We start from the raw sequence: 144,179 nt of genomic DNA on the forward strand, positions 1-144,179 counted from the left end.
TATACTTCCTTTTTTTCTACAGCAAACATGTTTTTGGGCAGCGGGATGCTAACTTTACTGCAGCTCATTGGCTGTTCGCGCTCACAGATGTCATGGACATACATGAGCCGACGCTTTAAAAGTTTAAAAGCTCTTAAAAATATAACAGCAGGGTTAAAATGTTTCGTGGTATGCATTGTTCTGGTGATGACTGTATTCGTTTACATATAAAATGTTTAAGCATTTATAAACCATCATTTTGCTCAAATGCTCCACCTTAAACCATTCGTTTTGGACCTCCGGTGGACATTAGAGTTCTACAAGCTCTCTGGTAGTGTGGGCAGAGCCGGTTTATGAAGAGCCTGGCCACTTCCTATTTCCCCCGTTATATCAAAAACAGGACTGCTAAACAGGAGAGGGCGCTCACGAGTGAGGCCTCAATGAATGGGAGTAAATGCCTTTCAATGGTTAAAAACCTAAAGTTAAAATAGTTTCTAATCACTCGCCCAGAACTTTAGTTTAATTTTAGAAAGTAAAAGGATGTATTTCACTAAAAAAGCAAAGAAATTTTACCTACATGTTTTCATTTTTCTACAGTTAAACGGGTTCTGTGCAGCAGGGGGCGGGCTTTACTGCTAGAGAGTGATGATTGATTGGTGAGCGGAGCAGTTCATTGGCTGTTTAGGCTCACTGACGTCATAGACATACATGAGGCGCCCTTTTAAACTCTTATAACTCGAGTTTAAAAGGTCTTAAAAATATAACAGCGGTGTTAAAATGTTTTCTGCTGCTCTGTGTTCAGGAAATGACTGCATGCTTTTATATTCAAAATGTTTAAGCATTTATAAACTATAATTTTGCTCAAAAGCTCCGTTTCAACCCATTCATTTTGGAACCGAGAGCGCCCTCTAGCGTTTGAGAAACCCTGAAGACATTGCAGAGCCGTAACTCTTTCTACAGCTCTCTGGTAGTATGGGGGGTTTTGGACGCAGCGTATGTCTCCCCCTGCCGACCAGTTACTGGAAGTACATCTGCATCGGTTTCCATGGCAGCAAGTACACTTCAAACGAATTGTTGTGCACAGTAAAACCAAAAGAGCTTCTTCGTTTTGGTAGAGTTCATGTGTGTCTCTTAAAAGTAACAGTTAGATCTTTGGGTTGCTGATGTTTTACCCAAAATTCAGCTAATTAGGCAGTTTGCTCGGAACACATCGCCGAAAATGAGCAAGAAGAGAAGAAATGAAGACAGAACTACTCCAGCAGAGGCGTTTATCCAGTTTCAGTAAGTTAGTTAACTCACTAAATAGATTCTGTGTTCATGTAAATCGTTCAAAACCTCGTTTGGTCATTCTGCCCCTCTCTGTTGTGTCTCAAACAGAATTCAAGTTAAAAGAAAAGAAACTGAAGAATTCAGGAATGAAATAAGTGAGCTGGAAGCCAAGAACCAAAAGCTCACTGAGCTGGTGAGACTGCAGACAAACAGTGAAATCTACACGCAGCTGTGCTACACATCCTTACACACTACAGGTCCAACAGTTTGTAGACAGCTGTTTCTGAAACGTTTCTTCTGAACTTAACAGTATTAAAGGGGAATTCAACCAAATTTTCAACATTACTACGTAATTAAGTGTTTAAGATTTGAACAGTGCCATCCGTACAATGTCTGATCTGAAATCCTCCGTTCTAGAGAAACTGACCAACAGGAGTGTTCACAGTGGTGGTGATAGGAACCAGACGTCCACCTCCAAAAGGTCCTTTATATAAAGTATTACACGAAATGGTTCTAAATACACTGCCGATTCCTAAGACATTCATCAGATTTACCACTTTACCGTTAATAACATTACATATATGAACTCAAAGGATGTGTAGGTTCACTGGGAGGTTTCAATAACACACACACACACACACACACACACTTTCTAAGCCACTTCTCCTTCTGGGTCACAGGGGGTGCTGGAGCCTATCCCAGCTGCCATCACAGGGTAGACAGACAGACACAATCACATTTAGGGGCAATTTAACATGTCCAACTGGCCTGACCGCATGTCTTTGTACTGTGGGAGGAAACTCATGCAGACACGGGGAGAACATACAGACTCCACACAGAAAGGACCCTGGCCACCCGGCTGGGGAATGGAACCTGGGCCCTTCTTGCTGTGAGGCGACAGCGCTACCCACCACACCACCGTGCCACCCCCGAAAATAAAATAAAATATTTAGAAATGTGAGTTGGCAAGTTTGTCTACAGTGAAACATTTCACATCAAACTCTGCATGACCATATTTACATCTCAGTCACTGAATAATGTAGAGATTTTGAAAGATCAGTGAAGTTCCCCTTTAATATACTGAGGAGTGCAATGTCCATTGTTTCGTTCAGATTGCTTCGTCCTAGAGAGAGTTATTACAGAATAATGGGGGCCTCTTTCGAGTGAATCTCTCTGTATAAGATGTAAGAGCAGTGAATGTGTAGAACAGAAAAGACAGAATACAGAGCTTCAGAATTTTTGGACATATAGTGTATATCTCTGACCCATTTAGCTAACATTGTTGAAAGACCATTAATCTGTCAAAGCTCATGAAAAGGCAATGATGTCCTTCAGCGGGACCGGCTGAGAGAGGAGCAGCTGGCTCTTATTCGTGAGCTTAATAAGCAAGCAAAGGAGCAGGAGAAGGAGCTGGAGCAGGGGGAGGTGGTGAACAAGGAGCAGTTGGAGAAGGCCCAGCAGTGCAACTTGGAGGTTACACACAGACAGGAGGAAGAGCTAGCAGGTAAACATTGCCATATATGCATCAGTGCAATTGTGCATGAATTCAGAAGAGAATGAACTGTGTGTACAAACTGGGGCAAATTCCAGAATTTCCGAAGGTGGGCTGCAATTCCTGTTCAGGAGCCAAATAAATCATTTCACCACTCTTCAAAATAAGGGTTCTATTGATGCTTATTGGGCTCCAGGAAGCATCTTGTTCATTGTTATAGAACCTTTGCATTATGTGGAGGTTCTTTAAGCTTTAAAAGGCTCTTCATTCTTCATTTTTCACAAATGTTCCACTCTAACCTTCCTTTCACTCTAACACTCCGCCAGCACCGCATCTCCTCCCTGTTCCTTGGTTCTATCGGTCAGTCCCACCTCTGTTCATCCAAAAGTGGGGTTCTGGCTTTCTTGCTCAAAGCAGAAGCTGCCCAGAACTTCAGCCCAAGTTCTCAGAGATACTGCAGTCATACGGTCTCTTCTCATACTGCAACTATATGTCGAAGACATGGTCCAAACTTGCAAAGAATCATCCTTTGAAATGTCATCAAGGATTCAAAGAACCAAAAGGGTTCAATAACTTTTTTGGTCCATTTATTTTATAGTGACATTCAGAAAACTCTATGAAAAATAACTGCTGAAGTGTTCAAAGAAATAAAACGTGACTGAGCCAATTCTGGGCAAGTTCAGTTGACAGGATTGTACAAAAAGGTTCTTTGGAGTGATGTCACAGGACACACATCAGACTTCAGTCCTTGTGGGACACAGCACTGCAGACTTCAGTGTTCTGCCTCACTAAACACACTCAGTCAACACAACTTATTAGCTAAAAGGCAAGGCCTTCGTGAACTGAATTTAGAGGAAGAAACTAATCTCCACAGATGTGTGACCTGGAAGGAACCCAGTTTGCAGAGGAAATTTGATGACTTTAGACTCGACTCGAGAAATCGAGAAGGACTTGGGACTTAACTTTGACTTCAACACCAGTGACTTGGAATCTGACTTGGGCTTACGCATCATAACTTGGAATGAATCATTGTTTATGGAATTGGTCATTCCACCTTAAATGGTGCAGCAGTTAGACGGCACAACCAGTTAAGGTGGAACTTAAGAAAAAATTAAGAATAAGAAGCTGTTGTATTTTAGTTGGAAGGGTAAAAAAATAATAAGAATGAAAAAATCAATATACAGCCACACACTGCTAAAGTGCTTTCAGCAAAAGGCTGTAGTACTGTTACCATTATGCTATGTTAGTGTTATGGTCTTAAATTAGCTGAAGAATGCAGACTGACCTGTTTAGGACTCAAAGATTAGAACTATTGACTTGGGACTCGACTTGAGACTCGCATGTACTGACTTGAGACTTGAACTGAGACTCGACTAGCTTGACTTGGGACTTGAGTGTTGAGGGAAGACATGAGACTTATTTGTTACTTGCAACTTAGTGACTTGTTCGCACCTCTGCCAGTTTGCCATACCTGCCCTAAAAGACCTACTGTTGGTTCTCTAAAGAAGCTTTCAAGTGATGGTTCTTTAAAGACCAACTGTAAGACAAGATGTGTGAGTGTGAATGTTTTGAAAGAACCTTTATACACAGTTGTAGGCAAAAATTTGAACACCAAAAAGGCCAAATGGCATATATTGTTGACTATCTGGAAAAACCTGGTACAGACCTGTGCACGTTTCATTCCTTCATCATGGTATTTCACTAGACTTGTTGACTGAAAGAACAGTAATATTGAATACAGTTGGACTAAAACCTAAGGACTAAAGGGCTTTTTTGATGAGTGTGTCTTATTTCTCTTCATAAAACATTTGGTGGTTCTTGGGACAAACACCCCTCTACATGTATGTCCTGGCGTAAAAAGTCTGGGAAGCCCTGTGCCAGGGAAATAACTACTGGACATCAGCCTTTCTTGACCAGAATGGATGACTTCTGGTGAACAGTGATGGCCTACCAGCAGTACGTCTGTGCTTTTCTTTGCAGTTTTGAATGTGAGATGGAAATGAAGAAATAATGTAGATTGTTGAGGTTTTGTGTGTGTGTGTGTGTGTGTGTGTGTGTGTGTGTGTGTGTGTTTGAGAACTGTGCAGGAAGCTGGAAGTCCTGAAGCTGCAGGTTGCAGAACGCCAGAAGGAACGGCAGGTGTTGCTGCAATATAAAAGTGTGGGGAGCATCAAGCATCTACAGCAGATCCAGAACCTGCAGTCAGAAATAATCAATCTGCAGAACCGCTTTGAGAAGATGTCAGGTGTGCACCATCATAGAGTCTATATGTTTATGGCTACGTTACTTCTTATATAGAAGATAAAACTACATTTTCATTTACATGCATCATGAAAAACTGTTTAAACCTGTAAAGAACATATCATTTACTCCTTAGTTCATGTGGAACATATGTAGAAATTAAGTTGCAAAACAGCCTGTTTTTAATTTGTTGTGTTTGTGATAAGCAACACATTTACATTTATGATGTAAATCTACTTAACCTGTAGCAGTTTCGCTCCCCCCATTCAGGCTGAAGTTATAAGAAGTGTTTCAGCCTGGACAGCTTTTTTGAAGGAGGCACAATACAAGGCTGCGAATCAGAACTGAGCTCGTTTGCATATATCAGTTTTAAAGGCACTACAGAAGCTTAATTCTACACTTTACACAATATAGATGTTCCCTCAAAGGTACAACAGTGGTTTTAAGGTCCAATTGTCAATCTTAAATGAGTTTTTCCAGGTGAAAAGTACGTATTTCTACCTTTTTATAGCCTAATGTTTTAAAACAGAATAATAAAACAAATAAATAAAGTCCTGGAGACGAGATGTGGTGTGTGGAGTCAGTACAGCTTAAAAATATTATTTCAATGATTCATGATGCAATTATGTTACCTGACTAAAGGTACCGAGATGTACCCCTGAGGGTACCACCTCAGTGACAGGAGGGGTCCCGCGCCAGTGGGTCGTACCTTTATTTCTGAGAGCGTACGGGATAAAGACAGGTGGGAAGAGTAATGTAAAAATGGATTGTGATGTATCTGGTACATGAAACACACTAATGTTACATCATAAATTAAAAACATGCAAGGAGGAAATAATGTAAAATGTAAGATAAGGGTCCCTCAAAATACATACACAAAATACTATATACATTATACATTGTATAAAACATTCGCTTTGACTCCACAGTGAAAATACCTGTGAAGCCTTTTACAATAACAAACATAGCGCCGTTGTCGGAAAGAAAACTCCAAAATGATAACTTTACAGGAGAAGGAAAAAACCAACTGTACTTCTAATGTAAGTCAATGGAACCAGAGTTTTTTCCAAGTAATTCTAGGCTCTTTCTTTTAGTCCATTTGTCATGAATTTTTCATACAATGGAAAGAATAACAGGCATTTTCAAATTACGTCAAAAACTGAAAAATGGCAAAAATGGAAATACGAGGTTTTGTTCCTATAGCAACGAAAGTTTCCACACAGAAGCTAAATTGTGATCTTAGTCCAAACCCTGGTGTAGTTTGATAGAATCAAATGACCCGGGCTTTCTAGCGCTGTCCAATTTAAAAAATAAATCTTTTTACTGCAGAAAATATGAAGCGTTCTCTAGATGACACTTTGAATGAAATTGACAAGAAGACGTCTCAGCTGATTGATGAGAAGAAGCAGCAGGCTGTGGAGGTAAAGTAAAACATATGTGCAGACAACTTTATGCATGTAAAGTAGCAGGCTTTGAATATGCATTGCCTCAGCATTAATGACACTCTTGTTCTGTTTCAGAGAGCAATTAAACAGCTGGACAAATCAAGTTGGCAGGAGATCAAAGAGAATGACAGGCTTAAGAGAGAGGTATAGGCATCCATAATATCTCATTTAAATACCCATACATCTGTAATGTATGCATATATTAATCATTCTAAACACACTAAATGTACACTATAATGCATTTTGCACTCTCAGCCTACATTTGGGTAAATCCCTAATTTATAAAGGCAAATTGATACAGATGTAACAGATATAAACAGTTTTGTTTGCTCTGTTCCATGTCAGCTTGTTATCTGCCATAAGGAAGTCTCTATACTGGAAACAGCGGTGAGGAGACTAGAGGAGGAGAACTTGGAGCATGTGAAGCAAATTTTCGAGCATCGTCTTAATGATCTGCAGATATCAAGGTAATGCTGACTGTAGTGATGAGGGTTTGGCCATCTGTCATATTCTCTGGGTCAGCAGTTCTCAGCCTGGAGGTCCAGTTCAAGGAGGTTCCAGCAGGGTTGAGATCTGGGCTAGTCACAGCATGGTAGTACAAAGAACATAAAAATAGAAAAATGTTTATGTCTTGACCTGTCCAGGGTGTATCCTGCGTTTCGCCCAATGACAGCTGGGATAAGCTCCAGCACCCCCCGCGACCCAGAAGGAGTAGCGGCTTAGAAGATGTTTGTGTGCGTTTGTCTTTTTTGCATAAAACCTCCCACACTAAGCTAAGTGATAAGCTAAAATAGACACTTTGTGAGTGAAGATGCTGACTCAAAGTCTCTCTAACTGGTGTGGTCAACAAGAAGTCTTACTCCATACACCCCATCTGCTCCTTGTTCCTCAGTCCTATTTCTCAGGCCTGCTTCTGTTTATATTGGGTTGGGTGGGGGGCTGGCAACAACCCACCCTGAACGTAAGCCCAGGTTCTGAGTTCTTTCCCCTCCTTCCTCACCTGTTGAGGAGTGGTACGAATTCACATTGGTGTTAGCAAACTATGCTACAAAGCATTCACATATGAGATTGCATATGATACGTATTACAGTTATTCAGGTGATAATCTAGACATTCATTTATACACACGACCTGCATAACATTCTGACCACCTCCTTGTTTCTACACTGATTGTCCATTTTATTAGGTCCACTTACTGTATAGCTGCACTTTGTAGTTCTACAATTACAGACTGTAGTCCATCTGTTTCTCTGATACCTTTGTTAGTCCCCTTTTACCCTGTTCTTCAGTGGTCAGGACTCCCCATGGACCCTCGAGCAGGTAGTATTTGGGTGGTGGATCATTCTCAGCACTGCACTGATGTGGTGGTGTGTTAGTGTGTGTTGTGCAGATGCGAGTGAATCAGACACAGCAGTGCTGCTGGAGCGTCCGTTCACTGTCCACTCTAATAGACACTCCTACCTTGTCAGTCCACCTTATAGATGTAAGACGACAGCTCATCTGCTGCTGCACAGTTTGTGTTGGTCATCCTCTAGTCCTTCATCAGTGGTCACAGGACGCTGCCCACAAGACGCTGTTGGCTGGATATTTTTTGCTGGTGGACTATTCTCAGTCCAGCAGGGACACTGAGGTGTTTCATTCTAATCTAGCCTGTCATGCTCTTCATTCTCTCTACTGCAGGAACGTGTTCCTCACGCAGGCTGCAGGCTTGGAGCAGATGGACTCTTCCGGTCTGGAACTCACTCTCACAGAGACAGCAGGTGATCCTTCCATGTGATTTCACTCAGCAGTTGCAATGATGCATGTTCCAGACCACAAGAGGTCGCTCAGAGAGCTGTAGTTGGCTAAAGCCTGCAATTTCAAAATAAAAGTTCTGCCTGTTGCTTTTCGTCAAGTCGAGAACTGATTTGTTTTAGAAAGAGAGCAGCAGCAGCAGCTTTCAGCATTATTCTCATATAATGTGAAAGGACCCCAAAACTGACTTAACAGATGTTGATAAAACCATCTTAACTTTAAATGCAAGTTAATGTGTAATGATTTCATTTTTAGAGCATTTTTATTGGTCCCTTCATCATGAAATTTTGTAAAGGACAGCTCCTGAGATTAAATGATGTAGAAAACTTGACATATATTTTTTACAGTGACCATATTTAACTGACTAAATCAGTGGTCACCAACTTTGCTCTTTGAGATCTACCTTCCTACTCCAACCCTAATCACTTAATCTCTCCCCCAACTTGATCTAATTATTACTTATAGAAGTTCTTGATTAGCTGAGTGAGATGCATTACACTGGGGTTAGAGGTAAAACTTGCAGGAAGGTCTTCAGGAGTAAGGTTGGTGAGCACTGGATTTCATGACTGCTTTGCCTCAAAGAGATTGCAATATAGGATGAAGTTTGACAGCGAATTGAACACCACAACAGTGCTCAGTTACCTCAACTGGTAAATTCTAATTATGTTAAAAATTCTGAAGTATTTTGACTGTTGAAGCAACTGCAGTGATTAATTTTGGTTAACATATACAATTACCAGGTGTACATAGCAATACTATCACAGTGTACAGTCTATTTGGATAAATTTACACTGTTTTCTATTTACCCCAAGCTAATCCTATGCACAACGCTCAGGTTATACACTTTCATTAGCCCCAGTGCAGAAATGAAGTAAAGCAAGCCTTGGCAGATTTTAGTGTAGATTCTACATCACTGAAATCTGAAATGGATCTCATCTGTTGCTACGTCAGAGTAACGAGCTCCACCCACTTGCTGCTCTGCCAGCAGTTTGTTCTCCAGCTTCTTATGCTTAAATCCTAAACTATCATCACCACTGAGCAGCTTTATTACTTTTTTTTTACTGCAGCAGTTTTTGGCTCAGTTTGATTTGGTCAGACTCATATTCGGTTCATTTCTGGCTGATTCCAGGTTGTTTAGCTGTTCTTCTGTCACAGCTGCCGACTTAAAAGCTGCTCAGTGGTGATGACAGTTTCTGAATTTAGTGTAGTCTCATCTTCAGAGTCGGACCAAATCGGCTGTCGGTCAAATTTGATCTTAAAAATATCCGTTTTCTGTTTGTGGCCAAGTAAGTAGAAACGTTTAAATACCTTGAGCATCTCCTACAGCTGTCAAACTCGTTGCTTAGCAACAGCATCTTAGTGGAGTGACACAGTGTTTGTGAAAAACGTGATGTTATGGCGAAATATAAGAACGCTTCTGAACCAATCAGCTTGCATGGCTGGAACAAACTGATTGTATAATGCACAATTAATCACGCATCCCTCACACCAACTAATTTGAATAGAGGAAATCTGAGTCACATCCACACTTCTCTGTTCAGCAACTCAAGCTCACTCATTTTCCTTCCATGGCTTCATCAGTTAAACTTCAGGCCTTATTAAGCATGTAGTGGACATACACAATTCCCAGTGGTGATTAGCATCTCTCCTCACCCCTCCATCAGTAGCAATCTATGTTTCTCAGCAGAGCCGGGAAGTGGGCCCCTGCCTCCCCTCAACTCCAGATCGGAAGCTAGGGGGGCACAGCAAAAGCAGGCTGTGGAGTTGGAGAAAGATAAAACGGATCCCAGCTGCAAGCCCCCCTCCCCTCCCCATGACCTCACCATGCTCCTCTATGGCAACCAGAACAACCTCAGGGTAAGTTATTGGCCTCTCTAAACACAAACTGCTTGAACTAGATATGGATTTTGGGTTAGTTTTCTGTTTTTATCAAATAAACCCGACATGTTTCATCGCATCATTAGAGTATATTCCAAGAAGTAGAACTGCACAATACACTATTTGCGAAAATGTTATCATAATGTTTGGGCCCCGTAATACTGATGTCGCAGAAGGCTGTAAGAACCTTTACATTAGAGGTGTATGCAAAGGTTTGGGGGCCCCTGGTCTAATTAACGTATTTCGAGGAAGGAAAAACACAAAACACAAACTGTGCACTGAAATTAGCAGTACTCGTTTTGTTTTGTTGATTGTAGGGGATAAGTACGTTTCGTCACTTCGAAAGTCAACAAAATGTAATTTGAAGGAGATATTTAAACTTTCGCATGCTGCAGATGAAACAAACATTAATAAAGTCTCTTTACAACACATCCAACCCACTAAAACATGACCTTACCTTGAAATATAATGATTAAAATATTGTGGAAAAGATAAGATGCATCATATGACTCAAAGATCAGAGGAAGAAGAAAAGTATATATTCTCGCTTATTTTCAGTGGTATTGTGATGCTGATTAGGTCACTGTGAAGATTCTACCCTGTTACCTTACTTATAGATTGAAAGTAAAGTATTAATCAATAAGAATGCTAATAAACTGCTAACTTTGTGCTAAAAATCTCAACTCCTCGCTCTACTAATTTATGCCATTGGCAGCAAAGAAAAAAAATATATAAACAAATTTATTGTTTTTGAATCATTAAAAGCAGATTTTGAAAAGTATGTTGAACAATGTTAAATGCCACCCAAATGCACCCATGCAATCACCCAGTTATGTACGAGGAGCATCCTACTAAACATCACAGGTGACTGTGATTAAGAATTCAATGCGATGCAGGCGACTTTTAATTACAGCCATGTTATGGTTGTGCCAATATGGTTTTAATGCAAGGCATGTCGATCATAATGCAGCAAAATTTGCAGCCCGTTTTGAGGTCCTTGTCATACTACTTTTGAGGTTTCACTCTGCAGAGGGGCAAATCATACAAGCTTTAACAATATTGTCAAATACCGGGCACAAGATTAAAAGGCTTCTTCTACCAAGGTTTATACACCATCTGCTCAGTAAATCAGGCTTATAGCGAGGCCTACTGAGTCTGACAATGAATTTGTGATAATTAAAAACATTATGGGCCAGTTTCCCCCCAAAGTTTAGAAGTTTAGGTATAAGTCTAGATTCCAATCATAATTCACCTTTGGTGATGCAATTTAATCAAAGATTGGGCCTAATCCATGGGCAAATCAGCCTTATATCTAGATATTTCTAAGCATAAAAGGGTTTCGGAGGAACTACCAAACGGAAAGGAATCACTGGCTGTACTTGGTGAAATAGTGATACTAATGCACTTAATGGTTTTAATAAGCCCCTGGAGCGTAACAGTATCAGAGATAAGTGCAGAAGCTCAGAGATAAGTGAGTCTCTGTATTTTTCCTCCCACTGTCAGTTCCTCCTGCCTGGCAGTGGCAGGAATACAGATGGGCTTGGCATCGGCCAGGAATAGTCACTCTCCTTGTTTATGTAGCCAGAAAAGAACCATGCAAAAAGTTTGATCCTGTGTGTTTGTGTGTGTGTAGGAGCTGCTGCATCTGGGTCCGCTGGAGAAGAAGCTGTTGAGTGTAGTGGGTCAGGCTGTGACCCTGCACCCTTTACCCTCTGACAGTGAGGATTTAGCCATGTCGACACACACTGGACCTTTACATGCACAAGACTGGGCACTTAGCACTCGTATCATCCGCAACAAGTTCCAGTAAACGCACAGCATAAAAACATCACTGTTTTCCTGCTACAGGAGCCAATTCCATCTACTCGCTGCTGTTGTCTGAATTGACAGGAATATCTAAAGTCTAATGTCACTGTCTATGATATACAATTCCAAGTATGACCATTTCTGTTGGCATAATAAAATGTTCTCCCAATAGAATAGTGCATAAAAGTTTGATCAGTGATATTTCTATGTGATAAACTGTAGCACAACAGCTGTCTATAAATCTGTATTACACAGGGTGATTAAAAAAAAAAAGAAAATCAGATTTCAAAGCACCATGTTTTCACAAGAGTGAGGCGCTGAGGAACCAAATCACATACCAATTTGAAAGAGGGGGGTCACAGAGTTTATGACTTACTGGAAGATGGCTCCCTTCAGTCTGCGAGGAGATGGAGACCCCTGAGCAGAAAGCGTTTAGTGTTCTCTACATCAATAAGAGCGAAAACTGTCTTTTGTGGAAGCTGCTCTTTTATTTGAAAATCAACCAAATTCTGCTCACATACAATTTTTATATATAAACAAAAATAGAATCTGCAGGGACAATGCAGCAAATATGCTAAATCAATGGATAGAATCACCTTCATATTGGGACCATCCTTCACACACTTCTCTACTGGACAGGGTTTGGGTTTATTTACACAAAGCACCGATCAACAGTGCTTCTCTCGCTCCTGTTCTAACTGCACCTACTGCTAATTTACAAAGACACTACCCACCCCATCCTGATGATGGCAACCTGTGACGCATGTATGTTTTTCCCTGTGCTCTTACTTTAACAAAGGGCGCCCCCTGGTGCCCGTGCAGCGAAAGATGGCCCAAGCATGAAGACAACTCCGCACATTCAGGTTGGAAAAGGCAGCCGTATAATCGTCAATGTAAAATAATGACATGCCAAGCATAAAGCAACACAGCTCCTCCCCAATGCAATGCTGCAGAATCACAAATGTAGTGATGCTAGTCTGATAAATGTTCCCTCGCGAGAAAAAAAACCCTAGGCACAGAATCGACTATGTGGATTAATAAATTGTATGCTCCCCTGCCATTTCCCTTACAAATGCCGGGGGGCGAGTTTCCGAGCTACAAAGAATTGCACTAGACAATAAATGGGGGTCAAAGAAAACTTAGTGCTCCATCATTCAGTTTACAGGTGGTTTCATTTTTTCCCATTTTTATATTATCATCATCTCAGTCACTCTCAAAATCCAATTCAACAATCATACCCATGAAAGCGTATTTCAACAAACTTCCCACAAGGAAAAAGCTCCATATTGTCATCATTTTTTTTTCTGTTGTCATGTCCTCAGTGGGTAAATCATAAATAAATACAAACAATACACAAGGAATGTCTACTGCAATAATAATAAAAAAAAAAAACTGAATAAAAATCATAGTAGAAACTGAAGTCAGCATATTTAAATGGTGGTGGTTAAATTATGTAATGCATGATTGCTGATCAGATAAAGAAAGAACTCAACCCCCAAGGCCTGGTCATTTTTTTCCCCCTCTCAGTTAGAACTTGAAGCCCTCCCACTGTCTTTGCAGACCTCTCCATAACCCCAACCCCAATCCCAACCCAAAAAAAAAAAAAAAAAAAAAAAAAAAAAAAAATTTACCCATGTGTGTACAGATGCTAATCTGTCAGCATTCTGTCCCGTACAGGGGAAACAACTGCAGCTCTGTGACTGTTAGACAAATTACAAAACACTTGCCAGACTGCATGATGGCCCTCACCGTACACACCATCCACTCCCACCCTTTTACCCCAAAATAGGCCCCTCCCCTGTCCCCACCCCCACCCCCCACCCTGGTTCCTGTCCGAGTATTGGGGCCACGCACTTTGCGTGGAGTCAAACAGTGAACTGGGGGACAGATTAAAGGTTTGAGATTGGCTGCTGCATGAGTCGTCCTCAGGGAGCGCACACCCGCTGCGGCTTCACATGAACTGCATCTGCAAGAGGACAAACCCACGTTACTCAGTAGTGTCTCAATTCAGGACTGCCCAAATGTGAGTGGTGTGCATGATACAGAAAATCAAGTTACACCTGGTCATTTCATGTTACTGGTATCTGGACTGAATCATGATATTCTAAATATGCATTTAACATCTGGTGGTCAAACCCGTCTCGTGTCAGTAGTCTCAAAATCCGTCTGCTATATGGTGCATAACACGCAAATCAGCTCATAACAAACCAAGCGCTTGTTCCTTGTTTCCTATTTTTGGAATAATTAATGAGCAGCCATAGCTAATGTCACTATGGTCAACAAATCTGTGTTGACACAAATAAAGGCCAGTTTGCCACTGTAAAGCCAAATGCATTAGCTTAGCTAGCAGATCCAAACACCAGTTATCCAAGCATCAGTCGCTCACCTTTGCTGCCACAGATTTGAGTAACCTTCTAAACGTGTGTCTGTGTAGCTTCAGTTAGTCAGAACTGAACCCATTCTGTGGGGGCACATCTATTTACAGGGTAGCTAAATGTAGCACCATTTAACATTCAGCAATTGTTGGTGATGGTTTGACATTTATTGAACGATGGCCTGAAAATTGTGAAATGCATTCATTTATTTGGCAACTGCACAAGTGAACTGAACCGTTTGATTGTATTCAGTCTTGAAATAACGCAGAATGTGGGAGCACAAAAGCATAAGTATATAACCAATTAGCACACAGATGCATTATTAAGACATCCCACTCATACAGTTCTGTGGCTCTGAGCGTGGCTTGTATGTGTTCCATGTCCATACGGAAATGCCACTAGAATGATTACTCTCCATGCTCAATACCTTTTGCCTCCACAGTGGCAAAGAGGCCAAAGTGTAAACAACCTTGCATGTTCTCTACAATAAGCCTGCTGTATTAGCCCCAATTTTAAAGTTTCCATTAAAATACGGATACAATCCGTATCTGGACACAGAAACTACATTTAAAAATGGCAAGTGTAAGCGTGACTAACTGTCTGGTGTATTTATTTCTATACTTGTTTCACACTGTTTGCAATAAAATTAAATGAAAATGCATTAAAACTGCTAACTAAAAAGTTCTAGTTTAGCAATAAACTTGTATGTGACGTCCATCTCTGATTTCAATTAGAAAATAACTTGTACATTTGACTTTCCTAACTTCCGTATAACCTACTGATAAAGAAATTTTGTTTATTTTTGTGGTTTATTATTGTTTTTCCCCCCCCCCCAACATTTCAAGCATCAATAAACAATTTTTCTGCTGAAGTTGAACAGAAAAAAAAGGTTTAGAACACATTTATGAAATGTAATTCACAATTTCTATTGCCATAGCCTACACTGGCAAAGTTTCTGAAGCGTTAAAAAAAAAAAAAAAAAAAAAAAGCTTTTCAGAAAACCTTTGGATGGAAACTTGGCTGATGTCATTTGTGGAGATTTGAGCATTGGCTTCAGTTTCAGTGTGTGAAATCATGTGTCAGTCTACCAATACAGAGTTAACATATCTTACAGGAAGCACACATTAATTCAAACAGATGCTCTGGTGCGTTTCCAGTAGAACAGCATTCAGAGGCTCGTGAGCCAAAGGCTGTGTTCATAGGCGGAGTTTAAGGTTGAGCAGTGAGCACTGCTCCCCCTACTGACCAAACGTTAGTGTTAAACCAATAAACAGAAAGTAAAATGTGAAATAAAACGTCTCAGTTCTTTAAAACATTAGAATGATGCATTTGGGATTATTTTACTGAAATAACACTTAAATGCTGATTTATTACAGTGAGAGGCTTCTGCACAGCTGTTTTTTGTAACAAGAAATTGCATACCAGCGTACAGAAAATAATCATTCACATTGCACATTAAGGATGATGATGCTTTTGGCCAATAAACAGCAAATTAAGCATTTCATCTCAGTTTGTTAAACTATTACGCTGAAATTTATACACTCTCCTACCAGTCATGAGTTTGCTGTGCTTGCAGTTCTGATATAAGTGGCTTTTCATTCATTTTATTTTTTATATTCCATATCATGCCTCCTAATGTCCACAACAACAATACTATGTGTTGCATTCTGCGATATACCTTATTTTGAATTCTCTCACAGATCTAATTAGGTGGTGTTCCGGTTGCCAAACGGTTTGAAGAGACTGATGTATTTACACTTGCAGATCTTTGAGACCATTTCCTGAAGCGGCTTGAGCGATCACATTTTAATCTGTTGTAGATGCATCCTGGGTGCATTTACAGCTGTATTTTACGTAGATTTTCCCAGTCCAGATATAATGCTGATACTCAGGGCACACAAAACAACCAGGTGTAAGAAGAAGGGTCAACGATTTTCTACAGCATCTCAAACGTACAGAAGACCATCCTTCAGGCTAACATTTGGGCAGCACTATTTTACGGCATGAGCCAACACCTCTAGTCCTACAGCAACTGAGGAATGATTTATTTTGTTGCCCGTAACCAAAACACTGTTATTGCATAATTATCTTATTTTTAACACAGGAGTGTAATATGACTTTTGTACCATAATGAAAATTGACTGATGGGCTATGACCAGTATGATTTACCAATGGTCATGAAAACATTGAAGGGTATTACCTGGTCAGGGTATTAAGAGATCACTGATGCATTCATTCAATCTTAACACCAAAACAGAAGTTTTTTTTTTCTTTTCCATGAACCGAACAAGCAAAGGCAATGAATGATTAGATGACTGCACAGGTGTTACCACACACAGTAAAACTAAATCACATCATGGTGCAACAAGGAGTTACTGAACATCACAGTTTTGAGGGTAAAAAATATTTACCCCAGCAAAGCCTGAGATTCAAGCAGGATTCATTTTCAAACCCAGAGTTAATAAGCGCAACATAACAATACATAAATAACCACAAAACAAAACTGGCTGAGTAAAGATTAAGGAAAAACAGGATGTACACAGCAAGAGCGCTGTTAATGCAAGCAGACTCAGTTAGTGCCATCTAGTGATGCACCAATCCGATACACTGGATCGATATCGATACCCTAATAAATTGACCTCTGCCAGACATTATTAATCCACTATCGATATTGTTGGTCCAAAATCGATAAGAGTTATTTGCAAACATAACGTCAAATTCTGACTTTGTGCTTTTATTAATGGAACTGTGCTTTACATACGGATAATAAGTCAAATGTATTTGTTTAAGAAATGTTTCCTTGCAAACGTGAACAAAGTTTAAAAAAAAAAAAAAAAAAAAAAAAGTGTTGCAGTGTGTCAAAATAAAAGCCCCTCTTAAAAAATGTGTGACATGGCACGGCAGAATAAAAGCTGTGTGCAGGAGAACTCTGCTTCTCACTTCATCAGCAAAAATAATTCTCCAATTTCATGTAGGCTTACAAATTTAAACTAAGATTTTCAGGTGACTTTGATAGGTAAAATGTCTACACTTGTCACAAACATTTTAGCCCTAAAATTAATTAGAACAATATGGTTAAATATGAAATACTTCTCCAGTTTGTCTCACTTTTGAAAACCTTAATTACCAGAATTTACTTTCAATGTACATTAATGGAAAGTTTTGATTCTAAGCAATTTTGGAGCATTTCTATTGGTCCAATCACCATGAAATTTTCACACAGCATAAAGCATGGCTGCTGAGCTCAAATGATGCAGAAAAGTAAAAACCGCAAAAAACGGAGATGCATGTTTTTTCATTGGACAGCGCAGATATATGGGATTTGGCCATTATCCTACGTTCAGGTATCAGAATCTGTATCCAGAGAGAAAAATCAGACTGGTGCATCCCTGGCACTATCAACATGCAGCACATATATAAACACACACAGCCCAGGCATGCTGTACCTAAAAGAGTCTCTAAAGGAAATCCTTGAGAGAGAGCTGTGCAAAAGGGTCCTGTCCCGGGGGCCTGAGAGGACTCTGACTCGAGGGACTAGAGGCAGCTGAGGGCTAGTTCAGAGAGAACGAGAGAGTGTGAAGGACTCCACACACACGCACACGTGCGCGCACACACACACACACACACACACACACACACGCGCAAAGGAGAGTGAATATCATAGAGCCAGAGTGGCTAGAGGGTAAAGTAGAAGGTCAGAAGGTCTGTCTAAGGCTTCTCAAAGAAAAAGAAACTACGGGCCAATGGCACGTTTGACAATACCCCCTCTCTCAACAGAATTACAGAGTCATTCCACACTGCCCACTAGCATACTGTAGAAATGAGGTGTGGTTGGACCAGGATATGCATTCCAAATAGAGCTTTATTTGCTTTTATGCGCCAAAATGGAATGCATGTCCTTTCAGAAGAAGAAGAAAACAAAAAACAAAAAAAGATGTTTTAATGTTTCCATGCTAGCCATGTTCAGAAGAGCACTGCAATGGGACATGGAGGTGTATGTGATTCATTCAAGTGCTTTCTGAACAAAGCTTCTAATGCTATAGAATTGCTATTGCTCCTGGAATAGAATTCCATCAATCAGAGGATGCTATTTCTCCGCGGAGACTCAGGAGAAGCATCCAGTGTTCAATGCATATCCAAGTACACTCTGATGTGATTTTCCAGAACAGACAGAAGATTCAGATTATTCAGAATAGACAGTCTGAATAAGTGGACTTGACATTAAAATTTAAGGCACACAAACAACATCAGGGCAGCAGTGAGTACGGGAGGATATAGGTCATACCTGTGCTCCTGAGACTGGGCCAAAGGGGTTTGCTGGCCTCATCACAGGCTGTGTGTACATCATGGTGGGCTGCGTCATCATGGCCATCGGAGCCATTTGAGGTGGCTGGAGCGACAAACAAGCAAGCAGATAGTCAAAACAATCATTAGCCTCTTTCTGAAAAAAAAAAGAACTAAACCATCATCTGATATTCTCAGATTTTACTGATAAAGCTTTCTAACTGGCTTTAAACCAGTCATCCAGATCATTCACAGCACTGGTATCTTTGGGGGTTTTGGTTAAATTCTCCCCAATTTAGCCCCAAAGTTTAGAGTTTTCGTCTAAGAGTGGAATTCTTTTGTGTTATGACTCCCACAGTATGGAATTCATTCCAATAAATTAATTATTTTTCCTGTGATTTGTTTGTTATCACCACTCATGCTTCTTTTTGTAAAGTTTTGTTCTGCTGGAATGACATTACTGTAAAACGATGATGAGTTTGGGAAAGGTGCTGTAAACCTACAATAACTTATCATCAGCATCATCATTAGTAGTCAGTGCTCAAACAAAATGAGGTAATTATGATAACTTTACACTTCACTGGTTTACTAGAAACTACTTCTCAAAATATATATCTTATCCTCGCTAACAAACACAAGGGCATACAGGTCAGCAGGTTCCTGGCTGACAATGGTCTGGATATGGAAACTGTGGGCCCATGCAGAAACATCAACGTTATAAAACGCAGAAACTAATAACAATCAGCAATTAATCGTTTAAGCTTTAAATCAAGGACACATCACAAATTACAATTATAAAATAGGTTCTAAAATCTGATTGGTTAAGTTGAAACCACTGTAAAATATTTTATATATACGTGTGCTTATTCTTATTCTTATTCTTATTCTAAAATTCTGTATTTACACAATGAGATATTAAAGTGCTCCTTGTATGGAATACAGTACTGTGGCCTATACTAAACATGTTCTATATAATAATTTTTTTGGCTGACAACTAACTACAGAAGGTTGCTAATTATATGGCAAAAACTAAAAAAAAAAAAAAAAGAATATATAATGAATATGATGATATAAATATGTAATATATACTCTCCAAGGCATACAGTTGTGCATGTTCCTGCCTTACATATGTAAATATTCTGGTCTTGCTTCATTTGTCTCTAGTTACCGCTTAACTCCTACCCAAAGCATATCTCCCATGTCACATTCAGAGTCACATTCAGTCTCTTTAAAATAATCCTTAATATCAAAAACACAAAGCCTCCAATTCACAGCCATATACTGATATTTTTTAACAATTAGGAGAATTTTTTTTTTACAAAAATGAACTAATTAATCTCTCTTTTCTGGTTGGCCATTGTGTTGTAGAATAACTGCAGTGCACAGACAGGCCTCTGGCACATAGGACACTAAACATAAATTAGCACCACAATTCCAGAAAGACAATGATAAGATCAGCAATGACTATTTGATCAATGTGTCTGTACACTGACCCTAAAGCAGAGAACGTGTGTGTGTGTTCTGGTAACGGTGGGATGAGTCAGAACAGAGGTTACATAAGCGATGATGCAGAGCCACATAGCAGCACCTTGCCAACATGTTGCTCTCTCTGTTAACCATTAGCTCGAGCCTGTGCTCCATGAAGAAAAGCTTGTGCTTGAGAAGTCCAGAACATCAGTCCCAGATAATCTGTGACTCAAACTATGCCTTGAATTATTCACACAAGCATTTCAAAGTAATTCTAGAAAGACAAGTCAAATGTGGTGTAACAGGAGTTATGACAGTAGAAAACACAGACTGCAATCTATAAACAGTAAAAGTAAGTGGATTGTCAATAAGAAGTGCTTCAATCTCAGAGCTTTCTGCAGAGCTTTAGACCTCCGCTTTTTTAAAGCTGAAACTATACAGTCAATCCAAAGCCACAAGAGTAATTCAATAATCCAGCAGATTGTTAATGAAGTGATTAATTAATTAAGCATTTCTCCTCCCATTATTGACATTACAGTCGCTTCTAACTACCATTCTGCAGACCCGCTTCCCTGTACAGTTCCAAGAATTCCCGGTCCCATTACACATTATACTAGTTTATCTCATCAGCTAGTTAGTATGGCCTACAAGAGGTAAATGTGTTGGGACAGGGAGTATTTGACACTGGAGGGCAAATGAGAATCATGGGTCTATTCCCTATTGCACACAGACACCTGCAGTCTAGAAGGCAGACATATTTACCTTCCCATGAAAACAACAATACTTCTGCCAAAACTAACACTCCATGAGCCAGTTGTATGACCGGTATAACCCATGGATGCTCCCTTTATACCCAATCATGACACTCACCCGTTTCCAATTAACCTGTTCACCTGTGGAATGTTCCAAACAGGCGTTTTTTTTTTTGAGCATTCCTCAACTTTCCCATTGTTATGTTGCCCCTGTCCCAACTTTTTTGGAACGTGTTGCAGGCATCAAATTCAAAATGAGTGAATATTTGCAAAAAGCAATAAAGTTTATCCATTTGAACATTAAATATCTTGTCTTTGTAGTGTATTCAGTTGAATACAGGTTGAGAAGGATTTGCAAATCATCGTATTATGTTATTATTTGTTTTACATAATGTTCCAACTTCATTGGAATTTGTTGTTGTATTTTTAGGACTTGTGTGAAAATCTGATGATGTTTTAGGTTATATTTATGCAGAAATATAGAAAATTCTAAAGGGTTCAAACTTTCAAGCACCAGTGTAGCTGAAACTGCTTCCATAGTCAAATGACCTTGTCAGTGTTACAGGCCTGGCCTGAACAGCATTTTACAGGAATAAAATACTCTGGCATTTCCAAACAAGCATCCAAATGCTTATTCTCAACAATAATATCTGTATTTCAAAGTTAACTACAATTTTAAGTCTGTTTCTTACTGCAATTAAATCTAGTAGGTGGCAACAATGTATCAGATAGCACAAATTAACCAACATCAGCTGTGGAGTAAGGCATGCAGTCTACAAAGTGGTCCTCTGATAAATACTATAACCATACTTTCATATTTAAGATGATTCATCTTGAGTTACTTGTCTCTCCACCGTATACCTCATCATAAACTCTGCACTTAGCATTTGTTTTCATCATTTAAAGTGTTCGCACATGTGATTTCTTTGCTCTTTTAGCTTTAATAGCACATAAAGCAATGCAGTTTGTCAGACAAGGTGACATGAATGTCTGGCATAAATTTATGAGTCTTTAACTAAACTAAACTAGCTATAATTTATTGTGCATATATTAATTGTTCTGTGTAAAGGCCTTTTGATGAAGAAAAAAAAAACGTTTGTAGCATAAAAAACACGAATACTAAACACAGAATTGAATACCAACTTAAACACCTGCATATTCAAAATTTTTTATTCAAAGTCTTTTACCTGGCAAATTTTACTTGCATACAGTCTGATTGTGGCTTAAGTTGTGCATATATTAACATGTGTGTGGTGACTGCTACTACTTACCATGGAGTATCCCATCATGCCTGTGGGAGTTGTGGCAGGGAAAGCCATGACGGACGGCGCCTGGGAGGACACAGAGTTAGAAAAGCAAGCAGTACAGAACACGGCAGTCAGAAAGGCTGACAGAGCAGCATTCAGCTGAACACCTCCAGCGTCAGAAATTCCACTCAAAGGAGCGCGCTGAGACCACAACAACCCTTTCACTTCCCACCTTCCAGACACACACGCATACACACTTCAGTGCATAAAGAAAACTTTGTGCAGGTGGACAAACAGGACGCAGTTCTTTCTTTGACTCAAATGGTTAAGTCTCATTGGCTCGCACCCTCTGGCAGGGCTGAGCTCACATCTGGGAGACATTAAACACATTCTGAGCGCACTCGACTGCTTCAGTCACTGCAAATGCTGTCCAGTGAATCTGAATGGCAGTATAACCCCAAAGAGTGAGCGCGACAGACAGAGAGAGCGAGCGAGAGCCAGAGAGAGCAAGCGAGATAGACAGAGAGATAGAGAGAGCGAGAGCGAGCGAGAGAAAGAGAGACAGAGATAGTCAGAGCGAGAGACAGCGCGAGAGAATGTACACAGATATCCAAATATCCAAGGGAGACTAGGCCAGAGAGAGTAAGCGAGTCTGTGTGTGTGCGCACATGTGAGCAAATGTGTCCTCAATGGCAGTGTGGCTAGTAGCAGGTGCAGAGCTTGATTGAAAGAGGAGTTCTTTGTAAGGGAGCCGTGAGATTCTCAAAGAGGCTGAGCTCACGACAGACACACTTTTGTTTCCACTTACGGACTATTCAGACGTGTGAAAGGGCCTTCTCAGCTTAATCTTTGATAAGGCTATTCATTTCACTGCGAGGATGGGGTCCGAACAGAAAATGTATAGAAAAAGAACACATTTTGTCTGGAAGCTCATTTCCATCTAGAGTGCGCATGGTTTAAAATTCCGACATCTATGCTTCCGAGCTGACGAAGCGCTATAGGTAGACTTATCCAAATTTAATTACTTCGTACATTTGTGTGCAGCTATTCTCACTACAAGTGCTCAGAAATGGATGTATAAAATAGCACAGTTAGCTCTAAAGAATACAGATAAAACAACTACAAATAACCTAAATTAACATTAAAAACTTTTTTTAAATTTCCCATCACCAGAGAGAGGAAGTACAGCCCAATGTTTCAGCACAATGTCCTTGTTTAAGAAATACTCCAGTGTTTTCAACATGATCTCCATCTGTTGCATCTACAGCATGTCAATAATCACAAAAATAATATGGATAAAATTTTCCACTGCTTAGAAAAGAGCAGAAAAGCTGTTGACAGAAAACATTAATAGAACCCAACAGTCACAGCATCTTCCCACTGGTTTCTACTGTACTGTATGTTTTGAGTTAACTGGTTTTCTGTTCTTTTCTTAGTCTGGTAAAAAAACATGCCTGTTGTAATCTACTATGTGTCATACATGAGGAATTAGTGAGGCACCAATCCAATACACTGGACCCATATGTACTATACAGCACAGATTAGGCAGACTAGATTGAAAGAGGCAGATCAGAGTGAAAAACGTTGAAGTATTCCTTAATATCTGGCAGTATATTTCAAAACGAAAGGATTAAAAAAAAAAAAGTTTGTGTAGTGGCACTGCCTGCCTAACCACCTCGTTGTTTGCTCTGAGAACTCCCTGACTGATCTGTCCATGTCAGCTGGGTTACGGTGTCCGTTCCTCTCTTTCTTGCTTCTGCCATCACCATTGTTGCTGTTTATTTGCTCTGTTTGGTGTCATGACGTGAGCTCCACACACAAATCCCTCAAAAGTATTCTGCATTTCTGGTGTGGTGAGTGTCCTAGAACACAATTTAGTCATATCCAATTCCCCTTGCTAGCTACTTCTCCCCATCACATTATGCTATCAAGAATGAAAGCAATCAAAAGTGAGGAACTGCTTCCTCTGAGCCACATGAACTGCCACCTTTTCAGACTCCCACAAACTCAAACTGATTGAACAGCTCAAAACGCCTGCAGGAGAACACCAACAGCCAATTCTGATACGTCAGCCAAGACACCTATGTTGGCTTGCCGAGTGACGGGAGGGCCAACTTTATGCTCTCTTGAGGGAGAGGGAGGCCAGTTATGCTCTCGTGAGTGTACATTGCACGTGGCCACAAACTCACCCACTAAAAAAGTTTGAAGCGACACAGTTGTACCACTAAGGAACCCACTGAGTGCTTTGTAAAATATACATACAAAAGGCATGCGTAGTTAATTAAATTGTGCCTCGTTCTTTGGACATCTGAAATATACTGCAGGCTAAAGATTTTAGGCTAGCCTTTAATGCTAGTGCCCAAATCAACCGAAAGCATCATGCATTCAACGGTCCCCTCCCACATAAGGAAAACGTTAAACCAGGAGGGGTGCGAGGGTTGAGGGCAGGGGACAAAACACCTCAACTCCATCTCTCAGTCAAATCAGCTGGAGTGTACAAGGAGAAAATTTCAGAGAAGATAAAACAGGAGGCAGTCAGTCATGCTGTGGAAGCACTTGGTTAGATCAGCTGGTCACAGTGAGCACAAGGGCTTCAGTGTGACTCTGGTCACTGTGTGAACATCCGTAAGCAAACACTCAAACATACAGAGTTCACTCTCACACGCACAGACACACAGACACTGTGTTGTGACCAGGAAGCTGTGTGGTTAATAATAAACTCATGCTTTCAAAAAAACAGTTCAACCACTTGACTTACGTATTGTGGGAAATGCATGCCATTCTGTTTATTCCACCCGATGAAAATTACACAATGCAACAAGACAGTTAGAGGAGACAAAGATACAAATGACACACAAAAGACACGCACTGCAGGTCAATTTCCAACACATACGACGCAACTCTTTACTGAGCATATCTGGTGCTGCACTGAGCCTTTTTGTTTAGAGACAATTGTTTAACATAAAGACAGGTGCCATTTTAAAAAGTAATTTCTTGTAAATAACTGAAAAACATGACTGATCTCACCATTGTGGCAGGGTTCCACGTTGTGGTGGGAGCAGTCTTTGGTTGCCAGTTGGTTCCACCAGTCAACTTCTTTTCACCAGGCTGACTCCAGTGGATGTCACTTAGTACAAAAAAAGCATGGCCCACATTAACATCTGCCATGGGCTGCAGTTGATTTAAGATGAATGGACTTAAATAATGGACTTGATGTTCACCCTGAAGCTGCTTTTATTGTGGTTGGGGACTTTGGGCAGAACCTTCTTCGAGTTTGCCCTGTTAAATACTACCAGCATATTAAATTTCCCACCCGAGGTAAACAGACTCTTGACCGCTTCTACACCGCAATCAAGGACAGTTATAAACCCCTGCCGCATGCTGCCTTTAGCAAAGCTCTATTCTTCTCCTGCCCGCATACAAACAAAGACCGTTTTGAATCCACAGACCGGATGATGTTCCGTGATGCGGCTGGCCCAGACATCAACGAATACACTGACTCCATTACAATCTACATCAGTAAATGCACTGAAGACATTGTACCAAAAATCAATGTCAGATCATTTCACAACCAGAAACCCTGGATCAATGTTGAGGTTCGAGCCAAACTAAGAGTTCGGGCAGCTGCCTACAACTCTGGTGACCCTGCTAGCTACGAAGGACAATTAAGCTGGCCAAAAGGAGCTACAGGGACAGAGTGGAATCTAACTATCATGGCTCTGAGCTCAGACGTATGTAGAGTGGCCTGCGCACCATCACTGACTACAAATTAGGTGTGATCTGTGATAGGGGCTCTTCCTCCTCACTTGCAGATGAACTCAATGCTCATTTTGAGGCAACTAACACCTCACCTGCTGAGAAATTCCCAGTAGATGAGGAGAGCTGCGCTCTAGCCATTCCCCTGTCTGAGGTGGTGAGATCCTTCAGGGCAGTTAACCCACGCAAGGCACCCGGTCCCAATGGCATCCACAGCCAGGTACTTAAAGCATGTGCCAACCAGCTGGCCGAGGTTTTCACTGACATCTTTAACCTCTCCTTAACACTGTCAGTGAGTCCCAAGGGCTTTAAAGGAAACCACAATTGTTCCAGTCCCCAAGAAATCGTCTGTCACCTGCCTGAATGACTACCGCCCTGTTGCACCGACATCTACACTTATGAAGTGCTTCGAGTGGCTGGTCAAAGCTCACATCTGCTCAACACTTCCAGCCACTATGGACCCTCAAACAATTTGCATACCGCTCCAACAGATCCACAGACAACGCCATTGCACTATCGAGACACTCTTCCTGATGAGCAGACCTCAAGTGGTGAAGGTTGGGAATAGCTTCTCTTCCACACTGACTCTGAGCACAGGGGTTCTCCAGGGATGTATGCTCAGCCCCCTCCTGTACTCACTGTATACACATGACTGTGTAACCAAACACACGTCTAACATCATCTTCAAGTTTGCTGATGACACCACCATCCTAGGCCTCACTGATGGAGATGAAACAGCCTACAGAGATGAGGTCAGCACTCTCTCAGAGTGGTGCTATGACAACAATCTGTCTCAACATCAGCAAAACAAAGGAGATGATTGTGGACTACAGGAAACAGCAGAGGGGTGGTCACTCTCCCCATTCATCAACTGAGCCAAAGTGGAGAGAGTCAGCAGTGTGAAGTTTCTCGGAGTACACCTTACTGATGACCTGACCCGGACCCACCACACCAACACTATTGCGAGATGTGCCCGTCAGCGTCTCTTCTTCCTGTGTAGGCTAAGGAAGTTCGGTCTGCCTCCTCAGATCCTCACTAACTTCTACAGGTGCACCATAGAGAGCATCCTCATGGGCTGCATCACTGTCTGGTACAGCAGCTGCACCGCCTGCGACCGCAAAGCTCTTAGAGCAGTGGTGAGGACGGCAGAAGCCATCACAGGCTAAAAACTGCCAGCCTTACAGGACATGTGCCAGTCCCGCTGTCTCAGGAAGATCAAAAAGATCCGGTCAGAAAGCCTCACCCAGCACACGGCCTGTTCACCGTCCTGCCATCAGGCAGGAGATTCCGCAGCATCCAAACTAGAACAACCCTGCTAATGAAGAGTTTGTACCCACAGGCGGTCAGGCTTCTGAACAAACTGTGAAGCTGTGGGTCCGTCCCCAACTACCATTTCACTCAGTCACTCTGTCCAGCATTATCATCTCTGCTATGGACAATAAGCCACTTTAAAGAATAACACAGTCACTCTAGTCACTTTAAAGTGTATACTGTCTCTATATTTTGTGCATATTTAATATATTTCCATTTTTAATATATATATATATATATATATATATATATATATAAATAAATATATATATAAAAAAAAAAAAAAAAAAAAATATATATATATATATATATATATATATATATATATATATATATATATATATATATATATATATATATATATATATATATATATATATACACACACACACACACACACACACATACACATACATACATACTTTTTCTTTTACTCATTTTTTTGTAGTGCTTACCTAAGCCTCACCACAAGCAATTCAATGCATAAATGTCCTGATGTTGTGCAAAAGACAAATAAACTTCATACTTGAATTGTGCGGTGTTACTTACTTTTTTGCTGTGCCATTCCCAATGCCCAGATCTATTAAACCAAAAAAAAAGTGTAAATCATTGTGAACTTTACAGTTGAGATTTGACAATCCTTTGACCAGTATGCCACAAATAAATGCAAATAACACTCCATAAGAACAGTAAAAACTGTGCCAAAGTTATTTGGTTTTGCAGTGGTGTCAAGAATGTCAGTTTCAAAAGAAGAAGCTTGATCACCCCCTGCTATGCAGTCTGAAGCATTTTAAGAACTTCACTTTCCTTGATGCGGTGGACATGCAGAAATTTTGGGATTAGCCTTAGCCTAACAGACATTCTGTTTTTCCTCTCGTACAAGTCTTCATCTCATGAACAAGCTGGTACTTATAGACCATGAAGGCCTGTAATATTTAGAAATTTCTAGTAGTGTCTGACCGTTGAAAAAACGAGTGTATGGACTGCCCGCATGAGACAAAAGATTGGAAAAAGTCAACAAAGCTTAAATTAGCTTTTATTTGAATATTCCTATTCCACTTTAAATGGTGCAGCAGTTACAATCAGGTGCCTGTCCTGGTGCCAGAATGTTTCTGGAGCTCCATTTAAGGTGGAAAGCAAAATCCAAACAAAAAGCTGGCAAAGAAGAAGTCAGCCTTGTAGAAATTAGACACGAAATATTTAACACAGTTTTTGCTGGTCCTCTGGGGCTAGTGTTAGAAAGCAATACTGACAGAAGTTTATCTACTTAATGTTCAGTTTTTTTTTTTTTTTTTTTTATCATTACAGAATGATACGTCTCAAACTACAAAAACAGATTTAAGCATCCTAAATGATTTTACTCTAAAATATATAAATGTCTCATCACACCACCCACTACTAGCTGAAATACAAACATGCTGTAAGATTATAACTTATTACCGAATCAAAAGTCTACAGATAACAGAACTGAAGACAGAATCAAGTGAAAAATAAGCTTCATATCTATACGATGAGTAGAAAAATGCAAAACGAGAGAGTTGCTGGTACATACTGCCCACGAGGTTGGCCAGAGAGGAGTCCAGGTCATCAGACACCAGCTTGCCAGGCTGCTGAGTGCTGGGTGGCAAGCCCTGGTTTGGAGAGGCTACTGTGGGTTTCAGGATGCCACCTAAAACATCATCTTAAAAAGATGAAAAAAGGGATGAGAGAAAAAGAAGAGTGAGAACAAAATGGACAGACGGACATACACCCCCATATTTAAATGTGGATGGAGTGAAAGGTAACCTCACGAAATGCAAAACTTAAAATACTCAGAAAAACAGTGTTTGGAGCATTCTTTTAAAAGCAGCACCAACTCACCCAAGCAGTGCATGCCATGCAAAGCCAAGGCCCAAAGACGTTACCACATCAAAGAGAGAGAGAGAGAGAGAGAGACAGACAGACAGAGAAGAGGGGACATATCAATGCAGAATCCCAACATACAGCACATAATGAGTCTTACTCTGTCAACAAACACAATGTATTCATTTTATCAGAGTACCATAAGAACTTTCTAATATCTCCTCATTGCTTTAATGACAATGCAAAAGGTGTTTTATTGTCTTAAGTTACCACATGGCAGTGAAATCACAAATCTAGTCAACATATGTGGCATTTCCCATTGTCCTAAGAAAAGATGACAACCTATTTGAGGTCATTTTTAACTTGTTTCAAGACTGTATCTAGTTAGATTTCCTTATTCCCCCCATCAAATTATTTTGCTTGTTTTAGGATTTCTTTTATTGAAAGAAGTATAATTAGGAGTCAGAATTTGACTGCTCAAGCATCTTGATTTGATAAATTTTTCAATACAATAAAAATAAGAACAGGCTAAAAATGTGGCTTATGTTCATATTTTCTTTTTTAGTTCATTTTTTAGTTTTAGTAACGGTATTTAGCATTACTACAAAAGCACAGTATATGAAACAAAAGCTGAGCTTCATACAACATGATGTAATCCTTTAGCCTCAAGCTAATACGTCAGTGTCAAGCCCACTAATATGCTAGTCAGGGTACAACTTCCCCAAGCAAAATTATCACCTACTGTCTTCTTTCGGCTGTTCCCTTTAGGGGTCGCCACAGCGGATCATCTGCCTCCATCTTGCCCTATCCATTGCCTCCTCTACTTTCACACCAACCATCTCCATGTCCACCTTCACTACATCCATAAACCTTCTCTGAGGTCTACCTCTTCTCCTTCTACCCGGCAGCTCCATCTCCAACATTCTTTGCCCAATATATCCACTATTCCAAACCATCTCCAAACTGCTCCACCTTCACTGTCCCTCTGATCTGCTCATTTCTAAGGGAAAATTATAGGTAGAATAAACTGGTTATATACTACTACACACTAGGGCTGCAACAAATGACTAATTTGATAGTCGAATATTCGATCGATTACTGAAACGAATAATCGATTATTCGGATTATGAATCACTTCATTCCCAAATAACTTATTCAGCTATTAGCTTATAAATTTAGCTTGAGGTTGTTTTATGCACTTGCTAACAATGAAGACAATAAAGATGAATAACATTCAAGAATTCACTGTATTAAATGTACTTTCCTGCTAATACAAATGATAAAATATGTTTTTCAAACCAAGGATGTGCAAAGTAGCAGGAAGAAAATATAACACCACAATCGGTTTTCTTTTAAATCACGTAAATAAATAAAAAAAAGAATTCTAAATTTAAATGTTAATTTTAAACAGTGCAGTCTGTGCATTCTGCTGTCTGGTGCACACTCTGCTGCAAAAAAACTAAATTTTACAAATCACAGATCTTTATTGAAATGGAGGCAAGTCAGCCCATCTCTGAGCTCTTCTGAGAGTCTCGCTCTCCTCTGAGAGCATATACTCACTGCTGCAGGGAAGATGCGCTCTGACGGAGCAGATGTGAAAGTGCCGAATGTGTGTGTCAAACTTCTTTATAAACAGTTAAGTGAACGATTTTGAGTAAACACCTCATTTTAACGGTAACCATTTGTCCAACTACCCTGTATGTTCAAGAAGAACGACCTCCTAAAACTGTTAGCACATGGAGCCAAACGTTTGCAGAGAACAGAAACTGTTTGGATCTCCTGTGTTTGCCCAATTTGAACGCACCGGCGGCCTCCTCGTGAACACGAGATGATCTGAGCAAGGCTTGAAGATTGTGCTGCTTTGCTAAATTGCCTGGATGAAAAAACTGCACTTTGTAGAACATCATGCAGGTATTACATAAACCATTCATGAGGATGATGATGGTTGCAGGATCATAGTTCCAGAGTGGCGTCACGTACAGTAAAGCAGCAACTGTTGTGTGAGGCAGAGGAGCAGCACAGAACAGGGAAATAAAGTCAGTATCGCTTACCAGCGGCGTCTGTGCTGTTAGCGGTGGATTTATTGCCAAACACAGAGTCGAAGTCGACGTTAAGGCTGGAGGAGCTGGTGGGCTGAGGGACGGGAGACGCTGAAAACCCTGCAGAGGACAAAACGAGAAAGGGCACAAGTGACCCAGTTAGACTTTAGACCCGCAGGGCAAGTGTGCCATTGAATGGAGCCTGGCCATTGTGTGCCATGTCATTTTCTCAACATGAATGGATCAATTCATTTCCACTGCTTTCACTTCCCAAGAAAGCCAGGTGTTGGAGCCGGCATGGCCGGGGGCAATTCAGATAACACTTACTTCCAGGAACCACTCTGTGTGTGTGTGTGCCTGCGTGCACACACACACACACACACACACACACACACACACACACACACACACACTGCTGTGCACCATAAAGCAACAGAGAACTCATCCCACTGCACTCCATAAAAGCCACACTTGCCATAACTGAGCAGTCACTACCGATAGCAGTAATCATGCAGTCTTCCAATTTTTTAATGATCAATTGAATATTCAGACTTTTTAAATAATGTAAACTGATTTAACTGAACAATAAACCATGCACAGCCTTTCAGAGTAAACTAGTGGCATTTACAGCAAACTTGATAAACTAATATGCCTTTTAAAAGACCATTAATAACTATATGGGTGTTTCTTCAGCTAAACGCACTTTTGGCTGTCCACATTTAAGAAAACTGACCACAACAAAAATAAAATTAGTTTTATTACAATTAATGACCTAATTTTGTTTTTGTTGTGGTCAGTTTTCTTAAATGTGGACAGCCAAAAGTGCCTTTAGCTGCAGAAACTAACATGTTATACAACATTATATTAAAACTTGAAAAATTACATGATCTGAATTTGTCCATACACTGAATTTGATATGAGTTGTCTTTACAACACTAAGATGTAAAAATGAGGACACTTCACAGTACATTTTCACTGAGCACAAATCACAAACCAGAAATGTTAGCTTAGCTTTCACAGACAAATTCTAATACATCAGGCCAATTATACATGCTAAATTGCCCCTAGGTGTGAGAAAATGTGCATATCTGTCTGCTCTGCGATGGACGGGCGACCTGTCTGGGGTGTATCCTGCCTTCCACCCGATGACAGCTGGGATAGGCTCCAGCATGCCCGCGACCCAGAAAGAGAAGCATCTTAGAAGATGTGTATGTGTGTCTAAAAACCGAATTTAAAAAACATTAAAAGTGCTACAGTAAGTACATATAAAACACTACTTATGAAAAGTATTTACTAGGTTTCCCACACTTTTGTCCATGTGCTTTATGTGTAGCTTATGTTTCCATTGAAAAGGTTTGTCTGGCTTTGAAAAATAAAATTTGGTCAGTGTAACAGCAACAGCACACCAATGTGGAACAGATGCATTTATTGTGAAATTGTGCTCACATATATAACACATCTGTCCAACCTGCTCATCTACAATTAGTTCATCCTTGTTCCTCTCAAAGCTGCTCAAAGGACCCCAGAGGGGGGACAAGAAAATAAAAAGGACAGAGAAAAAAAAGAAAGATACAAGCAAGACAAAGACTAGAGACAATAGGAGAAGTTGGGGAAACGCAGACAGGAAGCAGCACCTACCTCCGAATAGTCCAGCTACAGCGGAGGGCTCGGAGTGGAAGAGTGGGGTGTTAGAGTAGGGGGCCGGAGAACAGAACGAGTCTGCCGAAGCCACAGGACAGCAGAGGAGGAAAGCCAGAGACGCAACATTAGAACATTAACATACGCACACAGAGCCAAAGAGGACTGGCTTCGTCAGGCACAGCTGCCTAGTCTCAAACAATAAGGGATATAAAAAAGGGATGAAGACTATCAGCAGCCCAATTTCACAATGGCCTGTGTCTCAATATGGGCACTATGTTCTTACACTAGACACTATTTCCCTCATTATGCAGTGAATGACTTTTTGTAGTGTGGTCTCAAATCGGACACTCAACGTAAATGAGAAATTGCTGCATGATCATCAAACCACACTTGAAAAGCCTCCATAAAAACAGCTGCCAATTGCACACTGAGAAAGGAAACAATGTTAATCCAAAACATTTTGCTCTTTATTTGCTTTGGCAGACATGCATGATGCATTGGCCATTTTGAAAATTTCATGCTGCAGTCTCTGATAGGGAGCACAATCAGATTCCAACCAGGATGGGAATCCGCACTATATACCCCTCTAAAGACCAGGGGTCCACTGACAGGACTAACACAAACACAATCATTCAGAAGGTGTGCCATACCTACTTTTGGTGAAAGACTAGAATATCGTTTTCTCAGTAACTCTAGTACATTTTACTTCCAAGTCCTTTTTCTGAACATTCATAGAACATTCTAGGGGAAACTGCTAACATTCAAACATTTGTGTGTGTCACATTGGTACCCTTTAGTCTTAACTTGTGATTAGCAACTGGACGAATGATTTTGATTGTGGACAATCTCTTACGATTTTTATTAACCCTTGTGTGGTGTTGATGTGTTTGTTACTCAGTGGCCTGGTGGACCCACTGCATTATTGATTTAATAAATCAATACAGTCATAACATTTTATGCAAAAATACCAAATGTTTAAATATCACAAGTGACCAGTTAGAGTTCTTCTTTAGCAGCTGTAGCCAGTCAGCAGCCTGCCCATGTTGTCCACTAACACTCACACTCACACACACACACACACACACACCCACACACACCAGACCATATAGGAGGAGAACAGAGTAAAGGACACAGCACCTCCACACTTTTATTCCCCGCAGGTTCACCAAACCCCACGTGTGTAATACAAATGTGTGGGGGCTGTACAGTGTGGAGTCACAGTAAATGAGCAAAGACCAAGGAGGTTGAAATAATAATAAATCGTGTCTTTTTTCCTTTTGGTAAATACTGAAAATGGGTCCCACAGACCTGAACACCACACAAGCGTTTATTTGGTTGTAAAGCAAGCTGAATTCACTACACATGGTCTGCAACTGCTAAGAGAAAACACCCTTCTGAAGCTTACATCTTGAAGGTGGGAGGAACCACAACTGCTTAAGGGGTTGTTACAGGGTGTCTGACAGTTTGAAACTTTTATGGCCAATGCAAACAGTTAATGTTACTAATACAAACATCATGACTGCATTTATTGGCCTAATGGGTAAATCAGTTAATTTCTTTATCTCTGTGCTGGAGATTCCCAATGGTTATAGGATTTGTGCAAATCAGTGAAATAAAATATACGTACTGAACTGTAATTTTTTTTGTCAAACACATGAGGGTGAGAAATGCATCCTGTTGCATTTACCAGTGTAAAGACACTACTTGCACTGAAAGTGACCAGCACAAGTACACTTACGAAAGTACTCGATTTGAGACACAGGACAACACTAGGCTGTTTTAAAGATGCCTAAACTAATATTTAAGGTTGTAAAACTAATTTCATAACAAAGAGGGCACTAGGGGACCAAATCCAGCAGAAGAGGAAGCAGGGTTAGCACATGAGGCCGAAAGCCTGCAGAAAACAGCAGACACACACACACACACACACACACACACACACACACACACACACACACACACACACACACAGGACCCTGCAACATGGAGCTGTGTTTTCTGAAACCAGAGAAGAGTCACACTCGGGCATCTGTACCTGAGAGAAAACCCTCTATCCGAGCAGAGGGCTCGAGAGTGCAGGCAACAGAGGAGCTTGAATCGAGAAAGGGATTGTAATGATCTGGAGAACCAAAAATAAAAATTCACATTTGGAAAACAAAGGTAAAACTTAGAGGCTTTAATGATGGGAAATGAAGCTTTTAATTAACTTTTAACTCTTTAATTTAAACTCAAACTTAAGCATACTTTGGACAAAAATAAAACATTGTAAAAGAAATATTGCAGCAACTTCTTTAACTGAGGAGGAAAGGAGGACACACTTCAAGTCTAGGGCCTGATATTAAAATTGTTACAAACACAGTTGAAAATTCAAATTCAGCCAAGATAATATGGTAAAAAGTTAAACAGTACTTTACTGTCTGATGTGACTCAATTGTCAACTGTAACCCAAAGAGGATTATCAGTTCAAATTTCTTATCTAGTCTTTATTATCATCACTTATTATCAATTCAATTCTGGTGTTACAGACATGTCTATAGAACCTGAATACTGGTTTGTTTTAAATCATTAAACCAATATATTGGTCAGGCCCTACTTAAGTAATCATGCAGCCAAGATGATGGTCATGAGAAGCAAACAAACAGTGCTCATAGTTCATGTAGCTGCTTCAATCGCCTCTAAATCAAACCAGGTCAATTCCCTGGGTAGGATTAAGCTTTGCCTTGGATTTTCAGTGTAAACAAAGCAATTTACAGAGCAATTAGTTCAAATCTACACTTCATCTGTGTCCAGAAATCAGGCACACAGATTTCAGCACTCAGCAGATAATAAGTAAATCATAAGAGCTTCAACATAACAGCTGCAAACAATATCACACACAGTGCTTTGTTGCTCCTCAAATGCTCGTTGTTGTTCCCTCTGATAACAATAAGCAATACCACTAGTATAATATTAGCACACACACACACACACACACACACACACACACACACACACACACACACACACACACACACACACCCCCACCCACCAGAGGCTTGCACAGGCATTAAAACTGAATTCTGAACCAGATCTGTACCTGCAGCTTTGAGACCTGACCCTAAGGTTCTGCTAGAGTTGAAACCCAAACCTGCTCACACACTTACAGAGATGGATTATCATACAGTTTTACAGGACATTGCTTTGTTGCTAAGCGCTTAGTTGACCCAACAAAGTGAACTAGACAACACAGATACTGACATTTGTTTCTGGCTAGTAGCTGCTGCAGAACGGCTGCACCCATTATAAACGCATCACTAAAGACAACGCAGGCTTGAGCTGATTTACAACAGTATCGTCAACTGCCAGCAGTTTCCAGTTATGGCGACTGTCAGTCAGGCTGGACATTTTAAATGATTTAAACAAGCCACCCATGCGCACAAAAGTAGTGATATTTCTCTAGCAGTTTCTTTTTAAGCCCATGTCCTGAATCAGCACTAGTATGTTATTTTGCTTTAGAACATTCTGTGGGGGTAGACAAGCGCAGAATTCATAATCATGCTAGGGTTTGTTAAACTGCCATGAAGCATGAACAGGGCTTAAAAGATTTTTACATTGTTTAGTAACAGATTTAATCATAAAGACAAATGCACAGCTGTAGCTGTAGTAGTGGCCTTTTCACATGGTGCCTTTAAAATGACTTCAACCGGACCATCAATCCACAATGACTACGGGGTTCGATCAGATGATATGCTGCACATGATATTACAAGCCTTTAGGCCAGTCCTCCTGCTGTCAAAGTTCAAAATAATCTCTGATGCATTGTAACATCCAAATCATAATTTTTCCAAGAATTAAGATGCTTTTGACCAGACCACCAAAAAAAAAAGAAAAAAAAAAAAAAAAAAAAGTGAGTGCTCTTTTTAGTTTGTCCATGGAAAACATTTTACGGATGTTTTACACACACACACACACACACACACACACACACACACACACACACACACACACTTTAGATTTAGGATGTGCTCATCACTAGTTCTAAACAGTAAATGCCTGAAAACAAGGTGCAGTGGAGCATGCGTTAAATGGGAATGAAAAATGAAACCAAACCATGCAGGAGACAAATAAATACAACAAATGCAATGATCAGTGAGAGAAAAGAAAAGCCATTTACCACCAAACATTTCATGACTGGGTGTCCTAGAAGGAAAACTAACAGCATCAGAAGACACAAGAGGTGGATGAACAGCATCGACAGTTTTGGTAAGGAAAGGGTTTAAGTTTGGAATGGAGTCGTCGACAGTCTCTGAAGAAGTGAAAGGATCTACACAGCCATAAAGAAACAGAAAACAAGACAACAAAAGGAAATGTTAGAGATGATAAGACACAGCATGCAGATTCACATGTACGGACATCGAGTGACCACAAAAAGGCAGCAGATACAGATTAAGCCTGGTTGAGGATTAAGATAGGGCCAGGTTTAATCAGTCCCCAGAACACTGAATCCATACTTCAAGCATACATCCAATCTCAATATGATGAAACAAGTGGTATGTAAGCATTTGCATTCATATTTACAGTAAGTTGTAATAAGCATGAAGTACAGCATACTTTGAGTCAGTTTCCCAAACAGAGATTAAGGCTAAGCATAGATTAAAAAGGAATCTCTTAGTGATGCACCATTTGCATTGCTAGTCCAAGACTAGGCTAAATCCATGCCTGGGAAACTGGCGCATACAGCTTTTCTTACACAGAGCGAAGTGAACCTATTTTGAGACTACTGAAGTAATAATGGTGCCATTAAAGTCAATGAAGTCCTAAAAGTCTGCACTACTACAGGAGGCCAATGCTTACCTTCATTGAGCAGCTCTTAAAGAAATGAAATAAGAACAAAAAAGTAAGTAAACAAATTAAGACTAAAATTCAACTTTCTATACATGTTTATGGCATGCTTGTGTGCCATAGCCCCATGTTCTTAAAATTCTTAGAAAGGAAAAAAAAAAAAAAAAAAAAAAAAAAAAAAAAAAATCATGGAAATTACAAAAACTGCTAAATTTAATGAGGCTGTGTCCACCTTGCATCAACAACATGTGCTTAAGGCGACTGGGTAAGGTTCAGCTTTCACGTTATCATGTGGAAAGCTAGGATGCACTTTAATCTGGAAAAGTAAATGGTCTTATATAAAAAAAAAAAGAGAAAAAAAACACAAAAAAAGATTGTTTATTTGCAAATAAGGCAGTCAATACCTTAAACTTTTGATAAACACAAGGCCCTTAGACTGTTTAAGTTATAGCTAATACCTGACCTGCAGTGTACCAGCTCCAGAGAGGTCAAAATCTGAGCGTTAAAGCTGTGGAAATATGAAGGCGTATTCCATACAAACGAAAACTGAAAATGTGTTGAAACCTGAACATGCAAGCATTTAAGCAGGATAAGACTAGCACATTTAACAGAAAGCCACTTAAGATTTCATTTCAAACTCTATGACAGTCAAACAAACACATCCTGAGGCTCATCAAGTTGATCATTTATGATAAAGTGGTCATTCAAGATGCAACAGAAACCACATTCATTCATTCAATATATATATATATATATATATATATATATATATATATATATATATATATATATATATATAAAAACACACACACACACACACACACACACACACACACACTGCTGTGACATTTACTGTATATGCATAGTTGTTTATGGATCTTGCAGAAAATTACAATCTCAAATCTGTAGAATCAACAAACCCAGAGAAAGTCTGTATGAGACATACAGGCAAGGTGAGGAGGTCCTAGAGCAGCACTCAGGCCTACATAACGGTTGACTCATACTCCTCTATTAGAAATTTGGAGCACCATCCTTTCGCTTAAAGAAAGGCAGACGAGTGTAGCACCCAAGTCACAACAAAAACATCAATCTCTGTTCTACAGTTTGGGCTCCCCGAGATCATACCACCTCTACACCTGGCTTTTACAAGTGTCAACATAGACGGAATGCCTACAACTGGTCAAATATTAGATTATATATCAGCACTTAAACTTTATCGCATAACTTCGCTGGAAAGTAAATACAGCAATGTTAGCTCAAGGCTTGACAGCGCAATCATATCTAGGCTACTATCAATGTTATCCATTACACTTAAACAGCCTAAATTTCTTTTCTCCCCTAGTTAAATAAAACACAGACAAATGTAAAAGAGTTTTTGTATGTAGAAATGACTACTCTAGATTTAGAATGAATGCACTTGCAGGTAAGAACAGTGGGTTGTATGGATTGCACTTACCTCCCCACGTGTTAGCTACAGGCAGAGCAGTAGGGAGAGGCAGAGAAGGCTGGAACGCTGGCTGCAAGTCAAGAAGATCACTCGGCACCTTTGAAGTACTGAAGTAAAGAACAAAAACACAGACACACACAAACTCCATTAACGGCTCTTGTAAAAATTTACTCAGAAGGTCAAGAATTTCTCTCAGACACGTGCAAAGACAAACTTGCCAAGTTGACTTGAGATGCTTAGTCTACACACCAGAGGACTGCAACTTTCTACTGGCCAGCTATTCTCAAGGCAGGAATCTAGACATCACAGTACAAAGCAGTGATATTGCTGTCTTTTATACCTTTAGTCATGCACTAAAAATCACAGCCAGGATGGTTTAAAAAAAATCGTTTTAATTTTTTTATGCTTGCGACTCAAAGGATGGCAAGTGCTCATATCTCTCCCACGCCGAAGCCTCTAGCCCACTATTTACCCTCTCAACACAACTTATCTTAATGGTATAATTGCTGCCCAAATGACTTCCCTTCATTAGCACATGCAGTGAAAGCTGCTCAGTGGGTTGTAGGCAGCCGTAAATGGAAGGCAGACTACTGGGAGGAACAGACCATACCAATAGAGTAATAATACATCAATGCATTTATTTTATGTTAGAATTGATTACAATAACATGGTGCATGATGCAATTACCATGCATATGGGGGGGGGGGTTAAAAAAAAAAAAAAAAAAAAAAAAAAAAAAAAAAAAAAAAAAAAAAAAAAAAAAATCGCTGCTGAGTTCAAAACCTCCATTTTTGTCCTTTTTGAATTTGACACACTTTGAAAATGCCCATTGCCCTTTACACTATGTGTAAATTTCATGATTAACACAGAAAACCATCTGGTTCGACTGACTTGAAAGAAGTTTTTTTTCCTGTCCTGTAAAGATATCATTTTGGAGAGAAGAGCAGCCAAAATGTTCAATATCGCCTTCCAGGCAGGAATGCAACTGACATCAATAAGAGTCCTTGGGCAAGACTTAACACTACTATCAATTACCACTGTAGGTCACTCAGTTTTAGAACATGCTTAAATTATAGTTAAATTAATATAAAATAAAAAGTGCAAACAATAATGCCCATTTACTGTAAAGCTAAACCATATCTTAGCATGAGTTCAGTGTATACAGGCCCATAAAAAACAAATCTTTAAAAGGTGAGTCTTGCCCCACTACCAGGACAAAATAACCCCTATCCAGGGTAATGTCTAGTCATCTAGGCACATTTTGGAGAAAGCATAATTTATATGGCAAGTTAAAAATTACATTTTGAAATGAAACTGAGACCTCAACAAATGTATAGCTTAATGATTCCACTACATTTTAATAAGCTTTAACAAATGACAGTAAGAATGTCAACACTTAAAATAATGAGTCCAACTTAGTCAGTGATTCTATTAAATACACATTATGTAAAAGCAATTGTATCACTACTACTACTACCACTACTAATACAAATGCATCAAAAAGTGCAAATTAGTGCATATGGCAAGGCAAAAAAAAAAAAAAGTTTGGATTTATCAACAAAAACGCTGTTAAAATCTAAACTATTTCTGGGTTGTGGGAACACTGTGGTGGGGGGCTTCTTTCCCCAACTTACCCTCAGTCAATACATTATTTATTAAATTTCTAGCCAAAATTAAAAAAATAAAAAATAAAAAAAATAAATTCTTCAAAACAAAAAGTACCACCATACTACACAATCAAACTGAATCTGGTTAAAATTCTACTAAAATACTTCATAACACGCTGTTTCCCAAAGGAATGGAATTAAACTGCATCACTGTGAAATACAGCTACACACAACAGGGTAAAGTGGGTGTACTTGCTTATGAGAACTGAAATTAGTTGTACAATCTGTGAATTCCTGTTCCTACACTTCTTTACAGTTTGCCTCCAAAAACTGCAGCAGTTCATATGCACATGAAAATTGTTTACTGGAACAGAATGGGAACTGAAAGAGGACTGGGTGGAGCAGAGCTGAGCAAGAATGGCTCACATTTCTTGGCCATCTTTCCCCTCCCTCTCCTTACATCTCCCTCACCTGCTGGTGGAGCTGGGTGTGGAGAACAGGTCAATGGCTGGGGCAGTGCTGATACTGCCGGTTGCCGTGGAGACCGGAGAGGCAGCCGTGGTGGAGGATGTGGAAGGCTTTTTGGAGAGTTCCTTCAGGCGCTGTTCCTGAAGAGAACACACACGCACACGGACGGACACACACACACACACACACACACACACACACACACTTAACAGGCGGAAGCAGTCCTTTTTCAAAGGATTCATTTATTTAATTTTAAGTAAACATTACTAACCACAAGTCATTCATTCAATTTTCAGGAGATATTTTTGAGATCGTTATTAAAATCCACTTGAATGAAGGGAAAGTCAAGAGTAAAATAAGTGAACAACCTTACAGCAAAACATATACATTAAAAAAATATGGAGAAATAGGACCCTTACCATCAGATAAATATTACTTAAAGCTTATTGAGAAAAGAAAACCGACAAAAAAAAAAAAAAAACCAAACAAAGAAGCTGCTGGTTTTCTTAGAACAATGGGCTGACCACCCTGAAGTCCAGACCTCTACATGAATGTGTGAAGAATTTTCTCAAGAAGCAGAAAATGCAATCAACTTCAGAGTTTTCCCTGCAGATTTCTTGAAGAAATTGAACGTCTCCCAAAAACGTGTAAATACGCAGGGTGGCCTAACTTTTAAACAGTATTGTCAGTAATTGTAGAGTTAGTCAAGGTGCCAGGCCGTAACACACCTTAAGTGCTTTTAAACGAGCCTGTTCCTCCTCAAGAGCTGCCTGCTTTTCCCTTTCATCCACTTTGGTGAAAGATATGCCTGTGTTCGCCAGAGAGGACACTGCGTTGGATAGCGTACTGGCCCTGGGAGGGAGGAGAGAGGGAGAGAAACAGGACAGGGTGAGTAAACAGGTCAGCATCATTTGCTGTGTTGGTAAAAGTGGACTTCCCCTGGCCTGCAGCAGACACACAGATCGGGGTTTTACGGATTCCTTCACAGAAGTGCACTTTGACCCCTGGCTTCCGTCCAAATGCTGAAGCTAGTGAAGTAATTTTTGCTGTTGCTCAAAATGCGAGTCATCAAATTTTACTTAAAAAGGTGTCATTAAGAGGCAAATGACCTCTATCCGTGTTCTTTCGTATGAGACCAAACAACTCCAGTGCAGACAGCACTGACAATTCCCTTAAATGGTTCTGATAATTTACTTTAAAATTAATTACAAATGCAAGCATTACAGAAAACAGCAAGAGCAACATTAACAAAATCATATAAAAATCTTGTTTAGTTTGCTGAACATATGATTAATATGATTAATCACACTACTGCTACTGCAGTGCTAAATAAAATCAAAACCCATTAGGCTGCTACAAAGGATTAATATACCACAAATAGCACAAATGAACTAAAAGCACTTTGATACATTTTCTCAAATATTAATCTTCTTGTGTCTCCATGGTTTTCCCAACCTTGTCACTAATTACACCTTCAGGCATCTTTACTTGTTTTAGCTTCAATAACTGAAAAGTGGTGCAGTTTGCTGCACTCTGAGGTGAGTTGATATGGATGCTCGGACTGAATTTATAAACATTTATAACATGATTCTAAATTTAACCAGCTATACTTTATTTACTTTGAACATTTCTCACATATATAACAATGACTATTGTAGTTCAGGCTACACTGTGTGCTGAGATTGTGGTCGTTCTATTATTTATGCCACATAATGTAAGTGCATTGTTTATTGTTCAAACAGCAACAATAAACATTTCACTGCAGTACCACTCCTGCCTCCCAGCTCTAGAGTCATTAGTAATTTGTGCAGCAATCATTACAGCCATAATTTTTCCTCATTCAGATTTTGTTCACAATATTATAAATATATCAAATTGCAAATCCAGTTTCGAGAATCAAAATTGTACTGCGGACAATTGTGTTACACCCTTACTAAACACAGAATAAAGACCAAGGCATCGCAATTGATAGTAATGCACAAAGATATTCCTGTCTGAAATCTAAATTCAAGGCATACCCAGCCAAAAACCCTTGGCACTACAAGGTAATAAAGCAAATACTTAACAGATAAAACAACCTCACAAATAAAAAGTTTATATAAAATTAAGTTATTAAAATCACTATAGTACGTATCCTACAGTATTTGTCACAGAATTCAATGTCCTCAACAACAGAGGAGAACTGCTCATCCAAGACAGTGAATTCTATCATTTCTTAATTATACTTTGACTTTTCCCCACTGTCGTTTGTCAATTTGTCATTTCCAAAACCGAGTCAATAGATGGCGGCGATGTGCTAGCAGGGATTTTCCTTTCTGCTTCTGTTGTTTTGCTACACTTTGCGCATTATCAAAATATCATGTGTCAAGTGGCATCAAGCCTGTAGTGGAGAAGCACCTTTACCATCGCGCCCTGTCCTGCTATCTCGGATAAACAGAAAATGATAAATTCCTTGTCTAAAGTCACTCACAGAAAGTGCAAAATAGTTTTATGTTTAACTTTTTTCACCAGCAGCAGATCCTGATCATTTATAGCTCACTTGTGAAAACATTCTGAGAGTGATCAAGTAGGATTCATTTTCACCTTTATTTATTTCACATATGATTTCTGTGTTCAATAGTTTTCGAATGGCAATGCAAAAATGTCCATCCATCCATTTTCTAAGCCGCTTCTCCGTCAGGGTCGCGGGGGGATGCTGGAGCCGTAAATATGTAAAACATATGCTATTGTGAGTGGTAATCACTGGGGCCCAAAAACACCCCACCTTTCTCTGGGAGTATATGCTCTCTATTAATACGTGTTGAGGAAAAGTCTAAAGCAGATGTCTACTTGTTTAAATATCTGCAAGGTAGAATAATGTTTTACATGTCATATTGGCATAGTTGTTGAACTCAGTGTACGGAAACATTCGACAGCAACTGTAGACTTTTATTTGTATTTTTATTCTCAGAGGGCAGCTGAATGGTTAATTTCACATTAAATTCACTAAAATCTTCTCTCGGGGGACCAGGTCTCCAAACCCTCAAACTCCAAACCTGTCACCTTCTCAGTGTTCACAAGTTTGCAGGTGTGAACACAGTAGGCTTTTAGATGTTTTAAATCATGTCTGCTAAAGAAAAAAAAAAAACCCTAAATAATATCTAGAATGAGCTGTATCGCTAGTGTGGTTTATGTGATAATTATGGAGCTCTTTGCACTTAAAGGCAATTATTTGGCCCCTGACCAAAATCTACAGACCCACTAAAAAAATCCCAGAATTGCTACTGGCAAAGTACTCAACTGCCGTAAAAATAAGGTCACAAAAACAATTTATGGCAGCAGCATGCAGAGAATGAAAATGAAGTTCAATCAAATCACTTCCTTTTGGTTCCTAAAAAAGGCTTGAGAGAGCTCATGATGCATCAAGGGCTGTTGGTAGTTACATCTGCGTTCTACATTTGAATTGTCATTCTTAACAGTTCAACAACATTCACCTCAGTTGCAGGGCTGAAAGCTCTTCCAGCCACCCCCACACTGTACATTACACACAAACACAGAGATTCAGAAAGTCTCATGGACTTGATAAATTTGTAAATTCTGAACAACAACAACAACAACAACCTGGCTGGAAACTGGAATGCAAAGTTAACGAAGCGACTCACTGTACCTGCTGGCCGCCGTCGAGTCCTTCACCTTTTTCCCCTCTAGTGAAGCCAAGTGCTGCTCTAAGGCATCCAGGAGACTACTGGGGGCCTGGAGAGGGGGAGGTTCACCATTTTAGTGCTGCACACATGCATATACACACACACACACACACACACACACACACACACACACACACACACACACACACACACACACACACACACACACACACACACCACAGCGAGCATGCAAAGTACTTTAACATCACCACAATGGGAACAAGCCACCATCGAACACCGAGAGAGAGAGAGAGAGTGGGAGAAGCAGATACTTACACAGACTGTAAACTGAAAACAGATAGGGAAAGATACAGAATATAAAGGTGGTAGTTTGAAAGCATTTTCAGAGCATTTAAGAAAAGAAGAACGAACCTGCAGACTAAAACCAAATAAAATGATATTTGGACTTCTATACTTTTTCCTCAGAGTAATGTTTGTCTGCCATAAGTATAGTATACAGTCGATTACAACAAACAATTTCACTTTTTCTGGGGTGTTTGACCGATTGTCACCAATGTATGCACAATTCAGTTGTTGAAATGTAAACGGTCATTCCGAGTGTGAAAGGTCTGATGTGAAATGGTTAGTTGTAGAGAAACATTACATTTTCTTAGCAGTGGTGATGATACAAACTAGAGGTTACAATGTCCACAACACAAAACAGCGATTTTATTTATTATCCAAAACCACCAGAGAACCTACACAGGTTTTATATGTAAATGATGGTAAAAAGGGGGTAAAACATAAAACATAGGTTTTCTTTTGGTGATATTTTGCCCTACAACACCCTGCATGTACCTCTCTACCATTAAGGCATACAAAAGAAAATTATAAGGGAAAAAAAACATAACCTTAATTTATAGAAACTTTAACCTTAATTTATACACAATTAACACAAAATGTCACTCTCACCGGCTTTAAACACTGCAGACATCTGGTTCCCATCACCACCTTTCTCCAGAATGGTGCAATTAAATTTCTCTATGAATGACTGTTTACATATTAAGACTGGATTATGCACAAATTTGAAATATGTTGAATTTCATATGTAAAAACATTCATAATAGAAGCAAGCCAATGAGCAGATGCTGAAGCACCATCTCATTAGCTTCTATTATGTTGGAGTTTCTTCTGTTCCAAGTACAGGAAAAAGCCTATCCGTGCTAATCAACCATATTCTATAAATGCAGCAGACTGATCTTTGAAAAATGTATTCTTTTAAAAAAGTATTCTTTTAAAAACTGACAGCTTTCCTGGACAGTCATGCCCACCGGTCACCCAGGTTTCTCTAAATAGTGTCAGGTTTCAATGTGAATGCTGGCAGCCAAACCAAATAGAGAGATGGGCCCTACTCATGTTCCCAGAGATTATTTCTCTGTCAGTGTGGAGTCTGCGCCCTGCCAGCTCTGTTCCAGCACCTGAGTGTGCTCTGTATGCTGGTTGTAAAGATTACAGAGAACAAGCGCTCAAATTTTAATTATAAAGCACTGAGTGAGTCCGCTCTTACAGTAACAAAGCAGAAATAAATGGCTAACACCTTTATGGCTGTATGTGCAGAGCACAGAGGAGGACAGAGAGAAACAGCAAGCAGCCCAGGCATTTTCCCATCAGCAGCATGCAGGGGGTGCTGCGGGTGCTGGGCTGAGAGAAGGCCGAGCAGAGTCGTGCTGGGATGGGAGTATGGCTCTGTTTTTAACGTGACAGTGCTGCAAAAAAAGTCATTTACACCATTTGTCACTTAACCCAAATACAATTAAAATCAGCCAAGGCATGTTAAGTGTCCGAGTTCGTTGAACTGAAGCTACAAGGCTAATGTAGCTGAGAAGTACATGAAGCTTACATCCCAATAAATTAGCATGAATCTCACATTCTTCTTTATGCATTTTCTGTATGAAATGCTTTTCTATAAAAACAGACAAAGATCAGGTTTCAATATTAGCTACTGCTACTATTTTTAAGCTTTGGGTCCATTTTTAAAGAAAATAGCCAAACGGGGTCAGAAACCACATTAGCAAGGCTATTTATTTAGCGAAAGGGAAAAACCTTTTCTTTTTTGTTTGCTTGTGAGCACAGAACAGGGGCAAATATCTAACATTCCTGATAGGAAGCTGAATATCTTAGTCATATAACTGTAGTGTCTTTTTAGATGTATAACTTAATCGCAGCAGTATAACTGCAGTAACTGTCCTCAAATGAGCATTGTAGAGAATGGGTTTCTCAAATGATAGAAATGACACCAGATGAGGCAGGGAACAAGTAAAAAGCTAAAGTTAGTGAGGCATCTAGGCTCTAGACACTAAACAGGCCTCTGGCAAAAATAGATTTGTGCTGGACAAAGATAAACACTTATTTTTGTTTTGTTCTATGACAGTTACACTAATGCTAACTTGGTTGTATTCATCAGCCTTTATATCAGCAGCTAGGTTAGTAGTAAGGATTGGTCGTCACCCCTGTCAAACTCATGAGGCTGAGGGATGTAATGAGGCAACACTGAATAGTGCAGAACATAACATATTAAACTATGGTTTAGGGTATAAAATACCCCCTTACCAATCAGGGCAGTTTTATTAATTACCTGATGGCTTCATATGCTTTGGCTAACCGACGACACTTAAGGGGGAAACTGAATTTGATTTTGTTTTTTTTGCTAAACCATCACTTTAAACTCGCACGTTAAAACCATACTGTCTAGTACTGGAACTTTCAAATCTGTGTCTCTAAAGTTCTACGCAGTTCCTTAATTCTAAGACTAGTGGAGAAGACTAGGCGGCAAGCTACAGCTGCGCATAGACTGGATGAGTCCGGCCATGAACCAGCAGAGCAGGACTGTGTGCGCTTGGTTACAGAAGCAAGGGTGAGGGGAGGTTAGAGAGAGATCAGACTGCAGTCAAAGCCCACAGGCAGCAGAACCAGGTCAGTATCACTAAGCTTAGAACAGAGTGCCTAAGACTCATGGATCTTACCTGAGACAAGTCTGGAATGTCTCCTCTATCAATTCCCACTTGCTGTGTTGAGACGAAAGGAAGAAAGAGACAATTTTCACAGTCAGCGGCTGGTACAGTATGAACCACTACACATCACTGTAAACTAAAAAACAAGCTTCTGTCAGCTGTCAGGGACCAAAAAATGTTGAAAGGCTTGTGGGGGTCCAATTCACTGATCTCGGCTAAGGGCGTATGTTAGTGCACATCACCGTGTACCAGACAGACAATATGACCAACTGCACTCGGTATCAGAGCTAAGAGGGGCAGCATTTGTTTTAGGGACAGAGAGAAAAAAAAAAAGAGACATAATGAAAAATTGACAAGCTCACATGATTCTTCATATCTGGAGCTCAGACTACACAGTAGGGGTGTAGACAGACTCACCTCAGCAACTTTGAGGAACTCTGAGATTCTAGTCATTCGAGTGAGGAATTTCTTGTAGATGTCCAGCCCCTCTTTACATTGAGCCTTCTTCATGTCAAAGTACTTCTCTGTGTAAAGAAAAGCATGAAGAGTTATTTACACCTCATGGGTCCAAATCGGTAAATATCTTTGTCCTCACAAACCTCATCACAAATCCACAATTCAGAATCGTGTTTAAAAAAAAAAACCCACTACACACTGAACACACAAATGTGACAAAAGGGATTATTTACAGTTGTGGAAATATACTAATACATAGCAAAAACACCAAGCTTTTGACATTGCATGCAGGGGTGTAACTACACGTTTACACGCTCTGAAAGATTTCGGTTTCTGGGATCAAGATCAGATGAGCTTTTTGATTTTTAAAATGAAATCTATTCTATTTGATCTCCATCTTAGACCTAGATTTTTATCTACAGCGCAAAACCAAGTTCTCACACAGTATTCTTGCAGTGTCTGTTGTGCAAACCCTCCAACAAAATAAGCCCCAAAAATTACATTCTTTAAAAGATACACATCAAAAACAGCTGTCACCTGACTGGATGAGTGCAAAGCATAAGCCCTTCCCCACACACATGAAAGCATGTTTATACCGTACAGTTTTGCTGATAATGAACTCGCAGGCAAATGCAATTCATGTAAAAATATTTGAGAGGGAAATTCGTAGTGCCACTCCGACCAAAGACCATCTTTAACAAAATTCTGTCATAGCCCTCTTATTACTTAGCTAAGAACAGTTTGACACCACTACCACCACTACCACCACTACTACTACCACTACCACCACTACTACTACCACTACCACCACTACCACTCCATCATTTTCTCTTTATTTCAGGTAAAATGTCACCACTAATTAGACTCGGTCAATCTGGCATTTGGCAATGACATTACACTGGTCGAAATGGAATTCAGTCTGATGCGTTAAATGTGAACAAAACTGCACGTGTCTTTGACCACAGCTACTGCTTTGGCTGCACTGCCCTCTGAAGGGACAGCCCTTCATGTAGCAGCACCAAACTAGTAATGCACTATTTCTGGAATTGAACATAATTTTAAACAAGACAGCTCATGATGGAGACATAAGACATGATGGAGACTAAACCATGACAAATGTGAGGGTGACAGGAAACTTGAGTGACATACTATATTATTGTAGTTTCTTTCAATATAAACTGTGGTTTCTTTCAGAATACAATAATGTAGTCATAATTCTTTGGAGAGAAACCATTTCAAATAATTTTTCAACTTTTTGAAAAGCAACTACAATTTGCAACCGATGGATATTACCTTGTTCCTCTTTTCACAAGGCTGAGGTTGGCTTTGTATTTGCCAGGTTCTTATTTAACTTCTATTCCACCTTAAATGATGCAGCAGTTGGCTTTAATGGGGCAAAGCCACAAGAATGTAACCGCAGCATCATGTAAGGTGGAACGGAAAACTTGAACAAGATGGCAAACGAGTAATTTCAGTTTATTCCTCTTTCCCTTTAAGTTCTTTGCAAAAAAACTGGTTTCTAAACAATGCTTACGGCAAATGTACGATAGGTGTAGCAGTGCAGGACACGTCTAAAAATGTGTTTTTGGCCCAGGTTTGTGCTGCTGAGCAGCGTTGCCATTGTTTAAATCATGGTAATTAAATAAATGTATGCACTCAAACTCAGATTCTTTCCTGCATTAAAAACGCCTCTGTCAAAATGTTCCTCGAGCCAACTGCAATAAAAAAAAAAAAAAACAGAGCATCAACTCCAAGCATTCACTGAGTCATTGCTCAAGTGTCCACTCTGACTCCCAGACATGATGGAGTTGAAGAACTTGGAGAAAATAGGGGAAACTTTTAGCCACTTTAGCCAAGATAACAGCCAAGATAATACAGACACTGGCTGTGTTTACATGCAAAGATTTTTGCCAACCCAATTGAATCCATTCCAATTGCAGATTAAGACTGAGGTGTTTATGCTCACTGTACTCAAAAATCTGTTGGAAAATCTGTTAACATGCTCACTACAAGTAATCCAATCCAAAATGACGCGCCTGCGTAAAGAATCACTTGGTGTAGATGCTATGATGTTGATCATCACATGAGGTCCAGTCAGAGTGAGAAGAGTTTTCAGTTGGCGCTTTATTTCAGAAAATGTACTTCAAATGTCCTTATTAAAGAAGGTCGAGATCATCATGTTCTGAGACACGTAAGCTGGACGTCTGTCCCACCCCTGTCTTTTAAAGTTCAAAGCATAAACTTTGTCTCCTCCACAGACCAGTTTCTGCTCCTGCCATGCTGAACGTTTTAAAAACTTTTGCTATGATGCGAGAGGCAGAACGTATTTGCACGTTCCGATTGGGAACAATGAGATACACAGTTATTACCCTCCTATTTAATGGACTATTATCCACCTCGTTCAATCTGATAGGGATTGTATTCCGAATGACCACAATCGGACTAGTCTATTCCGACTGAGGTGTATACATGGGCGTATTCTACTCCGACTGAGCTATTAGTCGGCTTATTACCAGATTATTAGGTTGCATGTAAACGTGGCTAGTGTATCATGCAGTTTTCCTCTCATGATACACGGTCAGTGAGGAGACTGTATTATCTTCACTTTTATGGGGTTTTATGAGGAGATGCAAACTTCAAATTTCTACCAAACAGAATATTGCCATTTTCTTGGGTCCATTGCCAGAAAATATACTGTATGGTCTGATCCGCAGCATAAGTTGCACAGTCCATCACAGAACTTGGGCAAAATTTTATTTGAAACATCTCATGAAGTGCCTAAATAAATGCTATGAATATATCACTGTTATTGTACAGTACGCAACAGGCTTGATGTGACAGGATACATTGATGTCTTGTTTTGATCACTGACAATGGTTTCCATAGAAGACAAAGGGGAAAAAAAAAAAGGGACCGAGAGGCGTCCTTGCTAAGCAGGCTATATTATATGATTATACAAAATAATACTGTATTGAAAGTGTTGAAAACTTGTACTTCCACCTTGGGTAAACTGCATTTCCTAGGTCAACTTCAGAGTGTTTACAGAGCAGTTTCAAGGATTTCACAAGACCCAGTTATTTCTGGTATTTGTCATTAGGACATGATCCAAAGCATGTCTCACCAGTCTGCCATTCTGCGCAAACTTTCACATTAGTTTACAGCCATGCCACTCGGCAACTCACGTCAGCTGCTCGCTCAGCCAACATAAACATGCTCTAATATGCCTATCAAACACAAAGCTGTTCACAACAAATTCTCAAGATACTTTCTCCTCATGAAATTTTACAGCTTTGTTCCTAAAGCTTCCTTTTAAGTGCCCCTACCTGCGTCTCACCAAATTACCAGCTCAGTCCAAACTCCATAAAAGGGATACGTAACTGCATTCAGTTTACTTAAATAACCCACAGTTATGACTGTTATTATGTGAATGACCACCAAGAGAAGTATAATTATGGGTGGTTGTTGTAAAGCAGAGCAGTAGGCCTCATAAAGCAGGGAGATGGCCCAAAGTACACTCCACTGACTGGGCTATGTCAGGACAAATTCAAAACTTTCACCAGGAAACAATGGGGACAGGCAAACAGCAAAAAGTCAACAGGCAGCAGGAGCCAGCACAGCACAAAAATGTTTCTTTAGGGGAAAGGCAGCTCACCGAGAAGGTTGATGATCCCTTCATTGTAGGCAGCAAACAGCCGGATGGCATCTTTAAACAAGAGCATGAAGGCGGCATTGATGACCCCGTTCGTGAGTTCATTGGCATTTACCTGTTGAGAGAGAGAGAAAAAAAAATTCAGTTTAACACACAGTTAACCCTGTAATGTTGAAGCAAAAGTTATTTCTGCCTTTAAAGATACTTTTCTCTATTAATAATGGTTTTTCAAAGTTGTTGCTGCATTATTTTGAGACGAAAAGAATATCTACCCAAGGTGAAAAATCATAAAGGTTCTTATGTTTTACTCTTTTTTTGAAACACGGCATTGTGCATCACATACAATGAGAGAAAACACAAAGAAAGCTCCAAATCCACATGCTGATACCTTTTACTATGGCCAATGTGGTCATTAATACAGCTCAACTCTAGCTCATTAAAATCTGCCTTTAAAGTAAAGAGGATAAAGGCAAAGTCTCTTAATGTATCATCAACAGTCTGTTTCTTAATGAAACGCTTGCCTTCTGAAGGTCAAACTCACATTAAAGTCGAGAAGAGAGTCCATCTGATTCTGGACAATGGGGAGGGTTTTCAGCAGCTTCTCCGTGTTCATGGTTCTCATCACACCATCTGCCCTGGAGTGAATAAACGCACAATATTCTACAATCACAAGACCATCAGACTAGCATTGACATATCTTAGGATTTTAGAGGACTGCTATAAATAAATGTTGGCTCTTGTGAAGAAGGCGATGCAAACACATGGCAGTCCTTAGCTGTCCAGCTCTCCAAAATAAGTCCAAATGTTAACATCAACAAAAATCAAACCAGCTTGGGAGCCACATTTTTTAAAAACTATTTTACCACCTTGGTTGTAAATGGGGCAGTTGTGGGCTGGAGGTTAGGGAACCGGCCTTGTGACCGGAAGGTTGCCGGTTCGATCCCCAGAGCCGACAGCACATGACTGAGGTGGCCTCGAGCAAGACACCTAACCCCCAACTGCTCCCCGGGCGCTGCACATTGGGCTGCCCACCACTCCGGGCAAGTGTGCTCACTGCCCCCTAGTGTGTGTGTGTTTGTATGTGTGTTCACTAGTGACTATGTGGTGTTTCACTTCACGGATGGTTTAAATGCGGAGGTGAAATTTCGACATTGTGGAACTAATAAGGTTCACTTAATTAATAATAACAACAACAACAACAACAACAACAACAACAACAACAACAACATGTCTCAGTGTGTGCTAATTTACTTGGATAGGATAAAGATGTATATAAAAACGCAGATTTGCTCTGCTTTAAGCTTCAGCTCAACGTCTCTCAACGTTTGATTTTTTCCACCTTAAATGGTGCTTGAGGCAGAACTTGCTAAAATCAGTTTCTCATTTGACAGCTTTGTCTTTACAATTTTTTTAGTTTACAGTGTCCGTTGCAGATTAAACGTATCAGGAAACCTGTTGGAATGAAGTTTCAAAGAGGCCCATTAGTCTCCAAATTATCAATGTTAGTCTTCAATCTCTCTCTCTGCCTTTTCGATAGCTACTAGCTATGCCAGAATCTTATCTGTGTTGCTATGGTGAGACTAGCAGTCTGTGGGCCAACCTTCAGGGTTAAAGAGTGAATTAGGGTTTGTTCATTAACGCCAGTGCTTGTTAAAACCATGTTAGAACTGATGATCCGCAAAGCTTAATTTTACTACAAAGGAGGATTATTTTATTTTTACCTAAAAACCTAATTCTGCTGTGGAGCCGCAACAGGGCAGTAAAACAGCCGCATGTTGCCGAACCCTGGTGTACAGGTAAATACACTTACCCTCTTTTCACTTTAGTGAAATCAAAAGCCACCTGTCTGTAAGACACAGCTTTCTCATTCAGATAGCGGCTATATCTTCGGATAAAAGTGGACATATCGTAGCCTGGAAAAGAAGATGAACTGCAATGTTTACAAATGTCTTTTGTAAATCTTTGGAAACAAAATTACACAAAACCTATCAGAAACTAATACAAGCAGAGTGGAAAAATGCAAATGATATTTAGATCCATTTACAGTATTTATAAATATTACATCCTTCTAACAAGCTGTATGGTTTTATATTACAAGAGGATAGCCATTAGTCTATTGCTAGCACTCTTTGTAAAGGAATAGTGCGACCATACACGCTAATATTGTCACAGTTGGCCCAACTTCTCAGATTATGAGCACTGATCTGGAATCAGTTTTTTTTTTTTTTTTTTTTTTTTTTTTTTATATAGCACCAATGAGACTTCATGAACTGATGAGACCCAAGCTTGCATCAAGTGCTTTTATGCAGACATTTGAAAAACATGGGCCACCAAGACAGATATAGCACTCATACACATCACTTGTTTCCAAAATCACTGTTATCAACATATTGACCAAATCATTAAATTAATGCATATCCAAACATTCCATTATACTGCTGCTGTCAGAACAAAACCTATTATTATTATTATTATTATTATTATCATTATTATTATCATTATTAATAATAATAATACGTCTTTATACAAGACACTTGCACCATGGGGAGGCAAACTGCTCTACATATTCCACCCTGGCTGCTGGCTGCCAGGCAGCTTGTTAACTTGAGAAAGTATTGGGTAAATAAATCCAGGAGTGCTTTATTTAAGCTGAAATTCAGCCATGCTGCTGAACATGCCCCTTAGGGAAGTGAGGAAAAGGCAAAAAGAGCCAGAAAGAAAGGGAGGTAAGGAGAGAGGGAGAGAGAGCGCATGAAAGCTTTGACAGCTGCCACTGGTCCCTCTGGTCCTGTCCTATCACACATTGACCCCTGGCCAAGCTGTCACAGCACGACATGCAGTAAAAGCTACGGACCCTGCAGGCCTGCAAGGCTGATTTGTAGGGGAAGCCAAACAGAGCTTCTATTTCTACTACACTGCAATTTGACATACTGACTGTCAATACACTAGTAACGAGCTTGAAAGCACCTACCTTGCAAGCCACTTTTGTCCAAAAAATTACTGAGGTTGAATAATGTGTTCCTGGAAGCCAAGTACTGAATAAATCGCTGTTAACATAAAGGGGAAGAAAATTAGTTTTTCATTTTCCTCCTTTAAGGCCACTCAGATGTTGTACAACAGTAACTATTAGGACTGAAGAGATATAAGAAGTGGACTATGGCCTTTCCTTATGACAGTGACACCCCGTTTACATGTCATTTTACAATCATTTTAAATCATGGTTATTGTTTTGCATCCTTAAGTTCCTTCAATCATCTTAACCTTAAACACTAAATCGCAGGTCTTGTCGACCATTGCCGATTATATATATATATATATATATATATATATATATATATATATATATATATATATATATATATATATATGCGCGCACATTAGAGAAAGATGTCACATTTATTTCTACAAAGTAAATTTAATGTAGACATTCCAGCCCAGCATCACCTGAACATTCTGCTCTTCTAGGGTACAAAAATGCATCATCAGATGATCCTATCAGTTTGTAATATTGGACAAATTAGTACTGGCCGGTATGGTCAACTCTGTTGTCCATGTCAGGCTAAGGCTAACCCCAAAAACCTGGCCATTTCTTTATCTTTGAAAACAAAGTGAACTACTTCAGATGCAACAAATTAGACAGTGGGAGGGGCATGAGGGACTGCTGCATTTTCATTTGAACCAAGTCCAAAACAACCCTGACTGAGTCACTCAGCTAAAGGGGATCGTGTTATTGTGGTGTGTACTGTTTATATGTTGCGTTATCCGTGCTTATTTGTGGCATGCAACAGTACAACAGTAATGACGAAACACAATTCAACCAGTACATGAAATGAATTGATATGCTAATGCACTGATTAACTGGAGCCAATTCTGTTGCTACCTTTGTGGAAAAAAAAAAAAAAAAAAAACCCACATGCAAAAGTAAACGTAAATTAAATTTCCACTGAATTAAAGATCTGTTCATGCGTTTAACTGACCTCATTGCCGTAGACCATGAGGTGGTGCGTGGTGATGAGGGATTTGAACACTACCACCCAGCTAGTGTTGGTGGTGCGCTCAAATAGTGTGTCTGCCAGCTGAGGGATGTTCACATTCATCTCATTTGTGCACTGGATCAGATCTGAGAAGAGAGAGATGGACAGACAGACAAACAGATTAGAGGTTAGCATCTCGAAGACAGCATGTATATGTGTGCAAGTGATCACAGCAAAAGCGACTAACATTCCCAATCTCGAGAGGCCAGTAACGTTTATTGGTGCTAAAGTATGAGCTCACTGAAGCTGACTCATAGCCGAGCCCCCCCCCCAAATCTATATTTATGGGAGGAATTGACTAAAAGTATCTCAGGAGGGACATTCAAAATGCCCCAGCAGTTATTACTTCTGCAATGACGTCTACGGTTAGTACAATTTTACCAAAAACAGAGTGAACACTGACAAGTTGCTGACAGGAAGGGAAAAGGAAAAAGGAGGCAAAACTTCATCACATTTTTGTGATTGTTTGATTCACTAAAGGAAATAAACCTCTCATAATTTAAGACCACAGAGTCTAAACAGACCTGTAAAAACAGCCAGTTAGAAACAACCATGAGCACATTTAGGCTACGTGTGTAACATTTAGGCCTAATGTGACTCAGGTCTGACGTTTTCAGGGCTGTGTGGACAAGCCAATCTTTTCAAATCCAACCTAAGCCACTTTCATATGTGGTCCTAGAATGAATACGCATCCGATTTGTGGCCATGTGACCTTAATGTGATGCTCAGATCATGTGCTTTTTTCTCCCCTGCATGTGCGTCATCTTTCAGCATTACTATAGCAGTAGCGCCGAACAGAAGTTAAAGCCTGTAAAACGGTGGAAAAGCAACACCACCTTTTTCTCCATCGCCTCGCCCTAATAATGAAGTGAGAGCTGATCAGAGTTAATTATCTTCACAATGAAGCTCGTTCTGCTCATTAGTAACGAGTGTGAACCATCCTGTCAGAGAGATCGGATTTGTGCCAATGAGGCTTGTAATGTAAACGTAGCCTTATATGAAACCTCTCACTACACAAATGTGCAGCCTGCCTAATCACAGTGAAGTGATAAGGAGAGTTGCTTCAGCAAATTTCAGCCTGCTTTTTGAACACTATGCAAAGCAGTCAGAAAAGAGGTTATTTAAGCATCAGTCTAAAAGAATGCCTAATTCTAATGCTACTTTTCCCCATCATGATCATAGATGGACTGGATTTTCCGTTTCCCATAGAGCAGCAATGGAAAATTCTGCCACCTTCTGCAGCAACGACAGCATATTTTGCTGAACACAAACATGTTGCACAAGGGATAACGAGAAGTTTGAAAAATGGTAAAACCACAATGTCATTACTGGACTAGGCCAGTCTATTACATAAAATCACCAAATCGTAATCATTCAAATTAATCATCATTGTATTCCACAGTTGTTAGCCTTCACGTCATCATAGGTTTACATTGCAATAAGCAGAATTTGCTGTGTTGAGGCAAATGCATGTCAAGAAAAGTGAATGACTTAAGCTTGAGCCAGTTCTGTCTTAATTTAGAAACGACTACACATAAATAGCTCGGAAGCAAGATTTGGCTACTTTATGCATGTGATTTACAGCTGTAAACAATGAAAAGAAAAAAAATTCACAATTAAAAAAAAAAAAAAAATAAATAAATAATAATAATAATAATAATAATAATAATATCACAATTATGTATAGGGCAACTAATCTAAAATGTCATTATAGTAACAGAAACAAAAAAATTTTGAAAATGGGCCCTTATGAATGATTTTAGAGTGATCTTTATAGTATGTCTTCCACAGGTGCTCAGGACCCAAATCTTCTTCAATCAGAGTATAAAGCATTCAGGCAGAGATGCTCTGTGTGAGTCTATGAGAGAGAAAGAGAACGACAGAGAGCCTATTTGGCTCAGCTCCATAGCCATCTGGAGCAGGAGGGAGGGAGGGAGGGGAGGGAGGGAGGGGAGGGAGGGGAGAGAGAGAGAGAGAGAGAGAGAGAGAGAGAGAGAGAGAGAGAGAGAGAGAGAGAGAGAGAGAGAGAGAGAGAGCGCGAGAGCGAGAGAGCGAGAGAGAGAGAGAGAGAGAGAGAGAGAGAGAGAGAGAGAGAGAGCGCGCGCGCATGTGCAACTGCATCATCATGACATACTTCAAATCAGTTAATGATCTCATTCATAAGTTCTGCATAAAGCATTTCAAAATAAGAGGGCTGAAGTAAGAACAGTTTACTTCTGCTATCAAGGCAACATTTTACAGGTGTAACTACTGCTCTGATCAGAAAGTTAGATGTTTAATAGGCCACATGTGGTAGGAGTGAGCAGAACAATAGGATATCATTATCACTAGGGTTGTAGTACTTAATCCGAAGAGCCTAAATTAACAGTCTCAGTCATGTCTCGCAGTCCTGATATCACTGACTTGGGTCTTGTCTCTGTCTCAGGGTAGCCAAGTGCGATGCCTCCACCTGCAGTAACTGGACACAAAACATTTTCTTTTATCTTTACTGAACAACCTCAGCAGAATGAAAAGGTTCTTTTTAAACAGAACAGTTCTTTCTTTACATAAAAAGTTCTCTTTTGCTGCTGGTGGTCCTCTCCATGACTGGTTTATATTCAGTTAACTTTAAGTGGTGACTGATCTGTAAACAAATCAAACAAGGCTGGAGGTTAGGGAACCAGCCCTGTGACCAGAAGGTCACCAGTTCGGTCCCCTGAGCCAACAGTATGTGACTGAAGCGCCCTTGAGCAAAGCACCTAACCCCCAACTGCTCCCCCGATGCTGTGGACAGGGCTGCCCACAGCTCCGGTGTGCATTCACTAGTGTGTATGTGGTGTTTCACTGCACGGATGTGTTAAATGCCAAGGTGAAATTTCCGTGTTGTGGGACTAAAAAGGGTCACTTAACTCACTCCTGGTCTTTTTCTTGACTCAGACTTAACTAATACAAAGTTTTGAGCCCCATTCAACTATGTATTTGTTTATTTTATTTAATGCGTCACACCCATATTAAACACTCAAGTCCACTCAAGGCAGAAGGTGAGGAGGCAACAGTTATGAGCGGATTACTCAAATGCAATCCACTCGTCCTCAGCAAGTTGGCCTCAGCGAGGTAGGCTTGGATAGCCACGTAAACTTAAGGCAAAATGTTTAAGAAGTCTGAAAGTAACATACATAGTGTAATATGCGTAATTGTCTGGCTATCGGTGTTGAACCACAGCGAAATGCCTTCCTTTTAGCTTTTTGTTAGCCTTGTAGACTTACACATGCTAAAGAGTCAGCTAGCAAAGAGAAGTAGTATCAGCAGTCCTGCAAAACAAAAGTAGTAGTTTGTGACTTAAAGCCCAGCAAGTCAAATGTTAGGGTTTTGAAATGTGAAACATTTAAGTACTTCACTGCTAATAGCTTACATACAGCTTTGTCTGGCATTATTCTCAGGGTTTGAGCAGGGGAAAGAATTGGGTCAGGAATGTTGAACATTAATAACGTTTATATGAGTGGCTTTGTTTTTAAGCTAAACCTTAGAAAAATAAAATAGTGACATTGTAAAAATGTTTAAGTACTATGATATTGTATTTTGCCATATTACCAACCCCTACATTGTGCCTATAAGGTTTTGACATTTTTAAAAGTAGCAGTACTACTTTAATGGAGTACTGAGTCAACTTTAACGTAATGTTTTGATCTGTATCGTGCATCAAGAAGATGTCTTTAGCGTGAAATGTCTTCATGTACTGTAATGTATTTTTGCCCATGCTAAACAAGATACGGACACTACAGATTGCTGTTCGAGGCTTTGAATCACTGAAAGTAAATCCAAAAAGCATTTTCCCACCAAACAGCAACTATTTTGGGGATCTTATACAAACCGGCCGAGAGTAAAAACCAAAAGCAGAAAAACACTAATTACAGTGCCGCTATGAAGGCCTAGTGGTGATGGTTTGTTCAGATCCCTTTGAAGTGGGAACGCAGTATGTTTGTGTTTGAGATGGGAGTGTATGGGTGGTCCATGCAGCACCTTTTCCTTCATGGGCTGCATTCTCTATTTAAACCTGCACAAAGCACCAGCCACATGACAACAAAAAGCCTTTGAGAGCCAACAGAACTCTCCTGCATGAAGGGAGGGGAGAGAATACAAGCACCAACAGAATTTACTATACATCAAAGCACAGGGTCAAGAGAAACTAAAATAAAGTTAGAACACATCCACTGCTGGAGGGGGAGACGTCAATCAATCCACCGGCTATGTTAACACCAAGGAAGGAAATTCAGTTTTAAAATGGTATCCAGAAACATATTCAGCAAATATGTACATATTTATGTCATCTCAGACTGCAATCCTGGGAACAGAGACCTCTAAATGATTTCCCTCATGTTACAGAAAGTATGTCTTGCCAATTCATCAGATACAGCAGCAAATGCTACTGGTTTGTTAGCACACATGAGAAACAGACTGCTTTTTCTTCAGCTCCATAGCAAAACCTGTTATGTGCAAAATGGTAACATGTATTAGGGTAAAATAAAATAATGTTTGCGTTTAAAAAAAAAAAAAAAAAAAGAGGAGAGCTGGCAGCTCAAATTATTTACAACAGGGGTTTTCAACCCGGTAGCCTGGCCTATAATGAGACCCAACGGTTTTCAATCACCTCAATCAGAACTTTAACTTGTTTACTTGTTGTCAATTCAAGAGGTTTTAAAGTGCAAGAGCATCTGCAATACAACCACGTATGAAAGACTGTGGCTCATTTCCCCCAAAAAGTTTTATTGGTTTGGTCAAAATAAGTACTACACGTCAGGTACAACCAATCAGAACTTCTGCAGCCTGTTAAAATATCCTGCTCACATGAGCCACGTTTACACGCAGCCTAATAATCCATTAATAATCCAACTAACCACTCAAACGGAACAGAATACATGCATGTAAACATCTCAGTCGGAAAAAACTAGTCCGATTGAGGCCATTCGGAATACAATTTATATCCAACTGAACGAGGTGGGTAAACCTCTAAATAATCCGTTAAATAGAAGAATAATAGCCGCGTAAACGCCTGTATCTGATTACATTCCCTATCGGAAAGTTTAAGTACGGGTTGCGCTTGTGCGTCGTGCCATAGCGAATGTTTATAATGGTCAACATGGCGAAGCGGAAACTGGTCTGCAGAGGATACGAAGTTTACGCTTTGATCTTTAAAAGACGGTGGTGGGACGGACGTCCAGCTTATGGGTATCAGAACACTACGTCTTCCTCTCGCCTTTTCCTTTAGAAGTACATGAAGTACGTTTTTCTGAGTCTGACATATTTAAAGCAATTCAGAACAAGCGCACCAACTGAAAACTCATCTCACGTGGGCTGGACCTCATGTGATGCTCACCGTCATGGTAACATTTACTCCAAGGGGTCCTCCACGCAAGCATGTTGGATTTCTTGTAGTGTGCATGTAAACAAAAAAATTTGTCAGACTGTTGAACAGAATGTGCATATAAACACCTCAGTTTTAATGTGTTCAATCAGATTGGCACAATCTTTGCATGTAAACACAGCCATTGTTGCTGGATTGGTCAGAACCTGGATCACATGTAAAACCACCTACTCCACATTTGTCAGACAAAGAAACAAAAAGAAAAACCATGTTCAGACCCCAAACTGATCCATTCTACCAGATAATCTGCATCAATGGTTACGGCAATGAAAAGGTTCAAAATAAATAAAATCATATGAAACCCTCTCTGCAACTGACTGACAGCCCACCCAAGTACACTCTGAAACAGAGCCTGCCAGAGCTGCTAATCATGTGACTGCTGCCCATGACAAATCTTTCAAGTCACATGACCAGCTCCTCCCTGCCTGAGTGGAGACACATGATCTTTTTGATTTAAATCCCGTTGTTCCTACCACTCCACTACAGTCTCACACACAGAATGCAAGAGAACAAGAATGAAAGAGAAAGAAATAACTTCTGAAAGAAAGCGTGTAAGGCAGCAAACAGAAAGACAGACAGAAAAAGTGAGAGCGAGAGCAAGAGACGGCACGGCAGTAAAAGCAGGAGCTTGTGTACGACCTTTTGAGGCAATCAATGATCTGTAATGAAAAGTTCAGTCTGGAACCCTCAGTCAGTCCAACCCAGGCACAGTAATGTGCATTAGAGGAGAAGCCTTTTCTCTCAGTCACTCGAACAGCAGGAGATCACTTGTGCTGCACTTCATGTACTTGTCAAAAACAATTTTTTGAAATAATAATACTGACTTCAATGGATTTAAACATACTTTTTTTTTTTTTTTTTTTTTTTTTTTAAACGTGTGATCCAAATTTACACAGGTCAATGTTCAATCCCCAATTTTTGGGTGTAGTGAAGTAGGGCTGCACTGTGAAGTCATATCACTATTCGGCAGATTTATTTCTTAAAAAAAAAAATTTTTTTTTAATTATATATAATAATAATAATAATAATAAAAAAAAATATATATATATATATATATATATATATATATATATATATATATATATATATATATATATATATATATATATATATATATATATATATATCTCAGCATCTAACTGACATTAAGTATTTTTGCAGCACCGTTTTAATGGCGGATGGTGTCTGCTTTAACTTAATATCACGATACATACTGTCCAATTCTTGAAATAACTTACTGATTTCACAGGCCAGGTTTAATGTTTCTAATGTGTTTAAGTTTTGATGTGATACATCATAAAAAAAATAAAATAAAATAAAATACACACACACACACACACACACACACACACACACAGAGATAACTGAACTTTGTCAATCCCAGCCACGCCAGCCTTCAAACAACACCCCAGAAAAATCCCAACTCCTAGAATTTAAAAGTACCTTTGAAAAGCTCAAGTTATTTGACTGTGGGAACATGCATAGAATAAGCCCCCTGCCCCTGCCTTCCACTTTAGTCTGACTGGAAGCAGCCAGAAGCCTAGTTTAGATCATTCACGGTAGATTCCACAAAAAACAGCTAATTACAACCTGAAATGCCCCCAGTCTATCTTATTTTGCTGTGTTTGGAATGGTTTATTCCTCAACTCGTCTGTTCACTTTTCATCGCTGACCACATAGTGAACTGACTGGAGAGGGTCAAAGTCAAGTAAGGCCTTTGCCTATGCCAGGTAGAATGGATGGAGGAAAAAAAAATAAATAAATAAGAGGCTAATCTAACAGATTATAGACAGAACTGGTTTTCTGGAATGGCCTTGTAGTGACATCTGAGCCAGCTGGTTGGTCTGTTCGCAGGAGGAGATAAACGTATTTTAAGAACAGAAGGAAACAAAAATGTATTTAACATGTTTTCCTATTTGGAACTTGATACAACTCCTTTCAAAACAGCGGCTCAGATTTTCCATGTTAGCACATATACACGTCTCTTAAGACATAACGTGGCTCTCATGTAGCACTGACAGCGATGCACATGACTGGAAATGACTGCAGGGGAAAGAAAGGCTTAATGTAACATTTATATTCAATCACTTGCCAAACAGAGTGCTGGCATTGCACAATGGCGATCTGATTAATATTACAGAGACTTGAACTCATGAGATTCATCTGACAGGGTAGCTCAAATCTGTAGTGGTGATTTTAAACGAAAAATAAACACACAAAGTAACTGGTCTGATGTGAAGTCAGGCTTCCATTGTGCACCACGACTATCTTCAGATATACGCTGCTCTGGCTCATATTTTGGCACCGTAGCTCTAAACAGCTGACAGGCAATTTCTACTGTAAACCTTCATTATGATTTACACTCTTTAAACAACCCTTGAACTTGGTGGCAGGACAGTGATGCAGACTGGGATGGGCTGAGGTCACTGGGACTGAGGCTTAGACTCTCCTTTATCTCTATGATGGCTGGCGTTTCATCAATGTGCATGCACCTGTGGAACTTGAATAGCATCGCCAAGCTGACACTTTGGAGACAGAGGACATTTCAACCAAGTTAGTCAGTCAGTCTTGCTACCAGTACGGTAAGTGGCTATACAAGATGGACCATATACAATATATTACACACATATTTGATGCAATTCTAATTTCATTGTAGTTAGGACCACCATGCTACTGTTGTTTCCTCAGGGATGACAGCAGATGTACTGGAGAGTGACTTTTACAGCCTCTGATTCTGTAGAGAGCATAAAAGGGCAGTTCCTGCAGATCTGGCTGAAAAAATTAACTGACCTTAACACAATGTTCCCCTGACCTCAAATGTAGTCAACCTGAAAAGGCATTTTTGCCATGTTTCCCCACACACTGGTTATCCTTTGCTGCTGCACCCAAGTGTATGGACACTCACCATGTATATCTGGGGCAAAAATATTAAGCATTTTTATTAATCCATTTAAAACGCGCGAGAGAGAGAGTGAGGGACACAGCGAGAGCAGCAGCACTTGCACAAACCTGGATAGATTTAATAAAATCTTTCACACTTGTTTTTAGTTGAAAGTTACTTAAAGACAGACTGAGCATTTATAAAGCATCTACAGTGGACCATCCAAATAACTAAACGTCAAGCTCAGTTGCATTTAACAATACAATACTAATATAACTTAAATAAATAAAATAAAAAAATAGGTATTGCATGAAAGACATTCGTCTTTTAGCTACTTTGCTGATAAACAGGAGGAAAACTGCACGTGATATTTCAGTTAGCCATTCTTTAAACTGGTAAGCTGTTTTAGAGGTCAGAATGCAGTATAATTTCTCTATAGCTACCTTTCTGGTATCACAGATTTGCTCTCAGTCAAACAGCTTCCAGAACAGAAGCAGGACAGAGTATCTGCCAAAAACACCTTTAAAAGAAGCAGAATGGCACATATTTGGCCATGTTCTTGCAGGCCTTGCTATTAAAGCAGAAAACTGACTCAGCAAGCGGATGCCTCGCGTTTCCTACAGCTCATGACAGGAAACTGAATCAACACAAATCCCTAAAAAACAAACAGAAAAAAGAAAACCTGATAATAGGAATATCAGATCTAGGCATTTAGAGAAAGACAGTGACTCCAGACACTCCAAACGGACACGGTCACATAACAGTACAAGCGTGACAATCAAATCAGAGAACAGATTCACTGCCAACTTTAATGAACTCTGATACTGGTTTTAGCACCAGACACAGTCCAAATATGTTTCTGATGGTTCTGGAGCTTTCAGTTGAATTAATTTCCAAATATAGTTGACAGCAAGTTAGGTAGCTGTCTGGAGAAGTAGGGAACTTATTCAGACTGCAACTATTGTCAAGATAAGTATGCATGCTCCGATAGAAAGCCTTTGATCATATAAAATTAAAAAAGAAAAAAAAAGCCAGTGACAACTGCTCACATAGAGCAAATTCACAGCAATGAATCTCAGTGTAAATATAAGCAAACTGCAGGTTTTCAAAGCTGCGTAGTGTCCACTGAAGCTAAAGCCTAAAAACTTTCTGGGTGGCTCCACCCTTAGTGCTACAATATTTATATTATCTACAGTAATGAGTCAATCAGCCAAGACATTGGGGCAGTCGTGGGCTAGAGGTTAGGGAACCAGCCTTGCACCGGTTCCATCCCCTGAGCCGACAGTACATGACCGAGGTGCCCCTGAGCAAGGCACCTAACCCCCAATTGCGGATAGGGCTGCCCACTGCTCCATGCAATGCGATGGACCTACAAGGTTAAATGTTACTAACAACTAGAAGTCAATAGTCACTTATCTGCTTAGGTGACCATGACAACTTCAGTTAGGACTAAATTTAGGACAGAAGCTATAATAGAACAACAGCTCTTTAATTCATGTTTCCATTAACTCCAGATAAGAAAACATCAGTAAGTATTATAATAATAATAATAATAGGTTTTACACAAACATCATAAATTTCCTAAATTCTGTCCGGATTAAGATAAACCACAGTAGCGTCTTAACTTCTGTTTAACTATCATTTTGTGCAGCTACAGGAAGCAGAGTTCACTATAACTAACATAACGCCGCTATATTTATGTACACTGAAAACGGTGCTTTGACATTTGACACTGATTGAGTCAGTTAAGATTTCCTACTTTGAGATAAGATGCTGTAAGATAAGAGTCCTAAATTAAGATGAGATTTGATTCTGTAATAAATGTGTAAAGATCTGACAGTTCAAGATAAGATTCAACACACACACACACACACACACAAATAAATGTTCTGTAATATGGCTTCTGGTGTCATGCCAAACTTTGACTCCCCTTCACATGCACGCCCATCATGCAGGCACGCATATGGAGGCTAGGCTGCACTAACGACTTCTGCAGTTTCCTTTTTAAAGATATCTTCAGTTTAAATAATCAAGATGAACAGTTGTTCAAAAACGACAAACTGCGAATGTGGTCTGTAGCGTCCACACACCAGGCTGAGATGCCTGCACATGATGCAGAGCCAGAAGTTGGCAGAACATCCGTTTTAAAAAATACTGAGCATGCATTTACATAAAATGAAGTTCTAGTCGTTTTTGTGGTTCCAAGTAAGTGACCGTGTCCTAAACCAGGCCAACAAATCTGCATGACCTTTTTGAAAATCTGTGTGTGTTTAGAGCAGGTTGAGAGGGGTTTTGTGACTGTACTGACAAAAGATTTACGCGACTATTGACTTCTAGTGTTTGTTGGCAACATTAGCCTCATGGCTCGAGTTCCTCTAAACTAAAGAAACAAACTCTGGACACCAAAAACGTCTTGGCTCATCGACTACATCTGGGTTAAGTGGAAAACTCTAATCTTTATGATTTGCTCAATGTTGCCAGACTAGGCTGGCGATGATTCACCTGAACTAACTCCACCACCACGAAAGGTAGGTGCAGGTATGGCTGGAGTGACAATCAAATCAGAAACTAGTTCTGCTGCCAAAAAAAAACCTCAGCACAGCCAAACAGACACTCCACTGCAGTCCAAAATGAGACATCAATGCAGAACTCTGGACGGACAGAACGAGAGGGTGGGGAGAAAGACAGACAGACAGACTTCTGCACATCCTCCTTCCTCCTCCACTCTGGGCAGAAGGCTTGTTAACGAGGGCAGGGAAGAGGAAAGCATTAGAAGGAGAGCACTCCCCTGCCTCCCCTGAGCCTTGCAAGCTCATGGAGGGTGAAGAGGGACAGCTGCTCTGAGGAGGAAGAGCACGTCACACACGCTCTCTGCTCCGGCTAAACTCAGGCAGCGGTGTCTAAATAGGTCGACAGCAAGAGGCGAGTCATGTGGGCCATTTTACAGTCTGGACTAAAACCACTCAAAAAAATAAATAAATAAATAAAAATAAATCATCCTTCCAGTCCAGGTATTACTCTCTGGAACAAGAGCTCAACCCCGAGTCTCAGTGTAGGCGATACAATGAAAAGAAACTAATCTAGGAGCTATGAATTTACTATATTATATAACTAATAAAAAAAAACTATACTAAAACTGAGTACTTCAATATGGTATATCTGCCAAGATTTGTAAATATTTATTCATTATTATTTCTTGAAATTACAGTACCATGCAAAGGGTAGAGACCACTTTTCATTTACTTAATAAACAAACAGTCATATCACCCAATGTGCACACAGAGATTAGGTTGAAGATATTGCCATTGCATTAGACATAAGGAAGGATAAAATCAAAAATGGAATAATTAAAATATTAAAACCATCCCCATCAGATAAACAGTACTTAAAGCTTTCATCTTTAAAAGACAGGACAAAATCAAACTCCACTCTTGCTTCAGATCTGAAAGGAATCAACAGGTGTTTGTCCATCCCTCGACACTGAGAAGTCGACTCTAGAAGTTACTTAGAAATATAGATAAAAAATGTGAAACTCAAAGAAGCTGCTGGTCTTCTCAGAACAAAGTCCCCAGAGTCCAGACCAACAAAATCTAACCACCTTCTAAGACTAAGCTTAAGGTGAAGTGTCAGGGCTGCATGGTCCTCCAAACAGAGGGTTTTTAGAGACACAGTCCAAACAGTGATGGGGGAAAATGGTCAAGATGGCTGCACAAGCAAGCAAAGAACCCCACAAACTTGATTATTTTCTCTGTTAAAAACACATTACGATAATTATTGCTTTATCTTAGTTTAATATTGTTTCAATGTATTATGGTCCTTAACTTCATCACAAACAGTATGCTGGTGTCTCGGTAGCCAGCCAGCTAAATTTCCCGTTCCACCTTAAACAGTGCAGCAGTTACATTCTGCCACCCATGGGATCAGAAGTGCTGCACCATTTAAGGTGGACTGGTAAAATGCCAACAGCTGGCAGGTAGCTGACTTCAGCTTCATGTCACTTAAGAATTAGGGGTGGGTGATAAACAATTGTCCCTAAAAGTAACCGAAGCCCAGCAGTGAGGAGCTGAACTTAACCCTCCTCCGCCATCACTGCAGACTGTCAGCGCATCGCTAGTAGCCTGTTAATAAAGTAATGCTCTTTTTATTTGAGGGTCACAGGGAAGATTTCAATCACTGCCCATTGTAACTGAGTTCCAAGTGGCAAGGCAACACTCAAAAGCAAGGTATGGGATAAAAATATGAAATATTACTGAAAAGAATGGAGTAATGAAGGCAAAGAGTGGACATGCTGTACTACTGAAAACAAATCCGATGTTCTATCCAGTTGTTGAGGTTTCTGTGTAATTCAGTTAAATATAAAATTCTGCCCCCTCCACACTGAAAAATGAATAACCTCTGCTTAATAGCCGTTTTGACTGGAAATTAAATAAATAGAGAACTTGCACAGCACTGTACATGCCAAGGAAAAACCTGCAGCTCACTGGCCAGAGGAAGAATGCGTATTTGAGTTGGAATGTAGGATGGATTTGGAAGGTTCTAGAAACCTAAAGAATGGAGAGAGCGAAAGACTGCAAAGAGACACTCAGCAATGCCATCACTACTTCACCACCTCATCACTAACAATTTGTTAAATGACAGTAACAGGTGAAAAGAATTAAGTAGAAATAAGCCTGATCAGATCAGTGCGCACCGAATAATCACTCTGCAACTCTGGGGTTTAATAGACAAGGAGGAACCAGTGGGCTGGCCCATGAACTTGGAGCTCACTTGAGCTAAGCAGAGCCTTATTAGGGGTAATTATGATTACTTTCATAAAACCAAGTAAGCCTGTCAGAGATATATCATTACTGCGCTGGCAAATGCAGTCTATTGGACCAAAAATATTGTCACCGATTTCTTTGTACGATAACTTTAATTCCTGAGATGAGAGATCATCCAAAACTAGCTGACTTTATCTGCAAGCACAAGCACATTCATAACAGCAATTAAATTCACTAGAAACGCTGGCTTACTGAAGTCAACAACACATTTAAAACATTAAATCTTGCTAATGCTTTGTGCCTCAGAGCAATGACCAATGCTGAGACAGAGACTGATCTGTACAACAAACATCACAACACACACACGCACACACACACACACACACACACACACACACACACACACACACACACACACAAACTCAATGTCCATTCCAGACTCTACTGTCTGGAGTCTTTGGTGTGCATTTGCTGCCGTTTTGGACACTTGCAGCAAATCAACACACAATAGACCATATGCCAAATAGGGCCACACAGTATATAGTTTGTTAAGCACTACTGTAATTTGGGCCTGTGCAATACTGACATTGCAAAAGGCTGTAATACGCAAATTTTGTTGTTTTGACAAACCAAAGGCCCTCATTTCACCCCTTGCCCCAACTACATAACCCTTAGTTTTGCGCTTTCAGAAGTGTTAGGACTGCACAGCCCCCCAAACAGAGATTTGTCAGAGGCACACTACAAACTGAGGGGGGGGGGGGGGGGGGGGGGGGGGGGCAAGCCGCCAAGGAAATCAATAAACTTGAGCATTTTCTCTGTTAAAAATGACAATCACTACCTTAATTCAATGTCGTTTCAATGCATTATGGTCTTATTTTTTTTCCAAAAACAAAACCACATAAAAAAAATAAAATAAAATAAAATAATTGCTACCAGTATGCAAAGATCCAAGTATCTAGCTAGTTAACTTATCTGTTCCACCTTGAACAGTCCAGCAGTACCAACACCTGAAGCAGGAAAATTCAAACAAGAAGCTGGCGAATATCTTCATGACTTCAGCTTCATAATCATGCATATTGGAACTGCAAACAGTCAAAGTCTGAGAAGTCAGTAACTTCTAATACACACCATAATGTACAACTCTGCATGAGCCGTGTAAGCAAACTGCACGTTTCCTTGCCATTTCCTCACTGTATGCAATAGACTGTATCTTTCAAAGTCCGGCAGTGGCATTTTTCCTGATTAAGAGTGGTCTTGATGGCACCATGTCCTGCCATCACTCCCATCTCCTGTTTAATCAGCTCCCGACATTTTTTTGATTCATGTAATAACTTCCTGTTGGGTGTTTACATTACGAATAGCTGACAACCTAAAAGAATGCAGGAAGTGCTGTTTTTCTTCGTCTTATGAGGCTCACTGGGTTCATGCTGGACACACAGTTTAGAGCGCTGGGACTGTAGTACTAAGTAAAAGTGCAACTGCAGGCGCAGTTTAGTCGCTACTTTTCATAACCTATAAAACATGCATGCTAAACAGAAGTGCAGAATGCATATCACAGCTCAGCAGGCCAACTCCAGGAATCCTGAGCTCCATATATTTTAAAAGTGTCTAGAATTCCCAGCCTGTAATTCCTATTCTTCACATTAGTCTTGCAGCAATAGACAGCATGAACAAAATTCAGGCTCCAAGATGAGTGTTAATGTTTTTATGCAATACAGCACAATTTATCTGCTTTTATAGATAAGAGCATGTCATGCATTGTCAGATACCACATAAATGAATCCAAGACTGCTTGAGGGCCATTTTTCCCCATTTTGTCTACAATCATCAATCTTGTTGTAAACACTCCTACTCATCTTTTTGGCAGGGCTGCAGTAGTCTCTAAAGGATAGTGCTTGGTTAAAAGACTAGAGGAGGGAAAAAACTAAGCATGTAACCTGAAGGAGTAAGTCAATTTTGAATAACAAATGCTTTAGGATGGATATTTGAGGCAGGCTGCTTATTCATTTCACTAGCTGGGTGAATTATTCCTTTAACAAAGAAAAAAAAAAAAAATGTCAGTTGACTATTTGAGATGATTGTTATCACTAAGAACAGCTCACTTTAAGACACATTTCAGAGTAGCAAAGTGCAACAAACCTACTCACAAATACTCGCAAAACTTTAAAGCATGAAGTTCCAAAAAAACCTTAAAAACAAAAGAATTGGCGTTTTACCAAGTTGTTGGTCTGTTTTCTTCCCATGAAACACAACAAAAACCCAAATAGTGATCTCGGTATTACAATACAGGCGTATCAAAGGGTTGTGAATACAAATACCTTTGTCATTGTAGAAGTAAAACCACAGTCAGTGTGTGACTAAAGGAGAGTTAAATAAATAAATAAATAAATAAATAAATAAATAAATAAATAAGATACGAGAGATATTCAGCATATTTACAGAGGAACAAATATGCAAGGTGCAATACTGCCTGATGTGTATGTGGACACACCTGTGGCTTAATGTGTGCAGGTTCAGGACAGTAGAATAGTTCAGGATGGAGCACCATGGCTGAAATACTGCAGTCGGTAAACAGTGACCATATAGCAATAGCCAGTAGTAGAGGTCATCAACCAGGCAGTGTAGCAGCTTCACGTTTTATATAAAATGAACACTACACAAAATTATACTATAGCATGCAGTCCTATACTGTAATTTTTTTATATATATATATATATATATATATATATATATATATATATATATATATATATATATATATATATATATATATATATATATACACACACACACACACACACACACACACACACACACACACACACAGTTCTACTAATGCATATTACGCCAACTACACTATACTATACATGATATATAAGTGAACAATGTGTAATATCAATATTAATTAGTAGTTGAAATGCATTTATGCCTAAAATTGGCATGTGGTTGGTCCATTTTCTTCCTATGAAACGCAACAAAAACCCAAATAGTGATTTCTGTATTACAACACAGGCAAATCAAATGGTTTTAAGAGTACTCAAGTGCTCATACACATCTCTATCAGTCACATTAGTCTGAAAGTGCCAAGGCACCGACTGCATAGGAAGTGGAAAATTGTGTAAATCTGAATTGCTGTCAGACCATCACTGTTTAAAACAGACTTGACCAAGACCTAAGACTAAATTTAGTCTGTTTCCAGAAAACTAGTGCTATGTTCTAGGATGCAAACCTATAAAAAGTACTCATGCTCTGCTACAATCTGTTGCGGTTCAAGGTCTATTTTCTTTCACTCCGTCTAGCTCTGGAACGAGATAACACAAAGCATGTGGAGTGACTCTCAACCAGCCAATAACTTCAGCTTTATGGCCTATTTCTCTGCGTTATCACTAGCAGAAGCGGTTAAGTAGGACAGCGTAACCTTCCTTCTCTGCAGGTTTTTGGGGTTGGTGAGATTGGCGCTGTTGTGCAGGGATCGCTCAAACCCTGGGGGGGCTGCAGAGGATCCGCACTAACAGCTGTGCCGTGTAATACGGCACCACTGGAGCCTAAAGCCACCAAGAGAATCACAATGCAGCGTGTCCATAACGTGCTGGGTATGGAGAAGTAGGAAGCAGTATAGGGACTAGTCTTTGCTACAGGTGGTTAAAGCTTTTTTGTGTAAAGTGCGTATTATTTGATCAACACTACCTCATTCAATTGATTTAAGTACTGCAGAGATCAGCTGGAGACCAAAATCAATAACAGTACTGAGGAAGCCAAAACAGCTGGAAACAAGCTTCTCACCACAACTGAGTCATGAAGAGACAGAACATTCATCTCAACCCAGATTTCCCCCCCCGAGCAGAATAACTAGGCAGGTGGAAGACAGAAAAAAAAGAAACAGCAGTAGAGTACGGCTGTAGTAGCGGAGTGCGTTTACCACCAAGAGAAAGAAAAGCAGGCCGGCTAGCGATCTGGACCAGATATTGATCACAAAAGCTTTTCACATCTGTTGAGCCCTCTCTCTCCCTCTCTCTCCCTCTCTCTCCCTCTCTCTCCCTCTCTCTCCCTCTCTCTCCCTCTCTCTCCCTCTCTCTCCCTCTCTCTCCCTCTCTCTCCCCAGAGTGAAGCAGAGGGTCAGCAATCTTTTTTGACAGACTGTCATTTGATGCACGGTCACATGCTGTCAATGGCTATCGAGGTACAAAGGTCTAAAAATCATACTGTTTTCCCGTCACCCTGTGTAAAGCTACAGGCCGTGTGCTGGACATTTGCTCCCCTTGCTGTAAATGTACATATTTTAGGGCAACTTCAACTTAAAACAAAGACAATGAAATAACAAGAGAAGCCTATCTGTAACGCTCAACAACCAATCAGCCTCACAGAGTTCAAAGGTAGCTGCTTCATTTTACCACCCCTAGATAAGATTTAGCTCCATTTGCGTATCCAACTCACACATTCAGCCTACAATTTCCTCAGCATTCACCTGTGGTTCAGGCCAAAATACATTAGCATTGATTCATTTGAGATTTCACAATCTTCCAATCATCACCATTATCAGTGGGGCAAAGCAGGAATTGGTGACAGGGCTATGTCCTGAGGTAAAGGCTGAGTACTGTTGTAAAAGAACGCCGGGACAGGAGGGATGTCATTACCTGTGCAATTTGGTCAATGATTACGATTGATCTATGACCAGAAAATCAGCCAGCAGTCTCCCAGATAAAGGCCAGCACAGGTAGCCATAGAACCACTGCATTACAAACAGGAGTTGATGGATATAAAAAAATTTTGCACCGGCCCCTCGGTCTATTTGTGGCCACAATTATAGAAATGCGTTTATCGCATATAAAATCATATGTAGAAGTAACTTACAAGCTTCAAAAAAGTAGTCAGTCTTTGTTTGAAAATAAACTACATGGCCATCACATTAACCATCACTGCAGTTACAGCTTGTGACTTACAACAAAATCGGACCCAGTTAGGTCTGAGTCAAACAGGCTCTGGATCTTGGGCAGGAGGGTGAAAAGTAGTTGTGTTAGTGGTCATTAATGGTGGGTATTTGTGAATGTGTGAAAATTCAGGTGGTTTGAAAAAAGGTCCCATATTATATCTTCTCATATTTTTGGCCGCTTATGGGATCATTTTCCATATACAGACTGTACAGATTGGTGTGAATGGCTTAGGAAAACTTTGCTAAACAAGTGAGGATAAGTGATATTTCCATGAAATGGGCCCTTTAAAAGTGGGAAAAGGAAAGAACATTTTAAAAAGTGCACAGGCTCTACATTTCTAGTGGCCAAAAGGTGAAATGTGGCCAGGGGCACAGGGCAATAAGTAATGCCAATCCCTTGAAACCCATATTCAGCATAAGAGGAACAATCCACTGTTTTACAAATGAATCTCTACCTGCCACATCTGGAGAACATTGATTATTTACAAATCAACAGAGAACCCTTTTGAATCGTAACATGTTTATCATAGAAACCAATGGACAACAGCATCAGCAACTACTGTAAGAGTTTTTCCAAGAGTGGGATTTCCTAAATATAGACACATATACCAAAAATAACAGTATGTGTGATTGACCGTATGCTACAGACACAGCAGAGATTAGGCTGAAAAAGGAGTATCCACTTAAACAGAAAGAAGGAAGCATGTATGACTACTGACATCTACTCCACCCAATGCCAGAGAGATCCCTCCCCAATACTGGAGCTAAAGCATCTTAATAATTTTCTGTTTTACTGTAGACTCCCTATCCTCAGGTTTGGATTATTCAAATCCGCCACGCACCACACTGCAGAGACAAAGGGTTAAAACAACATGCGGTCTCCTTTTAATAACAGGAAAAGTATCTGAATGAGCTGCAATTACAGCGTACAGAGACGTCCAACAAGGAGCATAATGATTTTGATTGTGCAAGACTCCAGGCATGAGTTGGGAGGGGGTCTCATTCCTCAGCCCCAAAACTTCCTCTATTAGATGTGCGTTAGCGCGTTACAGTCTCAACCCTTTCTAGGAAGTATCCATCATGCAGCAGAACTGAGTCATACGAATGAGAGGCCAGAATAAGCCACAGTGATCCTATAGAACATGCTTACACAGCACTACGGGAGGGAGCAGCTCACTAGCACCTAAAGCACCGGAATGGAGCAACACTTAGCAATCTGATCCCTTGTGTAGCTTCTTTTAAGGCCAGGAGAGATACACTAATGACTCGGAGGCACTGCAGACAGGCAGCTATAGCACCATGCACTGCCAACAACATAATTCTCTTCCTCAGGCCAGGGATATAGAGCTCTTTTTTCTTTTGTCAGAATGAAGGATACCTCCTACGTGACAGCACGAGATCTCTCCCAAGATCCCGCATCGCTGTTCAGCGAGAGACCCTTTCATGTCACATCACTGTTCTTGTGAGCCCACCTGACAAAACTACTGACATTCCAGGAAACAGACATGTCTCGTAAACATCAGGAGGTAATTTTCACGCTCCCCTACTACAGAACCGTGACCACAGGGGTCAGAGCACTTCACATTGGAAAATCTGGAGTGTTGGAGAAAAGCTAGGACAATATTAAGTCACACGGCATGTGTCCATTGTCACAATCCACTGTCTGAGATCTTTAACCTTACACCATTTTCTACTGCATACTGCAAATAATAATGATCATAAAACAGTCCCCAGCCCTTCGCGCTGGTATCTGAGCTGAATCAGTAGACTACTTTAGACTTAAAGCAATGCCAATAATCCAAAAACAAAATCAAAAATAAAACTGCCCTCTTGTGCTCAGAACAGCTGATTACACAATACACAAAGGCTGTCCTAAGTTTCCTTCCTAATCTCCGCACTGGAGCTTTGAGGCTAACAAGTTATCCAGTTTGTTCAAAGCTAACGAGTGGGTATAACAGGACTGTTCAAACCTGGTCCTGAAGGGTCAGCACAGTTTCGTAACTACCTTCCTCAAATACAGCCGCTGAAGTGACAATTACATGAGTTGAATCAGGTGGGCAGGTGTGTATGAGCTGAGAAATCAGCAAACTGTTGCAGACACCAGCCCTCCAAGACCAGAGCTGAAGAACTGCAATTATTTGAGCTGTCCGCAAATATTTAAGCTGACTGCAGTTATTTGGCACAGTTGGTAGCCTTCGCGATAATACGTTTACGTTGCAACAAACAATGTGAACTGAGTGCGGTTTCATCTGTGAGGTTGAGACAAACGCATGTAAATAAAAGAAAACCATTCAGATGTCTTACCAAAACAGCGAACTGGCTGCTGCTGTAGCACTTTTAGAGGGCGGTGGTGAATGTTTATTTGAGTTCCTCTCCTGAGTTGGCAGCTACCAACTACCAACAGCTAATACACTATAACTGCCCACTTTCACTGTAAATCAATTATTCATCTGGCAAGGCCTACCCTGGGATTTAAGCTTCTACTATGGTTAGCTACGCTAGCCTCCCTGCACCAGTGCAACAGTAACAGCATTTCTCCTACCATAAATAAACTGAAGTGCCCAGCTCTGATGTGACAGACATTACATACAGATCCAAAATCGGTGTGTAAAACCGATCTTTGGTATATATTATAGAAGCATGATGGAGCAATGTGTGGCAGAGACGAGCAGATTTATTTTAATATTTTCTAATTTCTTTACTCCTCTGTGACATCAACATGAATATATGTGGGGTGTGGATTGATTAAATAAATGAATGAATGAAGGAATGAATGAATGAAAGAAAGACATTTGAGGACATCATCTTGGGTTTGGGAAAACACTGATCGACATTTTATAGAACAAACAACTAATCGATTAATCCAAAAGATAAATCAACAGATTAAGCGTCCATGTATGCAGAACAACCATTGCTGCCTATAAGGGTCTACTGCCTGGAATAAATAAAATAATAAATCAGGGAAAACACTGACTAAAATAGTAAACATCAGACATCAAAGTCTTTACTGATCACCTGTAGGCCTACAAGTAGGGTGGGGGGGAAAAAAAAAAAAAAAAAAAAAGATTTTCTGGCCAAAGCATTCCTTTGATACCTGACTAACAGCAGGTCTGACACTTCTCCCACCCCACCAGGATGGATTTGAAACCACCTATAAACAGCAATTACATGACTATCATGCACAGACAATGAAGTATAGCACAGAAAATTGACCGAGATGAACTTCATTTTTTTCGGACAGTATCACATGCTCTGAAGCAAATTTCCTTAAGCAGAAATCTATCAAGACAATGTCTCGGCACCTGAACACAGACAGCATGCTAGACAACCTGTGGAGTGACATCATCTTTAAGGAAATCATCTGATGTGGTCCAAAGTCCCAGGCTGGGTTGGCTGGGTTAGCTGACTCAATGTGGTCATTGACTGCACATCCATGAAGGCAGATAGTGAGTGCAATAGAGTTTATAAAGTGAATATTAAAAGAATTTCAAGGCAAATTGACAAAGGAGGAAAAAAAATAAAAATAAAGTACATTCACAGGAATAACTAAAAAGTTTAGTGAGCGACACCGTACACTGATGGCAACTGGGATCATAACATGAACAGCTACTTACGCCAAAGTTTTTGTACTAGTAGAAAACAACGAAACAATTGGTGGGCATTTTTCAGCAGGCTGGTCATTTAGGGGATACGGGTAGCTCAAGAGGAATGTTCTCTCTACCCCGGAAACCCAACCCAAATCAAAGGGCCAGGGGAGGGAGCAGGAGAGGGAGACAGAGCTGGAGCCATATCTAATGTACAAATCAAACAGGGGGAGGGGGTGAGACAGACTGCTATTTCTGTCCCAAAGGAAACTCCGGCACAGAGCACACTGCCGTCCTGAAATACCTACAGTCCTCGTCACCTTCCCCCAGAGCTCTCGCTCACACTACACCACACTGTAGACACTTTGAGTGGTCAAGCGCCCAGCTTGTAATCTGACCAGTCTCGAGCTTCAGAACTTTAAGTCAATGGCCAGAATTTTCAGGGATGTTGGAGTTGAAGAAATAAGACATCATGATACCTGAGATTTTAATAATGCACGATATACATCATACTGCACTTTTCTGAGGTTTGCAAACAAGTTGGAATGGACAACATGGTTTTGCTGTGTAAGGGTGGGCGATATGACAAAAATACTGAATTATGATACTTTTTACAATACGCTATTTTTTTCCCTGAGGTTTAAAACATTAAAACTTTTTTTGTCTGTTTCAAAAATACCATCAAAAACTAAGTACAAATGATTTTACCCGGAAAAATGTATTTTACGAAAGCCTGCAGGCTGAATTTTTAATAACCAAAATAAAAAGTATTGTATTCGTACATAATGAAGTCTCTCTCCTCCACTATGTCAGTGCTGGTGTTTTCTGCCATTTTTTCCCCCCAAACCGCATCAGCACGGAAAGGATTATGGGATATCTAAGGCAGAAAAGGATACATCTACACGCTCTTCAAACAACAGCCAAACAGAGGAACCTCAGCGTTTTATACAAACATTTGATTTGGACATGACTTGGTCCCTTCCTGCCCCCGAATACTCCAAGTTCATAATAACTCTTACGTTTCAGACACATCCAACAATTAAACAGACTCAATTAATACTCTACAGAGTGTACTGTGATAACTTATATCCAGTACTGTGAGGCCCAGACCCCTTATGGTAGCCAGAACTGAGGAGTTGTGAAGAGAAAGGCATGCTGTGCACTTAGTCTATCAGCTAAGGACAACTCACGTCCCTCGAACCCATTCTAATCACCCGACATGCCGTGACTTATAATAAAGCAAGCGCTAAAAATAATCTCTCGCAAGAAATCAGTGTTATGGGACAAGAGCCTCTGAAGCAAGAGCAAAATAAGCGATGTGTGGCAAGGGGCTCTTGATGTGGTAAAGCCTTTTGGTTTCGCTTAAACACTGATGCTGGCGCTGCACACGCACACAAAAATCTGAACGTTGGTAACCCACAGGCATATGTGAACAACAAGTAAGAAAGACGCCACAGAAATCAGTTCACAAACACATACATGAGCCACAGGAGCACGGAGTGCAAATTACATCCTAAAACTATCTTTGGTGGCTCTTATTCAGCGATTCACTGACTGCTCAAGAAAGCTGAGTCCAAAAGGACTCTGTCAAGCACACAAGAGCAAGATCAGCCAAGAAATAACGCACGTTTAGTTCAGGCACTGCTCTAACGTGACCCCTAAATTTTCTCCCACGCCAGCTGATACAGATCCTGCGTGCAAGGGAATTTCTGTGCAGGAAGCGGGCAGAAGAGACACCTGCAAGAGACAGCGGTCAACTCAAAAACCTGTAGGATTTTGATAGCAAAACAAATCAATTCAGTTCATGTCACACCAAATTAGTTTTAACATTTAACCAACAATCCATTGACAAGTTATCTGGCACTCTCAGACTACTACAAGCACTAAAAGGGTTCCGACAATCTATGACCCTAGACATAATGCAGGCCTTTCTCATTATACATTCAGAAATGTAAGTGAAATCAATGCAGACTAAAGCTTTACTGCACTGAACTTCGACTAGACCTGTTAAGTCATCATGGCCATTTGATCACTTAAGTCAGAGGCCTATATCGCCTCGCTGCACTGAACTTTGAATAAGAACGGATAAGTAACCAAATGAGTTAGATGTGTCTTTACTAGACGAGGCATACTGGTGTCGAGCCAATATCAGCAGAAAAGAGAAAGCGGTCCTGTGCCATTTCCAGCCTTTAACTGTAGAATTCTGACCAGCACTGGTCAGTGATGGAATCAGCTTTCCAAAGGGTTTCCCACTAAGCTTTCCCACATGCATCTACAAGTTAAGACAGCAACAGATTGTATCAGTGGAGCAGTTCATCGGGTCATCTGTGCCATCATTTCTGATAGCTCGGGGCTCCCAATGGTCCGCGACATCAGCTCCAAATCAAGCAGATTTCTAAACCAAGTGAACCCACAGATCTTACAGAACACCATCTATCCACAGTCGTCCTAATTAGGCAGCAGATGGACTCTAGTTTCAGCGTGGTTAATTATTTGTGAAGCGGCTGAATCATTAAGTGGGTGGAAGGCTAGCTAAAGTAATCCCGCTAGCTAATCGTGTTGTTTACGTGCCGCCGTTATCGCGAAGTGAATGACAGCAGCCCCAAAAGCGCATTCGACTGTGAATGAAAGCACTTTTAGCAAATATGCTGAATATAGCCAGTAAAAAATGAATAAAAATGAAAGAGAAATCTTTAGGCCTCGGCTCCGAGACCCACAGTCACGGAGGAGACGACTCCCCCTCAAACACATAACTACACGAACCACCGCCAGCACGAGACTGAAGTTGGCTTCCTTCACGGCTTGTCCGTTCCACCTTAAATGCTGCAACACCACTCTGTCCACCGCACAGGCTCCAGAACGTAGCTGCTGCACCATTTAAGGTGGAGCGGAAAATTCGAACGAGCCGCTGGCGGACGAGGAGCCAACTGGAGCTCCGTGCTGTTCGCTACGTTTACGTGTCGTGCTCGGCGCTCATATACTTACAATCCAAGTGTTTCTTTTTTGGCCCCATAATCTCATGAGTGGTCGCCTTGCACACCGTCTTGGACACCGCAGAGCCGGTCACACTGTGCTGCGCTGCGGTTATCCTGTCCGTTATGCTTTGCCCAGACATCTTCTCCGCTTGGTAACGTGAACAAAAGCGCGGAACGTCAACTGTTTTCGGTTATATCCAATGTTAACGCCGGTGTCCACGGCTCCACCACCTGACTACTGAGAGAAAAAGAAGAGTGAAGGAAAAATTAAGAGGGCTGAGCGCGGAGAAAAGCTGTCAGCCGTGCAGCTTCAGGCACTCTGAATGAAGTTTGGACTCCACACAAGTCGAGCGAGGCTGAGAAGAGGTGCTTGTAATGTTAGGCAGTTTGACGTTAAGCTACGTACCCAACGGTCGCTCTGCTGTTCAACACAGTCCTCTCCTGGCTCGTGCGCGCGCGCTCTCTCTCTCTCTCTCTCTCTCTCTCTCCCCCTCTCTCTCTCTCTCTCTCTCTCTCTCTAACTTCCCCCTTTTCCTTCTCTCCTCCGTCGCTCTGGCTCTCCTCTCCGGCCTCGCCTCCCCCTCGCTGGGTTTTAAAAGGACTGGAGGCTCGTAGGAAAATGGCGGGCCTGTTTCCTCTCCTCACTGGATCCTCCCAGAGGTTGGTGTGGTGGATGCTGCGCGGTCGCTGCCACGCGCCGCCATGTTGGCTCAAACCAACGGCGAAGGACGATCGGGGCCCCAGCCGCCCCGCCTGCTTTGAGCCGCCATGGCGCCTCCACTGCCGCAGCTGCTCGGCTTTATCTCGCAGTTCCGCTGAACGAGATCAGCCCACGTGATCGACACCATCACCTACTACAACTTTCACAGAGCGTCTGACTGGTACACCGCGCTCTCTGGAGCCAAGGCGAAGTATACAGCTGCCTGAGTCGCAATTACAGGAATTATATCGTCAAAAATGACAGTTTTGCTTATATGTTTAACCGAGGCGGACGAAGTACACAAACCATGTACTTGAGCTAAAGCAGAGACACCCAAGGTGAAGTATTACTCCAGTAAAAGTAGAAGTTCCTCCCTTTAGACCTCCACTTGAGTAAAAGTACTAAAGTATTTACCTTCAAATGTACTTAAGTATAAAGTAAAAGTACTAAAAGAGTAATTCTGGCTCTGATGTCCTACTGCTGGCTTCATGAACTCATTTCAGGTGAAAGTCCTCCAGCGTCTCTCTTGGTAAACCAGTCTTTTAATAGAACGTCATTAATTAGTGACGCTGACGTCTATTAAAATGATCAGAAGCACAAAACACTGAAGGTAAACAGTTTCCATCAGGGAGAACCGAGTGGCTCTGAAATCACTTTTTACACACAAGCAAAGTTTCAGTTTCAGATTTATTTACAACTTAGTTCCAAGTTTAAGTTGAATAAAAACTGGCTTTAAACTCAGGATCACAGATGAGCTCCTTTACTATGTTGATCTGTAGGCCTCTGTTCATAAACATAAACCAGCCCAAACTCATTTACTATAAAATGAAATGGTGTTTGTAGAAATTCAGAAAAAAGCCGCGTCAGTCTCGACTGCATATGTGGACATATTTCTATATTGTGCTCTATTTACACAAAGTTAGGTTAGTTCATCATTTATGACAGATTTCAACAAAATGTAGTGGAGTGAACGTCAAAAGTTGCCCAATATGGAAAAACTTCAGTACAGATATACAAAAGAACTACTTAAGTACAGTAACCAATTACATTTACTTCGTTACTGTCCAACGCTGATATTTAACAGAGGGATTTTGCTTTTCTTGCTGCTTCCATTCTTTTCGGGTGACTTGCTTTCAGTTTTTCGAAGAAACCTGCAAGGAGATTTTTCTACACCTCCAAAGTTCAGTCTTAGAAGTTGGTTGCATTTTGTGCTGCTAATGATGCAAATATTCCCATCACAAATTTAGACTCATCAGTCCTGACTTGAAGCTTTACTTCAAGTCTCAGCCGTCCGGTTCAGTTTTCTAGAGCAGATGTTCTTTTTTTGTCTATTTCCCTTTCTCAGTCACAACTTGTGGAAAAACAGAAACACCTGTGGATTTTTCAGATCTCAAGCAAGACTGGAGCTTAATCTAAGAAAGATGAAAGACTTAAGTACTGTTTATCTGACGGAGGTTTTGGTGGTCTACCAGGTCTTGCATGCTTGTTAGGGGTCTCCTTTTCTATATATTTTAAGAATGTTTGGAAACTCCTGTTTTTCACTTCTTTTGAATTTCTGCCTCCTTTTATCTTCTATCTAATCTCAGGAAAAAAAAGAAAGGCAGCTGAGGTGAGTTTGGGTAGTTGCTTGTATGAATGTTAGCGTTGTTTGAAAGGGATTATAATGTTCGTGACTCCTTTGGGAGGAGCTTTCATTGGGAGGACACAGCTGTAACGGGTTGGTTTTAAAATTGGAAGGTCAGAAGAGTTAAAGTGGCGGTGAAGAGTGGACAAATCAAATACAGATGAATTTGATATTGTACTTAGTCGTAGAGTCTTTTGTGTAATTATCTGTCTAAAATATCTTTTCTGTTTTTTTTCTGATACTTAAATTGTATAAATTGAAAAACGTAGTGGTACTTCATGGCAATTTTGACTGTAAATTGAATATATGAAGTGGTCTCTGGCTCATAAGGTATGTTTAGTCATTTTTGTGAAAAGTTCAGTTTGATTCAATTTCTTACCTAACAGGCATATTTGCATCCATAATAAAAACTATAGTAATCGTAATAATAATAATAATAATAACAACAAAAATTGTTGCTTTGTGACTGCTGTGTTTGTTTTTGTATAATACCAAGATAATAATATCAACAACAACACTAATAATAATAATAATAATACTAATTTAATGTTAAAGTATGATTAAGTAGCTAGTTAGTTTGTTATTATCCAAAAGTCAGGGCGAATAGAGGTGTAAAAACTCATAATATGTAGAATAAGGTCACTAACACATTTCTGCACAATAAATGTTACGTGTGTTGTGACTTCTTATGGAAATGCTGAACTATGACTGGACCTGTCATAGTATCTGCTGGTTTTAGTTCTTTATGCTCATGGACTGTCTTAAAGCTATCAGAGAATGCACATCAAATAACTCTGCAGCTGAATGCTGATAAGACGGAAATCTTGATTGTTGCTCCTGAAAAAGTTACCCCAATGATTAAAGATCAGTCATTGTTGTTTGACACACATGTTAAACAACTGACAAGATCTTGTTTTTTCCACTTATAAGGAATATTAGATAGGCGGAGCTAGAGATGCTTATATATACATACACACACACACACACACACATATTTATATATATATATATATATATATATGTATGTATGTATATAAAATCTCATATTAATTACTGTAATGCTCTTTTTTCTTCACTTAGTATGTCTGCTTGTGGCCGATTGCAGGTGATTCAGAATGCTGCAGCGAGGCTACTGACCAAGTCAAATAGATGGTCTCACATTACCCCTCTGTTAGTTTCGTTACACTGGCTTCCTGTTGAGTATAGGATTCAGTTTAAAATCCTTACACTTACTTACAGAGCATTGCATGGTCAGGCTCCTATGTATGTGGTTGATCTGCTTCATCCATACGTATCGCCACAATCTCTTAGGTCGAGTCATTTAAATTTACCGTCTGTTCCACGTTCTCGATTAAAGACTCGTGGAGATGGAGCATTTGAGGTTGCCGCTCCTAAATTGTGGAATACACTGCCCCGTTTTTTAAGATCTGTGGAGTCTTTCAAAAAGCAACTAAAGACCCACCTTTTTAAGCAGGCATTTGGATAATGGTCAAGGCAGCTAAGGCATTGCCAGTCCTGTTTTTCTTTTAAATCTTTTGTGCTCTCATGTTGAATATTTTATATTGTGTTATGTTTTGTAAAGCACTTTGTGGCTTGTGTCTGTGAAAAAATAAATTTGACTTTTACTTTACTTTAATAGCTTAGTTGTAGGTCTACTTCATTATTATTAGATATTTCTCTTTGATTGCTCATTACTTTGTTTTGTATTGGGTATTTAAATCACCCAGGCAGATAAGCCATATACTTCTAATAAGTGACATAAATACATAATTGAAAATGCGGTGCTACTTTCAGCCACATACATAATGATTGAAAAGGGAGACACCTGGTGGCCACAAATTGCATGGATAATGTTCCTGAGGCCAGGATTGCTAAGTGTTTCCAGTAGCCGATATGACTAAACTCTGGAATGAAGGGAAATTGCACACAAAGTTTATTCATCTCACCGAAATGGAGAGAAAAGGCCCAGTTCATGTAGGGCTGAGGTGATATAATTCGTAATGTTGACACATACAAATGTTTCTGTCATATCCCAAGCATGTAAATGTATGAAAATGTTTACATTTTCATAAGCACTTCCCTTTAGCCTATTACCATAGGTGAAAGAGAACAGGATGTGACCTAATTTGTTGGACATAAGCTCTAGTTAATAGTTATGTGACATTAGTATTTCATAACTGTTCATTACTAATGCTTGTTTATCCTTAGCCGTTGCTTGAAAAGCATTTAGCCTTGGTGAAATGGACCATTTTGGCACAGATGTCCAATGAATCACCATTTGGGCATCAGACTGATCTGGTCACCGTATCATCTCTACAGCCAGCCTTTAAGACCCAGAATAAGCCTACTACTAGTCTAAACAGGACTTTTAATGTTGAAACGCCACTGGCACTGCAATACAGATCAAGAATAAACTTGACCCATGACTAAGTAGGTGACCCATAATATTTATGTACAGTCTACATAATAACTGACGCTGAGAGGTCAACAGAAGAGGACAAAGTAGTGCTGGCACGAGGGCCACAAAAGCGAAAAGGGGTCGTGTGCTGAACCCGAGCTGAGGCAAAGCAATAAACTCCAGCTCAGGGCTCTTGTACAGGAGAATGACTTTGAGAGGAAGTGGAGACGAGAGTGAATGTAGGAGATATGAGTTTCCGAAGCACAATGTCGGCATGCTGATCGGTTTCAGGAAGGAGAAAGACTGCATGTAAGTAAATGGGCCAACAGGTGCACTTATACAAGCATGCTGGTGGAGGCAGCCAGTGTATTAATAAGCATATCCACTAGGGGGCAATATGCTGCTACCACATAACCTGTCACAGAACTCCTCATGTACCAGTGAGGACACCAGACCCTGGGATAACTCAACTAGTGGTAAATGGAAGCTGAATATCTTGGATAAAAACAGATGATTTCAGTGGTCCAAAATATTACCTGGAATTAGTGCACTCAGGACTTTATTTATGTAGCGCACTTGTGCCAAGCAGCCCCAACATAGGACTGGTTGGCATTTTATGGGGCCGACTGGAACAGACAAAGAACGATGCAGTAAATAATCAAAGCTTTTAATTGAAACCAAAGCACAAATATGGACAGTCAGTGGAACCGTATGCTATGCTTCTATGTGCTCATAAGCCAAAAGGAACGACAGATTTTGCGTAATGTAGTGGAGTAAAAAGTAAGATATTTGACTTTGGAATGTAGTGGAGTGAAAGTGAAATGGAAATACTTCAGTATAGATACACAAAAAACTATTTAAGTACAGTAACGAATTACATTTACTTCATTACTGTCCACCACTGGTTCTTGGATATGCCTTTACAAGCTTTGCCCACCATTGGGCAGTTTATCTCATTCTTCATGGCAGATCCTCTCAAGTTGCGTCAGATTGGATGGCGAGCATCTGTGAGCTTCAAGTCTTTCTACAGATGTCTGAAGTCTAGTAACTCAAGGACTTTTAGATTTGCCCCAGAGTCACTCCAGCTTGTTCTGGCTGTGTGCTTCAGGCTTTTGCCATGTTGAAAGATGAACTGTTGCCCCGGTTTGTGCGTGCTCATGAGGAGATTTTACTCAAGGATGTTCCTGAAGTTGACTGCATTCATCCATCCCTCAATTCTTACCAGTTTCCCTGACTCTGCCGCTGAGACGGAGCCTATAGCATGATACTGCCACCACCATGTTTCACTGTAGGGATGGTATTAGACGTAATATGCAGTGCAGTGCAGACATCTGGTTCCCATCACAAACACGTTGAACAATTCTGACTCAGCATTCACAGCTTCTCTACAAACAGATCAGTTCATATCAAACCACTCTGAATGGCTTTATTTACATCTTAAAAACATTTACATCTTTAAGACATGGGAGGAATTCCTCTTTAGGATGTTCTTAACACTAAGATGCTTCTGGTAAAGTAGCTTTGAGAGGTTACCACTGTGCTGACCAACCCCTTAATGCTACACTAATAAATGAAGCTCAGTATTTCTCAAATGATGAAAATAATAACAGATATGATCACTGAATACTACTGGAATAACGGATGATACTTTTAATCAGAATAATTCTTTTGTTTATCATTCCTCCTGACTTTCTTACTCCTAACTTTCTGCTAGGCTACCAGTGAGTTATAGTCTTCTGGAGCCTTCACTCTAGACTGTGTCTGTGTGTGCATTTGTGTGTGTGTGTGTGTGTGTGTGTTACAGATATGGGCAGCCACTGAGAAGGCGTAATTCTGCACTCTGAATGCGAATGGCTTGTGTTTCATATATAAACAATAAGGCATCCTGTTGATTTCTGCCACCTGGGAGTCGAGCGCAGCGTCTCCATGTGCTCACACTAAAAACTCTCTCTCTCACACACGAACAATAGTGTTCTCTTCAATACAACCTGTTCTGTCTTTCCAGCATACAAACTCTATCACAGAGCCAAACCTACTGACTCACTCTGATTCTACAAACTAGTCCAACTTCATCAACTTGAGTCCAACACATTTAACACAGAACGTACAATACTGGGCAAAAGTCAGAGGCCACCATTTATTTATTTAACTCCAAGTCATTATGGCTATTAAGTTATTGATTTTTCAGGATATATTACTGAGAAGCTTAAATAACAGATAATCCTCTTGCTTAAGGAACGGGAACATGAGAAGAAGAGATGTGAAAAAATACATATGTCTCCAAAGCTGGAGAACAAACAGCACTTAAAGAGTTCATCTTTGAAATACAGGAGAATATCAAGCTCCACTCTGGCTTCAGCTCTGAAACAATCCGCAGGCGTTTCTGTCCATCCTTCCACTGTGGGAAGACGTTGAGTTACAAGGTTTTCTTCCAACTGCAGCGATATTCTGTATGTATATGTGGCAGCAGATGTCCCCTTATCTAATGTAGCTTTTATGTTACATTTCCCCCCAAAACAATGACTACATTACCACTCAGTTATTACACAGTACCTACATAACAACTACACAGAAACTGTCCACTTATTTTAACAGGAACTTTAATACTACATTAGGAAATTTCCTGTGTAGAAGATACACTTGATTAAGCAAAACTGAAGTTGATACATAGGCTGTACTTCTTTAATCCATCTGTTACATTGACTAAATCATCAGTAGTTACAGTGTTGTTGCATATGGTACTAATGTGTAACTACACAGTTATTAGAGCCACTTAATATGAAGTAAATCAAACAAAGAAGCTGCTGGCTCACGAGTGGCACAACCATCTAAGCATTGGCCCTGTCATCAGGAGATTGCCTGGTGATCCCTGGTGGAGACGAAGACAGCACATTTGGCCTTGCTCTCTGTGGGTGGGTAGGATACACTGTAATTCAGTGTAATTAATTTTTATAAATATTTATAACCATGTTTATAATGCCTTATGAATGCATTATAACATGCTCTAAATGTGTTTATAGATGCTTACATACGTGACATTCATAGAAAGTGTTACTGACGGTATACAGAACCTTTTTGAAAAGGGTTCTATTGTTACAAGTTTGACTTCATAACAAAAGAAGAACCCTTTCTGGTGCCATACAGAAAACATACATATATATATATATATATATATATATATATATATATATATATATATATATATACTCTTAAAAATGGTTCTTCAAGAGGTTCTTAATGGTTCTTTAGTAAACGTTTTCTTTGCATGGTGAAAGTTTGTTCTTAAGAATGTGCTGTAGATGGTTTTGGTATAGAACCTCCTTGAAAAGAGTTCTAGGTAACACACAAAAGGGTTCTTCTATCATTGCGATGTCAAGTGTGTAACAATAGAAGCACCCTCATGGATGCCATATAGAACCATATTCAATATTGAAATATTCTACATAGAATTATCTACAGCACATTCTCCATCAATCTGCAGAACCCTTTCATGATGCAAAGACCCCTTTAATCACGCAAGGAGTTCTTTGAGTGTTCATGGTTCTTTATAAAACCATTTTCTTTACTAAAAACCCTTGAAGAACCCTCTTTTTAAAGAGTGTAGATCCACTGTTTTATGTAAATCTACACACTTAAAAAGGTCTTCAGTCTTTAGTTGTTTTTAGAACTAATGAGTTCCATATAGAACTATTTCACACTTAAATTCTTTAGAATGATGGAGAGTGATTTGTATATGGTTCTATATTGAAGCTTTTTGAAAATGGCTCTATTTAGCACCAAAAAGGCTTCTGCTATTAAGCTTGTAACAATAGAAAAACCCTTTTTGGTGCTATATAGAACCATTGCACTGATAAATGTTTTTTAGCGAAAAACCTGTAATCACAAAAAACAAAATATTCTTTCACATTTATATCTTTGGCTGGTTTCCCAGACATGGATTAAACCTGGTCTTGGACGAAATTGGAGTGCTGAAGGTGAATCACCATGAATCTGGGCCTGGAAAACAGTCCCTATTGTATTAAATTACACACAAAAAGAGTGTTTACAGAAATATTTCTAAAAGCCAGTAGTTATTTCTGTTGCTCTAGCCCAGTCAAAATGATTTTCATTTACTTTATTTTGCGATGAGTGAAAGGATGCTGAGATTGATGTGATTCGTCTTCTTTGAAAAATAAATATTCCCTTAAAATGACCAAATGTACTACTTACAGTTCTGTATAATAGAGTGAAACTGAACCTGTTCTCCCAAAAACACATCATGGTAAAAGTTTAAGCCTCCAAGACAAAAATACTAAAGTGTAGATCCTCTCAAATGCAGCAGAAGAAGGTAAACATGCTCAGTTTTCCACTATTCCATTTTTGGAAAGTGGTCTCTGCTACACACAGGGCAAGTGGGTCATTAAAAGGGCGGGAAGGGAAAATGATATTTAGTTAATGCTATCTGATCCAATTCTTCTTATTTTTTTGTGCATTTCAAGTACCCACATAACCTATATGTGAAACATCAGCTGTGCTACCAAGCCGGAGGAATCAGGCCACGTTTAAAGATGTAGTTACAGGCAGGTTTTTGTGCATGGCCAGACCTTCCAAGTGCCACTAGGTCAACTGTACAAAACACTATTGGTCATGTACTGGAGTGTGGAGTACTGTAGTACATTCAGTTACATGTACTTGAGTTAAACCTTAAAGAATCTGCACTTCTCTGAGTAGTTGCTCACACTAAACTACTCTTTTTTGGGGTTTTCTTTATTTCATTCTGTTCTTATGGTCCTAGCACCTTAGGCTTATTCACTGATGCTTATACCACTCAGTTTAGAGTTTTTGTTCTGACCAAAAAAAAAAATCCCAAAAAGAGAAGAGCAGATATAACAAAAAAGTTGGAATACTGTGCAGAATGTCAATAAAAACAGAATGATGTGCAAATCATGTGAACCAAATCAAATGTTGAAACTGAGAAATGTTATTGTTTTTTGAAAAATATATGCCCATTTTGAATTTACACCACTGCATTTGACGCTTTGCATTGCACTTGGTGATGTAAGGCTTGCATGCAGCTGCTCGGCCATGGAAACCCATTCCATGAAGCTCTCTACGTTGTCTGTAGTGATTGACTCTGCAGAAAGTTGGTGACCTCTGCGCACTATGCCCCTCAGCATCCGTTGACCCCGCTCTGTCATTTTATGTGGCCGACCACTTCGTGGCTGAGTTGCTGTCGTTCCCAATCGCTTCCACTTTGTTATAATCCCACTGACAGTTGACTGTGGAATATTTCATAGTGAGGAAATTTCACAACTGGACTTGTTGCACAGGTGGTGTCTGATCACGGTACCACGCTGGAATTCTCTGAGCTCCTGAGAGCGACCCATTCTTTCACTAATGTCTGTAGAAGCAGTCTGCAGGCCTAGGGGCTCGACTTTATACACCTGTGGCCATGGAAATGAACGGAACACCTGAATTCAATGATTTGGATGGGTGAGTGAATACCTTTGGCAATATAGTGTGTATATATATATATATTTATATATACACACACACACACACATTATTGCATAGGAAATAAAAGTAGTGTCCAAAAATAAATCCACAGGACATCAAAACACTTTTTTTTGAGGTTGGGTTTAAGGCAAGAGTCACCAGTTTTACCTGTGAAGGGCATATATGGCTGCAGGCTTTCATTAAAACCCAGCAGGAGCACAACTCCTATCTGATCAACTCTTTGAAGATCCTCACAGACTAAATCAGGTGTGCCTCTGCTTGATTGGACTGAAAACCTGCAGCCACACTGGTCCTTTGTGGATAAGTGAGCCACGGGTTTAGGCTACTCATCTCTGGTCAAGAGGTAGTGCGTACTTAAATCATAGTTTCTGTGTTCACATTTCTTATTAAACTGGATGACTTAAGCCCAAAGTAAGAACTGCTCATACACTTTTAAAGATTTTCTCACAGTTGGGACAGATTTTTCCTGTAATTCTAACAGATTCACTGGAAGACCTTTAAAGGTGTGTGCTGAGAACCTCAGCCATTTGTTTTGTTATATCTTTAATATGCGTTTGACGCAGCACCGGGTTCTTCAGCTGTGGAAAGAGTCCATTATTGTGCATATAGCTAAGAATAATCCTCTAAGGAGCTAGCTTTTTAGCATTAACCTTTCTAGTTATGGCATCTTTTGAGTAATTGATGAAACAATACCTGATCAACCAAGTACAGCTGCTACTTGATCCTTTGCAATTTGCTTATAAGAGAAGTTGAGGATGCAATTACTACTCTGTTAAATTATGTAAACATTTAAAAACATGTAATAATATTAAAACACATGCTAGGCTTTTATTTATTGATTTCTGTTCTTTTTAATACAATCCAACCACAAAGTCTTGCTGGCCCATTTTAACATTGATGCCTGTACTGAGAAACAGCGGCAGACAGTAACGAAGTAAATGTAATTGGTTACCATACTTAAGTAGTTTTTTGTGTGTCTTTACTTCACTGAACTTTTTCCATTTTTCCATGTTTACTTTCACTCCACTACATTTCAAAGTCTAATATCTGGCTTTTTAACATGTAAAACAAAAGAAGCGCAACGCAAGAGCTCCAATCAGGGCACAGCGGTCACTTTGTTTTGAGTTTGTTTTACCGACACAGTGCAGCACACGGTTCAACGTCAGTCCAGCAGCGTGAAAATTTGGGAAAGTCTATTCAATATAAATGATGAACTAACCTAACTTTGTGTAAATTCAGAAAAAAGACACGTCAGTCACGACTGCATATGTGGATTTCTATATTGTGCTCTATTTAAATTAGTTTGGGCTGGTTTATGTTTATGAACAGAGGCCTACAGATCAACATAGTAAAGGAGCTCATCTGTGATCCTGAGTTTAAAGCCAGTTTTTATTCAACTTAAACTTGGAACTAAGTTGTAAATAAATCTGAAACTGAAACTTTGCTTGTGTGTAAAAAGTGATTTCAGAGCCACTCGGTTCTCCCTGATGGAAACTGTTTACCTTCAGTGTTTTGTGCTTCTGATCATTTTAATAGACGTCAGCGTCACTAATTAATGACGTTCTATTAAAAGACTGGTTTACCAAGAGAGACGCTGGAGGACTTTCACCTGAAATGAGTTCATGAAGCCAGTCTTGTTATAAAAATGATAACAGGACATCAGAGCCAGAATGACTCTTTTAGTACTTTTACTTTATACTTAAGTACATTTGAGGGTAAATACTTTAGTACTTTTACTCAAGTGGAGGTCTAACGGGAGGAACTTCTACTTTTACTGGAGTAATATTTTACCTTGGGTATCTCTACTTTAACTCAAGTACATGGCTTGTGTACTTCGTCCACCACAGGTGAGAACTGAATTTTTAATTTCTTAATATGTAGGCCTTAAGGGGTCAGGGACAATGATATTTACTAAACAGTGTTTATCTTCCACTGGGTGCTCTGAGTCACCAGTAAGACAGGAAAAACTTTAGGCTACCTGGCTGAATGAAAATTCCACTTGGAACACCAGCATTGTCTGGAGTTTGCTTTGGCTGTTCCTTTGATCACAATGGAGTTGAGAGAAAACAAAGTGTGTTACTGTGATTGACAATATAGCCTCTCTTGCTCTTGCTCTTTCTGCATTATAAGAAGTTTTTCACTCGCTGGAGTCTACTCACGCAGTGCTCACCATCATCGGCCTGAAATGAATCTGATCGCGTTCTGTCTGGCGTTAAAAGTGGATGATAAATGTAGTGGGCCCCACATAAACAAATACCCAATCAGCTAAATGGGACTGCATTAGCATACCGTATTTACATAGAGAAATGGCTCAAACTGTTCATCACTGTCATTTTTCCTCCTCCCCAGTAGGCCGCCCTGTGCTATTGACTGCCATGGCAACCAAACAGACTCCTGCGCTGGGGAATTCCTCTCTGGCCATGTGTGACTGATACACAAGCACTGACACCTGCTCGCCTCCTGACCCATGACATTTCACTGAACAATGGCCCAGACAAAGACCATAATTACATGTACCCTGCTTATAAAAGAGATGTTTATTCTGGGAGCTGTGTATCTAGACTGATTATGCCTTGGACACAAGATAGCCGGATATCACCTGGGTGAAAATGTTGTTGTTGGCTGAGCATACAGTAAAATCAGAATCAGAGGAAGATGAGATAATCCTATTCTTATTGCTTGTCTTTGTCTGTTTCGTTGCTTTGTTTTGTGCCTGTGAACCGCCCGCAATAATTTCCCAATAACTCGCTTTATTTCATTTCTTATTTATTGCTTTGTTTTTTGTTTTCTTGGGAGAGTACAAAGGCATCTGAAAGAATGAAATGAAAAAAGTAAGTAGCAAAAGAGATTCGAAAAGACGCTATCTGTGCCTCTCCAACGCTGAAATGGCAGTAAGTCAAAGACTGTGTTATGGAATTCAGCACAAAACATCAACAACACGATATGAGGGGCTGTAAGAATGGGATTCAGCCTGTGAAGTGAACTGAATGAAGAATGAAGTCCTCATATACCACCTCAGTACCTTTCCTGTCAAAGCCAGGTGGTTATGAAAGACAATGGCCTTTAAATGTCCCTTATCTCCTGGAGATCAGCCAGACGTGATGTCATTATGGTTAAATGGACCAAGCAGGTTTGTGTTAAAATGATTATGAATGAGTGTTTATGGCTAAGATTTTTAACCTTGAGTCAACATTTTATAAGACTCCTAATTATTGTCATATCTCTGTTAGAACCGGTTGATGATGGTTTTAGGTTCTATGATTCAACCTCAATACCAAAGCTGTGAACTTAGCCAGAAGCCCTCCATCCTTCTGAGAGTCCAGCCGGCTGGAGGGAAACTCAAATGACCACAGAGACTAGATCAGTACTCAGAAGCTTTTCCCGTTTATTAATCAGAATAGCAGAGTTTATATACACACAAATGGTATGACCATCATGTGATCATGCGACAAGACAATAGAGAGAGAGGATTGGATGAAATAGAGATTTAGGTGGACAAGGGCCCCCAAGGACGTTTATGATGTCTGGGTACATGGAGCCTAAACAATAGATAGTGTTAGAACATTGCTAATCGGATATCATTGTCACTATGACAAGCATAAGCTGAGGCCTCTGTATGATGCAAGCCCTAAGGCCCTATGCGTACCATAGGCCTGAACCCCATAGGTCATGATATGGTCATGAACCCAGGATTGGGCATTGATCAGTATGCACTGACATTAGGATCTAAAAATCTCTATACCCAGGTCAATGCTGGGGACATTATATGTCCAAAAGTATCCGGATGCTCATTCTTATTAGGGAATTTAACTAGAAGTTGCACCTATTTCTGACAAAGATCTTCAGCTTGTGAAATCTACATAGAAAAGCACCGGTAATAGAAAGGGTTGCTCCGCAGCATCCTCACAGGAGCCAAGACCAATGCCAAGCATCAGCTAAAGGGGTATAAAACCCCTCAGCATTGGGCTGTGGAACAGTGGAACTGCATTCTCCGGAGTGATGGACCACCATTAATACCTTTGAGATGAATTGGAGTGGCGTGATCCAGAACTAATCATCCAGCATCAGTAGCTGACCTCACTAATGCTCTTGTGGCTGAATACAATCACATCCTAATAGCAGTGTTCTAACATCTAGTGTAAAGCCTTCTCAGAGAAGTAGAGGCTGTCACTGCAGCAAAGGGGGAACAAACTCCCTCTCGATACCCATAGTTTCAGAAGAAACATTGAATGAACAGGTGACTACAAGATTGGGAGATATGGCCTGTATACCATTACAGTGAGGTCAGACTAGGTAATTCATTTATTCATTTGTTTGTGCAATTCAACTCAGTCAAACACTTTAGGCACCTCTCTTTGCACCGTGCCTAACAACACCCTTCCCTGTGATAAAACCGCAGAAGTGCACAGCCTCTCATAACATATTGATTTATTACACTCTACTGATAAAAGCTGAGCAGAAACACTTGCTCTGTGGAGGCTAGTGCAAATGCTAATAGCGTTAGATAGCTTTAGTCTTATAACCAGCAAAGACTGTGGAAAGTAAAAATCTTCTGAACATTTGTTTATTTATGATTTATTGACAGAGTTATGTGATGGCAAGCAAATCTCAAATAATGCGTGGTTAGCTGGTTATCCATCTGCTTTGTCTATGAGGGTAGAGGGTTTTGCGTGATCTCTTTTAATACTGTTATGTTTGCATAGCGTTGCTGTCGGAATAAAACCTCGTATCTCCATTTTTGCCATTTTTCAGTTTTGGACAATTTGAAAATTCCCATTACTTTTTACGTTGTATGTAAATTTCATGACAAATGGACCTAAAGAAACGACCCAAAATTACTTGGTGTCACGATTGGCCCCTCCCAGTCCAGTCCATGTGTTCATGTTTTGGTTTATCCCATGTGCGTTTTTGTTTTGGTTTAGCCCCCTTGTTTCATGACTCCGCCCCTGTTTGTCTCCACCTGTTTTTCCCGCTGTATTTAAGCCCTGTGTTTGCCCCTTGTGTTTGCTGGTCTTTATTTGATTGTGCTGTCTGTTTGATTGTATTGGTCTCTGTTGCTTGAATCTTTGTTTGTTATCTGCTGTGTTGGATGTTCTGCTTGTTTTGTTGCATTCTGGTGTCTGTTATGTCTGCCCCCCAATCTCTCCATATTGGTTACTTGAATCTGGACCGTTACGACGATGATCCTGGATTTTCCCTTAATAAATCTCACTTATCTCAGCGTATGCGTCCACCTCCTCGCTCCACGTTACACTTGGAAAAAACTCTGGTTCCATTGACTTACATTAGAAGTACAGTTGGTTTTTTCCTTCTCCTGTAAAGTTACCATTTTGGAGATAGGAGGTTTTGCCCCAACAACAACGACAGGTTAACGTGTTCAAGGAAACCGCTTCTGACCATTCAGTACCACTGAAAAACAATAAAGCTCTCACACCAAACTGAGCTGTTACTGGCTTCTGCTTAGCTTCTGAACAGGAGAGCAGATCACATACTGTAAGCTTCACTTCTTTTAATTTTTCAGTCCATCCTTGTAGCAACATCCAACAAGCATCTTCACTGATGAAGGAGACAAAACAAAGATACTTAAAATCCTGGTTTTGTGCACTAGAGCAGCTTAGCACTGCAGTATTGTGGAACTTCATGGATTTGTGGTCAGAGCAGCTCTTTACTCACAGATCAATCAGACTCAGTAATCCGGTCATAATCAGATTTCTATTCGATTACTCAAATGGTCATGCAAACACTAGACTCCGATGTAGAAATCAGATAAACAGAGCTGGATTTTAGTTCTGTGAACAGATTTCTCAGTGCAGTGAACTCTTACTCTAATTTCTTTCAGATTTCTCAGTCTGCGTATGTACAAGAACCGTATGTACAAGAACAGGCGGTGGTACCAGAAATACGGGAGCAGTGTTGCCACGAGACGCAGCAAAACACTTTTGGAGCGGCGCTGAAACAAAACACAAAATAAAGGATTGAAATATTCTTCATCTTCTAGATGATGTATGTTCATACTTTGAGGTAAAGTGGTGCGATGTTTGATAAAAAGCTTTGAGCTTTATATTACATTTACTGTCTTTTTCTGTGAGATTACTGCCCATATAGATCTGGAGTTTGCCCATTATCTGATTACTCGAGAGCATGTATACGCACTCAGTTTTTATTTGTGTAGAGAAGCGATGGCTGCTCTGTATATGTCTGGAATTGCCATTGCAGACCTGCTCACTGGTCATGCAACATTTCATATTTTTTATTTCCACGCTCTTTTCAAAACGAAAGTAATGCTTTTGTCTCTATGTACACACGGCTGACAGAAGAACTAACGTCTCTTATTTGAATTTCCATTTAATACCTCTGTTTCTTTGAAAGGTGTAAACTTAATTCTTCCTCCTGTGCCTTCATGCTTTGATCTTTATCTTCTGTAAGTATAGTTTTCAAAGCACTAAAGCTTGAATGGCAATTTTGTGATTCAAGCCACCTTATGAATAGAGTAGTAGACCTAAACAAAAGCACAAGACAGAACATTTTTTTTTACAAATAAACAGATATACAATATTTTTTAACCAGTTATTTTCCAGGGTTCATTTTGGCTTTTCCATCGGAATTTACATGCCCAAATCCTACAGCAAATTATTCAGTAACTGCACGAATCAAATGTAAAGCGCTTGTGTTTTTTATGTAAAAGCTCCCCTCAGATTAACCCGAAATGTCATATGCTTACAAGTTACTGCTGAAAGCCAAAACTCGTAGACGCTCTTTGTTATTTTTTTTATAAAAATATTTTTTTTTACAGACAATATCACAGAAGAGACACCATCTGAGATCCAGTTTATAGCTCAGATTATCTTTCAGTAGAAAAAACAATTATGAGTTCAGCTTCTTTTATTATTACATTTAACTTTTAAAAATCACTTTTCAGAAATTACATCACGCATCTACTTGACAGGAAAGAAGACAGTTACAGCTCTCATATGACACAAATTTTAAATGTAGCTTATGAAATATGAAAGTTGTGAAGTAAAGACTATGACGAAGTGTGTTTTGGTTCCACAGAGTTAAAGAGAATTAGATTAATTGTGTCATGGAATCTCCCCTGGGGATAGTGGTTTCCATTCCCTGTCTAAGGGCCTGTAATAGTAAGCTTCAGCATTTTATTCATAAGCCCCTCCATCTTAGTACTTACAGGTTCTGAATAGGTTCTGCCCTGCGATGGACTGGCGACCTGTCCAGGGTGTATCCTGCCTTCCGCCCGAAGACTGCTGGGATAGGCTCCAGCATCCCCCCGCGACCCTGATGGAGAAGCGGCTTAGAAAATGGATGGATGGATGGATGGATGGAGGTTCTGAATAAGAATAGGTAATAATTTTCATGTTGATGCAAATTTAGCACAAGCTCCTGTTTCACAGAGGGTGTTAGTGGTCGGTAAAGTGGGGGAAAACTCCAGAATGGCACCCGGACCTGTCGTGGTGGTCTAGCCTGGCTGAATAAGATTGCTTCTCTCTGATAAGAAGCACATCTATTGCCTGGCATATAGAAAGATACAAGTGTGAAAAATGAAAGAATGATATTTGCTGGAGCTGAATAAATGGAGATGGTTATCATACGTACAGGATTACTGCACTATATGCCATCACAGCCGTTTTTTTTTTCTCCTGTTCTCCATTTCAGGCATGATCTCCTCCATCTGAGGAGTCTTAAGACGCAATATGAGGTCCATCAGCACAGCTAAGTCCAAGCAGAAGGAAACAGAGCCTGATCTGTCCCCTTGTGGCTGAGCTAGAACTGGAATGGATTAAGGATTTGAGGATTTGAAGATGCTAGTGCCTATAAATGGAAGTGAACTTTTGGATAACTATATTTTTCACACATTGTCGCGGTTGACTTAAGTGGATATTAAGCCTAAGATTTGAGCTGAGCTGGAGCCCAGGGAATTCTGAGGTTCATAGAAGATGTAATGCTCTGGTAAGAGACAGCCATGCTGCTTTCCTTCCTTCTTGCTACTTTCCTTCATTCGCTCATTTGTTCAGTCACTCTCCTCTAGTTCAGTGTCAGATCCAGCTGAGCTTAGCTGAAGTTGAAGGAAAGCTATAAATACCAAGTTCGGAGACTCCTAAGCTTGAGAACGTTTTTTGTGCGCTTGATTTCTTTGTAGTAACTTTATAAAACCAAACAAAATGTTGCAGATTTGAGATATCTTAATAATAATAGATTACAATATTAAATGAATATGTTAGAAGAGGCTGTGCACTACTGTGATTTCATCACAAGGAAGGGTGTTACTGGGCATGCCGCAAAGAGGAATGCCTAAAGCGTTTGACTGAGTGGAATTGAGCGTTACGAATAAATCAAGTTATCTTACTGCAAAATCCACATATTGTATACCCTCAGCACTGTTTCAGATCCTTAACCACTTTTTGAAAAAATTTCATATGTACATTTAACAGCGTTTTGGAAAAGAAAGCTGTCAAATCATTTTATTTAGGCGAAACCTGTTCTTCATACCAAACAAGATGACCTCAAAATTTTTGATACTTTGAAATGAAAGAAACATTAATCAGTATGCCTGATGGGTTTCCAGTTAATGAAGACAAAAAGCAGAGTATGCGATCAATAATTTACTGTAATTTCAGACACAGACGAGGAAAATATGGCATGAACAAGTGAGTTCCTGTCTTTAACCAGGGTCATGCAGGTCATGAGAACATGTGGGTTAAAAATGGTGTTGATGTGCCTTTGAATAGCCCCCAAATCTGCCTTTTATCTCTCAGCGGCCTCTGATATACAGTAGGGCACATATGTGTGCTGGGCGTTAATCCTTCAGCAGCTGTGTAGGACTGGATAGCAGAGAGAGTGGGAGGTCAGAGGCAGACAGGTGGGATAACGGCCCCGGCAGCCATCACGGGAGGTGGCTGGAGAAGTGCTGACTGAGTCAGGTCTGAAACAAAGCCTCTAAAAGCGGCCAGACGATCCCGGGCCGGTCCCGGCCTGCGCTGGCACAGAGAATGGCCGTCTCAGTCAGCGACCTGCTCAGCGCCGGGGCCGATGAAAAGATAATTCCCCCTGCGCAGACCTCATGCGGTGCAGGGGCCCGCTTTGCGAAGCGCTGACAGAGAGAGATCAAGTTAGAAAGAATATGAGTGGGAAACTTCAAAAAACCGCTCATGTTTCCGGGACCGTGAAAGGATTTGTATAACACATTCACTTTTTGATGGACTTTCCCATGTTTCGCCGGACAGCCCTTTTTGTTGACGCCTTTGAATAATGAATCTCTTATGCTCGATTTTTTTCTGCCAGGCCAAAGCCCACGTCCCCACTCGTTTTGCAGGGATGCTGGGCAATCTGAGGCCAGTCAGTCTCATGCCGGAGGTGGGAGCACATGGAGTACCGCTGACCACTCAGCTGCCAGGCAACCAGGTGAGTCTGAGATGCTGGGCAAGAGAGAGGGTGAAAGCAGTAAACAACGAGAGACAACCTAGCGGATGCCTTTAAACTGCTGGTTTATCATTAAGTTGTTGACCACAGGATGACTTATTCAGTAACCACTATAAGTGGTTTTAGCTACTCTGTAAGTTATATAGTTATATCAGGGTGAGGGAAATGTGGGCCTACATACAGGCCTTTGAAGTGTACAGGGTTAAATTGAACTGGATACTTAATTAGCTAGGTTTTTGAACACTAACAAGGGATACTTAAAAGTGCACAGATGAAGAAAATGAATTCTGTTACTATCCAGAAAATGAATTCTGTCACTGCCCAAAGCTGTTTTTAATACCCATGGATTTAACACAATTGTTGACTGTAATTACTGTTTTCAGTGTTATGAATGATGTAAAAATTTGATACAGGACCAATTATTCCGTGCGATTTGTTTCAAGAGACAGATTTGGCTGGTTTGACAGCATAATGATGTTTCTCTTTTCTGACATCTTTGCTCTTTCACTGAAACCAGGAAGGCATTTTATTTTATGCAAAATAGTTATAATAAAATGTCTTCCGAGAACCAAGCAGAACCTGATTTGTCGTTGCTTTTTTTAAAACCTTCATATGAGTTGAAATGAATTTGCTAATTGCAGGTTGTTTTCTCAGGTGCTGACATGGAACGTATATGTTTGATTCTTTTGCTGTTATATAAATTATCGATAGTGAAGGCACAATTCAATGGATTCAACTGTGATGCCAACTTTCATAGCCGTTTTCCTGGTGAGTACATCAAAGAGAACAATACACGTTGCATCGAATTCTCATTTATATAAAGAATATAAAGAAGCTTTATACAGTATGAGCTGACCTGGAATGAACCCCACATCAAATCAGCTGAATGTACCTTCTTTCCCCCCCTGTAGCTGAGCGGGACATCAGTGTGTACTGTGGGGTGCAAACCATCACTCTGAAGATTAATTTCTGCCCAGTGCTTTTCTCCGGCTACACCGACACTGACCTGGCTTTGAACGGCCGCCATGGCGATGCCCACTGCAGAGGGTTCATTAACAACAACACCTTCCCTACGGTGGTGCTGTTCAGCATCAGCCTGAGCACGCTGGAGGCCTGTGGCAACTCGCTAGTGGTAGGATGCTGGTCTAAGGGTGCAATAGTGCATCAGTGCGTCATGATGCATCACTGACGGTGTCGATTTAACTGCATCAGCTTTGGAATGTCTAAATAGTTATAATTGACTGTAGCAGTCAATTATGAAAGTGCGCCTTTCATTTTTTTGACTGGCCTAAAATTCTCAAGCCATTATAAATGTAAAAATCCAATATAATCAAGCCTGAGTGGTGAAACCTGGGGCTTCATGATGAATGGAATAGTTTCCTGAGGAATCGCAGTCAAAGCTAGTTGTGAGGTCAGAGATTTACACCCCAATGGCAGCTAGTTTATTACTGACCCAGAAACAGCAGTCTTGCGTGAGCTGCCCTGTAGTAGAACGCTGAGGGAAGAGGGCAGGAGTGCTGATCAGGTTTAGTCAGTGTGGGAGCAAATTTGCAATCTGAACACACGGCTGTTGTGTGATTGCCTGTCAGTGGGGCTGCGATTTAGATAAGATTGGTGGAAATGCTGCTTATGGTTTAGACAGCAGGCTGTAATGCTCTCATCAGATTTGTTTTTCGTGTTCATTTCTGGAGCACAGTTAGGACTATGTCTGAATCAGCTTTCGATCATTTGGCGAGAAGCGTAGGAATGCAGGAAAGAAACTGGATACCGGATATAAAAAAGGTTCACATACATAATCTCTGGAGTTCTCTGTGCTCATACTGAGACATCTACATGAAGCCATGATGCAGGTTAAGTCTTGTAACACCATCATGTACGAAAGGTGGAGTGTTTTTCTCTGTGATATGGACTTGCTGTATGTTCAGTGGAGTGATGAAAGACTCAGGGTTGACGTCGATTCTGAGTTAAGTGCTGTTATGGTGCGTTTGCTCTAACTTGACTGGAGGATTTTATTGAAAGCCGAAGAGTTGTTGTTGACGCTCGGCGTGTTTTTGTTTGCATCTGTTATTGTGCACCAGATCTAAACAGTTATAAATACTTTGTTCATTTAGTTTATATGTTGTGGATCAGTATGTATGTTTTGTGATACCCAACCTTGATTTGGGTATCTATGCTTTTATATGAGTTTTGCAGAGTACATGACAAAGGTAAAGACGTAAATTAAAGTAAAAAGTTAAAAAAGTATCAAAAAAGTATTTATTAATAATTCCAATTCATTTCACTGATTAAGTGATCATTTATGGTACTTGGCGAACAGTTGTCAGTGGGATTATACAGGTGAGCTTAAATCATCTCTGTCTCCAGATATAACAGAGATGACATGGGTAGAATGCTTTTTAAGATCGAGTAGTCAGAACTAACTGCTGTATTTTATCTACTGCATTGGCTTTTTTGATGTATGCACTGGTTCCAGCAAGGCCAGATTTTATTGCATGTGCAAGTGATTCTGATTCTGTTGGTGTGTTTACATTGTCAGGTGGCCACGGCTCACGGGCCCAATGCCTATGGAAACCTGTCATTGGTGCAGATTGGGAGTATATCAGGCTACATTGACACACCTGACCCTCCAACTGTCATCAGCTATCTGCCTGGCCTGCTTTATAAGTTCAGCTGCAGCTATCCACTGGAGTACCTGGTGAACAACACTCAGCTAGCATCGTAAGTGCTTCCCTTCACCAATAACCTCTGCAGTCTGCACGCCACGCCCTGCTATTGTGGCTGTTGACATCAATGCAAACTTTCATAGACTGCTGGGGACACTCATCTTTTGAAAATATCACTAAAAATTAAGCACGTTTTCTTTGTTGCTTTCCAGTAATTTATCTAAGTTAAAGACTAACTAGATTCATTCGATTCAAAGCTACAGAAGCAGAAGATGTCCACTGTTTTCCTGCAATGTGTGACCAAACTGTGCCAAGCTGATGACTGTCCCATGCTCATGCCGGTAGAGGCTTTCTATCAAACAAGCAAAAAATAATATATATAATAAATAAATAAATAAATATTATGACAACTTACTGAAGAGGCAATAATTGAACTCTCCACTGATACCAATATTTTAATTTCATTGTGTCAAAGTAATTTAAAGAAAATCAAATGTTGTGGACAATTTATCTGCAGCTGCATTGGTAAGTCATTTACTCAGTGCTCATGTACTGTATTATGATGCATTATGATCGCTTGTTGTAACAGTAGAAATGATTGGTTTGTTCTCGTTTTTAATTGTCATGACTTTTAGCAAAATCCCAATATTTTGCTCCGTTATTGTTTACAATCATTTTTCTCCGCATCAGCCATATCTAAGTTAAAGACTAACTAGATTCAAATCTACAGGAATCTGATTGATCACATGAATAAAATGTGCAGTTTTCAGTTATTGTCATGTGCAGTTTTTGCCTAGGTAGTGAAAACCAAGGTGTAGTGTATGCTCAGTATATCGTCTTACATTAAAAAACACAATATGTCTTTTCAATGCCGAATTCATAAGTAAAAACAGTGTGAGTGAGATACAAATAGGAGAGAAAAAGAAAGGATGGACACAGCATTTAAAAAAAAAAGTTTAAACATCTAGATGACGGAAAAAAATCTATTTGGCTAATAGTTTTGCATGAGTATCAATACACACAGTCCAGTTTGGCATTGCAATGCAATGAAATCCCAGCTAATTATATGAAACTATCAGCATTTGAGCATTGAATTATTATTTTGAGCGCAGTGAGCGAGTACAGAATTAGTATGCAGAGAAACCAGAGTGTCTGAAGGAAAGCATGGTCTAGACGGCACATCAAGAAAAATACTGTGATGGTTTCTCTTTCGGACCATGTGGCCATGCAGTGAGCTTATTGTGAAACAGATGGATTTGTTTCTTAAAGGTCTGCGGCAGCCATTTCAGTGAAGGACAGTAATGGTACATTTGTGAGCACGCTGAACCTGCTGCTGTACAACGTGAGTATTTCCACTAATAAAGCCATGCTGGGCCTTAACTGCTCTATGTACAAACAGAGTTCTGCAGAACGTTTGATCTGATCTGACGCTGCATAGCTGCCTTTGTAGAATGTCTGTATGATTGTTATTGAAGCTGTTCTATGAAAGGGGAGTACAAAGAGAAGAAACCAATTGAGAGTGATTACGATTGATTTGTACATTAATATACAAAGAAAGCTTGGCCAGAAAAATTCTATGGGAATTCAATCATAAATGTATGTAGCGACAACCTTGTAAACATTCAATTAACAGCAGGTTGTCCTTGTTCTCTGCAGGACTCCACATACATCCAAAATCTGGCCATCCCCATGGCTGGCCTCACTCTGAAGACCCGTGTGTTTGCTGCTGTGAAGGCCACTAACCTGGACAGAAGGTGATGTAGAATTAACCAGAATAGATGCACACCTCACCCCCACCCCCACCCCCACCCCCGGCCTCTCCCATCGTAACTTTTTCAAGTTACAAACAGAAACATTTCACCGCTGTCAGAACAAAACCTTGCATCTCCATTTTTGTTGTTTTTCAGTTTTTGACATAATTTGAAAATGCCCGGTGTTCTTTACATTGCGTGTAAATTTCATGATGATGGGACCAAAAGAAATGACCCAAAATTACTTGGAGAAACATCTGATTCCATTGACTTACATTAAAAGTAAAGTAGGTTTTTTCCTTCTCCTGTAAAGTTACCATATTGGAGATACGAGGTTCTGTTCCGACAGCAGCGATATTCTGTTTTATTATTTTGTCTTTGTAAATTGATCATGTTTTGATAGATTTACACTACCATAACAGCCTTTGATCAATTTGTATCAGACATGTTAGGTTACCCAAAGTATAAAAGAGTATGCGGTAAAAAAGCATGTGCATGTAAAAAGGTTAAAAAGGTTTTTAACACTGAATTAGGGTCACATTCTCCAGCCTGGCTTCTCTTCTTGCCCTCTCCTTTTCCATCTCTTGTCTTTTTCCTTGGATAGATTACTTCTTCTTCTGCCTCCTCCTTTGGTCCTCCAGGAAAAAGCTACTATCCTCCACTGTTTTTTTGTTTTCCAAACTTCTTCTCTTTCTTTAACCCTGTCCATTCTTTCATTCATCTCCCCTCTATACCTCTTGTTCTCACCCTCCATCCTCCCGCCTGTTTGTCTAGGACAAGTAAGGTGAGGTACACATCTCATGTACGTGCCAGCATGTGATGTAAGACGAGACGTGCACATATGTTCTTAGAACTACAATGCGTAATGTGTCAGTCTGTCTTCAGATCAATTCTCTGGCCTTATCGCCTTCCTCCTACATTCCTGAGCCATGTGAGGCCAGTCAATACATTAAAAAGGCAATAATGCAATGGGACTCAATGCTGGCCTTGTTGGAAAACGGACAGGCGCCAGCGTGTGGCATGGGAGAGCAAGGGCTCCGACTGGCCACTGTGAGAAAAGGCCATGAAGTATTAAACGTTTGGTTTCTGTATGAAAGAGACTGCATTATGATGGGGTTTTGTATGACCTCTATTCAAGCACCCATGTTTTAATGTACCTGACCCATGCCTGCTGACCCCCTACAGGTGGAATGTGCTGATGGATTACTGCTACACCACTCCCTCTGGGAATCCTAACGACCAGCTTCGATACGACCTTTTCTTTGGGTAATTCTGTGTTTTCCATGTTATCTCGTCGACAGCGGGACACTGAGACCACTTTGTGTGCGAGAGGGTGTGTGCTTGTGCATGTGGGCTTGAGTCTGAACAGGTGGGACAGTGTCTTTGTGTGTTTGTGTGTCGAAAATGCCCAAACTATGTAGGAGAATTAGTGAAAAACATGAGTAGCTTACCCTGTCAGGACCAACCAAATGGATAAAATGCTTGTTATAAAAGCATTTTTTTTAAGCTGCTATTTTTTGTTATTGATTCTAGGTTTGGGGTTTAGGTTTAGGGTTAGGAAAGACACATGGTACATATGTTTGACCCAAACGCCCTGACAAAAACAAATCGGTGTGTTCATGCACCGTGTGTGTATGTGTACTGAAGCTAAGCATCACTTGTCCCACTTCACTTCCCTTAAAGCAGATGTGATAAGGACCCTCAGACAACCGTGTTTGAGAATGGGAAGAGCCAGATGGGTCGGTTCTCCTTTGAGGTGTTCCGCTTTGTCAAGCACAAGAACCAGAAGATGTCTACCGTTTTCCTGCACTGCGTGACCAAACTGTGCCAAGCTGATGACTGTCCCATGCTCATGCCGGTAGAGGCTTTCTATCAAACTAGTAAAAAAGAAAAATAAATGAATAAATAAAATGTCATGAAAACTTGCTGAAGAGGCAATAATTGAATTCTCCACTGATACCAGTATTTCATTTCATTGTGTCACAGTAATTTAAAGAAAATCAAATGTTGTGGACAATTTATCTGCTGCGGCATTCATAATTTGTATTTAAAACGAAGGCAAGCATCAGCTTAAACCCGGACTGGCTATCACACAATTGTCTATTACAGAGGCATCTTTAAACATGACACCTTATCCACTCAACTCATGTCTCTGATTTACTTATTCATTTATTCAGTGCTCATGTACTGTATTATGATACATTATGATCATTTGCTGTAACAGTAGAAATGACTGGCTTGTCCTGTTTCTTTTTAACTGTCATGACTTTTAGCAAAATCACAATATTTTGCTCCGGAATTTTTTTCGCAATCTTTCAGCCAGCCAGGTAGCTCAGTTCTGTGAAGTGAAATGGAAGAGCAATAATGACCATCTTATCCTGAAACAGATCTGTGGGAAGCGTAAGAAAAGGGACGTGACGGAAAGCACAGACTCTCATGCAGCATCTGGGAATGCTGTTTTAACTGCAGGACCCATTATTACCAGGAGCGGTAAGAGCCCACAGCCCCCCAACTCAAATGGACCATTATATCGAGTTAGTTCAACCTGCAGTCTAAACAATTTCGCATTTAGACCTTAGATATTTACCAGGAGTGTTAGGCTCTAAGGCATTAGTTGTGATAATAACTAGCTAAAATTGTCATTAAAAGGATACTTTCGAGTGGGAATTGGCTGTCCCAAACCACAATCCCTAAATTTAAACTTTTTTCGTATTCTTTGCAAAGCTGTTTTTTTTTTAAAGATCGTAAATTTATTAGTTTAAATTTTAAAAACAAAAAATCAATTTTCAAAAGTCAAAAAATTTTTCAAAAGTCGTTGTCCCATGTTTGCATGTCTCTGCTGAAGAACAAATAGTTTTAGTCCATATTTATGTACACACACACACACACACACACACATACACACACTCACACCTTCTAAGCCGCTTATCCTTCTGGATCATGGCCTATGTATTTATATAAATAATGTATATTATTTTAGCCAAGAAGTGAGAACTGCATCCCTGGCCACATGATGAGCAGTTAGATCTCATTGTTTCGTGGTTAATATCTCAAAAGCCTAACAATCTATGTGTAACATTAAGAAGTCACTGCCGAAGGACATTTTTTGCGTAAAATACTGTGAATTTATGTGTGAACACCTGTTCAAAGTTGTGTTCGCTAGTCATGTCCTTGCTAGGATTTAGGAGTTATGCCCTAAATCGGCACTACTGAAGTGTCATGACTGGTTTGGTAGTGACAAAATGGAATGTTGAATCGTATGTTTTTAATAAAATAAACATAATTAGCGTATAGGGTCACTGCAAGCACAAGCATTTTACAAACAGCCCAAGTACACTAAAAGTTCTCTGACTTTGAACCAGTTGGGCAGAATGATCCATATAAGCCCCATCCACAGTATTTTGATTCCCATGTGCACATCAATCACATGTGAATTCCATATATGAACCCAATTTTGTCCTTCAGTTTGCCTACTTTTTTTTACATTATGCTAATGTAAATTTTTATTAATGTGCAAGTGATGCACACTTGAGAAGTCAGTGCTCTCGTTTTTAGTCTGCGTTTTACTATCATTAATTCGGCAAAATCATGCTCGGTCTGTCAAAGCATATGGTGTATATATAGGAAAGTATACAGACGGTGGTCATATTTAATAGACCTGTAAGTGTGGCTTTTCTCTTACCTCACTTAATAATCCTTTCTTTCCCCCCTTACAGAAGAAACCCCAACCAATAACTCTCAGCTAGGTAAGCTCCTTTTCTCTGCCTCTTTAATGCATAGCTTTAACCTTCTCTCTCAGTGCTCTGCTGTTCCTGATACGGGATGAGCTGAGCTTTACTCGTTCTCAGGATAAATGGGGGTTCTCTACAAGGCCACAAACTAGGCAGAACTCAGGGAGAATGTGAAGAGGCTTTAGAGTGGAATAAGAGGTTAATAGAGGGTACAAGCAGTGTGTATCTGCATGAAAGGAATAGTGAAATTGCTGAAGTGATGGGGATTCAACTGTGGGTCATTTATGCATATTTTGCATTGAATTACATTGTGTGTGTGTGTGTGTGTGTGTGTGTGTGTGTGTGTGTGTGTGTGTGTGTGTGTGTGTGTGTGTGTGTGTTTCTCAGCTCAGCTAAACAGCACTCCATTGAAGATGAACTCCGTAACAAGTGCACTGGTTTCAGGCATCATCATCCTCGCAGTAATGAGCATATGTTTCTTCATCTTCTCGCTGACGCTCCTGAAGGGGAAACGGCCTCCACCAATGCCGCTGTCAGGAGCCCACAACCCTGCTTTCAGCTAAACACACACACGCCACAAGCGTTGCATACAGCCGACAGGTGCATTATATAGGATTTTTACATTTACTGTAAAAAAAAAAATACTGACTGCAAATCAATTAATAATGTTAAAGAAGCATTCCTATGAAACGAGAGCCTAAAACTGAGATGAATAGGTTTTGCCAGGCTTTGGCTGTAAAATTGTGGCTTGCCAAGCTATTGTTATGAACTCACTGTTGTCTAAAATCACCACAGATGCAATAGCTAATAGTAGATAGTAAGAGAGGTTGGCTGGAGCTACAGTATCTCAAAATTCATGAGCGAAAAGGCGACTCTTATCACCAACAACATCAGACTATGGAAGCAAAAGGTAATCGCTACACGCTGCACTTTGAACAGTCCCAGAGCCACATCTGCATTCAGCTTGAAAACACTACAGGCCTCAACTGAATCCCAACACTCAGCCAGCAACACTATTAGGATCCATATTGTTCTAGATAACTAAAACCCATTTTAAGTTGATTATGTAGATAGCTGTAGTGTATAACACATTTTGAAATAGAGACTAGCTTTTAATGATGCTTTTATTTAATGTGGGATTTGCATTAACCACAGTACACAGACCACGGCTCTGTTTTACATGTGTATTTAATTGTTCTTGCGGACCCAAATCTGTGAGGGTGAATCCTAACTTAAAAACAATACCTCAGTCTCTCACCTTCCTATTGCAGGGTGTAGGATTTCTTACATTTACGTGCATATACACAGGTTTCTTGGAACGCATGATATTGTGTCACAAAACAAATGAAGTGGGAGAGGCCAGAGAGAGACTGGGGATTTTTTTTCATTAAGTCAGAAGGAGCCTCTCAGCCTATGTGATGTGGTTGTCGTGAATGAGAATGCTACAATATTGTTAGTTATACTGAACTGTACTTTGCTTTATTTATTAGCACTCATGTTGTTTTTTTTTTTAACATTATTATTTTCATAATTACCTTTGTTGCAGTTCTGATTGATAGTACCTAGCCTTTTACATCTGAATTATCCCTCAATATTATTATGGGAAACATGTTTCTCCTTTCACGGTTGCAAAATGTCTTTGTTTATATATCTCTCTGCATTCTTATCAACTGTCCAGCACGAATATCTGGATTGTATAATTTTACAATAAATTAAAAATGTTGGTTTGAAGTGTTTTTTTTTTTTTTAGAAAAATATATTTTAGGCGAAGCCTGACGAAAATCTTTGGGGAAAAAAAGTGTACATGCAAATGATTAACTATTACCATATTCATTTATATACAGCACGGACATCTAAAGCAGCTCATGCATGAATAATGGCTGTTCTAATACCTGTTCAGAATTACCGAGAGAACTAAACGACTACACTTCACTTTCATGACAAACAAATCCACAGCAACTTGTACAGCCCTTTAAAGATTTTCCCTGTACAAAGCAGTACCTTCAAAATCTGCATTCAAGGACAAAGACGAGCATCACAAATGACTGAAATCAGTAGAAGCTAAAGAACGCCACAGTTCATATTCTGGACGAGCCCCCAGCTTATGTCCCCAATGATATCAACTACAGTCTAGACAGGGAACGTGGGGATAGTAACATAGATCTGGATATGAAATAAAGATGAGCTGGCAGGGGGAAGACAGTGAGGCAAACTCAAGCTCTTGAATGTATGCCTAGCTGCTTTGTTTACAGAAAGACTCCCCAGACACAAACACATTAATACAAAACACAAAGAGAACTTGGATGGTGGGAAAGTAAAGAAAATAACAAGCAGAAAATAAGATTAAGAAAGAGACCCTTATTAGTCCCACACCTCCGCATTTAACCCATCTGTGAAGTGAAACACCACATACACTCTAGTGAGCACACACACACACACACTAGGGGGTAGTGAGCACACTTGCCCAGAGCGGTGGGCAGCCCAATCCGCAGCACCCGGGGAGCAGTTGGGGGTTAGGTGTCTTGCTCAAGGACACCTCAGTCATGTGCTGTCGGCTCTGGGGATCGAACCGGCGACCTTCCGGTCACAAGGCTGGATCCCTAACCTCCAGCCCACGACTGCCCCCAAGAGTATGGAGATGCAGGGGATTGAACCCTGGACCTCATACATGCAAAGCATGTGATCTACCACTGAGCTACATCCCCTCACCATACAGGGTGATTCAAAAAGATTCATTCAATTTCAAAGCTCCAGATTTTAACAACAGTGAGATGCCTAGGAACCAATCACATACCAAGTGAAAGAGGGGGTCATAGAGTGTCTATAGACTGTCACGATGGCTCCCTTCAGTCTGAGCAGAGATGGAGACCCCTGTGCAGAAAGCGTTTTGCTTTCTCCACTTCAGTAAGAGTGAACCTGTCATAAATGTGCAACATGATTCTCGTCGGCAGTGAAGCTCCAACAGCTCAAAGCAGATGACACTGGGTGATCTCTGAAATCGCACGGAAAGAGCCGTGAGTGCATTGACGCCCAACGTGCTCAATCGAGTTGGGTAACTATGGCGTTGCCCGTACAGCCGGAGGAGGTTCATATTGAGCACTTGTAAAATTACATAATAAAATGTATGGTCACTTAAACCATTCACAATGTACTGCACTGTTCTTTAATTATTTACACACACCTTCTAAGCCGCTTCTCCTTCTGGGTCGTGGAGGGTGCTGGAGCCTAACCCAGCTGTCAGTGGGCAAAAGGCAGGATACACCCTGGACAGTTCATTGCAGGGCAGACGGACAGACACATTCACACCAAGGGGCAATTTAGCATGTCCAAACGGCCTGACTACATGTCTTTGGACTATAGGAGTAAATTGGAGAACCCAGAGGAAACTCATGCAGAGAGGACCCTTGTCGCCCAAATAAATCATTTTGAAATCAGATCAATCTTTTTGAATCACCCTGTACCTTATACTACTATTTACAACTCTGTCCAAACTAAAAATAAAACTATTATAGTAGGCTGTCCAGACAAAAGCCAAAAAATACAGGGGGGTGTCTATCCTTTCTAACCAAGCCAAGGAATCATATTAGTAACATTCACGTTATAACTACCACACAGAGGGTCTATGTCTATGTCTTCACTGCTGCTATCAGTCTCCAGGGTGATGCGATAATAAGCATTACATTACATTTATGGCATTTGGCAGATGCTCTTATCCAGAGTGACTTACAGCTTGATCATTTTTACACAGGTAGGCAAAGGTTGTGTTAGGAGTTTTGTCCAAGGACTCTTATCGGTATAGTGTAGGGTACTTACCCAGTCTTCAGCACAGAAGGCAGAGGTGTTACGCACTACACTATACCAATGACCAGCACTTCTTCAAGTGATGCTGAAGACGGGACCAGATGAAATCCAGAAAGACTGGCGGTGTCTACAGCCTCTAAACCAGCCAAGTAACCAAATAAGTAACAGGGAAACATTCATCTAAGATAAGGTGGAAACTCACACAATAACCACCCCACAGAGGCTCGGAAAAAAAAGCCATTTACTGCTCTTTCTTCGCTGCTACTATCCATCTCCTGGGTGATGCTATAGTAAGCACTTCTTCATGTGAGGTTGATGACTTGGCCTTAGCTCAGATATTGTGAATGATTACCTCCCTTCCTTACCTCACTTATCCTGGGGAAGGATTACATTACATCGCAAAGCTCCAGATTCATTCATTTTCGTCTGTATCACCTAGCTAAATCTTTCAAACGGTGAGCTAGTGTACTGAAAGATAGCCGTCTTTGATAAAATGATGTTATCTCATTTCAGAAAGAATGAAAAAAATATCCTTGCACAGCAATGCCATCCACCTCCGGGCTCGAGTGAAATATCACGCCCATTTCTTTATTGTACTGGAAACCGTTGGGGTCACACTAATACATCACAGCAACAAATACAGATCCATATTTATATCAGATCTACCTTTAGGCTGCTGCAGAAAGTGCCGAAAGCCAAATAAATGTGCTGTTTTTGTCTGTGGGACTGAACTGTCTCCCGCTTCTCAACAGCTCTGTTTGAGGTTGAGGGCGAGAGGCTGTAATTAGGATTACAGTGTTAGTGTATTAGCACTGTGATCCGATCATTTTGCCTGTGGTAGAAGCCGTCACACCTCTGTGTGGCATCAGATCTTAAGCTTGGGGTGGTAAGTGGCGTGTTGTGACTGACAGAGAGGAATAAAAGCTCTTTCACTGTTTTCAGCGAACACGTGGCGGCTGTCAGACTTAGCCAGAGGTCATAACTAAGCTTTATTCACCTGAGCCAGATTTTACCTGTTGTAGAAGCTTTTAGCTCTGAGAAACAGCAGAGTATAGACAAGGGGATTAGTGTCATTATTAAACCAAATCTCATTCATCAAAAGTAGGAAAAAATTACAGGGGTAAAGCCATTTTGTCATTGTAAGATACTGGCTTGACTACTTTCTCACTTAGCCTTTGAATAAATGGGTTCCCAATGGCTTTATTCCAGTCATAGTTGTGTTCTGCTCTTCTTTTTCAACGAAGCCTCACCCACCCATTGTCATCATTATAGTGGACTACTCCATGGTGTTACATGGTAACTCTGCTGCGTAAAGACAGGCTGGTTTGAGCAAGTTAATTAAGAGACATTATGGAAAGGAGGTTCTTCTAGGTGTTCAGGGGAAAATCAAAGTCATCCAAGATACGGAGGAAAGCTAAAACTTTGTCACTGTACTGCCAAAGCTAGGTTTGTGCTACACAAGCTGAGCAGACCACACATAACATATTTTGGTAACACTTTATTTGAAGGGTACCTGCATAAGGACTTTATATCACATGAATAAATATTGAATTATGAACTAAAATTATGAAATAAAGCAATAGTTGCGTATTAATGAACAGTTTATGCCATTAATCATAAGATGACCTGGGGGTTTTATGAAGTAAATGTAGTAAGCCTGGCATTTTAAGGTGTAGCAGACATTTATTCCTTTTGTAACACATTAAAAACTGCACTCTTGTACTCATAAATATATACAACTGATATAGTATTTTTATCTAGGCCTCCGCATAGCTTTGTATAAGCGCCATCATATGAGAAGGGCTATTTTAATTTACTTTTAATACAAACCTTGTATCTCCAAAATGGTATCTTTACAGGAGAAGGAAAAACATACCTACCTTTTAATGTGAGTCAATGGAACCAGACGTTTTTCTAAGTCATTTTGGGCTGTTTCCCTTGGTCCATTCATCGTGAAATTTACACACAATGTAAAGAACAGCAGGAATTTTCAAACGATGTAAAAAAACTGAAAAATGACAAATGGAGATACAGGGTTTTGTCTTAATTAATTAATTAATTAAGAGACCCTTATTAGTCCCACAACGGGGAAATTTCACCTCCGCATTTAACCCATCCGTGAAGTGAAATACCACATACACTCTAGTGAGCACACACACACACACACTAGGGGGCAGTGAGAATAGTTGCCCGGAGCGGTGGGCAGCCCAATCCACAGCGCCCGGGGAGCCGTTGGGGGTTAGGTGTCTTGCTCTAGCACACCTCAGTCATGTGCTGTCGGCTCTGGGGATCGAACTGGTTCCCTAACCTCCAGCCCATGACTGCTGTCTTGACAGCAGCGATAAGCTTGTTTGGCAGTGCCCTGAACCACAGTCCCCAGCCATGCACCCCCTGCAATGTAATTTGCTCCAACTCTCTTAACCCGACAGCGGTCTATGGGACAGCAGTTACACCTCAGTTCTACACAGTTCTACCAATTCCACACCAGTCATATCGCCAAAATGTATTTCAGCTGCAGTTCAACCAATAAAAACACTTCCAGCAAAGAAAGGATGCCAGGTGTCCAGTTCAAGATCGTGGGAACATTTCAATTTTGATCATTTCAACTGTCCGTGTAATATTTCAAGGCCTCCCACAAGTGTTTGTATTTCACTATTAAAATTTTTACATATTTTGAATAAATAATGGTCAGTTCGGGTTACAGCACAACATTAAAATGGACAGAAAAACATTTTTTCATTAGCCCACAGGTTTGAAGAGATTTTTTAATATGGCCCTTTTACTGGTTGAATTGGACACCCCTGGTCTAGAGGACCTGGAAATGCGAAATGGGGGAGATTATCTGTTTAAACAGTTCTTTAGTCTTGACAGAAAACTAAGTCAAGAGCAAACAGCTGATTAGAAGAATAATACAATGTAGTGCTTATCTCTTGCTTTGCCTGCTGGACTGTACATACAATAAAAAAATAACAGAAAAACTCGTCTTTAGAAAACCCGAAAGCATTTTATATTTGTCTGTTTATGTAGACTATGTTTGTATGTACATTCATATAAATACATACATATTGTACGTATCTATGCTATGTATGCTGCTCAGATGGGTGGCTGTGCGTAGGAGTATTTTTACAGTGTGGCTGATTGAATATTCTGATACACATCTTATGTATGCCCCCTGGTTGATAGGGTGTGGTAATTTCCCCAATATTGACTCAGCCTTGTGCCCCAGAAGGCCTTAATACAGCCCTGACCATAAGTACATAATAAAATAACCAACCTTTTGAGTTTACGAAAGTCCATATACCAGCTCTTTTCTTTACTATACACATATATGTGCTGAAATATTCACAACGAAGCCTAAATATTTGGTGTTGCTAGAGGAGACACAGTTATTGTCTTGTATTGTGTTAGCTGTTTAGTATGTCAGACAACACCCTGTAGTCTCAGGTGAATTAAGGTTCCTGCCTGTGGGCTTCCCTCGTATGTGAATACGCAAAAAACTCAATCCTCTGACATCAGACTCAATGCACGACATCTCTAACAAAGACTAGGAATGCCCTGGAGCGTTCAGACAACACAGATAAACCACACAGATATACTGTCGTTGATAAAGATGTGGTGTAACTTCTCATTTCCATGACAACAATGAGATTTTATTTTTACTATTATTTCAACTAATAAACATCCCAGCCATTAAGAAAAGAAGCATCATCCTTAGGAAAACACCTGCTACTGAAAAATAGTTAATAGTATACAACAAGATATATTCTTGTATAAATCATTGTGAAATTACGAATAAATACAACGGTTAAATTATTTAACCATCTTATGATGTTGGGGTAAAATAATGTGATTTATTATTATTTTTAATATTGTTTGCTGGCTTTTCTTTGTTTTAGCATCCTCAGTCATGAGCTATGTGACAAGATGCTTAGAAATGACTTCAGATTCAATAAGTTGCAGCAAATTTTCTAGGCTGCTTAAGAAATGAGGGAGCTGACAAATTCATTTATTTCATTTAGCTTCAGTTACAACATCATGAAACAGCATGCATTTTTATGCTCTTTCATCACTGTATAAATCACGAGAGCCATTTGAAGGGAGTAACAGTTTAAAAGCATTTCTCTCAGCAGGGATTATCACATTTCTATAATTATAGATATTTTATGATGACTGTAATGAAAACTACATTTAAATGAAATCATGGTACTAAAACTCGGCTTTCGTTAGCCGTCCCTATGAACCTAAAATGCCTCTGCTCAGTTTAAGCCCTGGTGACAGTTAGTGTAAAGCAATAATCTTTAGCTCTTACACTGTTAACATATAATGTTTTATACAAAACATACAATTTATAATTCCCCTGTAAGAACATTCCAGTTCCTAGAATATGACACTATGGGAGGGCTGCCCAAAGGTGGCCCATAGACCACAATTGCCTACATTTATGTTTGACATGGCCCACCAGAAGGTTGTCCACATGGTGAGCAGTTTGAGCACATTGTTTTGAAGTAAATGTGTCCCAAAGTGTGAAAATCAGTGTGTAACATTAAGAATAGTCACTGTCAGTACATAGACTATAGAATATATATATATATATATATATATATATAGACATATAGACTATGGAATATATATATATAGACATATAGACTATAGAATATATATATATATATATTAAACTTTTCTACAATTAGTGTTTATTTTTACGATTAGTGTTTAGTGTTTTTGTCTATTTACATTCACATTTTTCCTGTTTAATGTTTTTCTTAATGTTATCGCTACACCATGGGGCCTGAGAGTAGCGCAATTTCAATACACTGTATGTCCTGTACATATTGTAGTATTGACAATAAAAGCTGACTTGACTTGATATATTTTCTGGAATTTAAGTAAACTGTTTATTGCATTTTAATGAAAGATATTCTGATTTTATGTGTGTACAACTGGTCAAAGTAAAAGAACACCTGTTGAATCTACATGTCTCGAGGTCATTACAGTCAGAGCGAATTCTCCAGTAATACAGTGCATTCAAGCGTAAAAAAAGGGGTTAAATAGGAAATTCTGAGATGAAGGAGGACTATTTATTTCCTGTCTCCAATGTGGGAATAACAGAGGGATCTCAGCACTGATGTCATGAAAATGTTTTGAAGTAAATGTCTCCCAAAGTGTGAAATTCAATGTGTAATATGAGGAATTGTCTCTGTCAGTACAGATATTTTCTGCAAGTAAGTAAACTGTTTTTGCATTTTAATGAAAGACATTATGATTTTATGTGTGTACAAGTGTTCGAAGCTGTGTTTTCTAGTCATGTAATGGCTAGTGTTTTTGAGTTATGCTCAGAATTTGCCTAAATTGTCACTAAATTGTCACCAAACCAGTCAAAAGTTTTAATAAAATAACTGTAATTAAAGCATAGGGTCATTCAAAGCAAAATAATGTAAGTCAAGTCAGTTCAGTTAAAAGTCTGTAATCTATTTTCATCTCTGACTATATGAACCAGTTCAGTAGAATGATCCATATACATTTGAATGAAGTAAATTCAGTACATTTATTTATTTTTTCAGTAGTTCACAACTGCAGCCCTAAAAATGCAGAAATTTAACAAGCACTTTTAAAGATACAATCTACTACTTAATTCATTTGTCTCTTCTAGTAGTTCTTGTCTGGTATCATTGCTTATCAGCATAAAAGCACCTGCATAGTTACCCAAACTGCTGTAGGAGAGGAAGGGTATTTGACCAGCTCACAGTTTCTTGAGTATTCACTAAAGCATGTGACAGGCCATATGTACCATGGTTTAGTTAAATTGCTGTTTCTTAGATCCTAAAGTGGAAAATTGTGTTTACTTTAAGTTTAATAGGTAGAACTAGTCTGTCTGTAAGTGGCATTCAATTAAATTTCCATTAAATATGATTGAACTTCTCAATTTCAGTGTAAAGGAGTTTATTACGTCTGTCTCTAACTCTAACCTTAATCTCAGGGCAAAATCCACTCCTACTCCTAAACCTAACCTCAGGCATAATGTTAATAATCGTTAAAATGAACTGAATATCACCAGAAAGTATATCGCTGTTGTTGGATCAAAATCTCGTATCTCCAAAGTGGTAACTTTACAGGAGAAGCAAAAAACCTACTTTACTTTTAATGTAAGTCAATGGAACCAGAATTTGTTCCAAGTCATTTTGGGTAATTTCTGTTGGTCCATTCATCATGAAATTTCTGCACAATCTAAAGGACCATGGATACCTTCAAATTAAGTCCAAAACTTAAAAATGACAAAAATGGAGATAACAAGGTTTTGTTCCAACAGCAGCGATATGTATTTTATCTGTATCTGTACTTAAGTGTCTGTAGAGCATCTCTAGGGGACTATCTAAATAAAGTGTGACCATTTAATTTACCATAGTGCACTAATTGCAGAACATATGCCAGGATAAAGCATTCCTTCACTACCTTTTTCATGTGCTTTGATAACTAAGACTAGGCTGAAAAGAAAGACATCCAATAACGGCCGTATACATTTTCCACGTAAAGGCAGGCAAAACCTGACTTTGTAGAACATTAAGAAAATATTACATTAAAATTAGAGGCTGTATTAGTTAGCTGAGATTTTTTTTTACCTTTAACAACCTAATGTGTAGGCTGCTTTTAGTCTCTATCTCTTTGTAGAAGGCTTCCACAATTTCATGAGAGCACACGTGATGCTGATATTGAGTTGAAGATGACTGCAATAAAAGCAGCAGTAGGCTTCTGACCTTCTCATGGCTCTTTGTTATTCTGATTAATCCTTTGTGTGTGTTCCAAGGTTCTTCTTTAGGTCAGCGTAAAGACTCTTAACATATTGTTTGATGTCAAACTATCCCAAAAAGGTCATTTGAAGCATTGTCTTCAGACCCTGAGGGTTCAACACATGCTTCATGAAGTTTCACATTGTTAGGTGAAGGGGTTCTGTATTTAGAGATGTACACAAAGGAAACAGGCCATTCAGAGTGGTGTATCTGAAGGATTTTGGGTGTGTCATTTCACCGTGTCCTCTGGGCAGGACCATAGCAAAAAAAAGGTCTATTCTCACATGCTGCACACTAGGGACATGCTAAGTTGCAGTGACCTTATTTTTGGCCAATCCCGCCAAGGAACATGGATATAAAAGAGCTCCATCAGACCCCATGAACAGCGAAAGGCTGAGGATAACCAAGCAAAAAGCAAGGATGAAGTATCTGATGCAAGGTGCGTACTTCTACTCTTGGAGCCTGTCTTCTTGGAGCCGTGGGGTCTTCTCTTCAAGATTTTCCTAAACTCCTGGACATTGCACTGATGACTGACTTGGCTGTTGGTGATGTCTTTCTTTTATGCACAGGTTCAAGCTCAACCAAGAGTCGGAAAATGCTCCTCCAGCTTCTCCTAGTCTCCATCACTGTGAATGCCGTTAGCAGCCAATTAATAGCGACCACATCAGCTAACTGTACTTCATACTTGAGAAAACCAGGTGCGTTCTTGTGCTGTTTATTGATGAGATGCACAAAAATGAACTCTTTTTATCACAAATCCATGAGAAATTGGTTCATTTGGATTGCATGTATAAATGTAATTAAGTCTGTGCTGAAAAAGGTCTAAATTACTGTCGAAGCTTTCGTGTAAAAACAGAAAATTGGCTTTGTAGAGCTGTCAAGCTATGACAATATCAGGAAAAGACACATTTTAGTCTCTTTGAATAACAGCTACATAAATATATCATAAGGAAATAATAATGCTTTCAAAAAAAAATCCCATTCTGGGAATATTGTCTGCCTCAGGGATTTATCCCATTCCAAAAACTTTGACAATACGGAGCACTACAGTTTATAACAACACTTTTCCCTCCTTAGACTACTCTGACATCGCCGTGGACTGTGGCACAAATTACATTAGTCTTGCCATACAGCTCTGTCCAGCTGTCTACTCTGGCTTCAATGAATCCCAGCTTTTCCTCAACAACATTATGAATGACCCTAGCTGCAAAGGCACCATGGACACCACCGTCGCTCCTCCTGTTCTCCGCTTCACTTTTCCCATTAATGCGACCAACGGTTGTGGAAGCACCCTCACGGTAAGATAAGGCTCTCTGATACAGGCGTAAAGCACCATGTCTAGTCAGACTGATGCTGTAAGGAGAATAATCTTTAATATCAAATGGCTTTGCCTGTGGATTTCTTAATGATTTGTTGAATTACTTTGGCTTAAATCTCAAGTCTCATCTGTGCACCTCAAAGTAAAGTAGAAGATAATAGACATTAATCTTTTTATTATAAGAGAGATAATCTGTCATAGAGTTGAGGGTCTGCTCAAAATAAGCATTTAAATATTGTAGGCTACACATTTCAATGCATATTAGCATGAAATAGGATCTGAAATTGTAAACAGGCTACAGGTTGCATCCTACATACGTTCTAACATATGTGGTATGTCTGCTCTGATTCACAGACCACTGGTGCTCAAGGCACTGGAATATTCGCAGACTTCTCCAATGTACAAACTGTAAACATCAGTGGCGTGGTGAGATCTTATGACCCCTCATCCGGCGTTGTGACCTACAACACAGACCTAAAGTACTTTTACTCATGTTCCTATCCCCTGGAGTACCTGATCAACAACACACAGCTTGATGTGTAAGTATTTGTCATGGCTAATAGACAAATAGCTCTGCTTTGTTTTTTCAGCACTGCGAGCAACCTGGATAATTCTCTTTGCACTTATGATGCTTCTGCTTTGTAACACATTATAAATACACATATTATAGCTTTATATAAACTTTTATTGAGTGATTTTGGTTACTAATGTTTTTCAAGTAACGTGCATCCACTAGTTTTAAAAATTTGGTATACAACTGGGTAAACATTAATGATGCGTACAAGATTTCCATACATTTTGCAACATGTTGTCTTTTAGATAACTTTTATCCATAATTGTGTTGGTACAACATACTTTTTTCATTTGGAAATGAGCAATACATTACTTCCTAAGTGTAGCGAAGCCCTGGGTTCAGCATAGATTGGACGTTCGAGAATTTCTAGAAAGAAAAAAAGTTCTAGAAAGATGCCCTGCCCACCTCTTCCTCCTCTACTATTCTACTATTAGTACATTACGTCTCCCATTCAAGACTTCACAGGGCATAAAATACTTTGGTGAAATGTTAACCTGCAGTTAGGATTACATGAAGTGCCATAGTAGCCTCTAATCGCCACATCTACTTTGGACATAATGCTCAACACCCAGTCTCACATTACTGATCAATGCCAAACCTCCTCCCACAGGTCTTCTTCTGCCATTGCAGTGAAGGACAGAAACGGCAGCTTCATCAGCACATTGAGCCTCAGGCTGTTCAGCGTAAGGCATTTCCAGCTTTGCGTTTTTAGTAAATTTGTTTGGAATACTTCTGTGTAATAATAGAGCACAATGCCGTGGACTGACTCGCCTCTTTCTCTGAGATCTCTAGATTTCTAAATACTGCCTATTCCCCTTTTTAATTTAGGATGCAACCTATGCCACACCATTGGTAGTTCCTTCGCAGGGCATCGAGCTCAAGTCTAATGTGTTTGTTATGGTCCAGGCCACCAACCTCACCACTCAGTAAGGAAATGCAATTTTCTTGTAATGTTGCTTTGAAACTTAAAAACTGAATCATTAGTGTCAAAGATATTGTTTAAACCCTTGATTTAATTTTGGACTCAACTGCACTGTCAGTAGAATTTCAAAGTAGCCTAGAACTTTATATAAAATATTTTAGATTTTACCAAACACGTTTCTGTTTTACCACAGGTACATGGTGCTGCTGGACAGATGCTATGCTTCTGTGTCCCCTTTCCCAACCACCTCAACCTTTTATAACTTCTTTGTGGGGTGAGTTCTGCCAGATCATTCGTTTACATTTGCTCAGCCACTATATTAGGGCTTTCTTGATGGGCTTCTATATTAGGGCTTTCTTGATGGGCTTCTATATTAGGGCTTTCTTGATCTACATGATGTTTACTTCATTACTATCAGTAAAGATGACGAGCTTTGTGGTTGGTACTGCCCAACACATTACAGCATATCATGTCTGATTCCACAGAAGTCAGGAGTTTTTTAAACTGTGCGCTATTCATATTATTCATTTAATATTATGTACTTCTATTTTCCTACATATAACAACTTTAACTTCACTATTATTATTATTAACCTACTATATGTGTGCTAGTACAATGAAAAACTATTTACAATATTCTTCTCATTATTAAGTGTTAATACCCTCTGCTGCTGTGAAATCCATGATTGTGGCCCTAACACATCTATATATCATCGCTATCCAATGGAAAAACATGTATCTCGTTTTTTTTTTTTTTTTTTTTTACAATTTTACTTTTCTGCATCATTTGGGATCAGCAGCTATCCTTTACATTGTGTGAAAATTTCATGATGATGGGACCAATAGAAATGCTCCAAAATTGCTTGAAATAAAACCTCTTTCCATTGACTTACATTGAATGTATAGAGAGTTTTTGCCCTCTCCTGTAAAGTTACTATTTTGGAGATAATTGTTTTTCTTTGGACAGCAGCAATAAGCTTTTTATTTGCCACTAATGATGTTGATAGAAACAGTTTTTGGTGTAAACTGTGGCTAACAATTACAGATAGACCGCTTAGAAATAACCAGATATTGCATTTATTATTTCTACACTACATTGTATAAATGACAAAAACTCATTTGCATCGTGTGGTCTTGAGTCATAAGTAATATCTGAGTCTTTGAGGGCATTGGGAATCACGGCCACTCTCCTACAGTAATAAACTCCGATGTTCACCAGGTGCAACAAGGATCAAGTGACCAACATCACTGAGAATGGTCAGAGTCAGAGGGCTCGCTTCTCCTTCCCTGCTTTCCGATTCATGGAGCAACAGAACCAGACAATCTCTAGATACTACCTGCACTGCATCACCAGACTGTGTGAGACCACTACCTGCAACAATATTATTAGGGTGAGAACATCTTACACAAGCTACGGATACAAACATACACATGAATACATCCACACATTAATAAACTCTTAACAGATTACCAGTAAAACATCAACAACATGTCAGTGAAGTAGCAGTAGTGAAGCATCTGATTATATTGACATACAATAACCTCAAACCAAAACCTAATCCTCACCCCGGCCCTAATCCTAACACTAACGTTAACCTCAACCTAAAACCTAATCCTCACCCCGGCCCTAATCCTAACACTAACCTTAACCTCAACCCAAAACCTAATCCTCACCCCGGCCCTAATCCTAACACTAACCTTAACCTCAACCCAAAACCTAATCCTCACCCTGGCCCTAATCCTAACACTAACCTTAACCTCAACCCAAAACCTAATCCTCACCCCGGCCCTAATCCTAACACTAACCTTAACCTCAACCCAAAGCCTAATCCTCACCCCGGCCCTAATCCTAACACTAACCTTAACCTCAACCCAAAGCCTAATCCTCACCCCGGCCCTAATCCTAACACTAACCTTAACCTCAACCCAAAGGCTAATCCTCACCCTGGCCCTAATCCTAACACTAACCTTAAACCTCAACCCAAAACCTAATCCTCACCCCGGCCCTAATCCTAACACTAACCTTAACCTCATCCCAAAGCCTAATCCTCACCCTGGCCCTAATCCTAACCCTCATATGTTTTTGACATGTTACTGAGAGTCAACTGAGTGTCACCAAAAATACTCGTCCACGAAGAGCTTTGTGACCTTCCTCATTTAATCCCTAGTTAATACTATAAATTCTATTATCAAAACACCTGATTAAATGCAAATATTACATACATTGTCACTGCTGAAAGAAAACATTTTTGTTGTATGATCTACAAAATGGTAACTACAGGTGAAAAATTATTAATTGACATAAATTAAAAAAAATGTTTTTAAAGATTGGCTTTCAAAATTTGTATTAGCAACTGTGTCCATTAAACCTTCACGTACCAGAAAAGCACCATTTTCAAACGTTGAAAATATTAATAAATAAGTAAATAAACATATAAATAAGGGGCGAAAATGTGGACCTACAAGGTTTTCTTCTGATGCGTACAGGCGCTCTAACACATGTTCATCCCCACACACACTCATTCTGTTTCCTTCTCTGGTCTTGTCCACCAGTCATGCTCCGCAGGCAGAAGGAGAAGAGACGTGGAACCTACCTCTTCTTCTCTTCTTGTAGACGGACTCACAGATCCCACCACTCTCACGTCACCCCTCATCATTACCCGAGCTGACACCGGTATGTACTTTACATAAAAATAATAATAATAATAAAGCATATACAAATACAGAGCAATAGCTATTAAATCAACACCCATTGGTTATTTTACAAATGTTTCACAAACTTGGTCAAAAGGCTTCTGGAGCTAACTCTGCTTTCTTTCGTTTCAGCTTCATCATCAAAAGAGCAAGGTGAGCTACATATTTCTGATACACAGAGGCATCTTCACAGAGCTCTTCAGGATATTTAAGGCATAATGTAAATAACCATCTGAGGCAGGCCTAGACAGCTCTGTGTAGCTGAGTATAGCTGCTTTTAATTATTCCTTTGTAATAAAAACAAACGGTCCATTGACATTATAATGGACTTAGTAATTAGTTATAAATCTTAAGGCTTATTATTCAGGAGTTATGATTATTTTTTCAGTAAATACAAAAAAAAATAAAAACAAGCTTAAAGGATTAATAGGTAACTTCTCCTAAAACACGTGTCTCTCTCAGCTTTGTCTGGCAGCAGTACTCGTTCGGACTCATCTGTTGGGCTGGCGGTGACCGTGGGCATCCTGGCGTTCGTCTGCGTTGGGATTATTGGGGCAGCTGTTATTTTCTACAAGAAGTTCCTAGCCTCTGGCACCTCCAAAATGTTCCACGGCTAAAGCTACGACGGACTGCAGTGGGCATGCTCCATCTCAGACAGAGGGCAGCTTGTGGAGCAGGGTCACTGTAGCTACTGTCATTAAGACTGCAACACCATAATCTTTGGTTCCTGTAATACTGCTTCTTGAATTTATGTCAGTTATAGAAAATAAGAATGTACAGATCAGTAAAGTTTAGTGGAAGAAGAAGGAAACTCATTCCAAACTTTTACTTCTGGATGTTTGACACAGCAACAAAAACAGCTTGAACTCTTAAGCCAGGGCTTTGAGAGATTTGACTTAAGGGAAAAGGTATAAGAAATATATGGCACCTTAGTTTGTGGGTAGAGGAATAGGAATATTCTTGATTAGAAGTCTATTAAAATTTAAAGTAATTTATTTCATTTTGGAAATTGCATGATTATGCACTACGCTGCATGTAAACAATGCAGTCTATTTCCCTAAGAACAGTAGTTCTTGGCTTTTATTAAAATGTCCACATATTGTGTTTCTTATAGAGACTTGAAACCATTTAAATCAATATCAGAGAACTTCTCTTCATGGTTAATTAACCAATACAAATGCAAATCAAAGCTCTTTGAAGGGATTATTTCAAGAAAGAATAGCAATACTTCTGTTTTAAAGTTTCAAATGTTCTTGCACTTTCTTTATTACGGTTCTGATCACACATTGATGTCTAAGTTGCAGATACATATTTGTGATTCATTCATTAATGCATGCTACATAATGAATAAACATCTAAGACAATTATCTCTTGGGGTGAATTATTATATATGATATATTTCTTTATGTTTTATTCTTTCAAGAACATACACATGCATTTTGCCAACCTGGGTAAAATGCATAGGTGCCACACTTCATTCAGAAACTGATACCTCAGTCATTTTCCACAAGGTCATAAAATATGTTCTGGTGTGGAAGACTTTATCATTAAGGGGTTTTGTAATCTAAAGTACAGCACTTAAGTTCTCTTTAAAGTTACCCGTTCTAAAACAAATGATCTAGACATTCGAATGTGTCAAAACTTTGCCTTATATGAGTGCATGGAAAATAAATTGGCCTTCACAAAGGCTGCATATCACTGTTGTCAGAAGAAAACCTCATATCGCCAAAATGGTAACTTTACAGGAGAAGGAAAAAACCTACTTTACTTTTAATGTAAGTCAATGGAACCAGACATTTTTAAAAGTCAGTTTGGCTGTTTCTTTTAATCCAATCATCATGATGCTTTCAAATGATGTCACAAACTGAAAAACGACAAAAATGGAGATGATCTGAAGAGTTAACTTTACTCCAAAGCTTACAGTACTCAAAAATGGCTTATAATTTATGGCTGTGTAAAAACTGGAAATTTGGTTTTGTGATGGATCTAGAGGGGTGGTGGTACTGGCAGCATGTGAGAACTTCCATCAGTCCATGAAATGTCACACAAGTGGAAAAGCTTTATGGGCCTAAATGGTGAAAGAAGTCACAAGAAAACAAATAGATTCACCAAAACATAATCAAATTTGAAATGTTTTGAAAATGACAAGTATTGAGAAATATGTACTGTGACAAATAAAGGGGCCAAAAAAGACTGTTTTGGGTTTGGGACTGGTTCCCTAACAAACCCTTCATGTAGTTTCCATATTATATTGCTACAAGGAACACTTTTTGGCACCTTCATGTTTAAGACCATTTGTAATCTGTAACTTAAAGCAGAACCAACACAAAGCAGCATGTCACTGTCAATAGCGTCACTGCAACAATGTCAGGTGCATATGATCTTAAGCTTGACCTTCACAGCTCTTGATGCTTTATTGTCATTAACCTAATTTCACAGCTTATGTTCTTTAAACACTATTCAAACCACAGGGCTCTTGTTTCAGTGATACTTGAATCTCCATTCTCTCCACAGAACAGCAGCAAATTTGATCTGGCCATAGTGCAAACTCTCACTGCTCAGTTCAATCAAACCACCACACACTCTCACCATACTGTGCACCGTGGAATCTGAACAAAATATTCATAATTCATGGTCTCCTGAAAGTCTGACAATGCTTATTGTAAACTGTAGTCTCCTTGTCCGTGTCCCCAGGAGTATACATCATCCTTTGTATATTTCGCATTAATAAAGCTAGGCTTTTGTCTCCTCTGCTTGGGACTCAGATGTGGAGCCATAAATTAGGTATTAACGGCTTCCTTTTTTAATTTTATTTAAAAAATTTAATGAATTGTACTTCAATTTGTAGCCGTAGTCACTGTCTGACAGAGGCTCCCATGTATGTGCTTTTATTTAAAAAACCTCCCCACTTGAAGTATAAGGTGTCTTTATCCTACATTATTCTTGTATTTTGCTATTTACAACTGAATTATGACATTTGGGAGGGGGAGTTTATCTATCAAAAACAGTCAGAATTCATTTTCACATGGCCATGTTCCAAACTCTCCTTACTGTTTAGAACTAAAAAGAGTTTCTGTTTAGTTTAGTTACTGTGCAGTCAGGACTGAAACATTCCTTTTAATGTCATTTTCAATGAGTGGGGTCAAATTAGTTAATTAGGCAGATATACAGTATATGGACACACCCACAGGAGCTGTTATGACATCCCATTCTAAATCCATATTCATTTGTATGGAATTAACAGCTTCCACCACTCTGGGAAGCAACAATATTTAGGAGAGTGTCTATGGGAATTTTTGCCTGCTCATTCAGAAGAGCAGAGGTCACAGGTTGCTTTGTGCACTGGGGCTCAGTCATGCTGGAACAGAAAAGGTTCTTCTCCAAAATGCTACCATACAGTTGGCCAAAATGTCTTGGTGCTGAAGCAATAAGATTTCCCTTCATTGAAAATAAGGGGCCTATGAGCCAAACAATCTCATAGCATTATCCCTCCTCCAACTTTACAGTTAGCACAACGCAGTCCGGCAGGTAATGTTCTCTTGGCATTTCCCAAACTCAGACTCATCCATTAGACTGACAGATAGAGAAGTGTGATTTGTCACTCCACAGAATACATTTCGACTGCTTCAGAGTTCAGTAACAGCAGGCTTTACACCACACCACTCCATTTCACAATAATATCACTTACAGTTGTCTAGGGCAGATCTAGCAGGACCGAAATTTCACTTGTGAAGAAGGTGGCATGTTATGACAGTGCCACGTTTAAATCACTGAGCTCTTCAGTACGACTCATTCTACTGCCAGTTTTGTCTATTGAGACTGCAAGGCTTACTTTTACCTGTTAGCAATGAGTTTGGCTGAAATACCTGAACTTAATAATTAGGAGGAGTGTCCCCATACTTATGTCTATATAGTGCACATATAGTGTACCTTGGTTTTGCTGCTAGGTTTCCATGCCTGGGCTGGTGAGTCAACAGTATGTTTTGAAACTTTAGTATTGTTTATGTACTACATCAAACCATTTTATTGAAAATAAATAAATAAATAAATTTTCCATGATGCATGTAATTTGACCAAGAGTGTTTTTTTTTTTCATACAACTGTATAACATGACTGCTGATATTCACAGCCTGCAGTAAGATGGGTGGAGCCGTCACAGTGTACGCAGCCGGATAGATGTGTGTGCCATCATCCCTTTGTTAAAAAACATTGCTCCACCATCTCTTAAGCTATGAGTATTTGCATGTTGTTCACGTGACCATTTGCCTCGCAACTCTTTAGAATGACTTAATTTATTTTAATTGTTTTACTGTTATAATTTTTATTGTTTTTGACTTATATTTGTATTTTATTTAGTGATTGTTCTGCTTTATTTAGACTCTTCATTAATTTGCAACATTTCTCTTCGTGCATGCTTCGGCCTGCTCCCGCCTGCAGCGGGCTGGTTTTCTGCCCGCTCCCGCACACAACATTAAAAATTGGCCCCTTGCTGCAAGATATTGATATAGACATCAGAATCCATGGGAGGGCGGACCTCTGTAGCAGAACCCTTTTGAGTACTATAAAGAACCATTTTCAAAAAGGTTCTGAATAGAACCATGTACAGCACATTCTCTGTCAATGTGAAGAACTATTTTACAGTGCAAAGAGTATTCATGGCTTTTGAGTATTCATGGTTCTATATAGAACCATTGTCTTGACTAAAGAACCCTTGGACAACTGTCTTTTTTGTGGGCACCTGGCTGCTGATAAGCCTTCTGTATCTGACATCATACTGCTCAGCAGCTTAAGCAGTGATCCTTCAGCAGAAACTTATGAAGAAGCTGAAGTTACATTTCTCAGACATGCTCTCTACAGCTTATCTTGTACATCTACTCAACTTGTGGACACTAGAGCTCAGCCAACCCAAACTTCGTAATTTAGCCAAAAGTTCTCTAAAATATATATATATATATTTTTTAAACTTAGTATCTTCTGCTGTTGGGGCAAATTGTGAGAGAGCTGTCTAATAATTTATCCCAACATAAGGAGATGTTGAGGTTGATGCCCAGCTTTAGTAAAGTTAACTTAACTTTAGTAAAGTTAAGAAAGTAAGAGAACTTTTAACTAACCTAAGAGGTCTGAGTTAGGTGACTCAGACCTACATACATCTTGTATCTCACAACTTAACTTATCTAGTACTCACAACTTAAGTTGACTCAGAAAAAGCCATGTAATCAGTTACCTTATCATTTTGAGCTGACATTATTTTTTTTCCCAGTGTAAACAACAAGATCAGATGGAAAGACAATGAAGATTTTTCCTTAAGTCTCCTGCTGCTCAGATGTTTCTCCTGAGAAAAAGAGCCCACTAATCTCTCACATCTTGTCTTCATGAATTCACACGTTGTGCTCAGATTTGCCAAGATACTCACTCTAATTTCTCCTTTTTATCTAATGCTATTTATTTTAGGAGACCCAACACTGAGTCTCCTAAAACATCATGGATCAATATTTGAGCAATAAAATTTCCCCTTGGGACCAGCCTGATTTTAAAAAGCTGTGTTTAATGGGGAAATAAAATCCCATCAATATCTGGAGGCAGCAACTACATTTAAAAAAGCGCACGTGCAACAAAAAAGAGGACGTGAGACTCTCATGAAGAACTTCTCACATTTAGAACAGTAACTGTTAAAAGCTGACACCTTAGTTACATATCCATATTGAGCAGTTCAGTGTTTAGTGGATGTACAAAATAAAATGCCCAAAGAGATACAAAATGTATGTAATAAACTGGCAGCTCAGTGTCTTCTCACTCAGTGAAGTGTCTTACTGTATATTACTGGGTACAATGTGATTATGAGACCCAGACATGAGTGATAAGTCTGAATTTAATAGGGCTGGACCATATAAAGGCCAACCATGATGAAGCTGAAGTTAGACACAATATTTCTCTGTTCTCAGCCAACACGTGTTCTCATCATTCACTGAACAGAAAATAATTAAATATAAAGTAATAAAGATGATGACTGCCTCTCACTCTGTTAGATCCAGCATCAGCTCATGTACTGATGCAACCCACAGTGGCTAGTGACATGACTTGGCAGGTCATGTTTACGTTTACATTTACAGTATTTAGCAGATGCAGATACAGATGTGTGCTCTGTATCATGTCATCCTCTCCAGCCTAAGCAGAGCATTTTTTGGCTGCACCACTACCTATGTGAGGGTTTTTATTCAAGCTTAGCTTTTTTTGTACATTGCATATGTACAAAGTTGGACTGGACGTTAATGCCTTAGTTGTAACACCACATTAAACATATTCTTGCTGTGTGTAAGCTGTACTTTAGCCTGCCTGGTTTTCATTTTGACTTGTTTACATGGTTCAAAATGCACAACAAGAGAATGATTTAAACAGTATAAGTACAAGTCGTGCCTAATGCACACAACTGAGTAATTAAAAAGCATTAAGTTGCTATTATGATACAAAACAATCTTTACTGTGAACTTTATCTGGCTAGTTGATGTCAGTAACAATGTTATGGGAATACAACAGAGGTCACTAATAGGCAGACCGCTGTCCGAGTCCAGACCCAGATGCTGTCCTATGCAGACCTGGACCTATAACCAATAAACTATGCAGACCTGGACCTATAACAGATAAACTATGGAGCATTATTTAATTTCGACTGCGTGATCCTATTTTAATTGCCGTAGCTTTTCTAGCATTTACGGTATCACCTTAGTGGCCGGGGAGACTCACAGACCAATCGCATGCGTTGTAAAAACCACACGTGATGCTATTCAGCCAATCAGATCTGTGCATTACGTTGAGCCTTGAGACTGGAGTGAGGGGCGCACACACAGGGGAGGGACAAGGCGAGAAACAACAGTCAGAGAAGAAAGTGAGCTGGATTATTTTGCATGTCGTGCTCTAAAAAGAGAAAATTGGCACCAAATGTTGTTGAAATATTACTGAATTGTACTTTATTTGATTCAACATTCAGTTGACTATATAAGATATTGATATAACTACTAGGCTATTTCAGTAAGCAGTATATGGCACTGAGTCATGATGTAAGTTAGACATTATGGTGTTCTGGGCTTTTGCTTGAGAAAATTTTCTTTGACTGGACCTTTTTGAATTTGAATTAAAGACCTCTGGAATACAAGTTCTACTTGCAACTGCATAAAATGTGCACTTGATGATTTCCATATGAATATGATATAGAAAAGTAAGAAAATAAAAAGGCAGAACTGTTGTTCTTGAAGCTCAAATTTAAGTACACATTTGAATCAAGCAAATTCAATATATCACTTTTTTTCAGTGCAATTAGTATAGTTTCCTTTTTTTGTCTCCAATTTCCGTTGTGAAATCCATCACAGTTCTACATTCATTTGGAAGTTTTAATAGTGTAAATACTTTATTATTCTATTATTAAAACCTCTTAATTATTCTACAACCCCAATTCCAGTGAAGTTGGGACGTTGTGTAAAACATAAATAAAAACAGAATATGATAATTTGCAAATCCTTTTCAACCTATATTCAACCGAATACACTACAAAGACAAGATATTTAATGTTCAAACTGATAAACTTTATTGTTTTTTGCAAATATTCACTCATTTTGAATTTGATGCCTATAACACGTTCCAAAGAATTTGGGACAGGGGCAACAAAAGACAGGGAAAGTTGAGGAATGCTAAAAAAAAAAAACACCTGTTTTGAACATTCCACAGGTGAACAGGTTAGTTGGAAACAGGTGAGTGTCATGATTGGGTATAAAGGGAGCATCCCTGAAAGGCTCAGTCGTACACAAGCAAGGATGGGGCGAGGTTCACCACTTTGTGTACAACTGCATGAACAAATAGTCCAACAGTTTAAGAACAACGTTTCTCAACGTGCAACTGCAAGGAATTTAGGGATTTCATCATCTACAGTCCATAATATCATCAAAAGATTCAGAGAATCTGGAGAAATCTCTGCAAGTAAGCGGCAAGGCAGAAAACCAGCATTGAATGCCCGTGACCTTCGATCCCTCAGGCGGCACTGCATTAAAAACCCACATCATTCTGTAACGGATATTCCCACATGGGCTCAGGAACACTTCGGAAAACCACTGTCAGTGAACGCAGTTCGTCACTCCATCTACAAGTGCAAGTTAAAACTCTGCCATGCAAAGCGAAAGCCAGATATCAACACCACCCAGAAATGCCGCCGGCTCCTCTGGGCCCGAGCTCATCTGAGATGGACTGACGCAAAGTGGAAAAGTATCCTGTGGTCTGACGAGTCCACATTTCATATTGTTTTTGGAAATCATGGACGTCGTGTCCTCCGGGCCAAAGAGGAAAAGGACTGTCCGGATTGTTATCAGCGCAAAGTTCAAAAGCCAGCATCTCTGATGGTGTGGGGGTGTGTTAGTGCCCATGGCATGGGTAACTTGCACATCTGTGAAGGCACCATTAATGCTGAAAGATACATACAGGTTTTGGAGCAACATCTGCTGCCATCCAAGCAGCGTGTTTTTCAGGGACGTCCTGCTTATTTCAGCAAGACAATGCCAAGCCACATCAGCGTGGCTTCGTAGTAAAAGAGTGCGGGTACTAGACTGGCCACAGTGGTAAACACGCCCCCGTCCCAACTTCTTTGGAATGTGTTGCAGGCGTCAAATTCAAAATGAGCGAATATTTGCAAAAAACAATAAAGTTTATCCATTTGAACATTAAATATCATGTCTTTGTAGTGTATTCAATTGAATATAGGTTGAAAAGGATTTGCAAATCATCGTATTCTGTTTTTCATTGGAATTGGGGTTGTAGATCTGTTACTATAGGCCAAGTTTTCTCATTGGGGATTTTCCAGTAAACAGAATACAGTACAGTGTGTAATATAGACAGATGCTTGTGTGTGAGACTAGAATGCAACCTGATGGTATTTGTGGACAAACAGACTCCTATATCAGGCAGCTGTGTGCATTAAGAGAAGATGCTGGGAAAAAGGACACGGGTCTTAAAAGGTATACCGGACGTCTTCTAAGCAGTGTCGCATAAGGAAAAGAGACACTAAGAAAGGTATGTGATTTCACTGAGTGCCCTTGGGGAAGTAGCTTGGTAGCTCATAGACAAAGACTTATTCTCAAAAGCTGGACTAAAGAGGTTTGCGCTAAAGGAATGACCTTATTTTTGTACTTGTTTTTGTCCAATCCCTCTGAAGGAAGTCTTTTAAACCAGTGCCACATATACTCTTAAAGGATCAAAGTGAAGGATAAGCAAGGACAAGGAAAGCAGTGAGGATGATCTAATGTAAGGTCTGTGTTCGGACTCAAAACGTCTCTTCACAACGTTGCACTGGTGATTGACTTGGCTGTTGGTGTTGTCTTTCTCTTACGCACAGGTCTGATCTCATCCACTACTGGGAAGATGCTTCTCCAGCTGTTACTTGTCCTTATCGGTGCTACCACAGTTACCAGCCAGTTAATAGCAGCAAACTGCTACCTGTACTTGAGACGACCAGGTATACTATCATTCTAAACTTTTGATTAAACACAATGCAGTGCTAAGAAGAATAGTACAAAGGTAGTTTGGTTATTTATGGAGTTGAATTATTTCATGTGAGAAATGTTCACTTTCTTTAAATACTTAAGTTTGTGCGTTTCGGAAGAAAACCTCGTATCTCCATTTTTGTCATTTTTCAGTTTTTGACATAATTTGGAAATGCCTGTTGTCCTTTACATTGTGTGTAAATTTCATGATGAATTGACTAAAAGAAACGACCCAAAATTACTTGGCAAAATGTCTGGTTCCATTGACTTACATTAAAAGTAAAGTAGGTTTTTTCCTTCTCCTGTAAAGTTACCATTTTGGAGATACGAGGTTTTTGTTCCGACAACAGCAATATGTAAACGTAAATATGGTATGTGCTGTAAAAATACTGTTTGCTTTTATTTTATGTATTTATTTATCTATTTCTCCTTTGCTAGAGTACACAGACATTGCTGTGGAATGTGGCACTAATTCCATTGACCTGGCTATACAGATTTGTCCAGCTGTCTACACTGGCTACAATGAGTCTTTGCTTTTCATCAACAACGTTACAGATGACCCAACCTGCAGAGGCACTCTGGATACTTCAGTGGCTCCTCCAGTGCTTCGCTTCAACTTCCCCATTAACCAGACTAATGCCTGTGGCAGCACTTTCAAGGTAAGATATGTCTTTTTAATACAGAACACAGTTTATGTTGAAACAGTTCTTTGGTACCAGGGCATAAAGTGTAGTACGCTGAGTTGCAAGACATGTACAGTACAGCCTTGAAGACAGCGATTTGTCATGTCAATGGCTTATCCAGAGGCAAAAACTCAGTTTCCTGCAGGCCGCAGCTCTGTAGAGATTAGAGTTTACCCTCTATGCTAATTAGCTGATGAGCTAAAACAGGTTTAGTGCTAAACAGTGCGGTGGCCCACTAGGAACTGTATTTGACACTTGTGGTTTTAAAAAAGTCATTTCAAATAATATTTTGAACAGTCCCAGGAAGTTAAGGGACTTAAGTATTATTTTGGCAGTATTCATTTTACATAATGCAGTTCTTATTATTGTGTCTTAGTGATTTTAGTCCCGTCTGAACTTATGCAAGTCATTTTTATTTCATTTAAGTCAGTAAATATTTATGCTTTTTTTTACCATTTATTTTTGCCTTCTTACCTATACCTATGTACGGTAACACTTTATTTGAAGGCTACCTACATAAGGGCTTTATGACGCATTCATAAGCACTGAATAATGTGTTTATGAAGCACTACTTGAACATTTATTAAGTGCTTATGTTGGTTCTCGCAACCTGACTTAAGATGTTTTATGAAATAAATGACATTGTACTGACATAATATGAATAAATGTTGAACATATTTACAGCACTAAACATTTAAAACCCTATACATAATCGCATCAATCATCTTATCTATGCCATGGAGGGAAGAGGGGGTGGTTTCCAGGCATATTTCACCTGATATTAATACAATGTCGTCTTAAGAATGCTGACATATATAGTTATGTATAGTGTTTTAAATGTGTTTAGTGCTGTAAATATGGTCAACGTTTATTCATATTATGTCAGAACAATGTCGTTTATTTCATAAAACATCTTATGTCAGGCGGCGAGAACCAACATAAGCACTTAATAAATGTTCAAGTAGTGCTTCATAAACGCATTATTCAGTGCTTATGAATGCGTGATGAAGTCCTTATGTAGGTAGGCTTCAAATGTCCTATTGATGAAAATACTGGTGAAGTTTTATGATTTTTCTTCAGTATAAAAACATCCAAAGTATGGAGACACATATTCTGTGGCCCAAATCAAGCCAATGTGCATTTTTTCAAACATTAAAACATATAAGTTTGATTTTATGTGGCAGTGTTGACTGTGGGCTGTAAATTCCCAAGCCAAACACTAGAATAATGATTAAATTACAGATTTGGACATGTTTTTGACATGCCCAAATAGTGGGACATTTGAATGGAAGTCAATGAGACAATATTAGAATTGGTCCATTGAAGACACCGTAAAGGCAAGTTTTAAATATAAGGTTTATAAGGAGATAAAAGGTTTTGACGAAATACTAGAAAACTCATGGCAAGTTTTCTGTATCATAATCTGCATAATAAACAGGCAGGCCCTATGAATTAGCAAAAATATTTTTGCAGTGAGTGATGTTCTTGGTTTGTTCCTACCCCAACTATTAATTACCCCTCAAAAAACTGGTAGTAATTTGGTGAGATGACCATTTTTATCCCACTTTATAAGCTGAGAAGGACATCAAAATGCACCACAAGCTTGGTCAGTATCCAAACTGTGCACCCACACTGCCTCGCCAAGTTAAACGTCTCACTTCTCCAACCTATTCATCACTAGACCTAAAACCATTCTTGTGTAATTATAAACATTGTAAAATGAACATTATCTGAGTTTTCATAGTGATTCTTTCTCTACTGTGTACCAATGATCTGCTGTTCACATTTGAAGAGAACTATTCTGCGAGAAGCAAGAGATCTGTACGGAAGTACGCCTCCATAATTTAAAGCCACAAACCCGAAGGTGCTCAAATTAATACTAGAAAATGAATTATTCTAAGGCTATTTTATTCTTATGAGGGCATAGAGAGGAGAATTTATCTGTCCTCCCTTCATTCTTCTTCATGGACTGAATTCCGTGGTTCTGTATCCAAACAAAAGAGCTATTTTAGGCCGTGCAGATTGTATCAGTAAATTAATCTACAAGTCTCTGGTTCTGCTTCCCTTCGCAGACCACCAGCGCTCCAGGCACTGGAATATTCTCCGACTTTTCCACCATCCAGACAGTAAACATCAGCGGCGTGGTGCGATCGTATGACCCTACAATAGGCACAGTGACATATAATGCTGAGCTGAAGTACTTTTATTCGTGTGCCTATCCTCTGGAGTACCTGATCAACAACACACAGATGGATGTGTAAGCATTCCTCATGGTGTTTCCTCTTTCAGCAGCATTATAATAAAAAAAGAACTCCAGATTGATAACAATGTCTCTTATCTTACACAACACCAAGGACAAAAAATAGAACTCGCTGGGGAAGATGCTCACATGTCAGAGTAGTTTTACTCTTTCCAATCGAAAGTAAACAGTGTATAGGCCCAATCCCATTTCACCCCTTGCCCTTAGCCCTCTGTGTTGCACGTTCACGTCTAGGGGTAGGGTGGCCCAAGTTTTATTGAGATAGAGGGGTAGGGTGAAGTGTTAGGGCTACATGGCCCTCCAGACTGAGGTTTTTCAGAGACACACTAAAAAGACTGTTATGGGGAAAAAAACAGAAAAACCAGCAAGTTGGAGCAGAAGACACCAAAGTAACCCACAAATGTGAGAATTTTCTCTGTTAAAAAGTTACGATAACCACTGTATTATCTCAGTTTAATGTCGTTTCAGTGTATTGTGGTCGGTTTTCTTCATAACAAGCATAAAAAAATTGCTAATTGCATTCTAATGTTTCTGTAGCCAGCTCGCTAACTTTCTCGTTCCACCTTAAACAGTCCAGCAGTTCTGATGCCTGAAGCACCAGAATGTAACTGCTGCACCATTTAAGCTGGAACAGGGAAATTCGAACAAGAACCTGGTGAATAGCTGACTTCAGCTTCGTAGCTACCACCAAAAATTAGCGGTGGACGATAATAAATCATTCTCTTATACCCCCTCTTCGAAGGCATAAGATGCCCTAAATGTAACTAAAGCCCAGCAGTGAGGAGCTGAACTTTCCCCTCCTCTGCTGTCCCTGCAGATGTGCAGGGTCACCTACAGAGCAGCGCTAGTAGCTGTTAATGAAGCAATATTTTTAAAATGTTTTATTTATTTATTTTGTTTTTTATTGGAGGGTCTCACTTCGTAGGGCAAGATTTCAACCAATACCCCTTGTAACTCAGTTCCAAGGGGTTAGAGTGACACTCGTGCTGCTTATCTGCCTGTTCTTCCTTAAAAAATAGCAGTGAGTCTCTTACTTCAATATCTTCCTAAGGTTGTTCTCAAATGTGTTCTTGAGAAAGGTACTAAGCAAAGGTGTGCATCAAATTTATGACGTGTTCAGAAAAGTGGGTTTTAAAAAGAAGAACGGTTGGTAAATGAGGCCCATTTTTTCTCATTGAGAAATAAAGGAGTGTCTATATATTTCAAGAAATCAATCTGGTCACAAGCGTACAGTACAGTAGGGGTTGGCAATAGGATAAAATTCTATTAGATTATGACAAATCACATCACAATACACCACAATACACCTTTCTCAGCATATTGTGGATATCGTCAGTACTTAACAGTGACCAACTGCATGTTTACTTAGAAAGAGAACATATTTAGACTTCATTAATTGGTTAATGAATTTACTGCAGTGCAATATGCGTAACACTGCGTAAAAATAATGTAGTCAGTTTTTTTTAAATATGGCTTTGCTGGATCTTTTTTGTCTGTTCCAACACAGAAAAACTAAATATTGCACTGCATGTCATTGATATAATGCAAAGTACTGTGATATTGTATTTGTTCCTCATTATTCATCCATAAATTTGAGTCGTTTTTGGGTAACTCTTTAAACGAAAATACTAAACAATAACCAAATGTGAACATACCGTATATAAACATACAATTTCATGCTCTTCTGTGTGATAACTAGGTTATGTTAAAAGGAGCTGCGTTCGGTCAAATCTGAACGTAAAATGAGCCCAAACAAATGAAAGTTTTGTTATTCATTAGTTTAGTCTTTGGCATATCTATACAGTCAAACTCACAGCGTATGTAAATTGAAAAGTGTAATAGGTTTACAACCTGATTTTTCAACCTCGATTTAAGGCTTACTAACCAGAAATATTATAAATATCACCTATAATATCAATAATAAGATTACAAATAGAAAAATACAACAATACTGTAAGGAAGGGAAAATTGTGGGCTCATGGCAGTCCAGTACAAAAGTGAATGCACTTATTTTACATGCACATTGGTATAAACTACTAAAAACAACTAAAAAAAAAAATTACTTCATGTTACATTTACAGTGGGGCAGTCGTGGGCTGGAGGTTAGGGATCTGGCCCTGTGACCAGAAGGTTGCCGGTTCGATCCCCAGGGCCAAGAGTCCATGACTGAGGTGTCCTTGAGCAAGACACCTAACCCCCAACTGCTCCCCGGGCGACGTGGATAGGGTTGCCCACTGCTCCGGGCAAGTGTGTGCTCACTGTCCCCTAGTGTGTGTGTGTTCACTAGTGTGTATGTGGTGTTTCACTTCACGGATGGGTTAAATGCGGAGGTGGAATTTCCCCGGTTGTGGGATCAAAAAAGTATCCCTTAATTTAAAGGCGTGTCATGCTGTAATTAGGTTTTGCACTACTGACACAAGAAAAACAACACTGCATATTCACATCATTCTGCCATCATTTTCTACTGACATTTTGTTTGTCCAATATTTTATGATTTCCTGTCACCACAGTTTTAACATAAGGAAGTTTGGTCAGTAGGGGGAACTGCACTCCCTGCTCAACCTCAAACTGCGTCAATGAGCAGAGTCCTTGGCTCATGAGGTGCTGAATGCTATTTACTCAATTTTTTTTTGGTTCCTTACCAAAACATCTGCATGAGCTAGGGCATGCTTCAAGTAAATGAGGTACTGGTACCCGGCACATGATTTCATGCACTGAAGCGGCTTCATCGTTTGTGCTTTCATGCGGAAGCTTATTCATCATCTCCACTTTTTGTCACATAGTTTGAGTTTGAGTTTCATTAAATAGATGGAGTGTAGTTCATCATTAAAGGCAGTCAAATCTGTGGTTTTTGTGCAATTTTGATAAATTCAGATTCAGCTTCCTTTATTGATCCAAGGGGGAAATTGCAGTAAATAAGTAAATAAGGGCCAATGTTCAAATCTTCTACTTATGTTCAATAGCTGGTGTTACTGTTTCTGTAGAACATTGCTTTGCTATAAATACAAATTTGGGAAGCAGCAAATCTTCTACGCAGCATAACTCAAAACAACAGCAAGAGAGAGCTTCACTCTGACTGTAGCTTAGCTGATGATACACTCTGCGGTGCGGGTCCCTGGGAGAAGTCTAGTTGAAAGATCCTCTTAAGCAGTCCTCTCCATCTCAGCAAGACTTGAACCTGAGGATTCTAGAACCTGACTTCAGCTGAGGCTTGATTTCCACAGTCTGGCAGTGAAGCAGGCTCAAATGAAGTGCTCTCTGACCACTCAGTCCTCTACGGCTAGTAGTAGATCACTTCAGTGATTCAAGATCAGACAGTAAGTGTTTTAATTTTGGTTGTGCTAGGGTTAGGTTTTTGGTTTATGCTAGTTGTGCTCAACAAAATTCACGTTTTTCTTTTTACATTGCTGATGTATCTTAAACTTCTGGTGTTAAACGTCTTCGCTTACAGGTCTTCAACTTCTGTCGCAGTGAAGGACAACAATGGCAGTTTCATCAGCACGCTGAGCCTCCGGCTCTTCAGCGTAAGGCAATTCAGCAGCATCATATTTTTATACATGTCATCAAGCCAAGAGTTACTCGAATAAGAGCTATACATACAAATCACTTGCATATACAGTACTTTGTACCTTCTGAACTCAAAATAATATCACTCTTCTGTTTCATTTAGGATGTAAACTTCACCAAACTCCTGGATATCCCTCATCTGGGGATTGAGCTAAGGACTAATGTATTTGTGCAGGTCCATGCCACCAATCTCACCTCCCAGTAAGAGCTTTCTTTACAGCTTTACATTTTGATAAGAATAAATTAGCAGGATTTGATCCTAGTATGTTTTTGCTGAACTGAGTTCAATAAGTTCAATCTTGTATGTTGAATCATGAACAAATCTTGCTTCACTTTAGGTACTTTGTGTTGCTGGACAGGTGTTATGCTTCCACATCACTTAACCCAAACAACATTGCCTTCCATAACCTCTTTATACCGTAAGTTCTCATAATTAGCTTTAATTCTCACTCATGTTTTTGCAAAGATATTCTATAAAACGTGAACGTTTGAACAGGCATGCCGGCCTAAAACTAGTGGGAGAAGTGAGCCATCAACTGGAAGGTTGCAGCTGAGTAGGAATACCCGGTTGTGCCCTTGGGCTAGGCACTTAAACCCCCACTGCCCCAGGCGGCACTGCTCTGCTGGGGATGCTGTGCTACTCCTAGATTGAGCATGGTTAGGCAGCAAAATGACACATTTCCCTTGTAGGACCAATAAAGTATATAACATTAATGTTCTGTCACTACAATACCCAGAATTCATTACACAAATATGCCATACAAATACGCCCTGAAAAAAACCCTGTGGTGTGGTTGTATTTATTGCCCACTTATCTATGGGCTAATAAATACAACTAAACTAGCATTTGGGTTTCAAACACCCACCCACCCACACACAAAAACATCTTCTAAGCCGCTTTTCCTTCTGGGTCAAGGGGGGAGCTGTAGCCTATCCCAGTTGTCATGGGCAGAAGGCAGGATACACCCTGGACAAGTCACCAGTTCGTCGCAAGACAGACAGACAGACATACACGTTCACGCCTAGGGGCAATTTACCATGTCCAGTTGGCCTGACTACATGTCTTTGGACTGTGGGAGGAAACCAGAGCACCCGGAGGGAACCCACGCAGACATGAGGAGAACATACAAACTCCACACAGAAAGGGCACTGGTCGCCCGGCCGGGAATCGAAACCAAGCCCTTCGCCGTGTGAGGCGACAGTACTACCCACCACGCTACCGTGCAGCCCAAAAATACAAGCTAAATAGAGTTCTAGGTGAAGAATCCACACAAATGTGGATGATTGTGTTGTGTAAGGGAGTCAAACATGCCAAGAATCTCAAAACAGCCTGCTAGTCAGGCAACTTGTGATCTTAAGACATTCATACTTAACGGCACATTGACTGTTCTTGGTATATTCAGTCAAAGCGTTTAGAAATTGTTTTGTAAATGCTTGGTGTCTGTGTGTTTTACAGGTGCTTTAGTGATGAGATGACCAACATGATTGAGAATGGTGTGAGTAATCGAGCACGGTTCTCCTTCCCTGCTTTCCGCTTCATAGAGCAACAGAACCAGACGATCTCCACCTACTACCTGCACTGCATTACACGACTGTGTGAGAAGACTATCTGCAGAACATACAGGGTAACCGCATTTTAGCCAGTTGTCAGTTATATTTAAACACTTATCAAACAAACCTATGCAGATTAACAGGCAGACACGTTCGCCTGTATGGATCCTTCTACTGAAATGGTTCAAAGTCAGAGTTTGGAGCACATTTTAGATTTTTAACTTGAAGTTTAGTCCTCATTTCATCACTACTCAAACAATCATAACACTACTAAAACCTTTCCAAATCGTCACTGTCCAATGGAAACCAAGCATCTCCACTTTTGTTGCTTTTTTCTACATTTTAACACACCACTCCTTTTCATTGTGTAAAAACATTCATGAATGGGCCAATATAAATACTTTAAAATCACTTTACATTGACTTACATTGAAAAGTAGGAGTTTTTGCCTTCTCCTGTAAAACTTATATTTAGGACATACTTGTTTTTCTTGGACAGTGACAAAATGTTTCAGTAGTGACTGTTATGGTAGTGATGATGCATAACTCAAAAATGCTACCTAGTACATTGGTAGCAAACACAGCTGTACACACATAAAACCGTAATGGGCCTCACTGACCAGTGTCTTCCTAAGTTGTTTCCTAAATTTGTTTCTGAAGAAAGGCCCCAAGAAAAAGTCTCTGTCAGATTCATGAAGTGGTAAACCTCACAATGCCAGAATCTTCATAAAAAACTGTGTAAGTGGGTTTAAAGAAGAAATTTCTTCTTAAGAACATTTGGTAAATGAGGCCGATATTTTTTATTAGAACACAAAATAACAACTGTAGGCAATTCGTGTTTGGTGGTGATGATTTTTACTGTTACACACTAATTTTCAGACTTTGGGGCACATTTCCTGCAAAAGAATGGGATTTAACTCCTCACCATGTGGCCAGGGATGCAGTCTCGCTTCTTGCTCTAAAATGCAAGAGTGTGGCTAAAATAAGGCTCCACCTATGGACTAAAACTCTTTGTAATTCAGAAGTCAAAATGTGGGAGAGCATTTTTTTAATAAAGGTTTTTTTTAGATTAAAAATGGACAATTTACTAGTTGAAATTTAGAGGTTACGGTTTGGGAGAACCAACCTCCAGTAGAAAGTACCCTATAAATGGCGACTTTGTATATTTTATCTCATTAACTACCTCAGTTAATGTTTTATAGATCATAACAGAATCCTTGTAAATATCTGAGATCTGAATACCTAAGGTTTTCTTTTTACTGTGGGACTACAGTTTGTACCAATTCAGTACAATGGTCCTTACATAGCCTCTGAGCTTCTCACCTACTTATTCTCCATCTGCCCACAGCTATGCCTTAATGGCAGAAAGAGGCGAGACGAGGGGTCTGCTTCTTCTCTTCAAGATGGAGTCTCAGAGTCTGCCACCCTCACCTCTCCTGCCATCATTACCAGAACAGAGAGCTGTAAGTCATTCGAATCATGTGCACACATATAAAAAGCTCATAGTGGACAAAAATAAATGGGGAAAAAAACCTCAAAACTAATCTTGTACAAATTTTGTTAATGGAAAAATGAAAAAAATAATATAGTGCTTACCAAAGTCAAAGTACATATTCTTTAAATAAGTGCCTAAGACTAAGCATCAGGTACGGGCTGTAAAAAATGACTGTATTGGTCTTAAGTTTACAAAAAAAGATATGACTTTTAACCCCTATACATAAAGTGCAAAGGGTCCATAGTATAGAAAAACACCTTTTTTCCTTACGTTCTGTTAATAGAGGAATTTAATGTAGCATATAAACATTGTTAAAGCTTCTAAACGTACCATTCACTCCCCAGTATATATAATCCATGTATACTGTTTCTGTGATGTTACAAAAACCAACACAGTAACACTTTATTTGAGGGCTACTTACATATGGACTTCATTACACATGCATAAAAAAGTTAAAAAGGGGTAACACTTTATTTGAAGGCTACCTACATAAGGGCTTTATGACGCATTCATAAGCACTGAATAATGTGTTTATGAAGCACTACTTGAACATTTATTAAGTGCTTATGTCGGTTCTCGCAACATAATAAGAATAAACATTGAATATATTTACAGCACTAAACATATTTAAACCCTATACATAATCGCATCAATCATCTTATCCATGCCATGGAGGGAAGAGGGGGTGGTTTCCAGGCATATTCCACCTGATATCAGTACAATGTCGTCTTAAGAATGCTGACATAAATAGTTATGTATAGTGTTTTAAATATGTTTAGTGCTGTAAATATGTTCAAGGTTTATTCATATTATGTCAGTACAATGTCATTTATTTCATTAAACATCTTATGTCAGGTTGCGAGAACCGACATAAGCACTTAATAAATGTTCAAGCAGTGCTTCATAAACACATTATTCAGTGCTTATGAAGGCGTCATGAAGTCCTTATG

The 144,179-nt window shown here is 39.7% G+C and overlaps 5 protein-coding genes and 1 non-coding gene across 28 annotated transcripts in view; 4 read left to right on the forward strand and 2 right to left on the reverse strand.

The window, feature by feature from the left end:
- The first annotated feature begins 1,031 nt into the window (after nt 1-1,031).
- On the forward strand, nt 1,032-13,166 carry ccdc83 (coiled-coil domain containing 83). Of its 2 annotated transcripts, none has more exons than XM_037547581.1 (10): nt 1,032-1,260; nt 1,357-1,441; nt 2,584-2,752; nt 4,818-4,985; nt 6,311-6,402; nt 6,502-6,570; nt 6,772-6,893; nt 8,107-8,186; nt 9,905-10,077; nt 11,732-13,166. In XM_037547581.1, exons 1-10 carry the CDS (start codon nt 1,199-1,201, stop codon nt 11,906-11,908), a joined length of 1,197 nt encoding a protein of 398 aa, XP_037403478.1. In that variant the 5' UTR covers nt 1,032-1,198; the 3' UTR covers nt 11,909-13,166. The 2 variants fall into 2 exon arrangements, with proteins under 2 accessions (XP_037403478.1, XP_017546778.1); XM_017691289.2 differs by having other exon boundaries at nt 9,908-10,077.
- A 559-nt stretch (nt 13,167-13,725) lies between these two features.
- picalma (phosphatidylinositol binding clathrin assembly protein a) lies at nt 13,726-80,935 on the reverse strand. Of its 22 annotated transcripts, none has more exons than XM_017691339.2 (26): nt 80,672-80,935; nt 80,276-80,500; nt 55,678-55,820; nt 54,672-54,747; nt 53,511-53,613; nt 52,242-52,335; nt 51,704-51,815; nt 48,013-48,119; nt 47,608-47,649; nt 44,921-44,932; nt 44,608-44,693; nt 41,690-41,813; nt 40,965-41,101; nt 38,896-38,993; nt 36,772-36,921; nt 34,654-34,737; nt 32,616-32,696; nt 30,990-31,097; nt 28,649-28,777; nt 27,646-27,676; nt 25,057-25,156; nt 24,788-24,811; nt 22,054-22,113; nt 18,565-18,669; nt 17,726-17,830; nt 13,739-13,870 (listed from the first exon to the last, which is right to left on the reverse strand). In XM_017691339.2, exons 2-25 carry the CDS (start codon nt 80,403-80,405, stop codon nt 17,738-17,740), a joined length of 2,229 nt encoding a protein of 742 aa, XP_017546828.1. In that variant the 5' UTR covers nt 80,406-80,500; nt 80,672-80,935; the 3' UTR covers nt 13,739-13,870; nt 17,726-17,737. The 22 variants fall into 22 exon arrangements, with proteins under 22 accessions (XP_017546836.1, XP_017546828.1, XP_017546829.1 ...); XM_017691340.2 differs by having other exon boundaries at nt 40,965-41,095; nt 80,276-80,503; XM_017691345.2 differs by having other exon boundaries at nt 28,649-28,744; nt 80,276-80,503.
- Nucleotides 80,936-100,577: 19,642 nt separating this feature from the next.
- Nucleotides 100,578-108,623, forward strand: zpld1a (zona pellucida-like domain containing 1a). Its single transcript, XM_017691290.1, has 10 exons — nt 100,578-100,683; nt 100,827-101,047; nt 102,452-102,633; nt 103,848-103,920; nt 104,235-104,332; nt 105,515-105,595; nt 106,016-106,187; nt 106,717-106,819; nt 108,046-108,075; nt 108,448-108,623. The coding sequence occupies exons 1-10, from the start codon at nt 100,578-100,580 to the stop codon at nt 108,621-108,623; spliced, it is 1,242 nt and encodes a 413-aa protein (XP_017546779.1).
- A 2,070-nt stretch (nt 108,624-110,693) lies between these two features.
- On the reverse strand, nt 110,694-110,765 carry trnaa-ugc. The gene has a single exon. It is a non-coding gene; the product is annotated as a tRNA-Ala (tRNA).
- An 8,279-nt stretch (nt 110,766-119,044) lies between these two features.
- On the forward strand, nt 119,045-125,520 carry LOC108423758 (zona pellucida-like domain-containing protein 1). Its single transcript, XM_017691292.1, has 11 exons — nt 119,045-119,085; nt 119,216-119,344; nt 119,724-119,944; nt 120,319-120,503; nt 121,149-121,221; nt 121,367-121,464; nt 121,654-121,734; nt 122,679-122,850; nt 124,013-124,133; nt 124,286-124,306; nt 124,616-125,520. Exons 1-11 carry the CDS (start codon nt 119,067-119,069, stop codon nt 124,768-124,770), a joined length of 1,275 nt encoding a protein of 424 aa, XP_017546781.1. The 5' UTR covers nt 119,045-119,066; the 3' UTR covers nt 124,771-125,520.
- A 7,881-nt stretch (nt 125,521-133,401) lies between these two features.
- The window catches only part of LOC108423739 (zona pellucida-like domain-containing protein 1), a 14,184-nt gene continuing 3,406 nt past the window's right edge, over nt 133,402-144,179 (forward strand). The window contains exons 1-9 of the mRNA XM_037546998.1: nt 133,402-133,440; nt 133,527-133,646; nt 134,113-134,333; nt 136,430-136,614; nt 140,069-140,141; nt 140,288-140,385; nt 140,523-140,603; nt 141,641-141,809; nt 143,083-143,197. Of these exons, the coding sequence (XP_037402895.1) occupies nt 133,553-133,646; nt 134,113-134,333; nt 136,430-136,614; nt 140,069-140,141; nt 140,288-140,385; nt 140,523-140,603; nt 141,641-141,809; nt 143,083-143,197 (1,036 nt within the window). The 5' untranslated portion in view covers nt 133,402-133,440; nt 133,527-133,552. The remainder of the gene's footprint in view (nt 133,441-133,526; nt 133,647-134,112; nt 134,334-136,429; nt 136,615-140,068; nt 140,142-140,287; nt 140,386-140,522; nt 140,604-141,640; nt 141,810-143,082; nt 143,198-144,179) is intronic.

This window comes from Pygocentrus nattereri, chromosome 18 (assembly GCF_015220715.1).
Source record: "Pygocentrus nattereri isolate fPygNat1 chromosome 18, fPygNat1.pri, whole genome shotgun sequence".
Lineage (NCBI taxonomy): Eukaryota > Metazoa > Chordata > Actinopteri > Characiformes > Serrasalmidae > Pygocentrus > Pygocentrus nattereri.

Bases quoted from the DNA above. Each gene is read 5' to 3' on its own strand.
- zpld1a (XM_017691290.1), top strand. From the start codon at position 100,578: ATGGAACGTATATGTTTGATTCTTTTGCTGTTATATAAATTATCGATA. The intron at 101,048-102,451 runs GTAGGATGCTGG...TTACATTGTCAG, and splicing joins CCTGTGGCAACTCGCTAGTG to GTGGCCACGGCTCACGGGCC. The intron at 106,820-108,045 runs GTAAGAGCCCAC...CCCCCCTTACAG, and splicing joins ACCCATTATTACCAGGAGCG to AAGAAACCCCAACCAATAAC.
- ccdc83 (XM_037547581.1), top strand. From the start codon at position 1,199: ATGAGCAAGAAGAGAAGAAATGAAGACAGAACTACTCCAGCAGAGGCG. The intron at 2,753-4,817 runs GTAAACATTGCC...TGTGTGTTTGAG, and splicing joins ACAGGAGGAAGAGCTAGCAG to AACTGTGCAGGAAGCTGGAA. The intron at 6,403-6,501 runs GTAAAGTAAAAC...GTTCTGTTTCAG, and splicing joins AGAAGCAGCAGGCTGTGGAG to AGAGCAATTAAACAGCTGGA.
- picalma (XM_017691339.2), bottom strand. From the start codon at position 80,405: ATGTCTGGGCAAAGCATAACGGACAGGATAACCGCAGCGCAGCACAGT. The intron at 34,738-36,771 runs GTAAATGGCTTT...TTGGTTCTCCAG, and splicing joins CAGTCATGAAATGTTTGGTG to ATCATTACAATCCCTTTCTC. The intron at 24,812-25,056 runs GTGAGATCAGTC...TGGAATAAACAG, and splicing joins CGTGGAACCCTGCCACAATG to AATGGCATGCATTTCCCACA.
- LOC108423758 (XM_017691292.1), top strand. The intron at 121,465-121,653 runs GTAAGGAAATGC...GTTTTACCACAG, and splicing joins GCCACCAACCTCACCACTCA to GTACATGGTGCTGCTGGACA. The intron at 124,134-124,285 runs GTATGTACTTTA...CTTTCGTTTCAG, and splicing joins CATTACCCGAGCTGACACCG to CTTCATCATCAAAAGAGCAA.